This window comes from Narcine bancroftii, chromosome 6 (genome assembly GCF_036971445.1).
Source record: "Narcine bancroftii isolate sNarBan1 chromosome 6, sNarBan1.hap1, whole genome shotgun sequence".
NCBI classification, from domain to species: Eukaryota; Metazoa; Chordata; class Chondrichthyes; order Torpediniformes; family Narcinidae; genus Narcine; species Narcine bancroftii.
This window is the reverse complement of record NC_091474.1, coordinates 176,689,821-176,833,999: the sequence shown is the minus strand read 5'-3', so window position 1 is coordinate 176,833,999 and position 144,179 is coordinate 176,689,821. Positions and strand designations below refer to the sequence as shown.

Below are 144,179 nucleotides of genomic sequence, written 5' to 3'. Positions count from 1 at the left end.
TGTTGAATTCATGAGGTAAGTTTTGTGGTGCGATTTAGACTGCAGGCTTCCCCCAAAATGTAGTAGGGGTCCTTAAGAATGAATCGCGGTGCAGGAATTGACTAAAAATTCCTGCACATTCCTTTTTAGCCTGCCCATGTAACGGCAAATTTGATTGTGCCGTTGCACTCTAAAAAACCGTATTAATTCCTGCATTTGACAGTTTAGTTCTGTAAAAAGACATTATTTTAAAAGTTATTCTTTTGCACCACACTCAGAGCTTTATAGTGTTTTCTTTGACATTCAAGATCCCTTTTATTGTCACATATTAATACACAAAATGTAATAATACACAAAATTCATCAACATTTGTCTGCCATAAAGGCAGAACGAGAGGCACCACTAGCATAGTCTGGTGACCCAACTATCAGAGAAAGAGAAGAAAGAGTCCGTACAGACACTGAGTACCCGTGGATTCTTATCCACCCCTCCTGTAGCCTCTGGAGCTACACGGCCTCCTGGTCAATCCATTGGCAAACCCAAGGTTCCAGATCCAAACTTCTGATATGCTCATCACCTGAAGTCCTTTCAAGAGCCCTACTTACCCTCAGCACCTTCTTGAATCCCAGTCCCGAAAACTGGTTCCCATGAGCCAGTTTCTAGCAGCCCAGACCCATTATGCATCCTTCAGCCTCTGAGCACCTTGCTGGTCTGCTGCTGGGGTCTCCTTCACTGTGGGGTCATCTCCCAGGCTTCTCTTCCTCAGTGGTGGGTGATCTCCGGCTTCTGATGCCCTGCACTTGTCCAATGATCTCTGGAGTCCACAACCTTTGTGATCCATTCACAAGTATGAGGGACACCATTTCGGGCACAAATCTCTGTGGGATTCCAAGATGTTTAAAGGCAGTATGGGGCCGTGGATTTCTCCCTGCAAAGGAGTGATGTGTCTCTTCTACCTGATCTCCCGGGTTCACACCAGAGGCAGTCCTCTCATTACAGCAGCTCTAGCAACAAATATCACTGCATTATTTTCCAATTTGGTCTTTTCAAGGCCTTCATAAGATTATAAAATCTGAAAAATAATAAAAGTGTGCTTGATTTAGTAAAGAGGAGTGGCTGTAATTCTTGGATTGGAAAATAGCTGAGAGACAAGGTTCATGAAAAAAAAAGATTGCCCTTCCAACCTTACAGTCAAAATATCACTATTGTAGTACAGGAAATGAAATGGCATATTTATTTACAGCAGGCTGTTCATATTTTATATCACCTAATGACATAGAAGTAGCCCATTTAGCACCTCTAAACTCTGCTGATCCACAGAGAAATCCCATTCCCCGATGTTTGATTGATGTTTGCCAGTGTTGATAGATCAAAGGGCCTGTTTCCTCCAAGTTTCAAATGTTCCCCTGTTACCTGTTCTCCCCATATAGTCAACAACCTCCCCAGATTATACCATGGCACTCTACAGTTTTGAAACCCTCTTTGAAAATATGTGAAATGGAGACACCAAGAACAAACAGAGGAAAGGGCATCAAGAATCCAGCCAACCCACCACATTTGCTGCTCCTCTGATAGAATCCACATTGTTCTGTCTCATCGTCAACTCAGAGTATGTCAAACTATTCTCATTTGGATCGCAAGAATAAGGATAAGAAGTCTCATGTCCTTATTGATTGAAATTAATGATAAAAGAGAGTTGAAGAAATGTATAACATCCAGCAGGTCTGAGTTGGAGAGCAGCAAAACTGAGAGTTGTATAGATTACAGTGATAGGGATAACATACCCCATCATATGTGAACTTCCATTTTATTGCAGTTCCAGCCCCAACTCGGTTTGACTGACTAAGTATATCATGAGTACTCATGTGCAGTGCATGGAAGACATTAGCATAGTGGATTGAAATTTGCCACCAGAACTTGGATTTTCCAAAGGAGATCAGGAGATCCCTCTCACCTATTATTGGTGATATAAAGACTTCTAATGTTAAATCTGCCACCACTGTGTGTGAAAAATATCAGTAGGACATCAGGCAATTGCTTTAGGGGAATATGAGTGTATATTTAACTGCAAAATGTGGGGTGGATTTAGTAATGTAAATGGACAGTGAGAGAATGGATATTTTCTCATGAGTTGAGCCATAGGATCATTAAATGTAAAGCTATCAAAAATAATTACATTCCAGTTTATGCTGGCAATCCCGCAGGAATGTGATATCATAGAATGAAATTTATTATCTGAACAATGTATTAATATTTGTGTAACTTTTCAGAAATTAATTTCACAATTTTACAAATCACATGATCATCCTTCGCATTGTAGCTCAAATCTATCCTAAAATTAAATATAGAGGAATTTAACAGTTGGGCCGTGTGATAGTACAGATTCTTTCACCAGTGTGTATATGTACATATGTACAGATGGTAGTGTAGGATGACTGTGATTGGCTGAGAGTGTAGCCACACCTACTGGCAGGTCTTAAAGGATTGCTCCTAGCCAGACCAGGTCATTCTGGACTGGTCGACCTACTTGAGATATGCTCCAGTCTTTTAGTTAATAAAAGCCTTTGTTTGGATTAACAAGTCTTTGGTTCTTTCGACATGCATTACAGGCTATTAGTTAGCTTTATCTTGAATATATGGTCTGAACTGTTCTTCAGACCACAGGCTCCATACAGGCTACAGGCTGAATACTTAACCACATTTCTTTGGCTCCAAGTCTGTTCAAGTATCAGTGATAGCATAAAATCGAAATGAATATATAAGTTTGCTTAGTCATATAATAGCTCAGCAATTAAATTGACGCACATCATATGTTCAGGAAAGGGACCCAACCTGTAAAGTTGCCTGACCATTTGTCCATGGATAAATGGCCTTCTCTACATCAGAGAAACCCGTCGCAGATTGTGAGATCACTTCACACAGCACGTCTTCTCCATCCGCAACAACAGTGACCTCCCAGTAGCCAAACATTTCAATTATGAATCACACTCCCAAGCTCACATGTCTGTCCCTGACCACCCACAGATTGGAGGAACAATACCTTATTTTCCGACTGGGCACTCTCCAGCCAGATGGCCATAACATTGACTTCTCTGCTTCCTGCTAAACTTGCTCACCTTTCTTTCCCGTCCCCCTACCCAGTATAGCCATATAACCATATAACATTTACAGCATGGAAACAGACCGTCATTGCCCTTCTTGTCGGTGCCAAAATACTTGTGCTCTCCTAGTGCCACTGATCTGCATTCTACCCATAACCCTCCATACCTTTTACATCCATATACTTATCCAAATTTTTCTTAAAAGATAATATTGTACCTGCCTCCACCACCTCCACCGGAAGCTCATTCCACACAGACACCACTTTCAGTATTTCCAGTTCTCCCCTCCCTTCCCCCTTACCCACCCAGCCATCTCTCTCATTGCTGCTGTGTCCTGCCTCCTCTCTCAACCTATCATCTCTTGCCTTTGCCACCCCCCCCCACCTCTTTGTTCAGATGCCTGCTGGCATTCTCTCATACCTTGATGAAGGCCTCAAGTCTGAAACATCAGTTATGTATTTTGACCTTTACTACATAATGAACACTGTTGACCTGCTGAGCTTCTAAGCATTGTGTTTTTACTTCAACCACGGTGTCTACAGATTTTTGTGATTACATTTATCCCATGGATGCTACTTAACCTGTTTTATACGAACAGCAGCTCATTGTTTGTGTGAGGAAAATACTTGATATCAATGGCTCAGCAGGTAAATGACCAATAGGAGGTGCGACACCATCAAAGACTTCCCTTTAAGTTCTGCCCAATGCTAGTTGCACAGATCTCAGCTGAATGAACAATGAAGTCCCATATACTGTATATATAGATCAACAATCGGTTCTGGCGAGTATCAGATGACCATTTCACTGATTAACTCCCCAGTCAAGTGTCACTACATTAGGATTCTCATATTTCTGAGTTTCAATGAAGCTGTAATACACAGTACAGCAAACACGTCTGCACCAAATATGATACTGAATTAAACTAAAAATCTGTTGCTTACACATGATACATATCTCTCTATTCCCTGCAGATTTATGTGTCTATCTAGAAGCCTCTTAAATGCTACTCTCATATCTGCCTTCACTATCATCCATGGTAGCAGATTCCAGATACCTATCACAACCTGTGTAAAAATAACTGTCCTGCAGATCTCCTTTAAACTCCCACATCCCTGTTTCCACACAATTTAAATCTATGTCCTGTAGATTGTGATTTAAAAAAAAACTCTAGTCATACGTCTTCTTTACCACCTTTTCTACTTGGGGGGCGAAATTCAAGGATGGATGGGCCTGGACTACCAGATCCCTTTGCACATTACTGCTGCTAAGATTCTTGCTATTCCTCTTATATTTGACTTCTCAAGTGCAGCTCATCGCACTTGTCCAGATGAAACTCCATTTGCCACATCTCTGCCAATATCTATAACTGATCTATGCCTTTTAGTATTATTTGATAACCCTCTATGCTGGCCAAGGATCCTCCAATCTTAGTGTCACCTGCAAACTTTCTTACCCACCCACCTATTTTTCTCTTCCAAAGTATTTCTATGTATCACAAACAAAAGGTATCCCAGCACTGATCCACGCGGAACACCACTGGTCATGGGCCTGCAGGCAGGATAACATCCTCTCACCACTACCCTCTTTCTTCTGTATACCAGCCAATTCCAAATCCAAATTTTCAATTTATCATGGATCCCATACATCTTTGCCTTCTCAATCAGCTTATCATGAGGGATGTTTTTAAATGGCTTAATAAATTTCATGGAGGCAACACCCTACCCTCATTTACTATTTCAGACATCTATGGGGAAAAAAAATCATCCAGATTTGTTAAAGCTGACCTGCCTGCACAAAGCCATATTGATTGTATCTATCTGACACTGCCTTTCCAAAGGCATGCAAAACCTATCACAAAATATCCTCTCCAATAACTTCCTGAGCACTGATTTTGAGGCCCATTGGTCTATAATTTCCTGGATTTCCCTATTTCCTTTCTTGAACAAAGGAACAACATTTTCCACTCTCATTTGGATAGGTAACTACACTGCTACAAGCATACCAGCCTTTCACACACATAGCAAACCAATTTTCCATTCTCTACCAGAATTGCTATTGCATTTTTTTTATTCCAAAGCTAGACTTTATTCACAATAAATTATTTACAAAAAGCAAAACTGTTCAACGTCTCTTTACATCGCTAATGTCATGTGCATACATTCTTATCATTGTACATTGTTACATGCACTTTCTATTTACACTATTGCCATCACAATAGCTCCTTGTTGTTACTCTCTCTCTGTTGTTTGAGGGGCTTTCCCTCAATCTCAGCCCCTCAATGCCCATTGATGGAAGGACTTTGGACTTGGTCCTTCCCCACAGCGTTCTCACATTGGCCACACCAAGCCTCATGTCTCTCAGCATGTACTTCTGCAGCCTGGAATGGCCAAATGGCAGCATTCCCTCTTCAACAAATCCATGTGCTGAAAGACGAATAAGTTTTGGGCAGACCGAAAGGTGGCATTCACCTGGTTGATGCCTTTCTTTGTGTGTGTTCCTGGAAACAGTCTACAAATCAGAGAGTCCTTCATCATGCTGCTGTTGAGGATAAACCATGACAAGGGCCCTTGCATCCTTCTCCACACAATCATTCAGCAAAGAGGTGGGCAATTGTCTCCACTCCACCATAGTCATCTTGGGGACAGCATGCATTGTGGGTCAGGTTCCGATTGTACAGGAAGGATCTCTCCAGGAGGGCCCCTCTCATGACCAGCCAGGCCAAGTCATGGTTCATACTTGTTCATGAGCATTGGTGATGAAGCATTCCCCCAGATGACCTGGACAGTCTGCTCATGGAACCACCCCACTGTGTCTATCAAGTCTTCCACTCTCTGTGTCATCAGGACATTCCATGCTGATCTCTGACTTGTGTTCAATAACATTTATCTGGAAGAAAAAAAAACTTTTCCACAAAGAATAGATGGTGTGACAAAGTCCAGCTAACTGGGACACTGCATGCCAATGGGTCAAGGCTCATCCTTTGCAACTTCGAGGACAGGTAGAACATAGTGGTACTTGGCCCCCACGCACAGCCTGATGCAGCCAGAAGGTGGTCATCAGGTTGAGGGACACATTGAATGCATCCTTACCCCCATTGACTCGTGACTTGTACATGGTGACCCTTTTCATCATGGTTCCCCATATGACTGAAGACTGTTCTGGAAACCACCAGGCGGAGTTGCGGGGGATGGACAACCTATGCCATGTACAATAGTACCGAGTGCACCTCACACTTGATGACCAGGTACTTTCCTACTATTGAGAAGGAGCCCTCTGCTCACAGACCCAATTTCTGGTGGATCTTTACAAACTGACCAATTTTTGTTGCATGCCTTGGCCCCTCCAAACCAGGTACAATGTGCCTTGTGGCGATGATCCTGTCATAAGCATTGTGTAAACAAGTTTAGATTTGGGGAACACACAATTTATTGGGATTCATTGGGATACAGAAGCATTCATTTTCAGATCCATGAATAAATGTTTTTTTTTTGTTTAAACTGAAAGAATAATCTGTATTGTCTTGCTGAAGGCCAAGTTAGAAAGCAATGATGTCACCAGGAATGAAAAGTTAATTATGCAAAGACTGAAGGAGGATTGAAGGGGGAACATTTCCACAATTGATTAGGACTTCTTCAATGGCATTCATGACTTTCCAGTGAGCAGCTCCTTGTCTGCCATTGTCATTTTGCTCTTCTCACTGTCACCCACCTGATGCCACTTCAAACTTATTACCACCTTGTTCTATGTGTGTAGCCGTTCTGCTCTTTGTGACATTCAGTAAAATGGGTTTAGGCAGCTGTCAGTTTATATTGTATTCTTGCCAACAGTGGAGCTGACAGAGTGTACCTTCAGGGCAATAATAACAAAACAAGGACATGTGATAGCATACAGATAGAAGGTCATATCTTTATACAGTGCTTCTGTTACATGGCACGAACTGTGGGTGATCTTTATGTGTTTACAGATTTGGCTGCTTTACAAAAGTGAGTAGCAAGAGGTAAACAGAATTTAGAAATAAATGTTACTTCATCTTACATAGGAGAGTTTTACGAACCTCCTCTATGAATGAAATATAACTCGCTTTGATTTGGAGCCTACTTGCAACTTGAATCTGTGTCATATTCTCTGTCATTTTGACTTACAAGTACCAGGCAAAATATTAGCATGTGTTCAATACAACATTAGTTGTGTTCTAATAATTTTATGTATTAAACATAGTGTATATAGATATACATACAGACAAATGATACATATACATAAAAAGTATATTCATGTCTTATATACATATGTTAAAAATAAATATTATTAGCAAATATTACAGTCATGGGGAGTTGTTTTAGCCATTCAGCAGTCATTCCGCAGTCTCACTGCCTTAGAGAAAAAGCTGTTCCTCAACCTCATGAATCTTGCTCTTAAACTTTTGTATCTCTTTCCCGACAGGAGTAGATGGAAGATGTGCGAAAGGTGGTAGATATTCTTACACATTTTGCAAGCTCTCATTAAACAATAATCTCAGTAAACCACATTGATTGGGGTGGGGGGAGGGGAAGACTTCAGTAATCCGCTCTGCCGCTTTTATGGTCCTGTGGATTGACTTCTGATCGGATGCTCTTGATAGAGTACCTGTAGAAACGGACAGAATGGTGCTGAGGTGGAGCTGGCTGAGGCCTTCATATTGTCAGCAGTAAATATCACCATATTCAACGACATGCTAATTCACCTCAGCACCTCAGTAGGTTTGCCTACTTCACGGTTGCCTCAATGTTCTGATCTAAGGAGAAGCTATTAACCTCTCTACCACTGTTCCATCGATGAAGACTGGTGCATTTTTCTTCCTAAATGCAACAATCAGTTCTTTGGTCTTGCTAACATTAAGAACAAGATTGTCGTCCTGGCACCACACAACCAGATTTAGATCACCATCCTGGTGATATAATTTGCAAATTTGTAGATTTTGTTGGAACTTCTCTGTTCAGATAGGTTCATCTGCCAAGGGAAATCAGTGATTTGGTCCTTTAATGGTAAGTGATAAATTATGAAGTACTCTGAAACACCAGAGATTAGTCCATCTCATTCAGAACAATAATGAAGAGGGGAGGTGAAGCACCACAAAAGGGATGTTTTGCCATTCTTGGGCAAATGGCCATTGAAATTAGTCACTGGAGTCATGCAGTAGACTGCAGATATCTCACAAAGAGTCCCAACTCAAATGTGGCCTGTCTATTTCTCTCCATGGATGCTACCTGATCCATTGAGTTTCTCCAGCTCGTTTTTTTTCCTTGCAACTGAGCTTCAAGATTTGTGGCGCCTGATTATTATTAGTGATCACTGGAGAAAATGGACTTCAGTTGAGTATGGTGCACTTCATCTAATTTGCTCTCATGGTTGATAGCCTGTCAACACTCGAGGGTAGGTTGTCCTACATTGCTTTGTTGACAAGGTGTCTTGCCTAACAGGATTGTAAACTTGGGGGTTGCTGTTTGAAAATTAGCTGTAATGTTTTCCTACAAAGCAATATCTACAAGTGAATTCAAATCCATTTCATTAGCTGTGAACTGAAAAGTTATTTCTTTTGATAACATATTGTTTAGTATTCCATTGAGTGAAGCCATTGCTGGCTTACTTATGGGAGACATGGTTTGTTTAAGTATCTTAAAAGCAACAAAATGCAAAATTGAATATCTACAAGCCTAACATGACTTCGTCAATTTACTAGTAAGTCATCATTACGTATATATTTAAAACTAATTAAATGCCACTTATTCAGGATTAAACAGGATATAATATTCAAGCAAATAATCAAGATTTATTTTCCTTTTTGGCTGTTGAAATGGCTGTTTAAGAAATACCAGCTGTAGCTTTTTTTTCCTTTTTGTTATATTAGGTGTTGGAGCAAATGGGTTTAGCCAAGAGACAGCAATAAAGTTGAATCTGTCACTAAAATGACATTAGTGGTTGCTGAGTGGAGAAATGGCCTGGTGAAATTCTGTTATGGTATCAATAGGTCAAATTTCCTAAACTTCCTGTTCTCTGACACTCAAAGAAAGGATTTATTAATCATCCAGTGGTTATGCTGCTAAGTACTGGAGAAACTCAGCAGATCATGCGGCATCCATAGAAAATAAAAGGCAGTGGACATTTTGGGGCCTGGGTTCTTCTTCAGGATTTACTTCTTATGGCTACTGCAGGATGTGCTGAGTTCCTGCAGATCCCAGCATCTGGAGATTTTTGTGTTTACCTCTTTATGGTGTGAAGTTCACTTTTCTCAGACTAAAGTGGCCTTCAGTTTGAAACTAGATAGAAATATAGGTAAGCCAGAGATAGAATAACTAAACCTCACTGATGAGTGAAGCTCAATAGAAACCTCAAAAACCTTTTCACCATGTAAACTCTGGGCATTTGGTATGCCATCAAAAACTTTAAAGCAAAGTATACATACTTGAGGGACTGAAAATGACTTGTTTGAATTAAGGATGATTCATTGCTTTAATTATTGACTACAGACTTGTGTTCCTAGGTAAGCCCTTCCATTTTTTTTAAAGTGTTGCGTCATTGATAATTTCACTCCTTGTAAGAAAAGTTGCCTGAACACAGCTTTTATCTTCAAGTGATATGGAACAAATATTACATCTCAAAATTTGAGCAGAATAAAACTAGTTATTTACTAATTTCTCTATTAAGTCAAGGCTCTGTGCAATTCTCTGTGTTGAGAAGACTCGTTAATGGTGACATGCTCCAGAACTAAACAGCTGACTTATTTAATGAGGTCAAAGTGTACACGTTTCACAAGTGCAAGCCATTAATGCAGAACAAATGCTGCTCTAGTAAACACTGCTTAATGCAGCATTGTAAACAGAAGGCCTGCTGCAGTCACAACCCCATCTAAAGACACTATGTTGTTAATTAATAGAATTCTTTACATTTACAACAGATATTGACATTGATCTGGATTTTTTCCTCAGAGTTGGGTCTGATAAGAAATTTTCCCTACTGTTGTTTTCTCATCTTAACACCAGGAAGTAAACAGAAATTTTTATTTCCATTTTGAGGGAAAAAAAATGCGTTATGAAGGTGCTGACTGCTTATCATGAATCATGATGGCAGCAACTAATTTAAAATTAAGGAAAAGTTTCAGTGCAAAGTGGAAGCTAGTATAACTGGATTGAAACCCCTTCAACCTCCATTATTCACCTGTGATAATTAATGTAATATTCATTTAAATTGCTTTCAGCCCGAGGCTTCAAATAATTAAATGGATGATTAACTCAATATTTAATGCATGGAAACCAAACATTTGTGGTGAGGAACCACACGATTAATTAATATTACTGTAAGACATTATTGATCACATCCTCATTTAAAAATCTTGAACTGTGGACAAACCAAGTCTTAGAAGAATGGGCTATGTCACATTCCCTTGTTCACTTTCCTTCCATTGTAGTTGGTATTCTGAATACCCTGCACCATTTTATACACGTACAAGCTCAATGTGAATATTCTGCCCAATGCACATACACAGAGGAATGCTTTCATTACAGAGTTTATGTCAAAAGAGAAAAGCATATTAACGTGGAATAAAGACAAGCTGAGGAGCCTCTGAATTATGATAATCAAAATGAGTTTACTGTCATATACATCTTCAACAAAATTTTTACTTACTATAGCCAAAAGATACTTCATCTATAAAACAATTACATTAACATACATAATTGAATTAACAAAATTTATTGCCTCTTTTAAATTCAATTACATTTGCTATTGCAGCTGGTTTCTTTAATGAAGTATCTGTTCAGCTAGAGCTAATAACATATGAATCTCCCCGGCTAATCAAAAACAATGCATTTGACCTGAACTAAGGTATCAGTGTCAAACTGAAGAAACACAAAAGTTCAAAATCAAGTCAAGTTCAAACTGCAGGTGCTGAAATCTTGAGAGGGCAAGGGGAAGATGGAGGGATTCAGTGGGTCAGGCAGAATTCATGGATAGAAATAGTCAGTCAAAGTTTGGGTGGAGGCCCTAAGTCAAATCTCTTGACCGATAAAAAAAATTTCCGTATGCCTTTCAAACTATGTCATCTACTTGTGTTGCCACGTTCAAGGATCTATGGATCTGTGAAGTCCTTCTGTTCCTCAGAACCCCCAAAGACCTTACCATTCATAGCATATGTCCTACCCTAATTAGTGTTCCAAAAATGCATCACTTTACAATTATCTGGATTAAACTCTATCAGCTATTATTCAGCCATTTCACCAAATATCAATATCTATCTGCAGCCTACAATTACCTTCTGTGCAATCAACAACTCCACCAACCCTTTGTGTCATTGGTAAACTTACTGATCCTGCCTCCCACATCCATACCCAAATAATTCATATAGATTACAAACAACAAGGGTCCCAGCCCCAATCCTTGTTGGACATTATTTGTCATAGATATCCAATCATAAAGCCAACACTGTCTCTTATTGCCAAGCCTATTTTGGATCGAGTTCACCAACTCAGTCTGGGTCACCTGGGACCTAACCTTTGGCATCTGTCTTCCATTTGGGACTTTATTAAATAAAGTCTTTTCCAAAGTCCATATAAATGAACTCATCAATACACTTTTTATATCCTCTTAAAATAATTCAGTCCAATTAATCTGCCATCATGGCTGTCTCAGATCAGTCCATTCCTTTCCAAGCAATTAGTAATCCTCTTCCTCAGATTTTTTTCCCATAACTTCCCTACCTCTGATGTTGGGCTCACCAGACTTTCCCTGCTTCCCATCTTGAAAAGTGGGACCACATTTGCTGACCTCCAAATATCCAATGATTTACTTGTGGCTAACAAAAAATAAAATCCCAGCCAGAGTCCCTGATCACGTTGGAGGTTTGGATTTAGACCTCGGATTGCCGATGAATCAAACAAGGTCTGTGCGGCTGTAGCGACAGTGGGATGGCTGGAGGTGAATGTGCGGACACTCAGTGTCTCTGAGGGAACTCTCTTTTGCTTCTCTTTCTCGTGTTGTTGTGAGGGCTCGGGCTATACTCATGGCAACTCTTTCTTTGCCTTACAGGAGACAAAAGTTAACGTATATCATGTATGTCACATGTTTAATGTATTATTTCATGACAGTAAAAAAAAATGAAACCTTGCACAATCTCTTCTCTTGTCTTCTATAGCAACCTGAGATTTTTTTTAAAAAAAACCTTTCCAGTCCTGGGCATTTATCCACATTTAAACTTAAAAAATACTAGCATCTATTCTTTCACTGAATCCTCCATCTTCAAAGTCTGTGAATACTGAAGAGAAGTATTCATTCAGGCCCTCTTCTGACTCTATGTGCAGATTGCCCCTGTTGTCTTTAATGAGACCAAATTTTACTTGGTTAGTTTTTTGCCCATAATATGATTGTAGAATGTCTTTGGATTTATTTTAATCTTGTCTGCTGAAGATTTCTCATGAACCTTCTTATCTTTTTTTTTAAGTCCCTTGATTGCTAGGATGTAGTGTTTTAAAATACAGAGGTCTTGCTGCAATTGTAGAGTGTATTGACGAAGCTACATGTAAAGTAACTATATGTAGATTTGTTTCACTTTAAATGCAGTGTTCAACTGAACCCTGTATTCTTTCTTGGGTTGAAAGGACCACAGTGCAGCATCCTTCCATTACTGGGCATTGACGGGCTGAGTCTGAGGAAAGACTCCTCAAACAATAGAAGGGGGAAGTAATGACAAGGTGCACAGTGGTGGTGTAAATAGGGAGAGTATGTAAAAATGCAACAATGATGGGAATGTATGGACTTGACACTCAGAATGATTTTCTTTTTGTAAATTATTTATTAAGAATAAAGTCTTTTTTGGGGTGATTTCAAATATATCAAGACACTATTCTGAAAAAGATTATAAGCATTCTGGTACCTTGACCAATATTTATCCCCTCTCGACATTTAAAAAATGATATTATTTGGTCATTGCCTCTTTATGGATTATGGATGGTTATGCATATATTGGATTATCTGCATGACAAAAGAAGTTTCTAATTGGACATAAAGTGGGTTAGGATAAGATGAATGGTGCAATAGAACATAGCAATCGTTACCGGCAAGAATTGTCCTCCCTCAAAATCCTCATGTTATTTTTATCAAAAATTAACTGAATAGTGACCAGGATAGGATATTAAACCTACTATCATTTCTGTTAATACTGTAAGTTCTTGCTTGGATCTGATATTTAAACTCAATTAGGGAACATATACTTCAATAAACATGGCAGTCAAATGCAGCACTGGTATTCTGCTACTCTATTCTTTCTCTTTTTACCTTATTGGCTATGGATCTTATTGATCAAATTAAATATCTGACATTAATAAAGCCACACAATTTAAAAAAAACACAAGTTGGTTGGCAAATGTGGTGCTCAACTTGAAATTGAGACAATTGAATTGCATACTTTAGTGTTGGTAGAAAGACAATTTACTGGATGAAGCTTCATGAATATTGAAACAATCAAATATTACTACTTTCAACATTATTAATATGCCTAAAAATAGGTTGTTATTTCTTTTGCAGGATCAAATAGAAATAAAGGGCTTTTATCATGGCACTCAGTAAAAGTGATTAACACTTAAATTTATAAGGTTCAAACTATTTATTTTGTGACATCAAAATATAAAATAAAATTGTTGATCCCTCTAGTGAGGAAGTGCGTAAAGAAGCAAATTGACTGGCCATATTCCCTTAGTTTCTTTAACACTTAAAAGTCTTTAGACTAACAGCTTAATTTGATGATTTTTTTTTAATTTGAAAGTGGCACTCGGAAATCAATCTTCAAAATGGTACTGGGATTTACCAACTGAATCAAACATCCCAATTAAGTTCATATAATACAGAGGTTTTAGGCTAATTCAAGACGGGTTAACAATTGAACATATCTCATCTAGATAAGTAAACTTTACTGAGTGTGTCTCACTTTCTGACTCAAACTGAAATATTAAAGATGTTAGTAAAAACACAATACTGGAGAAGCTCAGCATGTCAAACTTTATATAGCAAAGCTTAATACATAACTAATGTTTTAGGCTTGAGTCCTTCATCGAGGTATGGAAAATGTCAGCAGGCATCTGAACAAAATGGTGGGGGAGGGGCATGGGGAGGAGCACGGTACCAAAGACAGGTAATAGGTGGATAAGGGATGGAGGGCACATCAGCAAGCAATGGGAGGAAGGATGGCTCTGTGAATGGAAAGGGAAGGGGGTGGAGAGCTGGAGGAAAGAAGACAAAGGGAAAAGGAAGGGAGGGTGAATGGAGAGAAGGCTAAAAGAAATCAGAGAGGTCGATGTTACATTTACCACAAGACTCAGATGGAAAATCAAGTGTTGTTCCTCCAATTTATAGGTGGTCTTGGCAGGATTGTACATGAGGCCATGGACAGATATAAATATGGGAGTGAGTCGCAGGATTAAAATGGTTGGCCACTGCAGGGTTCGTATTACCATGAGCCCATCTAGGGCACATACCTTAGAGGGGCACTGTTGAAGAGAGAAAATTGTGTCCCACAGTTCAGGTAGGCCGAGGGGAGAGCTCGGAGTCAGCATCAGGAGCTCTGGTGTGTGCCTGTAGGCCAACTGCTGAGGGGAGGGTTTGGAATCAGGCATTGGGAGCTCTGGTCACCAGAGCCAGGAGCTCCTGATGCCCAATTCTGAACCCTCCCCTTTGCCTACAGCCTACACCAGAGCTCCCAATGCCAAAGTCCTAACGCAGAACCCTCCTCTGGCCCCCTCGGCCTACCGCACATGCACACCAGAGTCTGTGTGCGGTAGTAGGCTGATGGGAGTGTTTTGAGTTGGCTTCAGGAGCTCTGGTGTGTGTCTGTAGGCTGACTGGCGAAGGGAGTCTTATGTAAACCTAAATGTCTACTTATTGTTTGAACAAGTGGCATATTTACATTTATTGCTCCAATAGTTCTAGCGTTGTTTTGAGCAGTTTATTAACATTTCATCAAGAAAAGTCAGTCATTCCCTGATTATCCTCTTTTTAGAGGATCATAATTCAGGAGAAGAGGAACCAAGTAAATTTGAGACCAAGATGGTCCAGGGTAACTCTTGTGGTAAGGATAGATCAGGACAGGTACGAGCTGGTTTCTAATAGCAGAATAACTATCAATATTCATAGATGAGAGATAAAATATATATAAATTCTTAAAAGAAATTGACTCAGCAATTAGTCCATACTATTTTTTGTTATTATATTAATGATTTTGTTCATCGTAGTTATCAAAGTTTCCCAAAAGGAGATCTTCAAAAGACAGACTAAACGAAAAACATTCTTGAATTTCCATGTGTAAAGGCTAAAATTATATGGTTAGATTTTGCTCCAGGTTATCCATCAATGTATTGCAAGTTCTCGCAATTGTATAATATGGAGATACTATCCTTCCAGGCAGTTCTTAAAGAGAACACGCAGTCAGCTTTATTATTGCTACAGTTGATGCTGTTCACTGTCTGCGTCAATTTCCTCTTGAATTTCAAAGATGTGGGCAGGTTGATTATTGGCCATTGCTGTAGTGTGCAAGTGAGTTGTAGAATCTGGGGGGAAATGATAGAAATGTGGGAAAATAAAAAAAAGGGAATAGCATAGATTTATAAAAACTGGGGCCCAAAATTGCGGTAAGGGAGGACACGTTGGTGCACATGTGGCACTGGGGACATTGCCGGGGGGTGTGATGGGTGAGGATGGGTCTTCAAATCAGCCTCAATTACATTAACAAGTAGTTTTTTGAAGATGAACCAAGAAAGAAAAATGGCAGTTCTGCCAGAGCAGCTGCTGGTGCGGTCCCACGGAAAGTGGCGAGATGAAACATAGCAATCCTCCGCAGGGTTCCACCATTCAGCCCAACTACCAATGGCTTCATGCAGCCTTTAGATCTAGATTTCAAATAGGTTATCAGAGTAAATATATGACGTCACATTCAACCCTGAGATTCTTTGTACTACAGGCAAGGCAGAATTAGTACAAAAATAAAAATCTACTCAACATGTAAACAAATAAAGAAATGTAAACAAACTAGCTGTCCAAAACAGAGAGAGAAAAAAGCTCAGAGTGGTGGCTGAGTAGAATGACCTCCTGGAAGAGATAGTTGCACCAAAGTCAACTTTGTCATTTAAGGATTGGAGGGGATTGGAGGGTTATGGGCAAAATGCAGGTAGGTGGTACTAGATCATTTAGATCGTTATGGACTAGAGGGGCTGAGATGGCCTGTTTCCGTACTGTAATTGTTATATGGTTTATATGCTTAAATTAAGTGCAAAAGTAAGGGTCCTTAAATGAGTCTCATGGTGGAGGGTTAGCAGCTGTTCCTCAACCTGGTGATGTGAGTCTTGTGGTAAATGTACCTCTTCCCTGATAGTAACAGTGAAAACAGAGCATGTCCTGGGTGGTGTGGATCCTTGATATGTGCTGATGCTTACTGATGGCAGTGTTCTCTGTGGAAGTGTTCAAAGGTGGGGAGGGATTTGCCTGTGATGTCCTGGCCTATGTCCATAACCTTTTGCAGGGCTTTCCACTCAAGATTATTGGTGTCCCCATACCAGTCTGTGATGCATCTAGTCAGCACACATTCCACAGATATCTGTAGAAATTTGCTGGGGTTTCAGATGTCATACCAAACCTCCGCAAACTCCCTCCTGTACGCTAACTCATCATCTCTTTTTTATACCATCCACTACTGTGGTATCATCAGTGAATTTGTATATTGTGTTGTTGTCATATAAGAACACAGCCATGATGCATCAATACTGATGGACATTATGAAGGAGATGTCCTTGCCAATCCTCACTGATTGTTGTCTGGAGGTGAGTAAATCCACAATCCAATTATGCAGTTGGGTGTCGAGTCCCAGATCTTGAGGTTTGTTGATCAATTTTGAGGGGATTATGGTGTAAAATACTGAACTGTAGTTGATAAACAGTATCAATATATGCATCTTTGCTGTCCCACTGTTCCAGGGCCTTGTGTAGAACAGATGAGATGAAATTCGCCATAGACCTGTTACTACAATAGGCAAATTGGAATGGATCCATGTTGTCACTCAGACAGGAGCTGATGTGCTTCAGCACGAGCAGTTCAAAACACTTCATCATTGTTGATGTCAGTGGTACTGATCGATAGTCATTTAGTTAGGTTACCACACTCTTTCTGGGTGCTGTCTGACACCTGTTTGAAACAGGTGGGTACCATGCCCTGCCAGAGTGAGATGTTGAAGATATCCGTAAATACATTGGCAATGTGTGAATACATAAATGGCCTGTTAAAAGAGCCGATAGTGGTTTATTTTAAAATCCTGTGATCACAGCGTCTTGTCCCAAGAGGACAACACCTGTGCTTGGCTGCAGCCTTGAGGGGTTGTGTAATGATATGGATTGTATATAGTCATTCGCTGGTAAAGGCATGGGCTGGCCCACCCCCTGATGACACTCTCTCCTGGACTCCTCCCCTGTGGCCTAGGCCATAAAGGTCGAGCCACCTCTCCCTTCCCTAGCTTGGATCCGGACCAGCTCAAGTCTTCTGTACATTAAAGCCTATCATTCCCCTCAGTCTTTATCCTTGTGGTTATTGGGGCAACTGGTAGTGCCCATCAGTTTAAAGACTCCGGGGGAGTGGAGGACTGGCACAGGGTTAGTGGCGTATCTAGGATAATAGCTCCAATGGCATGCACGAAGATTGTGCCCCCCATTGAAAAAAAAAACAAATAAAGTTGCCAGTGGGCGATTTCCATGCACAATTTGGCAAGTTTTGAAGATTGGCCACTGGAAATTCTGAGCACTCATGAGTTGGGGGTTTGGGCGACTTTTAAGGGTATATGCACTTTTAGGGTATATGTACTCCTTGATGAAACTATGATGTCGCTGAACAGAACCACGAGCCTGCTGATTTAAAAAGGAATCTATATCCTTGATGGGGTTTAATTCCAGGAGGGGGTGGGGAGCATGCATTTAATCTTAGACACCAATCACCCAGCACCTGAGGAGTGAGGAGAGAGGGGGAAAGAGGTAAGGAGAGAAGGAAGAGGGGGAAAGAGGTAGGGAGAGAAGGGAGGGGGGAAAGAGGTAGGGAGAGAAGGGAGAGGGGGAAAGAGAGGGAGATAGGAGGGAGAGAGGAGTGAGGGGTGATTGAAGGGGAGAGAGAGGGAAGAGAGAGGGGGGAGAGAGGGGGAGGGGACAAGAGGGAAGGGGAGAGGAGAAAAGTGGGAGAAATGGGGAAAGGGGTGATTGAAGGGGAGAGAGAAGGAAGAGAGAGGGGAGAGAGAGGGGGAGGGGACAAGAGGGAAGGGGAAAGGAGAACAGTGGGAGAAATGGGGAAAGGGGTGAAAAAGAGGGATGAGAGAGGTCAGGGGAGAGGGGAGAGAGAGGGACAGGAGGGAAAAAGAGTGCATGCTGCACGCCAGGATGGACAGACCGGCTGTGCAAAATGTTGCAATCGGCTCACTCGTACTTGTCTGTCCTTCACTGTAAGATCTGCTCCTGGGATCTTTTCAACCCCCACTTCCTGGCCACAGCCCTCCCCTGTCTCCAAACCCTCCATCCCCATCCAATAGCCCCCAACATATCCACCAGGATGAAATCCAAGAGCGAAGGAGACATTTTTCAAAAAGTCTGGGTAAACATTTCTTGAACTTCTGAAATGTTGATTTCTCTGGATTTTCTGGGTGGTGCAGCAGGAGCAGGAACCTCAGACTCTCAGCAGCAGATGGAACATCGGGCTCCCAGCAGACGAAGAAGAAGAGGAGACTGCGATGGACCAGTGAGAGTCTCTGCAGCTGAAGAATACTCATGTGGTGGGGCTGTTGGTGACTCAAGGTGTGGAACCCATGCAGGTTGTTGGCTGCTGGCAAGTGCTGTCAAAGGACTTACACTAGGCTCCAAACTTCTGGAGAGTGGCTTGAGAATGGCTGAAGGGTACCAGGTATCAGAGCAGAGATGCGAGAGGGTGGCGAGGGCGCTGAAGGCTTCCTGATCATGTCGGAGGTTTGGATCTGGAGCTCGAGTTGCCAATGAATTGGATTGAAGTCTGTACAGCTGCAGAAGCTGCAGGAGCACTGGAGGAAAATCCACGGCAATTCAGTGACTCTGTGGTGACTCTCCTTTGCTTCACTTTCTCTGACTGTAAAGAGTGCCAGACAATTTCTGCTGATGGCGATTCTTTGTCTATCTTACATCAGACTAAAGTCAAATTTGTGTAATATTACACCTGCTTTATTACATGATAATAAATTAATCTTGCTCCTTGAAAATGTAAGAGCCCAGATAGAGTCTTGCCTGAATGTTCACTCATTAAGTCTGTGATTTTTCAGATTGGCAGAGTCAACTTTTATCTCAGTCTCTTCAGTCATCAAAGCTTGAGCTCATCTGCAGAAAGAATGGGATGGATTTTACAAACTGAGAAAACTTCTGCACTGGATAATGATCTCACTTTCTATTTGAACAAAATACCATGGGAACTTGTCTGATCTGCACTTTCAATGAGCAAGACACTGTGTTAAAGACATAAATATGAGGTAAATCCCCACATTGACTTAACTCAGACATGAAGATTGACCATTTCATAAGAAACCAATGCCTAATTGGTAACCTAATGAGCTCAGAATAAAGAAAACAAAAAAGGTTCTCCACTTCTTATACATTTAATGGATATTTTCCTTATAAACTACAGCCAAATTAGTAGTAAATGAAGAATTTACTGCATATGCTTTTCATGTTGTATCATTTTTATTTTATTTTACCTAGCCTTTCTCTCAGCAGTAAATGATTTATTTCTTTTGTATGGTTCCTCACTGCACCCAGACATTTCATTGTGGTCCTGGCCACAAATCTGCCTCTGCATTGTTAAACAATCTTTAGCTTCCTGTGAAAATGAAATTCAGTAACTTTTCCTTGAGATAAATATTGTGCAAAAGTGTGAAATCCATGCTTTGTTTCCCTTATTCAAAGTAAATTCAGTCCACACATAAGTTTAGGAACTAGCTCTGAAGGAGTCTAAGCCAGTTATGTTGGTTATTTTATTTCACTGTAATCCACAAGCCAGAATCTCTCTCTCTTTCTCTCCCCCCCCCCCCCACTGACTTTCTTTCTTGTTCCCTTTATCTCTTTCCCCATTCCCCCCTCTCTCTCCCTCATGTGCTCTTTTGTTTTTGATTCTCTCAGGGCATTCTGGAATAGCACACTTTAGCTCATTTTCTGAGTAGATGTGTCGCCAATCAGCCCTGTTAATGTAGATCAAACAGTGAGAAACTGGAGAGTCTAATTGGGTCAGGCAGCAACCATAGAGAGAAATGGACAGTCAATGTTTGGACTGGTACATTTTACATGACTAAGATGGGAAGGGGAAATAGCAAGCATGAAATGGAAGTGAAAGGACTTGGGAGGGTCAAGATGTAATAGGATTCAGGACAGATGAAGGTGGGAGAAGTGAGACAGACAGGGGAAGATGGGTTGAGACTACAGTGGGGAGTAGGGTGGTTGAATGGTTTAAGAGAATGGGAATGGATGGACAGATGGAAACAGTATATCAGGCTGGGGGGGGGGGGGGGGGGGTTACCTGAAATTGGAAAATGCAATCTTTTACTTGTGGGAAAAAGTCATACTTGTGTTGGTTCAGGAAGAGTGTGAGCCTTTACCATTATGATGTTATGTCTTAAATGCCATGCTAGTTTTATAGTTATGCTACTGTACATATGCCCATTCTTGAGTGCAACTTAATTATGGTTATTTTGATTTACCTGAGGCTGTCAGGTGTTATCAGGTTTAAAAGGCATTGGATCCAAAATCTTTTATTGCTGCATCTTTTCTTAATCTTGAGATAATTGGAAATCAAAGTTTTTTTTTATATCTAATATACTGAAGTTGATAAAGATTCTGAGTTTATTGTCATATGCATTGTACTACGTACATATGCACCAAAATTCTTTGTTCAACCAGAGCTCACCCCTTGTGTTGATTTTTTCAATCATTTAGCGAGGATCATTTAAGATCACTGCATTTTCAGCCACAACTGTGGTATGAGAAGTGTCTACCTGTCTGTGTTGCAGACAGGGACTGCTTCACTGGTTTTGAAAGGAACTGTGATATCTATTAATCGTAATTTTTAACACAAGTGATAAGAGAACAATTTATTCTGCTTATGCGTCAGTTCTACTCAGTGGCTATGTGCATTAACATTCACAGACAGTGCACTTACAATTTTCTGACGCAAAGTCTGCTGGGCAGGCCTCAGTGGTGGTCATTCTCGTCATTTGCATTTTCTACCTTTTATCAAAATATAAATCTACATGTAAAATAATAAATTTAAGGGATAGTCTTGACCCCAACCACATCACACTCTCTCCCTACCCCCACCAACACATGGAGTTGCAAGCAGAGTCACAGACTCTGAACACTCCCAGGGTCTCGTACAGTCAATTACTCAGCAATCCAAGTGAACTGCAAAGACAAAACCCAGTCTGGATCCCTGCCAGTAGAGGTCTGCTGCCATCAGAAAGGCCAGATTTCTTGCTATGATATATACACATAATTATATCATTTTTACTATTCTCTTGCCTTTTCAACATTTTCACAGCCTTTCATTCCTGAAATTTTGCAGTGTATGAGCGGAACATATTTCATGACGGCCCAATGGCATTTGTAGCCCCAATCATTGGAGCATTATTTTTATGAGTTGGAGCTTTATAGTTGTGGAGAGTTGAGGTTGAATCTGTTCTCATCCACTGTCCATGTAGATTTCAAGCCTTCTGTTCCAATATCCAAATTTTCCCCACCTTTCTTCCAGAGACTCCGAAGTGATGATAGCCTACTCCAGCAACAGTAGTGAACCAGAGACAGATGGGGAGAGATTTGTTTGAAGCGTTTTAAGTGGACCAAGGTCCACGCAGTGCACTTGACAAAAGGCTCAATTTAAAAATCTGGCATCAACGGTTTGGCTGTCCAATCTAAAACATGCCCAGCATTCTTTTTTTTTTGGAATATTTTATTTACAAATTTTAAACCACAATAATAATTACAATTCACTAAATTCAAATATTATACATGTGGTATATAAGAATAAAAACCCCTTTCCCCCCCCACCCATCTACCTCCCCTCCCCTCAAAACACCTAGAAAGAAAAAAAACAAGCAAAAAAAAAGAGATTAAAGAAAGAAGGACCAGAAAATGCCAAGGGAATGAAGCATTTATATCATAAAGTCTATCACTGGAGGTTAGCAAGAAGTGAGCTCTTCAAAGAGTCTATCAAACATATAAGCCCAGCTTTCCTAGATGAGGAAGAACATTGTGGACAATAGATTCACTCCTGTCTGTTTTACATCCTTCTAGAATTGGATATTAGTATCATTAAGACCACTCGTTAATTCACCCCCCCCATCCCCATCACGTGCTCAACTCCAAACACCCCATTAACCCACTATCAATGTTCAAGTTGATTTACCCCTTCTCTAATTTACATCCGGCTCTAAAGGTTGTCATACCCAAAGGGTGGTAATGGATGAAACTCCTTCAGCTATACAAATGCTCTTTATGGCATGTATCTCCAATAGCCTCTGACAACCAAGTCCAACTCCTGGCCTTCATGTGTTACATAGTTTTTATGCCCAGCAGGGCTGTTCTCACTGACAGGAGAAGGGGCAAAGGCGGGCCCCTGGCACCTTGAAACCAGTTGCTCTGGGCAAATGGGCTCATTAACCACAATGGTAATTCATCTAGGAGAGAGGGCACTCCAATTTCAAACCTCCGCTGTCTTGTAGCTATGCCCACTCATGGGAAAGGCTTTGGGAGTAAGCCCCATGGAAAAATATAGAGCCGAAGTCAACTCCTGCAATACTGCTGGCACCAAACTGTTCTTCCTTTGGACCTGTTGTTAGCATGGAGAGAGGGGTCCCACTGCATGGGCAACAGTCAGATCTCCATATCAACTCTACCCTGGCTTGTGCCCTGGAGAGGCCACTATACCAGATACCCACGGTCGACCATGACCATCAGAGGCCACGACTTTACATCCATGAACACAGTATACCTGTCTCGATGTGAATGAGGGCTTCTTTTAAAAATAGTTCCAGGAAGAATCAGAGAAGTGCAGGTAAAGCAAAAAAAAAAGTAAATAAATGTGAACAAAATGATGATGTTTTCCACCAAGACTGAACCAGTTTGAAATCAAATAGCAAATTATGACAGAGGTTATATTCTAATGCAGGGTTTCCCAACCATGGGTGCGAGATAGCATTCCAGGGGGTGCGACATAGCATTTCAGTTTTTTAAATAAATCCATACTCCTTCAACTTGGATAATATGTCGGATGATGAAGAGCTGAAGGAAGATCTTATTGAACTGCGCACAAATCGTCTTCTTGAAATGCAGTTTGAAAGCAAAATTTTGGAACAATATTGGTGTTCGGCAATGGACATGTTTTCAAGACTTTGTGAAAAAGCACTAAATGTGCTCAACCCATTCTGCGAGTCTGGATTTAGTGCCCTTTTGTCAATCAAGACAAAACCTAGAAATCGCTTGAGTGCACAGGCAAACATGTGGATTGCCATCAGCAACAAAGCGCCACGTTTTGAAAAACTCTTCAGCAATAAACAGGATCAAAATAGTCACTAAATTTAAATTGGCTTATGAACACTTGAACATTAGTTCTTTAATTTTTTTAAGAAATTTCGTGCATGGATGAAAATTTAATTTTTTTTGTAGGGTTTATGCAACTTTTAATTTGTTGAAATATTTTTTTTATTTTCCATATGTTTCATTTTTGTTTATATATTATTTAAAAATTGATTATACAGATTTGTTTTGGTCACCTTCACCTTTATTCTTAAATAAATTACTACTTTAAGGGGTGCAAGAACATATTAAATATTTTTAGGGGTTCTAATGCAAGCAAGCAATCAGTTCATGTTGAGCAACATTATTATCAGGCCAATTGATCCATTAGATATCTTTTAGCAACACAAAATAATAGCTCAGTGAGCAGAAGCCTTCTGCTTCACTGGTCAGACTATCTTCAAATTCAGAGGTATTTTGACTAAATTACTCAAAAGCGCTCATGGCTGACTCCAGAAAGGAGCTTGAACACAAATTCTGGATTTATAGGAACCTGGTCGACTTCTCTGAAATGGTATTTCAGAGGAAAATGTGGTGCTCTCCTTGTTTTAAATGTAAATTAGAATCTCAGCACAGTAACAGGCCCGTCTGGCCCACGAACCCATGCCGCCCAAATACACCAATTACAATTATATTGACAAATACAACCCCCATATGTTTTGAAGGGAGGGAAGAAATTAGAGCACCCAGGGAAAACACTGCAGACCTGAGGAGGACGTACAAATTCCTTACAGACAGTGCCCTATTCGAACCTGAGTTGCTGGCGCTGTAACAGTGTTGTGCTGACTGCTACGGTAGCCTTGCCGCCCTATCTTTCATTAAAAGTGGTGAGCTTCTCAAATGCAGAATAAATTGATATGCCTTGGGGTTAGTTTTTAGTATAACATGGATACAACTGAAAATTTTTGTTTTGAATAGCCAAGCAGCAACAACAGCCATTTAATATAGCAAAATTTTTCAAGGCGCCTGACAAGTACATTATCAAACATAATATGTGGTGAACCAGAAAAGGAGATTTTTGTGAAAATAGTAGATTTTAAGAAAATAGAAGGCAGAACTTAAGGCTTTGGTAACAGAAAGCATGGGAGGGTCAAATGTGGATTGATTGCACTTAAGAATGAGAGAAGCTCGGAATTAGAAGGTCACAGATACCTTAGAAGATTATAGTACTGAAGGCGATTACAGAGGCAAGATCATGGAAGGATTTGAAACATGGCTTAGACTTTATATCAAGATGTGTCGAACTGGGAACAAATACAAATTAGAGATCACAGAGGAAATGGATGAATGGGATTTGATCAGCAGAAGTCTGAGTCACCTCAAGTTTACTGAGAAAATAAGGTCCATCATGAATGTCTCAGAGTCAGATGTAAAGATCACAGAGGCATGAGTGAGTATTTCAGTTACAGATGAGCAGAATCAGGCAATGTTATAGAGATAAGCATACAGTAGAGAGTCCAAAAATCTGGATGCCAGAAATTCAAACCATCTGAGAATCCAGATTTTTAGAAAACTCGATTTTTAAAAAAAAATAGTGGGCTTTTGTGTGCGTGTACGCAGGCAGAAGCATCACAGATGCTCAGCAGCACTTTTCTTTTTCTTTAAAACTGCTTGTTTTGATAAATGAAGCATGCTGTAAATGTTAATGAATAAAGGATCAGCATTTACCTGTACATTTCTTCTTTATTCCTCCTAAAATTTGAGTTTTAAAAGTACTGTCCAAGAATCTGGAAAATCTAAAAAATCCAAACCGTCCCGATCCCCCAAGCAGGTCCAGATTTTCGGACTTCCACTGCACTATTTTAGTGATGACAAGATTATCCAGTCCAAAGCTCATTTCAAGTCAAATATGACTTGGCAGTTTGGTTTGTGTTCAGACAGTTAATAGAAAGAGGGAATCTGATTTTTTTTTTACATTTATACGTTAAAAAAATTCCTGTGGGGGTCGACATGGCCTGTTTCCATGCCGTAAACAGTTATATGGTTATATGGAAGCAAGAAGTGAAGGAAGGTATCCACAACTCCACAGCCCAGTCATTTAAATCCTCATCGTTTCTGCTCCCCCATTGCTACTGCAACTACTTTCAGAATTCACACTCAGGATATTGCTCAAAGCAACTTGCCCAAGGACAGCACATGTGAAAGTGTAACAGATACGAGCAGCTTATGCAATGATTACTTGTTTTGTCATCTGACTGATGCCTTACAACTTAGGAGCATACTATTGTTGGCACTTCTGATTATGGATCAGGAAACAATGTTATCATAGCTTCTACCTCTGACATTCTTAAATCATAACAAGGCCACCCTAACAAGGAAGATCTTGGAGTTATTTTGATATGTGTATATAGATTTGTAATGATACTATTCTCAGTGGCAATCGTGGTGTAGCAGTTAGGGTCTTCAAGATTCAATTGTCTGCTTTAAATGAACAAACAAACAAATGATTTAGGAGCTGGAGTAGACCATCATTTTAAAAAAAATCAGGGTTGATCTGATTGTATCCTCTGATCAGCATTCCCATTTATCTTTGCTGATGAACTACCTATTTAGTTCTGCATTCAAAAACATCAAAGATTCTGTTTCAACCAACAGCCCTATAAAGAATGGAATGACAAAAACACACTCTCCAGGGAAAAAAAAGTAACCAGTCCTTGGGCAAGTTGCTTTTATACCAGCACTACCTGATTGTTAAGCTGTGACCTCAAACCCACAGCCTGGTCTGAGATACTCCCACAAGAAGAAACATCCTCTCCACATCCACTCTGTCAAGAAATTTCAAAATATATTTTAAAAAAATTTAATGATACAGCATGATAGAAGGCTCTTCCGGTCCATGAAAACAATGATGACCAATTATACCCAATTTATCTACCATGTTTCATTCATCCTTTCTCACTATTCTAAGCTCCATGGATATAAAACTATCCTGTTAAATCTTTCCTCATAAGACAACCTGCCTAATTCATACTCAGGTAAACTTTCTCCAAACTATGTCCAATGCATTCATATACTTCCTGAAATAAAGAGAAGCATTTCTTAACTTCAAATTTGGTCTCACCAATGTTCCACGTAACCGAAGCATAATCTCACTACATTTGTCCTCAATTCCCTCAGTACTAAATGAAACATTCTGTTATATTTCCTAATTATATTGTGCATTGCATACTAGCTTTTTTGCAAAATATGCTCTTGGCACCTCAGTCCCTCTGTATCTAAGACACTATGCTTATCAGTATCCAGCTAAAAATAGTCTCTTTTCCCGATCAGAGTGGACATTTTCACATTTTTCACACATTTGATTCTATTTGCTAGATCTCTGACCCTCCAGCTTTGAAGCTTCCATCTGCCCTCTTCTCCCAAGACCAACATTTTAGCTCCACAATGACCTTCGATGTGGCCCTTGACTTTGTGCATCAAGGAAATGAATAATGGCTGTCTTCTGACAGATCTCTGTTAGAAACTGTAAGACAAACTTTTCCTGGTAGTCCTTCTGATTATCAGGCGTAAAATTGACAGGACATCAGAAAAAAAAAACGCAGCAAATATGAACATTGAAGAACAGATAAACACCATTCTGCTCATCTGCCAAATATCTCTAATGGCTTGAAGATCAAATATATCAATCTAACAGCTGAAATAGTGTAAAAGAGTTTTTTTTTTTCGCTGTTTCTCTGAAGTTCCCACATCCTCCAGCAGAAGGTCTTAGGATATTTACCACTTTAAAGACACAAAGCAAATATTAGAGGTTGTTGACAGTTAAGACCATGGCATTGAGGATGGAATCAGAAAAGAATTGGAATTAGTTATAATTAGCTCCAGAGATTTACTGTCACCTGAATAATAATTAAGGTATTTCTAGAATAGGCATCTGAGGATGATCATCATTTGTTGAACTGCGTACAAGAGAGGGCGTAATCCTTCTAATGGGAGAGAATGCAAATAACATGAAAATAAAAACAAGTGAAGAAAATGAGAAGCAAACTGGGTAAGATGAAATCCAGCGATGGTGATCTGAAACTGGTCCCACCTATCAGCACAATGAATGCAGTGAACTCATTATGACGGCGCACTGAGTCAAGGCCACAAATTGTAAATAAGACAGATAATTTCAAAAGAACTTGATCTGAACTGAAAACAAAAACTTGAGATGCTAAAGCATTGGCAAGGGAATTCACACACAAAAAATATTTTATCAGCAGAAGGAAAACAGAAATTATTCAGGTACATTTCTCGTCCTATTAGCTGCTAGTGTATTAATGTAGTGTGTACAAACAAAACAAAAATTACATTCTGTTTCCATGGTTATTGTGTCCTTGTAGTGTGCTCTGTAGCAGCGCAGAACTTTGAGCAGTTTTTTTTTTAAATTCTTGCAAGCAAGACACTACAAATGTCACTGAGGATAACATCAACTTTTACTACATTAGAACAGTCAACAACTTGATTCAAATAGGCTAAGGGAAAAGCCATATCTGAGAAGATGGTTAAACTGTATAGGCAGACCTTCCAATGAACAACATTCAGATTTAAGTATTCAGTACAGGAATAAACCATTTTGTTTTCTACACAGGTGTTCTTTATTAGATGTGTAAATCTTTATTTATACTGTATTTGATATTTCAATATGTTACTCTCAGAGAATTAAAGCTGCTTTGCAAATGTAAGTTCTTTCTTGGTTACATTGAACATCTGCAGACAAAATTTACATTTTTGGACTGACTTAAATTTGGATAATGTAATGCAGGCCAGCGATCAAATCGGGGACTTTCTGGAGGTAATACATTAGCATTCTTCATTCTTTGGCTTATGCAATTGTATAAATTTGGTCACTTGTTCTTCTTATGTCTAATTTGAAGGGGACAGGAATTACCAAAGTTAATTTCGTCCAACCCATTAGCCATGATTTATAAGAAACCTAGAAAACCTAGAAAACCTAGAAAACCTATCCTGATTTTCAAGTTCAATATATTTCCCAAGCTTTTGTGCTTTGTTCTACAGCAAGTGAGAATGTACTTCACAACTTATGATTCTGGCTGATTTTTGTGTACTCCAATTTCAATGTTTTCAATTCTGCTAACACCATTTTGGCATCATTAAAATTAATGTTGTTTTAACATAGCATCTTTAAAATATTTAATGTTAAAGTTACCAGATAAATTTGAAGTCAGGTTCATATTGATGTGTTCAATGATACGTAAACAAATGTGATGGGACATTTTAAAAAAAACTTGGCCTCACATTCAATGTCACCAAAGCAAAGGAAATGATTATTGACTTCGGGAAGGGAAAACTAGAGATATAAAATCCAGTGATCGTTGGAGGAGAGGTAGTGAGGGTAAGCAGAATGTTCTTGAGAGTCACTATCTCAGAGGATCTTTCCTGCACCCAACACAAAAATGGCATCATGAGGAAATCAAATCAATGCCCCTACTTCCTCAGGAGTTTGAAGAGGTTTGGTATGATATCTACAGATGTGTGGGGGAAAGCATGCTGGCCATTTGGATCACGGTCTTGTATGGGGTCACCAGTACCTCTGAGGGGAAAGCTCTCCAAAAGGTAGTGGACACAGCCCAGGATATTAAAGGCAAAACTCTCCCCACCATCGAGAACATCTGCAGGGAACACTGCCATTGGAGAGCAGCAGCAATTATCAAGGATCCACACGATCCAGCAGACCTCTGTTCATGCTGCTATCCTTAGTAAAGAGGAATATGTACCACAAGACTCACACCACTAGACAACTCTTCAACAACAAACTCAATCAGAGACTCATTTGCAGATTTTACTTTTGAGTTTTATTGATTTTTTTTTTCTCTGTATATTACAGTCAGTTTGTTTACATTTTTTTGTTTGGTTACATTTATACGTGTCTTTTTTTACTAGTTTTTCGCTCTACCAGTAAGTGATAATTCTGCCTTGTGATGTATGCATTCTGACAATAAATCTGAACTTTGAACTTTTACCTTCTAACTTTGTGTAATGTTTCATCATAAATTCTTGTACATTTTAATAATTGAAACCTATGCAATCAACTTAGAACCATAGAACAGTGCAGCACAGAAACAGGCTCCTTTGGCCTTTCTAGTCTGTGCTGAACCTTTTTTTTACCTAGTCCCACTGACCTGAACCTAATCCATAGCCCTTTCCCATCTATGTAGCTGTCCAAATTCTTCTTAAGTATTAAAATTGAGCCTGCATTCACCACTTCATCTGGAAGCTAGTTCCACACTCCCACCACTGTGTGAAGAAGATCCCCCTCATGTTCCCCTTAAAAGCTTCCTCTTTCACTCTTACTCCATGGCCTCTGGTTCGTATCACACCAACCCTCAGTGGGAAAAACCTATCTACTTTTAGTCTGCTTATCCTCATAAGTTTAAATACCTCTGTCAAATCTGCCCCCTCCCCCACTGTTCTTCTACACTCCAAGGAATAAAGTCCTAACCTGTTGAATCATTCCCTGTAACTCAGTTCATGAACTCTGGGCAACATCCTAGTAATTCTTCTCTGTACTCTTTCTATCTTTCTTGTAGTTAGGTGATCAAAACTGCACACAGTACTCCAAACGTGGCCTCACTAATGCCTCATACAGCTTTACCAGAACATCCCAACTCCTGTACTCAATACTTTGGTTTATGAAGGCCAATATGCCAAAAGCACTCTTTACAACCCTATCCACTTGTGACGCCACTTTCAGAGAATTATGTATCTGTATTCCCAGATCCCTCTGTTCTGCCACACTCCTCAGTGCCCTATATATGTCCTTTCTTGTTTTGTCCTTCAAAAATGCAACATCTCACACTTATCTGCATTAAATTCCATCTGCCATTTTTCAACCCATTTCTCCAGCTGGTCCAGATCTCTCTTCGAGCTTTGAAGACCTTCTTCGCTGCCCACAATGCCTCCAATCTTAGTGTCATCAGCAAACTTGCTGATCCAATTTACCACATCCAGATTATTGATATGGATATCAAACAATAATGGTCCCAGCACTGATTCCTGAGGCACACCACTGGTCACAGGCCTCCAGTCCGAGAAGCAATCAACCACCACTATTCTCTGGCTTCTCCCATCCAGCCATTGTTGAATCCAATTCACTACTTCACCATGAATACTGAGGGTCTGAACTTTCCTGACTAACTTCCCATGTGGGACCTTGTCAAAGATCTTACCAAAGTTCACCCATAGCCTTTCCTTCATCAACTTTCCTGGTAGCCTCCTCGAAAAACCCTATAGGAATGGTTAAACACAACCTTCCATGCACAAAGCCATGTTGACTGTCCCTAATCAGTTTCTGCCTATCCAAATCCTTGTATATCCAAACTCTGAAAATACCTTCCAATAAATTACTTATTATTGACATGAGGCTCACAATAAATCTGAACTTTGAACTTACACCTTCTAACTTTATTTAATGTTTCATCATAAATTATTGTACATTTTAATAATTGAAAACCTATGCAATTAACTTAGAACCAGAGAACACAGAAACAGGCCCCTTTGGCCTTTCTAGTCTGTGCCAAACCTTTTTTTTTGCCTAGTCCCACTGACCTCCACCTAATCATAGGTCTATAATTTCAGGGTTACTTTAGACCTATGTTCAAACAATGAAACAACAAGAGCTACCCTCCAATCCTCCGCCATCATACTCTTGGCTAAGTGTAGCGTGCTGGATGTGGGCGAGTGAACAGACTGGAGACACAAACTGTGAGCTCTGAGGTCTCAGCAGGAATGTTTATTTAAACTTTGCACACTTGCTTTTCAGCTGTGCAGCCAGACCAAGCATACACTCTTCCGCTTGCGTCACACTGACACAAGTGCTCACGCCAACTTCCATCATGGAGCAGAAGAAATGGGAATGTGTCATCATCTCTGCCGCGACTGCCCCACTGACTGCACGTAACAAGTGGGGCCGGTTCGTCACGGCAGATTTGTGCATCGCCACATAAGGACATTTTAAATATTTCTGCCAGAGCCCCTGCAATTTCTACACTAGCCTCCCTCAAGGTCTGAGTGAATATCTTGTCAGGCCTGGGGATTTATCAACTTTTATTTGCTTTAAGACAGCAAGCATTTCCTCCTCTTTAATCTGTATAGGTTCCTTACTTACCTATCATGCAGAAATAATACAACTTCAGTAATGGTACTGCAAAGACCATGGAGGTCCGTGCCCAAGATGGTGCCACCCATGCTTGGCAGTCCAGATATCAAGAGTTGCAATTCTGGGAGAGCAGCAGAGCAGCACAGGACAGAAGATTGGAAGAAAACACATTCCTGTTACCCCATTAAGAAAGGGAAGCCCAGGAGGGGTCCCTTAAGGTAAGGGACCACAGCACTAGACCAGTATGAGCTCAACAGCCAAAAGCATCACCTCATGCTACATCTTGCTGAAGACTAGCTCATGGAAACCAAGCAGTGAAACCTGGATTTGTGAAGGTGCTGATGGTGAACAGAGCTCCCTAAGGTCCTTGGGTGCTGATATCTTCCTGATCGGTTCAGGGGTTTGGTCCAAGGGCCCAAAGAGGGAGAATTAGATGCCCCAATCTCAGGTTCACCACTAGAATTGAGAGGAAGCTGTGTGGCTTCATAGGCTACAGAAGGAAGAAGCTGAGTATCACTATAAAAGTGAGGATCCGTATAGCAGAGCAGTCATTGTCGGAGTGGTCTGAGTCAAAGTGGTAAGACTTTGGCTCAACAGGCTTCAGCAAAAACAGTAAGAGGCAAGGGTTATAGTGTTCATAAGTAAATTGTGCATTATTTATTAAACTGTTTACAGACTATGCAATATATGTGTAGGGCTACTGCTCTGTGGTGAATGTCAGATGTGGATCCCTGGTAAACTCCAAGCCTCCCTGATGTCTACATCTGTGCCAGGTGTAATGAGATGCAGCTCCTTAGGGACTGTGTTAATGAACAAGAGCTGCAGCTCATAAGGGAGACTGACTGAAGAGATAATAAACAGGAGCCACAGGGAGTTAGTAGAGAGCACCTCTGAGGCCATCCTGGTTCATATTGCTGAGGATGACCTGACAGAGGACAACCATGTTGACCTGGTCTCCAGCAATGAGTCTGGCACTGTGACACAGAAGGTGAAAGAATATACCATTGTGATCAGCAATTCTATTGTAAGGAGGATGGAAAATAGATACTGAGGACCTGATAAAGATACCCAGATGGTGTGTTGTCTCCCAGGTGCACAGGTACAGGATGGCTCTAATCAGGTCCAAAATATTCTGAGGATTCATGTTGGTATCAATGACATTGAAAAGATCAGTATGGATGTCCTGAAGGGAGAATACAAGGAATTGGGAAGGAACCTGAGGAGTAGGACCTCCAGCATGGTAATCTCAGGATTACTGCCTGTGCCTCATGCTAGTGATGGCAAGAATAGCAAGATCAGGCAAATAAATGAGTGGCTGAGAACTTGGTGCATAGGGCAGGACTTTAGATACTTGGATCACTGGGATCTCTTTTGGGAAAAGTACAACCAATACAAAAAAGGATGGAACATACCTAAACCCAAAGGGGTCCAATATCCTGGCAGGCAGGTTTAACATGGCTGTTAAGGAAGATTTAAACTAATTGTGCAGGGGAATGGGAACCAGCATGTCAAAGCTGATGAAGGGTGAAATAGAAATAAACCAAAGCAGCAAGTATGCAACAAGAAGGACAAGCAGGTGAGAGGTCAAAATTGCATCTGGAGGGATGATAGAGACACAGTGAATACAAAAACTGGTCTAAAAGTATTATTACTTAAATGCACAATGCATTAGAAAAAAGGTGGATGATCTTGCAGTACAGTTACAGATTGGAGGGTACAATGTTGTGGCCATTCCTGAGTTGTCGCTAAAGTATGGGTGTCATTGGGAGCTGAATAACCAAGGATACATGGTCTATCAGGAGGATAGGCAGGGAGGTCGAGGAGTTGATGTGGCTCTGCTGGTAAACAACAATATAAAATATTTGGAAAGAAGTGACATAGGAGTAGAAGAGGTAGAATTATTATGGGTTGAGTTAAGGAATGGTAAAGGTAAAGGCCCCTAATGGTAGTTGTTTACAGGCCTCCAAACAACAGCTGGGATGTGGATTATAAAATACAACTGGAAATAGATAAGGGGAACATTACAATAATCATGGGTGATTTTAAGATTGGGAAAGTCAGATCAGAATGGGATCCCAGGAGGGAGAGTTTGTAGAATGCCTACAGGATAGCTTCTTGGAGGAGTTTGTGGATGACCCCACCAGGGGATCGGCTGTTCTGGACTGGGTGCTGTATAATGATTAGAGATCTTAAGGTAAAGGAACTCTTAGGAGGCAGCGATCACAATATGATGAGTTCACTGTGAAATTTGAAAAGGAGAGGCTAAAGTCCAATGTATCTATATTTCAGTGGAGTAAAGGAAATTATAGTCGCCTGAGGGGAGAATCTGGCCAAAGTCAATTGGAAAAGCACATTAATGGGGAACACAGCAGATTAGCAATGGCTGGAATTTCTGCAAAAAAATAAGGAAAGTGCAAGTTAGGTGCATACCAAAATGAAAGAAAGTTGTGAATGAAAAAATCAGACAATTATTGCTGTCGAAGGAAGTTAAAGCCAAAGTAAAAGCAAAAGAGAGGGCATAGAAGGAAGCAAAAATTAGTGGGAAGATAGAGGACTAGAAAACTTTTTAAAAACTTAGAGAAGGTAACCAAAAAGGTGATTAGGAAGGAAAAGAGAAACATTAGAGGATTCTAAAAGCATTTTTTTTTTCGTATACAGAGACCAAAAGAGTAAAAGAGAGACAAGAGTAGACATAGGACTGTTAGAAAATGATGCTGGAGAGATTGTAATGGGAAACAAGGAGATGGCAGAGGAAGTGAATGAATATTTTGGATCAGTCTTTACAGTAGAAGACATTAGTATTTTACTGGACCCTCAATTGTTTCTGGGAAGTGCTGTCAAGATCATGAGAGAGAAGGTACTTGGGAAGCTAAATGGTCTAAGGATAGATAAGTCTCTCAGACCAGAAGGAATGCACCCTCGAGTTCTGAAGGAAGTCGCTGCAGAGATTGTGGGATTGGTAATGATCTTCCAGGGATCAATGGATTCTGGGATAATTCCAGAGGACTGAAGAATCATGAATATCACTCCACTGTTCAAGAAGGGAAGGAGGCAGCAGAAAGGCAACTATAGACATAATAGTCTGATGTCGGTGGTTGGGAAGATGTTGGAATCAATCGTCAAATATGAGTACCGAGAGGAGCATCACAAGATGATTCCATGTCAGCATGGTTTCCTCAAAGGAAAATCATGCCTGAAAAACCTACTACAATTCTTTGAGGAGATAACACACAGGATTGACAGGGGAGAAGCAGTGGTTGTTGGGTACTTGGACCTTCAAAAACCTTTGACAAGGTGCCACATATAAGGGTGCTTAACAGGATGAGAGCTCATGGAATTACAGGAAGGATACGAGCATAGGTAGAGCATTGGTTAATAGGCAGGACACAGCGTAGGAATAAGGGAATCCTATTAGGGTTAGTTGTCTGTTATTAGTGGTGTTCTGCAGGGGTCAGTGTTGGCGCCGCTTCTTTTTATGTTGTCCATAAATGACTTCAATAATGGAATAGAGAGCTTTGTGGCTAAATTTGTGGATGACAGCAAAATGGGAGTAGATCTGTTGGTGCTGAAGATATAGAAAAGCTCCAGAGACTTGGATAGATAAGGAGAATAGGCAAAGGGATGGCAGATGAGAAATAATGTTGGAAAGAGTACAGTCATACCTCCAGGTTGAGTCAGCAGTGAAGAAATCAAATGTAATGTTAGCATTCATTTCCAGAGGAATAGCCTACAAGAGAAGAGATGTAATGATGAGACTCTATAGGCACTGGTGAGACCTCACTTGGAGTACTGTGTACAGTTTTGGGTGCCATATTTGAGAAAAGATGTGCTGGCATCAGAGAAGATTTACTAGAATGATACCAGGAATGAAAGTATTAGCCTATGAGGAACATTTGTTGGATGTTAGACTGTACTCATTGGAGTGCAGAAAGATAAAGGGGGAACTCATAGAGACCTTTTGAATGCTGGAAGGCCTGAAAAGAGTAGATGTGACAAAGTTGTTTCTTATGGTAGGGGAGTCTAGGAGAAGAGGCCACAATTTCAGGATAAAAAGGTATCAATTTAAAACAAAAGTGAAGAGAAAATTTATTTAGCCAAAGCGTCATGAGTCTACGGAACACGTTGCCACAGGCAGCAGTGGAAGCAAGGTCATTGGGTGTATTTAAGACAGAAATTGACAGGTATTTGATTAGTCAAGCCATCAAGGGTTATAGGGAGAAAGCTGATGAGGCAGGGCTGAATAATAAGGATCAGGTCATGATTAAATGACAGAACAGAACTGATGGCTGATTGGCCTACTTCTCTTTTATCTTGTGAGTGCAGGAGGAGGTGGCAGCGGAGGACCTGGAGGGATCCACAGACATTCCACCTCTCTGAAGGGACTCTCTTTTGTTAATAGTGGAATAGTCGAACCTCTTTGTGTGCCTTCACAGGGCAAAAAAAGAAAATAAATAGTGTATTTTGAGTACATAACAAAAAAGGAAAATTGATCTTGCCTCATTTCGCACTTAACTAGTTCTCAGTGCTCTACTGCAGAAAAGCAATGATGTTCCAAGCATATCTTAGGATCTGCTTCTCAAATTGCCATATGTTTTGTTATTTAATTACAAATATGAAATCTAAGTGTGATATAAACCCAGGTCAATACAACCTCTGCTGCAACTTAACTTACAACCTTCAAGGCAGATTTTAAGGGCTTTATGATGTAATTGCGATAACTAAGACATGACTCAAAGAGGACTAGGCATATAAAATTCCATAAATCAAGGAATTTAAAATATATAGGGAAGGATGAAAAGGAGAAAGCTACAGTAGCTACAGGGTGTGGGGGTGGGGCAGTGAGTGGTAAGGTACTCAATCTATTTGGATAGACTTGAGAGGCAAGAGTCTATTACTCCAGGGGTCATTCAGTAGAGAGAAGGAGATAGGTAGTCAAATCTCCAGAAATATTACAAAAGTGTAGAAGAGGCATCGAGTAGTGATCGTACATGAATTCAGTTTTCTTTCACATTGATTGGACAACATTAAAGCAAAAGGCAAGGAAAGGAAGTTCTAACAGCTCCCCTTAACATTCCTCCACTCACCTAAACATATGTCTTCTGGTGTTTGCTAATGCTGTCCACCCGATCTAAGCCCTCATAATCTTATATATCTCTACTAAGTCACCTCTCAACCTTTGTCACTCCAAAGAGAAAAGCCCAGCTCTGTCATCCTTGCTTCATGTGGCATGTTATTTGATCCAGGCAATATCCTGGTAATCTCCTCTAAACTCTCTCTGAAGCCTCCACATACTTCTTGAAAAATGTTTCCACTTAATAAAGAAGGAGAGATTGAATTAGCATCAGGATTTTTTGTCCTGAACAAGTCAGGGAATTTGGTGTTTTTGGGTAGCATCATAGTGCAAACGTACATATTATAACCATCTTACGAAATAACTCTAAAAATAAGAATAAACATAAAAATAACAATACTAGTGCACAAAGAGTAAGGCAGTGGCTTTAGTTTATTGATTATTCAGGAATCTGATGGCAGTAGGGAAGAAGCTGTCCTTGTGCCGTTAGGCTCCTGTACCTTTTCCTTGAAGGTAGCAGAGTGAAGAGGGCATGGCCTGGGTGATGGGGCATGGCCTGGGTGATTGATTATTCAGGAATCTGATGGGTGATGGGGCATGGCCTGGGTGAATGATTATTCAGGAATCTGATGGCAGTGGGTAAGAAGCTGTCCTTGTGCCGTTAGGCTCCTGTACCTTTTCCCTGAAGGTAGCAGAGTGAAGAGGGCATGGCCTGGGTGATGGGGCATGGCCTGGGTGATTGATTATTCAGGAATCTGATGGGTGATGGGGCATGGCCTGGGTGATTGATTATTCAGGAATCTGATGGCAGTGGGGAAGAAGCTGTCCTTGTGCCGTTAGGCTCCTGTACCTTTTCCCTGAAGGTAGCAGAGTGAAGAGGGCATGGCCTGGGTGATGGGGGTCTTTGAGGATAGAGGCTACTTTTTTTAAGACACTGCCTCATGTAGATGTCCTCGATGGAGTGAAGTCTGGTGCCTGTGATGTTGCAGGCCAAGTTATCAACCCTCTAGAGTTTATTCTTGTACTGAGAGTTGGCACTTCCATACCAGGCAGTGATGCAACCAGCCAGAATTTTATGAGAGTCTTCAGTGACATACTGAATCTCCTCAGACACCTCACAAAGTAAAGCCGCTGGTGAGCCTTCTTTGAGATTGCATCAATGTGGAGACTCCAGGGCAGATCCTCGGAGATGTTGACACCCAGGGATTTGAAGTTCTTGACCATCTCCACTACTGAGCCCTCGATGAGGACTGGATCATGTTCCCCTGACTTCCTCCACAATCATCTCATTGGTTTTGCTGACATTGGAAACAGAAACTGCCAGTTACCTTCAGTTCATAAGCAGCATCTGTGGAAAGGGAAATAGTTGATAATTCAGGTCTGGGACATTGTGTTAAAGTGGGGAAAGAGTGGAAGACAAGGAGACATGATGCTGTTATATGAAGCACAACTACCAAACTGCTTGAGGAAGTCAGTGTGTCATGCAGCATCTGTGCTGGCAGAAATTTGTTTGATAGCTTGGGGCAAGACCTTCATCAGGACTTAGTGGAAAACAAGTTAGTTATCAAGAACAAAAATATGGATAAGAATGCATATAACAATGAGCATATCTCTGATAGTGTAGCATGGAACAGCTTGATAGGATAGTTCAATTTAGCACTTGCAAGCACATTCTGCTTCGTTTTCTGTGTCATGGATTGTTAATAGCAAACTAAGGCGGAAGACATACCTGGAATACTCAATGACTATTTTCCATGAATCTTTATCCAAGAAGAATTGTTTTTATACATACAGCACCGTAATATGCCATTCTGGCCCATGTGCCTGTGCCACCCAATTACACCCAAGTGACCTACAAACTCGTATGTTTTAGAGGGTGGATGGAAACTGGAGCACCCGAAAAACAGCCATGCACACATGGGGAGAATTCCTTATAAACAGTGCCACATTCAAATCCTGGTCACTGGCACTGTAACAGCTTCGTGCTTAATCACTCTGATAAACGTTACCAAATTCTCAGTGGAAAGAGAGCTAGTAGATAATGGATTAACTTAGGAGAATGAGCGGCAGGAGGGGTCAGTTGTACTAGCTGTCAGATCCTGATGGGACGTTTCGTAGGTTGCCTAGGGAAATGGGAGACGTCTAAGCATTCCTGGTTACAGTGTAACGATGGAGTGTTAGAAAATGGCAAATGAAACCTGTTTGTTACAAAAGACTTTGAAGGATATGCTGAGCGACTGTAGGTCATTTCAGTTTCTCAAAAGTGAAGAAGCTTTAAAAAAGGACAATCAGGAAAAATAAGTGATTGTGTTTGTCTAAATAGGATGTTTTGGTGAGTAACAGAAAAGGTTGGTAAAGGGAATGTAATAGGTGTTAACTGTAATTAACTGTCAATTTTAAGAGGGTATTTGACAAAACACTTGATAGGAGTCTAGTTATGAAAACTAAGGTTTTTTGAATAAAAATGCCATTGGTAGCATGGACAGTAAAGTGGCTTAAAGGAAAATTCAGCGAGTGGTGAAATTTCATTTTTATCTGTTTTCATGGCTTTAATATGAGAATGCTAGTTAATATTTCAAGATGTGCAGTGGATAACAGATCTTGGAAGTAAGGACAATAGAGTAATAGACTTCAAATCATAAATAACCTGGCTTAATGGATGGACCAATGACAGAAGAAATTTGTTACCAAGAAATGCCAAGTGATATACTATGGCAGCAAGAATGAGGCAGTGTTACACAATTCTAAATAATGTACAAGAACAGAGGGAATAGTACATAAATTCTTCAAAGTATTCAGAGCTAGAAATAGTTAGTAAATTATAGTAAATCCCAAGATCCATAAAAGTAGGAGACTTATTTTAAACTCTGTATAAATTTCTAATTGGACTACAACTGAAGCATTGTATCCAATTCTGATATCAGTCTTCAGAAAGGATAGAAATGTCTTAGAGAGCAGACAGAAAACTGATTAACTTGGTTCTGAGGAGAAGAGATTTCAGTGACTAAGTTAGAAGGGAAACATTAAAGTTGTTGCCTTATGGATGGAAAAGGAACGAGAGATTTAACTGCAGGACAAAAGTGTGATAAATTTTGACTGGGTAAATAAAATCTGTACCCAGCTCCAGATGGTTCAAAGATCAAGGGATGCAGGTTTAACATTTTGACTAAAGGTATGAGAGGTATGTGAGGAAAAAAATATCAAAGAGTAGTCTAAAGTTTGAATTCATGAAAATAGTAGGGTCTTCAAAAGGGAATTTTAGCACATGGGGAAAGGTCATGGTATTGAAACTAATGGAGATGCTCTATAGCAGTGGTTTTCAAACATTTTCTTTCCACTCACATACCACCTTAAGTAATCCCAATGCCATAAGTGCTCTGTTATTAGTAAGGGATTACTTAAGGTGGTATGTGAGTGGGAATAGGCCAAATAGGTCGAATGGCATCTTTATACTCCATTATGTAATGAATACATGCCTTTCTTGGAATCACTTGACTTAACGTTGGTAGCAGATATTCCACTATTCTAATAATACTTGTTTCCACTGAACGTTTGACAAACTGACAACAGTAGATTGGAGTAAAACTACAGTGCTGGAGAAATTCAGCTGGTCAAAAGGTCTACTTTATGTAGCAAAGATAAAGATGCAAAACCAATGTTTCAGACTTGAGCCCTTCACCAAGGAATGAACAAACGTTGACAGACACCTGAACAAAGTGGTGGGGGGGAGGAGCACGGTCCCAAAGATGGTAGGTAATAGGTAGATAAAGGAGGGAGGGCCCACCAGCAAGAAGGTGAAGGAGGAATGGCTCTGTGAATGGAGTGGGAAGGGGGTGGACAGTTGGAGAAATGAAGACAAAGGAAAAGGGAAGGGAGGGAGAATGGAGAGCAGGCTAACAGAAACCAGAGAAGTCTATGTTAATGCTATCCAATTGGAAAGTGCCCCAATGGAAAATCAAATGTTGTTCTTCCAATTTACAGGTGATCTTGGTGAATAGTACATGAGGCCATGGGCAAACACGAGTGTGGGAGTGGGACACAGAATTAAACTGGTTGGCCACTGGGAGATCTCTGTCCTGATGTGGACAGAGCGAAGGTGCTTAGCGAAGCAATCTGCCAATCTGCTCCCAGTCTCTCCGATGTAGAGAAGACCTCAAAGGGAGCACCAGATGCAGTAGATAACTCCCACAGATACATAAGTGTTGCTTCACTTGAAAGGACTGTTTGTGGCCCCAAATGGTGGTGAGAGAGGAGATGTGGAAGTGTGTGGTACTTTGTGGTCAAAGGGGAAGGTGGCAGGAGGCAATTGGTGGGGAAGAGTGAGTGTATGAGGGAATCACAGAGGGAAAAATGGGGAAAATGTGTTTAGTGGTGGGATCCTGTGGGCGGTGGCATAAATTATGGAGGATTATATAGTGGATGTGGAGGCTAGAGGGGTGGTAGGTAAGGACAAAGAGAATCCTGTGTTTGTTATATCTGGGGGCAGAGGTAGCCAGGGCAGATGAGCAAGAAATGGCAGAGATGCAGGTAAGGCGTGAGTTGGTGGTGGAGGAAGGGAAGCCACATTTGTGGAAGAGGCGGACATTTCAGATGCTCTGGACTGGAGAGTCTGTCTCATCTTGGGAACAGATGGAGTGGAGATGGAGAAATTGCGAGAAGGGAATAGAATCCTTACAGGGGACTGGGTGTGAAAGCATATTGACGAGGTACTTGTAGGAGTTGATGAGTTTGTAAAATATGTCGAGGAAAGCTTTTCTCCCAAGATGAAGATAGAGAGATCAAGAAAGGGGAGAGTGTTGTCTGAGATGGACCAGGTGAGTTTGAGTTTAGGATGAAATTTGGCTGCAAAATGAATGAAGATGACAAGCTCATCATGGGTGCATGAGGCAGCCCCAATGTAGTCATCAATATAGTGGAGGAAGAGTTGAGGGGTCTTGCCTGTGTAGGCTTGCAGCATAGATTGCTCCACAAAGCCAAAAAACAGGCAGGTGTAGCTAAGACATATGTGAATACCCATGGCTACTCCTTTGATTTGAAGAAAGCAGGATGAGCCAAAGGAGAAGTTATTAAGAGTGAGAACAAATCCTGCCAGGTGGAGGAGGGTGGTCATGGAAGGTGACTGGTTAGGTCTATTTTCAAGAAAGAAATGATGGGCTTCAGAATGGGGAATGGAGGTGTAAAGGGATTGGACATCCATGGTAAAACTGGTCCATGATCCAAGGTAGACAGGATCAAGTTTTGGATAGGATCAAATCCACAAATTTAATTTTGACTTCCTATTGACATGTAGAGTACACATAAACATTGGCATTTTTATATACAAAAAACATGCAGCAAGCTGACAGTAATTAGACACACAATCAATATTTTATTAAACCACTTGGAAACCCAATCATAATTCCAACTAAATTAGCTTCTCTCACAATGTTGTCACACTAGCTAGGAATCCATATCATATTGCACTAATTTGTTATGTAAATCTTTATCACATTCGATACTGAGAGTCCTGTATCAAGAAGGAGAATAGCATTTTGAAACACTGGCAACTTTCCAGGCCATGCCACCTTTATTGGCTCAGACACCTTCACAACCAAGACAAAGAAATGGTGTCTTGTGGTTCTGCTTCCACACAAAGGCTTAGGGTAGAGTCCTCTTTTCAAACTAAAAGCTGAAGAGAATTTGGCACTGACTGCTATGTAAGAGGTCTGAGCATGAAAGTATTTGTGAATTGAGCAATAATTTCATCTGCAAGAAAGGGTGAGAAGGATTCCTTTACGTTATCCTCCTTCTTCAGAATAGGAAAAGGGATATTATTGTCATGAGCATGTGTTATGGAATTTGTTGTTTTGCAGCAAAAGCATGGTGCAAAATTACTATAAAATTACAATTATGTAAGTACAAGATTGCAAAAAAAAAGAGAGGAATCGAGGTAGTGTTCATAAATCTGATGGTGAAGGGTAAGAAATGTTTTTTGTAGCATTGAGTGTGTGTTTTCCGGCTCCTGTACCATCTCACCAGTGGTAGCAGTGCTAAAAGGGCACGGCCTCTGTGGTGAGGGTCCTTGATGATAGAAGCTGCTTTCTTGAGGCATTCCCTCTTAACGATATCATTAATGGAGTGATGATTAATGCCCATAGTGGCACTGGTCAAGTTTACAACCCTCTGTAGCCTGTCCTGTACATTGACACCTCCATACCAGACATTGATGCAACCACTCAGAATGCTCTCCGCAATACACCTGTCGAAATTTGCAAGAGTCTTTGGTGATGTACGAAATCTCCTCAAATTCCTCATGAAATATAGCTGCCGGCATGCCTTCGTCATAATTGCATTAACTTGATTGTGCCAGGATAGGTCTACAGAGATGTTGACACCCAGAAATCGTTTCTTACCCTTTCCACTGCGGACCTTTCAATGAGGACTAGTTTGTGTTTTCCTTCTGCCATCCATAATCAATTCCTTTATTTTATTGATGTTGAATGCATGGTTGATGTGGAGATACCACTCAACTAGTTGATCTCACTCCTATACGCTTCCTCATTGCCATCTGTGGTTCTGCCAACAATAGTGGTATCATCATCAGCAAATTTTTAGATGGTATTTGCATTGTGCTTAGCCGCACACTCATGGTATCGAAAGAGTAGAGCAGTGGGTGAAGCATGCATTTTTGAGGTGCGTCTGCGTTGATTGTCAAGAGGAGGAGAATTTCCCAATCTGCACCAACTGTGGTCTTCTGATGAGGAAGTCAAGGATCTAGTTGCAGAAGGAGGTATAGAGGCCCAGATTTTGAAGCTTGCGAATCCAATACTGAGGGAAGATGGCGTCGAAAGCTATATTCGATGAAAAGCAGATTGATATAGGTTTTGCTGTTGTCCAGGTAATCCAGGGCTGAGTGGAGAGCCAGTGAGATTGTATCTGCTGTGGAAAGATTGTGACAGTAGATGAATTGCAGTGGGTCCAGATCTTTGATTAGGTATAAGTTCATTCTGGCCATGACCAACCTCTCAAAGCATTCCATTAGTAGATGTGAGTTCTACTCGGTGGTTACCATTGATGAGGATCACCTTCCTCTTCTTGGACACTGGTGGGATTTGACATCCTTTGGAAGAACTTCTAACTCCTCCTTAAGTTTTTGACTGCTGCCTCATATCTTGGTTAATCAAACAAGGTCACTAAAATTCTTCCAACATTAGGCAGTTATATGATACTCAGGATGGCGTTTACTGCTGATGCCCTCACATTCTTTCAGATCTAGATTTGGCGAATTGTTGAAAAAGCCTTCCGTGCGATAAAGCTGGAATTTCTTTGATTGAGTTTTCAAGAAAACAAATCAGTAGGGTAACCTATAACTTGGAAGGGGGTGAACCTGTGGAATTCTCCGCCAGAGAAAGTAGAGGGTCTCAAGACACCGAATGTTCATAAATTGAAGCAGTTAGATTTCTAGGTACAATTGGCAACTCGAATCATGGAAAAAGTCACCCATGATCATTTTGACAACAAAATAGCCTGTCCTGCTCCTCGTTTTCTGTATTTCTAAACATCTACTGGCCGCACGTTAGGAGTGGTAGAAATTTCAAGTTGCAGAAAATGGCTTGGTTAGCCCTGTAAAGCCGTAATAGATGCATTTCATTTCTACACATATAAAACTGAGAACAGGATTTACAGGTTTAATGGTATTTTCAAGAACTTTGGGTCGGCAAGGTCTCACTAGTTGGCAGACCTAATGAACCATGGAGATGTGGTGCTGTAGAGAAAACTCCAAACTCTCAAATTTGGAACAACTCCTCTGATTTTATCATTATCAATGTGATTACTGCTTAATTAATTGCATTAGCAATATGAGAGTGCACTTTACTTAAAAGTCATTTTCAAACAGGCCAACTTCCTTCTATTATCATCTTGTAATGAGATGACCTGATGTTTTTCCTTGGAGAATATTAGAGAAATAAAACACCAAAGTGAAATTAATTAATTAGATTTGGATTAGAACTATATTGAATTATTTCTCCTACTTAACCATTCTTCAGTTCTCAATGTGATCTATTGCATCCTCCACCATTGCACATCTGTGCTCCCCTATCCTAGGAGCGCATTTGCCATATGTTTCATTCCTAGCTGGCTCAATCCAACCATTTACTCTCATCTTTCTCCTCAATCTGTTAGTATGTTCCACAATCTGTATATCTTTGTCCCTTCCTCTTCTTTTAATTCCATATTATCAATCCATACACATCAAACTAATCTCAATAAATATGCTCTTTGACCACTTCCTTCATCCCCTAATGTGCTGTCAAACCAATTATTCAGCATCAATAATCCCCTAATGTGCCTTTTACACAGCCATTTCGTTTCAGAGTATTTGCGGTTTTACTTCACTATGCCTTCTGGATAAAAAGCACAGACATGGAATGGGAGGGGTGGGGTCATTCCAGTCCCAGCTTTTTTTTTTTCTGGCACAAGAGGTAGTAACAGTGCCAGATCGACATCTGTGTAAAAAGGGTGATCCGGCATTGTGGGACCATGACAGGAAAGGATGTGTATGTGTACCGTATTGTTTTTTAGTGTATGTTCAGGAAAAGCATTTAAATCTTGGACAAAACATGCAAGTAGGACAACAGGAAAAATCTTTTTAATAATAATAATAATAATAATACCGCTGTCCCACTCTCTTCCGGTGATCCACTGTCCCACTCTCTCCTGGTGGCCCACCGTCCCACTCTCTTCCGGTGGCCCGCTGACCCACTCTCTCCCGGGGTGAGGGCAATCACAAAGTTTGGCTGGGGCCAGCACCAACCCAGTACATCACTGATTTGCCAGATTGAGTTTTACAGGAAAGGTAAAAGGTAAAAGGATCTGGCGAGTAGTTCACTGACCACCAGGCACTTGGAGTAAACTCCAAGCCCATGTCAGATGTCTATGCATGCTCTCGTAAAAGCAGGTCTGAAATGAGCTGTAGATAAAATGAGCTGGTGGTGAAATAGTGATGCATCCTCTACTAGACTCATTGTGAAACACTGATGTGTTGCTGGGAGGAGAATGAGAGATGATTTAATTCATAAATACATAATTCTTGGTTTTGACAGGGCAGATGTGGGGTGGCTGTTGGTCTTTCATGAATTAAATAAAAGTATGCATCAAAGGGTACCAAGTCTGGAACTCTACAGAAGGAGAGTGTGAATGCTCAATTACTGAATGTATTCAAGACAGTCACTGATAGACCTGCAGATATTAAGGGAGAGGAGATAAGTGTTAGGGAGTGACATTGTGATAAAAGGCTATCCCCCACACTGATCCCACCGCCCCACTCTCAGCTGTCCCCAGGTGTTTCTAGTCTCCTTGATCTGTGAGCAAGCTGGTCTGTGGGTTTGTCCTCAGTTTGAAGAGTCTGACACCCCAAGAGCCCACCACCAGCCCCCAATGATAGATAGCAGTGATTAGTAAAGGATTACTTTAAGGTGGTATGTGAATGGAAAGAAAAAGTTTGACATCTACTACTATAGTGGAGTAGATCAATACTTGCAGTAGATTTTCCCATGCACTTTTATAAATTGTTGTTTTAATAAAATTAATGTTTGATTGTAATCCCTTGTGTCCAGATTCGTATCTCTCGAACCTGACTCTTTCTCAACACAACAATGACCAGTGCAGGGACCAATAGCAGTGATGCTAGTGTGCAACGCAGCAAAGATGATTATTGTCACCGTTATTCACCATTATCACCCTAATTTCAACCACATATAAGACGAGGAATATTTTTGAGCCATCTTTTGGGAAAAAAGTGTGTCTAACATGCCATCAAATATGGTATGTTATATGTGACACTAGACGCCGATGCCATTGCTGTTGCGTTACACATCCTGCCTCTTTTACTCTCAGAATGCTGGCTTGCTGTTTAAAATGACACACTACCTGGCATTATGCCACCTTTATTTGATTCAGTGTAAAGGACCAAAGCCGGCTTTAATGATGGGCCTTCATTAAGGGAATATTGTGGGATTTTTGTGTAAAAACCCAATCTGTTTGCCCTGGGTATGGAAGAAAATATCATGAAAGATCAAGATGAATATTCTACCACCTGATCAAAACAAATTCACCTGTTTATACCTTTAGGTCTTTCCCAACCTCATATCCATTGTAGCTAAAATTCTAAATTCATACACATCTTTATTCAGGAAGGAGACCAAATTGAACATCATACTCCGGGTGAAGTTTCATTGAGACCCGACATAATTGTTGTAAAGCATCTAGCTCTTGTACTCATTTCTTCTGAAATAAAGGTCAACATTCGATCTGCTTTCCAAAGTGGAGGGAGCAATGAATATGATGTATTTTGACTTTTGATATGGTCCCATACATTACATTTCAACAAACTTACAGCTCATAGAATTGATTGTGATATTTGATGCAGATTCGGAATTGGTTATCAGACAAAATCAAAGTGCAGAACTAAATAGATCTTTCAGGCTGACAGGTTGTGATAACTGGAGTCCCGCAGAAACCCTTCTTGGGTTGCAATTATTTATGATTATCATCAATTTGGGTTAGTTAACCAAATATCACATGTCCATGCTTGCAGATGATTCAAAATTGAAAGGGATTGTTAATAGGGAAGGCAATGCAGAGTCTTCATGAACTTGGCTAAGTGAATGAGAATGTACAGATACAATATAAAAAGATGTGAAATCATCCACTTTGGTTCACCAACTCACAATAGAGTATATGTTTTAATTTACAAGAGACTGTGGAATGTTAATGTTCAAATGAGCCTGTATCTCCTTGTGCATAATGTCTCGAAAGTCAACACACAGGTGTAGCACTCAAAGCAGAAGCAAACAAAACAGATAAACAAGAAGCTTGCAAGTGGTGAAAAACAGGAACAATGCACAAAGTACTGGAGGAACTCAGCAGGTCAGGCAACATTCATGAAAAGAATGTAGATTGATAAAATAGGGAAACAGATATCATGTGTATTTTAATGCAGATGAATAAATGAAGTACTTCAGGAAAAGGAAAAACAATATACACCAAATTATACTGTCTGATGGGGAATGGGGGCATTGATTCAAGAATCCAATTTCCATGATGGAGAGAGTGAAATTATGATAAAATGGAGGGGTACCAATCAAGGAGCCCACTTTGCTCTGGATGGTACTACCTACTTTGAGTAGTATAGGAGCTGTTCTCATCCACACAATAAAGAATATTCCATCACATCCTAAGTTGTACCTTGTCATTGGTGAAAAGGCTTTGGGATGTCACCAGAGGAAGTTCTTGGAGAGGATGGCCTGCTCTTTCTGTCCAAAGTATTTATGTAGTTGCTCCAGTTAACTTTCTTTTTAATCAGTGGTGACTCTCTAGGATGTTGATATTAGGAAGTCAACAGTAGTAATGCCATTGAATGTCAAGGGGAGGCGATTACATGTTTTATTGCTGGAGATGGATAACTATTTCCTACTAATTGTGGGACATACTATTAATTGTCAATTTTTAGTTGCAGTCTTGAAGTTGTTGAAAGGTGTCCAATATGGAGTGAGGTGGGCTATTATTCTGAGGCAGGAGTCAAATCCCTTTTCTATGAAGTCTTGGAACAGTGCCCCAACAGTCTTTGGGTTCTGTTCAACCATAATGTGTTAACAAGTTCCTAAAACCAAAATGGCATTTGAGCTTTTTACAGTTTTTTTTATAGCTCCAATGCACCAAAACATGCAGCCTCCATCATTAAGGACCCTCACAACCCAGGCCATGTCCTCTTCACTCTGCTACCGTCGGAAAAAAGGTACAAGAGCCTGAAGACGAGCATTCAGCAGCTTCTTCCCCTCTGCCATCAGATTCCTGAATGAACAATGAACTACTGACACTGCCTTACTTTGTCTTTTTCTTTTTCTTGCACTATTTTTTTATTCATTTTTTTGTAAGGTGGTTTATATAGATGTTTGCAAAGCTCAGCCATCATAGGTGTTATTGCATATCTCCTGCAGCACTTAACTATTTGGTATTGTCCACAAACTTCACAAAGAAAGAGCTGAATGGCTCATTGACAGTTTTGTAAAGCACCATTGAATTTGTGAGTTTTGATTGACAAGAAGTGCTCAAAGGCCTTTGTGGAGTGTGGAGAAATATGTGCTTCATTCAATGTTGTGAAGGGAAGTAGTGGCCATTTCTGAGGGGAGAGTAGTGGACTGTACTGAGGTTCACTGAATGTAGGAGATGTAAGGGAAGAAGGGAGAGAAATTGGACCAATTGAGCAATGAGAAAAAATTTCACCTTTGGAAGAGTGCTCCTTTTTGTAAGTTATAAAATTGAGGGGTGAGAAGAAAATAACTTAGGATATAGAAGCAAAAATAAATATTTTCCACCATTAATTAGCAACACCCCCAATCCCATTTCTGTGCTTTCCCAATCATTCAGTAAGATTGTGGTTCATCTGTTAACAGCATCAAGATAATTTAATTGTTCCTTTATCCCTTGACTTCTTTCAGATCTAAATATCTATTAAATTCTATATTAATATGAAATTGCATTGATTATAATAAGCTGCGGATGGTACAAAATAAACACACGATCAATCTGTGAATTGACTTTTCATTTCTTTATCTTCTTTAGTCACAGAGTCATCAAGTTTGCAGAACAGAAACATGCCCACAGGCCCAGCTTGTCTGTGCTTTCCTGCTTTACTCCTATTTGACCACATTAGGACCAAACCACTCCAATCCCCTTCCATCTATGTAGTTATCAAAGTATTTCTTAAAGGAAGCCAACATACTGCCTCTACCACTTTGTCTGACACATTTGCCCATCATGCTCTGAGTGAAGAAGAGTCCTCTCATGTCCCTTCTAAATCCCACCCCCTCATCTTATCATTATGCTCTCTCACCTTATATTCTCCTACTCAAGGAAACACTATCAGTATTCATTATATCTATGTCCCTCTGATTTTACAGACTGTAATAAACTCCTCTCTCAACCTCTTACACACTAAGGAAAACAGGCCTAGTTTTTCCATCTCTCACAATAATTCAACTTCCTCAATCCTGGCAATAACTTCATAAGCTTCTTCTGTGTTCTTTCCAACTTTATAATATCGTTCCTATAGCTAGGCGACAAATGTTGCACACAATGTTCCAAGTGTAGCCTCACCAATGCCTTCTATAATTTCAAAGCATTGTCCCTACACTTGTGTTCAATGCCCCAATCACTGAAGAGATGTGTCCCAAACACTCTCTTCACTACCCTAATTACACGTGCTGCCATTTTTAAAGAGCTATGTACCTGCACTCCACGTCTTTCTTTTGCGTATCATTCTTTAGGGTACTGCTGTTAACGGAGCAAGTCCTGCCCTCATTCAATTTATCCAAATCACGCTTATCCAAGTTGAACTGCATCTGCCGTTCCTTAGCCCACTTGCCCATCTAATCTGGATCCTGTTGCAAACCCAGGTAACCTTCTTCATTGACCATGACAGCATATTTTTGTTTCTTCATCAAACTTGCTCACTTTGCCACAAACTTGTCCAAATTATTGAGACAATCCACTGTTAATCTGGACCGAAAAGCTGCCCTCTACAGCCATTCTCTGACTCCTATCAGTAAGCCAATCTTTATCCATTTGGCTAACAGGCCTCCTAACCCATGTACCCTAACCTTTCATACCAACCCACCACGTTCTGAGACTTATCAAACTTTAGACTAAAATCTGTTTAAATAACATCAGCTGCCTTGCTCTCGTCTACATTTTCAAAAATCTCTAGCAAATTCATGAGATATAATTTCCCAATCAAAAATTCATGCTGGCTCTCCTTAATTTTCCCCAGGTCATTTAAATGTTTATAGATTCCAGTAGATCTCAGCTTCCTGACTACTGACATCAGGCTAACTGAATTATCCATGTGGCCTTTTTTAAATAATAGCATCACATTTACCATCCTCCAATTCTCTGGAACTTCTCCTGTCATAAGATCATAAAGATGGGAAAGAAGTAGGCTATTCAGCCCATCAAGTCTGCTCAACCATTCCATCTTGAGGTGATCTATTCTCTCAATCAGCCCCACTCCCCTGCCTTCTCCCCATAACTTTTGATACCCTGACTATTGAGATGCCTATCAATCTCTACCTAAAATACATCCAACAACTTAACTTCCACCGCTGCCCAGGATAGCAAATTCCACTCTCTTTTCTGGTAAGGCAGTAAGATTTGCATCTGGTTTAGATCCAGAGATTCATCCATCTTGAAACAGATAATCTAAGACTGCTAATACCTCTGCACTACTGATCCAGACATGCTGTAGGCTATTTTTAGTTACCACCCTCATAAAAAATGTTCATTTAAGATCTTCCTCATTTTCTGGGGTCCTACACATTGACACCCCTCCTGATCCATAAAGATCTTTCTCTCATAACCTTTAGTTTTTAATGTACTTACAAAATCTTTTTGGATTCTCCTTTACATTGTATGTCAAAATCCTCAAAATCTCTTTTAGCCATCCTTATTTCCCTCTTCACTATGCTTCGATTCTCTCAAACGTCTTCCTGTATCTGATGTATAGAACATAGAATAGTATCACATAGGAACACACCTTTCAGCCCACTTGTCTTTGACAAACATGGTGTCCAAATCAATCTGAAAAAAACTGCTGCTTGCACCTGATAGATATAGATATAACATTATTGCCCTGGGGAAAAGATGTTGATTGTCCATCCTATCAATGCCTCTTATGGCTCTTAGCAACATGTTTAACTGCACTGTCTTCCTGCTTCTTGCTTCACTGGTACTTGGCACTGGTAGAAGTTGCAAGATTACAACCTTTGAAGTCTTGCTTTTTAAATTATTACCTAGCTTCCTGAACTCTTTCTGCAGGTCCACATTTCCCTTCCTGTCTATGTCATTTGTACCAATATGGACCATGCTATCTAGCTGCTCTCCTATCCCTCTCAGAACATCTTGTACCCACTCAGTCAGCTATAACAATTTTAAATGTAATCTGAAACATCGATAACCAGTTCACACAAGGTTCATGCCAGTTGTGCAGAATGCTCCAAATGTACCACAAATTGGCAATTATTGATCCTAAGTTAGGAACTTAAAAGATAAAAATTTGGATAAATTATCAACTTTCTGTACTAGGAATTCTAATTTGAGGTTGAATGTTTGGCACGATGGTGAAACTGTATTTTTACATAAAAACAGAAAATAGGTGTTGGAGCAGGCCATTTGGACCTTCAAGCCTACACCGCCATTCATTATGATCATGACTGATCAGTACCTGGTTCCTGCCTTCTCCCCATACCCCCTAATCCCCTTGGCCACAAGGGCCAAATCTAACCTACATTTAAATATTGACAGGGAACTGACCTCAATTACTTCCTGTGGCAATGAATTCCACACATTTACCACTCTGAGAGAAGAAATTTTTCCTCATCTCAGTCCTAAAAAAATTTCCCCTTATCCATAAACTATGGCCCCTGGTTCTGGTTTTTCCCAGCAATGGAAACAACCTTCCTGCATCTAGTCTGTCTTGACCCTTAAGAATTTTATGTTTCTATAAGATCCCCCCTCAATCTTCTAAATTCCAGAGAATACAAGCCTAGTCTATCCAACCTTTCTTCATATGCGAGTCCCTCCATTCCTGGTATCAGCCTAGTGAACCTTCTCTGCATCCCCTCCAAGGTAAGGATATCCTTCCTCAGATAAGGCAACCAAAACTGCATGCAGTACTCCAGGTGTGGTCTCACCAAGGCCCTGTACAGCTGCAGCAGGATCTCCCTACTCCTGTACTCAAATCCTCTCGCTATGAATGGCAACATACCATTCGCCCTCCTCACCGCCTGCTGCACCTGCACCCCTCCTTTCAATGACTGATGCACAACAACAACCAAGTCTCGCTGCATCTCCCCTTTTCCTAAACAGATACCATTTAAATAATAATCCTCTTTCCTGTTCTTGCCTCCAAAGTTGATAACCTTGCATTTATCCACATTAAACTGTATCTGCCCACTCACCTAACTTGTCCAAATCACCCTGCATTCTCTTAGCATCCTCCACACAGCTAAACCTGCCACCCAACTTCATATTGTCTGCAAATTTTGAGATACTGCTATCTATTCCCACATCTAAGTCATTGATTTTAAATCGTAAACAACTGTGGCCCCAGCACTGAGCCCTGTGGTACCCAACTAGTCACTGGCTGCCATTCTGAAAAGAACCCATTTATTCCCACTCTTTGTTTCCTGTCCCTCAACCAATTCTCTGTCCACCTTAATACCATACCTCCTATACTGTGCTCTTTAAGTTTATACGCTAGTCTTCTGTGTGAAACCTTATCAAACACCTTACTAAAGTTCAGATATACTACATCCACTGGTTCTCCCCTATCCACTCTACTGGTTACATCCTCAAAAAACTCTATTAGATTCATCAGACATGATTTCCCTTTCACAAAACCATGCTGACTCTGTGCGATGATACCACTACTTTCCAAATGTACTGCGTGCATCTTTAATAACCGATTCTAGCACCTTCCCTACTGCCGATGTCAAGCTAACTGGTCTGTAGTTTCCCAATTTCTCTCTCCCTCCCTTCTTAAAGAGTGGGGTTACGTTGGCCACCCTCCAATCCTCAGGAACTAATCCAATATCCAAAGAGGTTTGAAACATTATCACCAACGCATCCACTATTTCCTGAGCTACTTCCTTCAGCACTCTCGGATTCAGACTATCCGGCCCTGGGGATTTATCTGCCTTTAATCCCTGCAATTTAACTAATACAACTTCTCGATTTACAATTGTTTCCTTTAGTCCCTCTGTCACAATAGATCCACGATCCTCAATAATTTCCTGTGATTAGTTATGTCTTCCTTGGTGAAGACAGAACTAAAATAGTCATTCAAAGCGTCTGCCATACCCTTGTTCCCCATGAACAACTCACCCGTTTCTGTCTGCAACGGACCCACATTTGTCTTAACTAACCTCTTTCTCTTAATGTATCTATAAAAGCTTTTACAATAATTGTTTATGATCCCTGCCAGCTTTCTCTCATAATCCCTTTTACCTTTCCTAATTAATCCTTTTGTCCTCTGCAGAACTCTGAATTTCTCCCAATCATCAGGGATATTATTCTTTTTGGCTAATTTATAAGCTCCTTCTTTGGATTTGACACACTCTCAGATCTCCCTTGTTAGCCAAAAACATATTTTGGAGAAACCGTTAACATAATATTAGGGCTCAGTGTTTCTCTGTGAACTCTAGATGAACATTAAAGGAAGAGGTGAAGTGAAACCCACTTATCAAGATATTGGAATAAAATAACTTTGGATGTTCTTTTGAATATAGATTTTCATGCCAGATCAACTTTGACATTAGTACACAAGAAAACAGTTGCTGATACTTGGAATCTGAAATTAAACCAGAAAATGTTAAGGTATTAATGGAAAGTAGACCAGAGAACCATTTCAGAAAAAATAACTTTCACTTCCTATTTTTATTACAATTTTAATATTAGTTGGTTAAAGTATCATAATTGGAGATTGTGATGGAGCTGCAGAAATTTCCATGAATGTACAAACCAAAGAATTTCCAAGGAATCCAAGAAAATCTTTAATTTTAATTTTAATTTTAATTTAGCAAGCCCACACTGCCAAATACACCATGTGACCAATTAACTTACTAAACCCATACATCTTTGGAACATGAGAGGAAGCCAAAGCACCTAGAGGACACGAGGAAAATGTACAAAGTTATTAAGGACAGCACCAGATTCAAACCTGGGTTGCTGGCCATTACACTAACTGTGTTGGTCATCATTCCTGTAATGCCGATTTAGTACATATTAAGCAAAGGGTAATAGACAGGAAATTTAGGCAGAAATCATTTGGTTCAGTGCCATAGATATAAAAATTAGTTTATTAACTATAATGGGTTGTCATAAATTTTATTTCCAAGTTGAATCTCACTACAAGAGCTCACCATTTCCAATACACTCAATTAACTTCTCAAGATATTTGCTCAAAGGGTTTAAGCAGCCACATAAACATAGTATTAGAAAAGTATGGATTTTCCTTGTGATTTTTGGTCAAAATAATGACTTCAATCATTTGATATGAATGTGCTTGAAGGGAGGACAATATCAGATCTGCACTAAAAACTCAGACTAATACAAACAATATGTTGTATTTACTGTACTGTTGAAAATTCAGGATTTGGGATGTTAAACTGAGCTTAAATTAGTTTAAAACAAAACAATGCAATTGGAAGAATTGTTGAATATTTCCTAGCATTCATCCATAATTTCTCTTTTATTGACATCAACATCAATGTAAACTGGACAGTGCCAATATCATTCCAAATATTAAAGAACTTATCAAAACATTTGTTTGATATGAATATTTTAAAAAAGAAAGACAGGGAAAGAGGTAGATAGATAGATAGATAGATAGATAGATAGATAGATAGATAGATAGATAGATAGATAGATAGATAGATAGATAGATAGATAGATAGATAGATAGATAGATAGATAGATAGATAGATAAAAAGAGAGAGAGGGGAGAAGATAGGTAACTACAGAAGGGTTAGCACAATTAGTACATAAAATGATAATCTATTACACAATATATGGTAACAGTCCACTGAACAAATAACAGGATTAGACAGAACCATCATAGGTTTATGAAAGGAAAGCCAGGCATATTAACAAGTCCATAGCACTATTAGATGTTGAAGCAAAATTAGGCCATTCACCCCCATCAAGTCTGCTCCAACATTCAAATTATGGTTGATGTATTTTTCCTCACAACCCCATTCTCCTGCCTTCTCCCTATAATTTTTGTCATTTGAGGATGTAGCAGGAGGAACTGATAAGGGAGAACAAATAAATATTGTGTATTGATATTTTCAGATTTCAGATTTATTGTCAGAGTGTATACATGACATCACATCCAACCCTGAGATTCTTTTTTCCTGTAGGAGAGCCAGAATTATCACTTAAAGGTTGTGCAAAAAAACTATGCAAACAAATAAAGAACTGTCAACAGATATTGAATGTAAATAAAACTGACTGTGAAATACAGAGAGAATTTTAAAAATCAACAAATTTCACAAGATTCCTTATATGAGTCTCTGATTAAGTTTATTGATGAGAAAAGAAGACTGATGGTAGAACCTGGTGGTACAAGTCTTGTGGCACCTCTACCTCATTCCTGATTGCAGCAGTGAGTACAGGTGGATCCTTGATGAAAGCATTCCCTTTAGATGTTTTCGATAGTGGGGAAGGTTTTGCCTGTGATGTCCTGGGTTGTGTCTACTTCCTTCTGGAGGGCTTTACATTCAGGGGTGTCCCCATACCAGACTCTAATGCAGCCAGTCAGCACACCTTCTAACACACCTCTGTAGAAACTTGCTTGAGTTTCTAGTGTCATGCCATTCGTGGCCAACCCCACCCCCTCCCCACTCAATACCCCTCCCCTTTCCCTCTCTCTCTCTCTCTCTCTCTCTCTCTCTCTCTCTCACTCTCTCTCTCTCTCCCTTTCCTTTTCCCTCTGTCTCCTTTGCTCTAGCTCTGCATTTAAATGGCCAACTCATCTCCCAATCAATTCTTACCTTTCTTCTCCTGTCCTCCCAGCCATCTCCAATTATAGATTTTTGCATGTTGGCCTGTGTTCCTCCCCCTGCCCTATCTATCCTTTTTCCCAGCCTTTACTCAGGTGTATGTCTCGAAAAAGGACTTGAAGCCAAACTGTTAGTTACATATCTTTGCCTCCCATGGACAGTGTGTGGCCTGTTGAATTCCTCCAGTACTTTTGCGTTTTCACTACTATCACAGCTTCTGCAGACTTTTATGTTTCAACCAAATAAATTAAAGTTCTCACCTTCTTAAGCATTTACAAAAAAATATATAAAATTAAATTTCAAGTAAATGTTTCTCATTTCTGCAAATACTTGCAGAAATCTGTTTTCTATGTGATATACTTGTCAAGGTACAAAGGGGGAATATTTCCATCTTTGAATGGTTGGCAGGAAGCCTCTCCCTACTCCAGCACATGAACCTTTCCAAGAATATACCTCAAACATTGCAGTGCTCTAAATGATAACTAAATAATTAAGAAGCTAATTGCAAAAGTTACTCAGATCGCCTTCATGTCTTTTCAATCACCAAAGCTTACATCTTCAGAATGGCCATCATCAAAATTTACTGTAATGTGGAAAAAATACTGTTGGGAATAAGGCAGCTTTTGAAAGGCTGAATCTATTTGGAATGGTGCAATGTTGGTAGGAATGATAAAATAGTGTAATCTTTCTAGTCGTATTTAATGAACATGATATTGCACTCTCAGGTATACTACGACAGTTCGTATGCAATCAGAAATTCACTGTCCTGGTTTACACTTGAAAATTGTATAGAAAGTTCACCATGACATTTAAAACTCCACTAAGGTTTTGTGGAATTGGGTGTTCTGTGTTTGCAACGTATGACAAATGGAATTGTTAGAAGTGCATTTGAAAGAAAACCTGTGCCATAGAGCAAGATGCAACATTCATGTTGGAGGTTATAAAATAAATAAATTTGATTTTGTTTCAATGGCAGAGTATTAAACTATTCTGTCATATCTTTTTTTATTTTGATTCATTTAAAACAAATTGAATATTTAGGGAACAGTTATCATGAAAAAACAATCCCACATGATCCTTGCAAAATGCAAGTCAATTCCTTTGCTTTAGCTGCTGCCTGAACTAATAATTAGAGAATGGTAATCCATAACCCTGAGAAGTTGCCTAAGAGAATGCAACTTTCTGGAAAGTTTGGAAGCACATATAACTAAAGATGCTTGAATCTGCACCAAGAAAACAAACTGATGGAGGAACTCTGTAGGTCAAGGAGCATCTATGGGTGAAAAGGAATCCCACTACTTGCCATGTCCCACCCACCTCTGTCTTCCAGAGGGATCATGATTCCCTGATTGGCACATCACTCCCCACCTTCCCCAACTTGGCCCCTGGCATTTTCTGCTGCAACTGCAAGATGTTTAACACTTGATCCCATACCTCCTTCCTCACCACCATCCAGGAAGCTAAACTTCACTTCTGTTGGGGCACAAATTCAACTGCAGCTCCTCCAACCTCGACTTTTGCCCTTGAAGCTAATGTGACCTCTTCATCAGTGAGACCATGCACAGACGAGGCAACCAATATGCAGATCACCTGAGCTCTGCCTGTAAGAGTCATCCTGAACTCACAACTGGATTCTATTTCAACTCCCTTTCCCATTCTCTCACCACCTAGTCCATCAGCAACCTACTCCACTGCCAGGATCAGGCCCAATGCAAACTAGTGGAACCTTCATATTCTCCCTTGGCCCTCTGCAGCCCACAGGCAACCTTTTTGTTCCCCTCTCTTTTTCTAATTCACCTCTGGTCCTCCCAATATCCCCTCTATCCTATACACCTCCTCTAGCCCCTCACCATCCCATTTTCAGTTCCCACCACAGATTCTATCCACCTACTTCCCACCTAGTTCCACCTGTTCTTTACCTCTCATCTAAGGGCTCCCTTTATCACTTTCCTTACCTGTCTGAATCCAGCACTTTTGTTTTCCCACTGATCTTCCTCCAGCAGCTGCCTCTGTGTTCAGCCTCCCTTCTCCATCTACCTTTTATTTCTTTAACTGATTCCACCTATCACTGTCTCCAATTCAACCCTCCCTCTTTCTCTCACCCGTTTAAGTTTAAATTTGGTGTGCTTCGCCATTAGTTGGCCAACATGCAATCTCAAACAAACAGAAAATATACTCATCCGGCATCTACTAATCCTATTACATGCTGGATACCAGGGGTTTCACTGCATTTGTGAATCATCCTTTGTCCCTCCTCAGTTCACTTATCACCTACTAGCCCTTGACTCTTTCCCCTCTCACCCCTCTCAGGCCTGATGAAGATTTTAACCCAAAACATTGACAATTACCCTCCCCTCCCTTCCCCCCACACCCCCCACACCCCCCACATCCCTGAGTTGCTGTTCAAGCCGTTGATTTCCTCCAACAATTTTTTTTGTTTTAGAAAAATTTGTGTGGACTGTGGTTATTTAGTTGGGAAAATAAAATTCAGAAGTGAGTTATCAAAGGTTTCTAACATTGACAAGGGGCTCGATGTCAGGAGAATGAAATCTGATTATGTAAATAGACACAAATTAATCCATAAAATTCAGGAGAAATTCATGTCCTATTCTTTGAGCTGGGTCATCACATTCACAGACAGTAAAGGGCTTGAGTTGTCACCCTGGCCACACACTCTTCCAACCTTCCTTTCAGACAGAAGAAGATACATGAGCATCAAAACATACACTTTCAATTTTAAGGACAGTTTATTTCCTCTGTTACCAGACTCTTGAATGGACCTCTCATAAGATGATGCCTTGCACTGTTTAACTGAACTTTTCCCTTTAGCATAAGCCAATACGAATCTCTTATGTTTTATTTTAATACCTTCTTTCTGGATATCATGCAAATTAAAGTTCTTCACTGTCTCTCAATATGTATAACAAAAAGCAATTCAAATTAATTTAATTGACTTTAGAGGCTACATCACCTTTGTCACATTCAGTCCCTTCTTAGATCTCTCTTCAGTCAGGAAAACATGCCATTCACTTTAAAAAAGCTTTGTTTCTTGCAGCAAGCAACACTTGTAAGGGTTTATTGAAACCGTGCAGTTAATTGGGGTTCAGAGAGGCAATTTCACATGACTACAGGTTTGTACAACCTCTCTGTGCCACAACATCGTTCCAGGGCAATATTCAGCGGTACCATGTCCCATTGAGAGAGATCAACTTTAGGGCAGACTTCACAGCCAACCTGCTACTTTTCAGTGATTTTTGTACAGAAGCTTACTAAGTAAACTGGAATTATAGTATTCAGTAAAAAAAGCAAGTGCAAAAGCAGTAGGCCCGGATTCCCCATGTTTGAATTATGATGATTTTCTCATTAGTCCAAAAATATACTTTATTCATTTTATAAACCAAAGGCACAATCATCTTTCTCAACATTCATTATACCATCAATTCAATATATTTTCTTGCAAGGAAAAACACGACTTATCTTTTAATAATGCACCTGTGAATTATTTGAAAGGCTTTTATACATTGTCCAGTGGCAGTAAGATCCTAGGCATTGGTCTATCCCCACATGTCTTTGTAATGTTTGCGGCAAGCATCCCTCAGCATGTGCCAGTAACAGTATTCACTGCAAACATCTCTTTGCATTGGTAGACTAATAAGTTTTGAGCAGACTGAAGTGCATATTTCTCAGAGTTGATGCTCTTCATCAGCAGTTTAATGTTTGTCTCACCCAGGACCAGATTAAAGAACACCGATGCCCTAAGCAGAGCCCAAAGATGTTTCCCCCTCGACCCTTCCATTGTCTAACTGACAGTACATTAACACTCAATAAGTGTTGAATGAGAAATAATAGATTAAAAAATCTGTTTTCTTCCAGCCCAGACCCCGCAACTATATAATTTGTATATATATATATATATTTTTTACATTTATTGTAGAGGCCCCCTTTTTGTGAAGGCCCTAGTTCAACACCATGGTTAAATCCAGCACTGGAAAAAAAAACTCTCCCCTTAGCATGTGCTTATTTTGCTTAATGGCTAATCCAGTATACATCGCCTGGGACCGTCTATGGATTAAATTGTCCTGTATTACTTCTGCCACAGATGGCCAAAGAAGGATTTTGGCTGTCAAGTGTCACTCCAAGATATTCTCCTTCCACAGAAGATAGGGATGAGCATTATCTTCACCAGACAGTTTGCATGGCAGAATTAGATACTTGAAACTAAAAAAAAGTACTGATTCCTTTGGTTGGAATTTAAAATAGTATTTAAGGAATGAAAGGGTATTTGGACAATTTTAGATGCAAATTGGAAGGAGATCTGTATGCACTAAAGGCACTAACATAAACCAAATGGATTGAATGTCCTGTTTCAGTATGGTAAATTGTAATCTATAATCCATCAATTTTGGAAAGGACAACTCATTTTTAGAGCTGACTTATTATTGATTTACAGGGTAAATTATTATTTGGTATGTTGAAAACTTTAATTGGTAAACCACAATCAGGTTTCCCTTTCTACCTCAAAAGTCATTATGGACTCATGGAGTCTCGACAGTTCTGCAGCAGAGAGACAGGCCCTGGTCCCAGTTTCCTCTGTGTGCAGTCAATATTCCTCTAAACCCTGCTATATCTCTCAATTTAATTGAGAGATATAGAATGATAAAGTCTTTGTTTCTCTCACTTCCATACGCCCACCACCCTCTGTGGATTCTATTTAAATCTTTCCCCTCTCATCTTAAATCTATGCCCTCCAGTTTTACATTCTCTGGCCCTGAAGAAAGACTATGATATTGACATTATCCATGTCCCTCATGATTTTATAAACTTCTATTATATCTAGCCTTAGACTCCTACCCTCCAGAGAGAAAAGTCTCAACCTTGCAATTCCTGTACCATTCTCGTGAATTTTCTATGCACACTTTCCATCTTAACAATATCTTTCCACTAGCTATACATTCATATTTTTAATTTGTATTAAATTTAAATTTAGGAATACAGCGTGGTAACAGGCCATTTCAGTCCACGAGTCTGTGCCACACAATTAACTTACAACCCCTGGTGTACATTTCGAATGGTCGTAGGAAACCCGAGTCCCCGGGGAAAATGCACAGGGAGAATGTACAAATTCCTTATAGACACCACAGGATTCAAATCTCAGTCCTGATTACTCATGCTGTAGCAACATTGCACTAACTGCCACACTAACCATGCCACCCTGTACACTAACCTTGTTGTCCTCTATGCTAATCATGCCATGCTTTCAACATACAGAATAACAATAATTTACCATGAAAATCAATAATAAGTCAGCACAAAATATTAGTTGTCCTTTCCAAAATTGATGGATTATAGATTACAATTTACTGAACTGAAACAGGCCATTCAATCCATTTGGTTTATGTGAGAGCCTTTAGTGCATACAGCTCTCTTTCCAATTTGCATCTAACGTTGTCTGAATGACCTTTCAGTCCTTAGATCTCCTTCCAACTTGTCTGGATACCATTTCTTTCCTTAAATATTAATCCAAATTCTAACCAAAGATATCACTATTTTTTTTGTCTCGACCATCCATGGTTGAATATTTCCCAAAATAAATTTCACAGCCAAACCTAGAACACAATATGTACAGTCGTAACATGATGTCCTTGCTCCTGTACCTAATGCCTTGAATGACGAAGGCAAGCATGCTAAACACCTTCTCTACCTATGTCACCACTTTCATAGAACTCTATATCAGTATGCCAAAACTGTTCAATAACACTCTCCATTCACTGTGCAAGACCTGGCTGCTTTAACAAAGGGCAAACCCTTACACTTCTCCGAGTTAAATTCTATCCACCATTCCTTAGTCCACTTTCCCAGTTCATCTGGATCCTATTGTAATCTTAGAAAACCTTCTTCACTGTCCGCTACACCACCAATTTTGGTATCATTCGTAAACATTAACCATGCTAACTACATTATAGAGGATAGAAGATAGGAGCGGGAGTAGGTCATTCGACCCTTCGAGCCTGCTCCGCCATTCAACGAGATCATGGCTGATCTTAAAGTTCAGTACCCCGTCCCCGCCTTCTCTCCGTAACCCTTAATACCCTTATACTGAAGAAATATATCTAATTCCCTCTTAAATATATTTAATGAACCTGCCTCTACTGCCCTCTGTGGCAATGAATTTCACAGATTCACCACCCTCTGGGTAAAGAAATTCCTCCTCATCTCGGTCCTAAATGGTTTGCCTATTATCCTCAAACCATGGCCCCGGGTTCTGGATTTTCCCATCATTGGAAACATCCCATCTGCATCTATTCTGTCCAATGGATTATCATCCATTGTTAATAGTGATGACCAACCACAGTGGACTCAGCATCGATCCCTGCAACACCACACTGATAATAGTCCTCCAAACTGAAATGCCTCCCACCATCAAGCCAAATCTGTATCCAATTGATCAGCTTACCCGGGATCCTGTGCCTTATCAAAAAGCCTCGCTAAAGCACATATTGTTTTACCAAAGAATGAGTGAGTAGCTTCCTGATATTTTCTTCACAGATGTTTCATTCTTCCGATTAGCATATTCCACTAATAGAGAATTTGGAATTTTGGCACAAATGTATACATTCTTCACCAATTTAAAGTCATTGTTTTTGATGTTACCCCCCAGTTTTTATATTCCAAAATCAGGTTACTCATTGACATGCAAACCCCACTCTCATCCAAATATTCATAAAAATATAAGATCTACTTTTAAATATATTTAAATTATCCTAACCTAATGTTCACATAATTTGTCAATACATTCTGAATATGCATTCGAAACCTCTGAAAACTGATATTTTAATCAAGCATTCTATTACAATATTTCCACCCAAAAAGAAGCTCTCCTGATGGCCTAAGAATTAAAGACGGAGATGATTGCAACATGAAATCAAATAATTGGTCATGGCTGAGATTATTTAACTTACCTAAAATTTTGTTATGGTGTGTGTGTGTGTGTGTGTGTGTGTGTGTGTGTGTGTGTGTGTGTGTGTGTGTGTGTGTGTGTGTGTGTGTGTGTGTGTGTGTGTGTGTGTGTGTGTGTGTGTGTGTGTGTGTGTGTGTGTGTGTACAACCCCCACACTGCATGGCTGACCCAAATTGACTCCAAGCTCTGCCAAGAAATTTCATGTAAGATGTTGCTGGTGCATTCTTTATCTGTGTTATGGACATGCACATTTGCACCTTTCTCTGGTTGATGTATGTGGCATCATTCAAAACAAAATATCCACTCAGCACACAACATGCTTGAAACCTGTGGTTACAATGCTTACCAAGCCAACTTAGGTCCAAATGTAATTTAAATTAGGATATTTCCCAGAATACAGACAGGCATTGGTCTTTTTTATTGCTGCTAGCACACAAACCTTCACCTCCGACTCCTGTGGCTCTTGCTACAGAAGGGAGAGATATTGTATTTTGAAAATCGAAGGTCATCTTTTCTGAGTAGTTAAAACAACCACTTTGGAACAGTAGTCTCAGGGATAAGCTCTCAATGTTATTTTACTGGCTTAAGAAGTGATATCTAAAACAGGAAATATTTCCAACAATAAAATATGCTTCTATTCATTTTTGGAATTATAGGCTCCGCTGCATAAATCTCTCTGAAATGCTACATAAAATCAAATTTCTGTTTTCTCAACTGCAAATCACTCTACATCTCTGTGCATTGCAGAAATGCAAACTTTTCCTCTACATAAAGGATAATGTAACACTGCCTTATCAAAGGTTTTAATGAGCATATAAGGGAACTTTACAATTACCCAATCTAATATAACCCTTGATAGCATTTCTCTTCCATATAGTTAAACAAGGAAAGATTTCTGCATTTCTTATTATGTAGTGGAAGTATTGGGTATTAAGTAAGCCAATCTCTTAAAAAGCATAAATTAATTAACTACGATGCCATGGGACAGATAATATAAAAAGAGAGATAAATAAATATTCATAGTGGCAGTTTTTTAAAAAGTGATATTTCAATGGTGGCTCTAGGATAGTTTATGATTAAGGGTTAAGCTCAAGTGTACAAAGCAGGTCTTCCATATGTGTGAGATAACTGTGCACAATGGCCACAGGCCATCTACAAGCACAACAAATAGTCTCCAAAGCTTTATTTTTTCTGTTTCTTGAATGATACATGACCTGCAAAGATTGTGGGCCTTGCACATCGCAGCAAAACCCACACTGCAGGATTGAGGCTTGCTTTGTTTTATGTTTTCTACTAATCAAACTGGATTTTATCCATCTCCAGGTTGAGCCTTCTTCATTATTATCAATTCTCCCCAGACACCCAAACATTTCCTCAGATATTGCCAACCGCACCAATGATCTCTCTTCCATCATCTACACCCTCATCCCAGATACTGAGCAATAATCAGGAAGACCTTCAACTCTATGTTGCCGATCAGTGATCCAACTACCCATGGCCCTAATTTATTCTCTTCAATGTTCACTATCTTTCTCCATCCATATTCATTTGTAATTCCACCTGTCCTCCAACCATCCTTTCCCATTCACTGAAATTCCATCCAATATTTCTCTAACACTCCTTGTAAATCATCTCACTTCAATATTTAGTAGCTGTTCAAAGCAGGCACTCCAGAAACAAATATATGCATATTATTCTGTGGATCTAGGGCTGGTAAATGGGATAACTTTCTCCTGTAACAGTTAATATGGCTGATATAATTTCTCTGAGGAGTGACCTGACATGTAGACTTTAAGACCATAAGAAATAGCAGCAGAATTAGGCCATCATGTCTGAAATTCAAATCATGCCTGTATAAATTTTTTCTCAATCCCATTTTTCTGCTTTCTCCTGTAACAGTTAACACCCTCACTAGCTGTGATAGTACAGATTCTATCACCAATGTGTATATGTATAGATTGTAGAGTAGGATGATTGTGATTGGCTGAGAGCGTAGCCATGCCTACTGGCAGGTCTTAAAGGGTTGCTCCTAGCCAGACCAGATCATTCTGGAATGGTCGACCTACATATGATACGTTCCAGTCTTCTAGTTAATAAAAGCCTTGGTTTGGATCAACAAGCCTTTGATTCTTTTGACGTGCTCTACAATAGTCAAAAACCTATACACCACAGCTTTAAATATACCCAATGACTTGGCCTCCATAGCTGTTTTGTTGCAGAAAATTCCACAGTTTCACCTCCTTCTGGCGGAAAAAAAAAATTCTCCTCATCTCTGTTTTAAAGAGATGTCCTTTTATTCTGAGACTCTACCCTTGGGACCCTACTGGAAACATCTTCTACCTGTCCACTCTATCCAGCCCTTTCAATATTCAGTCAGTTTCAATGAAATCCTCTTCAACTCAAGATTGAGGGGAAAGTAATGTAATCTCATCAAAGTGGTCACCCTCTCCTTGTATCATCTGTAACATGGAACATTTAGATTTCAGTTCTTCCCCTCCCTCAACCATGTTCTGTAATGCACCAATACATACCCTGAGTTTGTCTGCCTTACCCATTAGGCTTCTTGTATTAAAATAGATGTACTAACTCTGTCAGACCTCTGTTCCTCCCCATCTTGCCCCTGCCTGTGCTAACTACTGAACCTGCTCAGATATTTGCCTCAACCTTCTCATTTGCCTCACGACTTTTTGGCATCCCCACCCACTGGCTATGCATAGATTATTTTCAAATGGGAAGAGAATTCAGAAAGCAGGGGTCCAAATGGACTTAGGAGTTGTGGTGCAAGATTCCCTAAAAGTTAACTTAGGGTGAGTCGGTAGTAAAGAAGGCAAATGCAATACTAGCATTCATTCTGAGAGGACTAGAATATAAAAGCAAGGTTGTACTGCTGAGGTTTTACAAGGCATTGGTTAGATCACATTTAAGTAATGCAAGCAGTTTTGAGCCCCATGATTAAAGAAGGACGTGCTAGTGTTGGAGATGGTTCAGAGGCAAGGACGTAGCCAGGTTCTAATGTTAGGGGGAGCGAGCACATAAAAAAGGCACCACAACCACTGTTCCCTGTGTGTGCACACGTACACATTTCTTGCAAACAGCACACAAAGGAAATTAACGTGAGCACAAGAGGTTAGTTACCGAAAATAATGTAGTTCAAAGTATAGAATAAAATCTTAACTAAATTTGTTACTCCATGCTGGTGTTTTTGCTTGTAAACAAAATTCGTGGGTAGCCTATAATTTGATGTTCTGCCCACACTTCCAACACTATATTATTTTTATTGCACTTATACCTTTTATCACTAACTTATTATAATTTTGAAAGCCAAAGAAAAATAAATAACTTCAGAGCTATTCCTCCCCAGATGCCAGCAGCAAGACCACTTCTCCTGAGCACATCCCCAAAAGTGGTGCCCCCCCCCCCCCCACCGAACTGTGTGCTCACTGCCCAGCACCCCGCGATGCACCAGTGGGCCACCAGTGGAAGCTCATCACAGGAGTCTCACAATACATCGGTGGGCCACCAGCATAAGCACACCACAGGACTCCTGTGATTCATTGGTGAGCCACCAATATACCACAGGAATCTCGCAACACACCGGAGGTCCATCAGTGCAAGTGCATCACAGGACTCCTGTGACCCGCCAGTGGGCCACCAATACAAGCACACCAAAGGAGTCCCGCGATGCACCAGTGGGCCATCAGTGAAAGTGCATCACAGGAGTCCTGCGATGTGCTGGCGGCCAACCAGTGCACCACAGGAGACCGAGCAGTGAGCACACAACTCAAAAAGGGTCCACCTCCAAAGGATGTGTCCAGGGCACCCCCTCCCTGCCACCCACCCAGCTATGCCACTGGTCAGAGGAGCAAGTATGTAGAGAGATCACAGATAGATATAAAAATGAAAGCAAGTTGGAGATTTCAACTTTCCTCACATTGATTGGAATGATCAAAGTGCAAACAGTTTAGATGGGGAGGAATTTGTTAAGAGAGTCCAGCAAAATTTTCTCAAGCCAATATGTAGAGAGCCCTCCAAGAGAATGGGGCACATTGGACCTCCATTTGTGAAATGAGGCATGGCAAATGATTGAAGTATCAATGAGGGAGCACTTTGGAAATATTGACGATAATTCCTAGTTTTAAATAGTTATGGAAAAAATAGGGTGTAGAGCACATCAAAAGAACCAAAGACTTGTTGATCCAAACCAAGGCTTTTATTAATTAAAAGACTGGAGCATATCACAAGTAGGTCGACCAGTCCAGAATGACTTGGTCTGGCTAGGAGCAATCCTTTAAGATCTGTCAGTAGGTGTGGCTACGCTCTCAGCCAATCACAGTCATCCTACACTACAATCACACATTGGTGATAGAATCTGTATTATCACATCCTAAATTCAGGCAAGGATAATTTCAATGACATCAAGCATGAATTCTCAAAGGTAGATTGGGAGAGGCTGTTTGCATGTAAATAAATATTCATTAAATGGGAGGCTTTTAGGAGGGAGTTAGTGAGACTTCAGAGATAGCAACTTCCTGTTAGAGTGAAGGGCAAGGCTGGCAGGAGGAGGGAAACTTAGTTGACGATGGATATTGAATCTCTTGTTCAGGGAAGATGGAGGCGCATGCCAGGTAAAGACATCTGGCTTTAGGTGAGGCTTTTGAAGAATAAGAGATGCAGGATTTCACAAGTTAGCATTTGGAGGTCCAAAAGCGAGATGCAAGATGGCTTTGACAGTTCAGGTAAAGGAGAATCCTATATGATTCCACAGGTATATCAAGAGCAATAGTGCAACTATAGAGAGAATGCTTCCTTAAGGATCAATGTGATTGTCTCTGTGTGGAACCACAAGAAATGAGAAAGATCTTAAATTAATATCTTGCATCTGTATTTCACATGGAGATGATTAAGGATAATAAGGAATTAAAGGAAATGAACAGTTATGTCTTAGAACATATCCATTTCATTACAAAAGGAGATACCAAAAGGTAGGTAACTCCCTGGGGCAAGGTCAAATGCATGACTTGAGAAGCTAAGGAAAATTTTTCAGGGACCCTGGACCAAATATTTGCACCACCTTTAGCCATGCGTGAGATACCAGAAGACAAGTAGATGTTAATGTTGTGCCTTTATTTAAGAAGGGCTGAAAAGATGAGTCAGAGAACTATGGGTCAGTGAGTCAAACATCAGTGGAGGGAAAGTTATGAGAGGGGGTTCAGAAAGATAGGACAGATTAGGAGTAGTCAACATGGCTTTATGCGTGAGAAATCATCTCACTAATTTGAGTTTTTTGAAGATGTGATGAGGAGTATTGATGAAGATAGGCATTGGCTACTTGCATTTCGCAAGTCTTTTGACAAAGTCCCATGGAGATTCAGAGTTTTTTGGCACAGAAATAGGCCTTTTGATCCAATTTGTCCATGGTGACCCAGTTGTCTTCTTAAGCTAGTTTCATATGTTTGCATTTAGCCCATATTTTTTTCAAGAAATTCTAATTGGTGCGATTATACCTGCATTTGCCATTTCTTCTGGACACTAATTCCGCACAGTTGGTTAATCCGGAAAGTCAGATTCCATGGAATCCAAGATGAGCTGGCCATTTGGATTCAGGGTTGGTTTGATGGTAAAAGTTAGAGGGTAACAATGGAAATTTGTAACTCAAATTGGAGGCCTGTGACCAGTTGTGTACTGTTGACACAGGCCTTTATGTTAACAAACTGCTGACAAAGTGGTTACATAGCCAGTAAGTTTACAAATGACACAGTGTCATAGTGGACATGAAGAAGGTTAACTGAGGTTACAACAGGATTTAGAGGAATTGGGAAAATATACTAAGGAATCTGATGGAATTTAACTCAGATACCTGTATATGAAAAGCATTGCATGTTTGTAGGTTTAAACAGGGCAGTATTTACGTAGTAAATGTTAAGGCCCTAGAAAGTATTGGTAGAGCAGAGATGCCTTGGGATATGGATACCTAGCTCCTTGAAAATGGTGACACAGGTAGACAGGTTGGTTAAGAAGATTTTTTCCACATTTGCCTTCATTGGTCAAGGCAATGAGTACAGGAACAGAGTGCATGTTCCATCTATACAAGATGTTGGTGAGACCTCACTTGAAGTATTTTGCCTTATTCTGGTCACCCAGCTACAGAGCATGAAGCTAGAAAGGGGGCAGAAAAGACTGGAACTTTTTTTTAAATGTTAACAATATAGCACAGTAGAAGCCTGTCCGACCATTGAAATCTATGCCACCCAATTAACCTACCATCTACGTACATTTTGGATGGTGGGAGGAAACCAAAGCATCTGGGAAAACCTAAGCAGGTCAAGGAGAAAACATGCAAACACCTTACAGACAGTGCCGCATTCAAACCTGGGTCACCAGTGCTGTAATAGCATTACGCTAACCTCTACACAAACCAGGCCGCCTTTATAAATCTTTATAAAATCACAAGTGGAATTTATGAGGTAAATAGACCTTAATATTTACTCTCAAAATAGGGAACTCTAAAATTAGGTGATGATAGGAGAAGGATTTAAAAGGAGGAACATTTTTTTCACATGGAGGGTGGTAAATATGTGGAATTTACTGCCTGAGGAAGTGGTAGAGGAGGTACAATTGCATTATTTGAAAAGAAATTAGACATATTTATGGATAGAAAGGGTTTAGAGGAATATGGGCCAAACACAGGCAAGTGGGATTAACTTAAGTGGACAACTTGGTCAGCTTGGAAGAATTGAGCCGAAGGGCCTGTCACCGGGCTGCAAAACTGTGTTTTCTTAATGCAGAATACATTCTCTGGCACATCGTCTGCGCACTAGAGCTCTCTCTCTCTCCTGTTTTATCCAGTTTAGATAAGTTTTGGAAGCATTTCTGTCAAGTTCTCTCACGCTGCTATCCCTCCCTGTGCTTTCCTCTCCAAGCTATCTCTCCACTCCACCTCTCCATTTGTCCAGTGTCCTGTTACCTCTTGGGCCAAACCCAGCTATTTTTCTCTTCCATTTTAATGCTTTCCATCTTCCCTTTCTAGCTTAGTCTCAAAAAAGTGTCCCCATCCAAAACATTGACTGACCATCTAGCTCTGCAGATGCTACGTGACCTGCTGAGTTGTTGACTTTCTCCATATTTGCTCAAGATCCCAGTGCCAGAACTTGTTTGTGCTTCCCTAATTTACTACTCAACTGTGAATTCTCATCAAGTTATGGCTAGTTTGAAGAAGTTTTTCTCCTTCCTCTCTGATGGGATTTCTGTGAAGTTCTCTTACACTGCCACCAGCCACTGCATCGAATTGTAAGTTCCTTCCCAGCCTGTCTTCCCACATCACCTCTCCCACCTTTATCTATCCAGTATCCTGTTACCGCTTGGTCCCTCCCTAACCATTCACCACCCCTTTATATGCTTGCTATCCTCACCTTATGAGATAGGATCCCGACCCAAAATGTTGACTGTCTTCTTCTCTCCATGAATGCAGCTAAATTCCTTTCAGTTTCTCATAGCTTACTTTAAGAAGCAGTGAGTAATTGATATGTAATTCTGAAAAAAAAAGCTGTAGATTTGAAATAGTGAAGAGAATATTGAACCATAGGACATTCCAGCACAATAACAGGCCTTTTGGCCCATCTATTCCTTGCCAAACTATTATTCCGCCTCATCCAAATTACTTGCACCTGGACTATAGCCCTCCATACCCTTCCCATTAATGAAAGTATCCAAATTTTTCTTGTATGTCAAAATTGAGCCCACATTCTCCACTTCAGCTGGTAGCTTGTTCCACACTATCATCACTGATTTTCAACAAAACTCAACAAATATTTCACACCAAACATTTCTTGCATTCATAATTTTCAAAAACTGTTATTTTCAGGTGATAATGCACTAAGCAATCATTTTGTGGCATTTAAAACATATGTTGTCAACTGATAGAGCATGGAACCATCTTTCTATTTTATGTATTTTATGGAAAACAAATACATACTTTATATTAAAACAGGAATTATACTATGTTATGACTGTTAAGTTACATGAGCAAATCAGTTCAATCGGATTTATAAATTAATCTTGACTTTTTAATCAGATGATTATTATTGATATTATTTTTTGCATAAAGACCCTTTTGTTCATATATTAATGTCTCAATATTCCCCTGATTCCTCGTCTTCACCCAACACCCTCTTTAACCAGAGCAAAGTGCAAGGAGTCTGAACATCAGAAATTTTTAACAAATGATAAATGCTGGAGAAGTACTCAAAAGTACTGGGGAAAGTCAGCAGTTTATGTAGCACCATAGGAAATAAATGACAGCGATGTTTCAGGCCCGAGCTGAATAAAACCCAACTCTTTCTATGTTACAAAAAATAATGTCAACTGCCTTTTAATTACCATAGTTGCTGCATGACCTGTTGAATTTCTCCAGCACTTTTGTGTGCTGTACTAGATTCCAGCATCTGCAGGTTTTATTGATTACTACCAATAACAGAAATGCGAAGGAATACCTTTAGCCAGAGGGTGGTAAATATGTTTGTGGCCACAGGCGGTTGTTATTGGGTGTATTAAAGGAAAAGATTGATATGTTCTTGATTGGCCAGGTCATCAAAGACTATGGGGAGAAGGCTGGGCAGTGGGACTGAGTTGGAAAATGGATCAACTCAAGATTAAAGGGTGGGGAAGACTTGATGGGCTCAATATATTTCAGCTCCTAGCTCTTTGGTTTTATGGTCTTAATAAATGCTGGAAATACTCAACTAGTAAATGTTTAGTATTGATGATCTTTCTGCAAAATCCAAACTCAAATGTTATCTCAATTAATGTGGCTACATTCACAGTTATTGGTTCGAAGGCTAGAGGTTAATGCTATAATTTTATAAGCCATCTGCAGGAAATTCCATTAAAAGATCCTTGTGATTACTACTGTTTCAAATTTAGATCTCATTATTCTACAATGAGTAATATTTAACAAAGATGTCTTCACTACCAATGTCCCTGTGATATTTTGTTGCAAATTTTCAAGTTAGTTAAAAAGAATGTGTTTGCAGTTTTGCGACACTGGGACAAATGGAACATTTTCTTTTGTTCTGGCGTGCCTTGTGGATAAAATGATTTGAAACAATTCTTGTTGAAATAGTTACAGGATGCAATTTTAACATGATTTATAGCATGCTCTTTATTAAGAGCAGCTGTTAATTTGAACTGATCTCACATGGTATTACAGCTGCATATGAGGATGGAAGTTTAAACATTCAACAAGTCTCTCAAACGTAGTTGAGATATATTATGATAGTATAATACAAGGACAGTGCTAAAGTCGTCTTGCCGCAGTCATCCATTAACCGTTGAGTAGTATCCCCGTGTATCACAAAGAGGTAAGGCAAGGCAGAAAATACTGCACATAGCCATTCTTACACAGTTAGGTTGTTAAAGAATTGTGTGTAAGCATTCCGAGAAAAGCAAAATTAAATCTCAAAAAGGTATTAAGTGGCAAAATTAACTGCTCCAATATACAAAATCTGTAAGTGCAAAATTAACTGCTCCAATATACAAAATCTGTAACTAACTAAGCTGATAAGTGAATGCCAGTTGCTGTCAATATACAGTAGCAACAATGCTTTATTCAGGTTTTGCAAGTGAGAAACATTACATATTTTCAAGCATTTCCCTCTTATAAGGCTGAAATGCTCTTTCCCTCACGACTCCTGAACACGTTAACTTGCTTTGGAATATAATTTTACATTTTTCGGTAGTCTTCCAACAGCTTGCAAGCTTTAATTTTAAGCCAGAAAAAATAAATTCCAGTAGACCATGTCATAATGCCAAAGCATTTGTAAATTAATGCTGGGCCAATGGCCAGAGTTCCTGCTGCACAGAGTCAAAAGAACAATCCACTCCAGTGAATGTTATAAAGAGTGAATGTGTCTAGAGGGTAGAGGATTTAACCTGCCCATGATATTTGCCATAAAAATAGCCAAGACTGCATGGAATGGTATGTGAATGACCATTTGGTAATATACCAAATGCAGTAGGCACTTACAGAATATTATCCCAGCAAGACCCTGTAGAGTCAGAGCACATATGTGAAACCCATCCCTAAAAAAACTCCCAAATAATGTTTAGGAGAAGATCTTTAATCATATTTATAGCATAAGAACACTGAACATAATAGATTTTTGAACTCCTTTCCAAGCTAGACAGTTGAACTTGGTTTAATGAAATAGCAATCATATTCTGTGCACAGACTTAGCAAAACTGTTTGAATTCAAGAATCCTCAGTCTATCAACAACCTGAATCTATTATTCCTTGTCTGTTGCAAACAATATAGGCTTTAGTAGTTATTCACTTCCCTGCAAATCAGGTTTAAAAATGTCCAGTCAATTTCTGTTGAAATAACTAACATTTTTTAAATTCTTAGTAGTTCTCAAGTGTAAATGAAAGATTATTATATGCAATCCTGCAGTCTTTTTGGGAACAACAGCAATTAATCTTGTACTGATATATAGAGAGCAGAAGACAGACATGATAATCCTAAGTCTGTCTCAATTGAATCAACTAATCAGGTCAAAACGTCTGATGTCCCATCAGACCAATAATGTAATTTAGTCTGCAGCATTTTTACACTATGTTTCCAGCAGTTGAATTCAATAATTTTGATGTCACGAATTGTAACAGATAGTCAGGCAATAGTCATGGATAGCAATAAAAAGGTCACATTTTGGGCCTAAACCCTTCATCATGGCTGCTGCCTGACCAGCCGAGTTCCTCCAGCATTTTGAATGTCTCTCCAGTTTTCCAGCATCTTCAGTTTCTGTAGTGTACCTTCCACTTGGTTTCATAATATTTCAATGAATTATTATCAATCTGAGGGATGCACCAAATACTCAGTACACACTTAACCAGGTTGAAGCATCTCACTGGAAGTAGGATTTTGGAATTCTTCAGGCAATGTTTTTGCAGTAACACTCATGATTTTTTTTTTAACAATAAAACATTTTCTCATTCACTTGAAACACTATGTGTGATTAACCTGGGCAATAAATCATCATCTTGAGTCATGAATTTCTGTGCCATCCATGAATCTTCCAAAGTTCACATTTGTGTATTATTGGAAGGTGAAATAATATTATTGACCCTTCTTTGAATTTGAAGAAGGCTTTATGCTAAACATCAGAAAAATACCAAAAAGATATTTCATCAATCTATCCCTAATGCTCAATACTACCAGCATTCCCTATCATAAACACCACAACAGCCAAAATCTGTGACAGCTAATGCGAGCCACATCCCATATCCTGGGAGCCACGTGTCAGAGGGCTGCGAATGATGATAAAATTGAACACTGCCTGCAGTGCATCTTTGGTATGGCAGCCTGAGGGAAAAGAATGGCTTGAAACCAAAGCTCATGGTCCATTGAGTAGCGGTGATCCCAATCCTCTTGTTTTCATCAGAGAGATGGACATCATGTAATAAGCCCTTAAAAGCACTGGAGAAGCAGCACTATTACTTTCTCTGCTAAATCCTTCAAATCAGCTGACAGGATAAGCAAACCAATGTCAGGGTCCTCATTGTGTCCAACATTCCCTGTATAGAAGTACTTGATCAACCAGCTCTTGTGGTGTTTGTAGGGTGTTGGGTGCAGATCATTCATATCAGATTCTTATGAAAAAAGCATATTGCTTTAAGCAGAGATGAACCCAGAGCAATTTCTACAACAGAAGAAATAGCTTTGGTAGCGTTTCTAAAACCTCTGAAGCAAACATGACATCCTCATTGATTCATGGGGATCCCTGACCCATGACTGCTTAAACTGCCACACACAGCAATAAAAACAATCCACCCATCCAACCCATCAAACATCTCCAGTCCACGTCTGGCAAGTCTGTGAACCCAGAAGCTCATTGGGCATTTTAGAACCCACAGAAATGCAATGAAAGAAACTGATTCTCATCTCCACGAGACACCTAACATCATCCCTGTGAATCATTGCATTAAATAAACTTGTTTCCATTTACAAATCTTGCAAATGATTCAAAGGTAAAATAAAAATTGAGTCATATCGCACAGAAGCAGACCCTGACCATGTTGACCTTCAAATACAATCCATACAAATCACATTTGTTTACATTTGATCCAAAGCCTTCTATGCTTGTCTGAATACTTGTTAAAAGTTGTGAGAGCTGGTGTCTCTGTCCCCTCCCACTTAGTGAATTGTAAACCCAAACCACTCTCTGGATGAATAAAATCTTCTTTATAGCCCCTCTAAGCCTCTGACCCTAAATCTATGCTTCTGGTTACATAGACCTCTGCTATGGGGATAAATTTACTGCTGTGTACCCTATCAAACACTTCTCATAGTTTGTCCATCAATATAAATCAATCATCTCCACTCCAAAGAAAACAAGCCATCCTATCTAGTTTCTTCAGAAAGGATATTTCAACACTCTATTGTTTAATGCTTGTGAAATCAGTAATTTAATAATTTGATGGTTTTCTCATTTTACAGCTTCTGTCTGCGCATAAATAAATTTGTCTGCTCGTTTTACTATGAGCAGAACAACGAAATTTTCCAGTTAAACAGAACTTCTCAGCACTGTTAAGCAACAAACATTATCAGTAAGTGACAAAAGTTTTGATAAGTAGCTTGTTTTAAGGACCATCAAGAGAGAAAGTGGTGATGAGGCAATGAAATTTAAGAATGCAACCTGTGATCTTAACACCTGAAAGTATGGCCACTAATGGTAAAACGATTAAATTTGGGGATGATAGAGAGGCCAGAATTACAGACACTTGGCAACCTTAGAAGGATCCAGCAGAGGGGTCAGCTGTAACTGTACAGATTACTGATAAGGCTGCACCTATAGTACTGTCTGGAGATCTCAGCTCATACTTGAGAAGGGGTATATTGGCCTGCTACAGATATAGTGATACAGAGGAGGTTTATCAGGTCATCATATGAGGAGAGACTGTGTAAACTGGGACATTATTCATTGGAGTTTAGAAGGATGAGGTGATATTTTAGAGTCATATAAAATTATGAAAGAAATGATAGAAGCAGGAAGGTTGCTTCCATTGGTGAGTGCTAGGGCACATATCCTCAAGATTCAGGGGAGATGAATTAAGATAGAGGTAAAATTGAACTGCTTCTCCCAGAAAGTAGTGAATCTGTAGATTTCTCTGCCCAAGGAAGCAGTAGACTCTGCCTAATTAAATGTATTTAAAGCAGAGAGAGATATATTTCTGAAGAATAAGGGAATTAAGGGTTAAAACAGACAGAGCTGGATCTGCAGCCCAATCAGCTGTGAACTTATTGAATGGTAGAACAGGCTCAATGGGACAGATGGCTGATTCTTGCTCCTATTCTTTACGTTTTTATGTTCCTTTGGAGATTACAGAGATAAGGAAGATGAAACCATGAAAAGAAGGATGTGAATTTTAAAATCAAAATTTTGATAGCCAACTGTTTTTCAAAGTTAAAAGAAGAATAGAAACATAGAACACTACAATACAGAGAACAGCCCATTCAGCTATTCTAGTCTGTGTCGAAACATCGTTCCGCTAGTCCTACTGACCTGCACCCAGTCCATAACCCACCAGACCTTTCCAATCCATGTATCTATCCAATTTATTCATAAAACATAAGAGCCCACATTTACCAAGTTAGATGGCAATTTGTACTCCCACCACTCTCTAAGTGAAGAAGTTCCCCCTAATGTTCACCCTATACCTTTCCCCTTTCACCCTAAAGCCATGTCTAAGTGGAAAGAGCCTACTCGCATTTACTCTGTCTATACCCCTCATAATTTTGTAAACCTCTATCAAATCTCCCCTCATTCTTCTCCACTCCTAACATGTTTAATCTTTCCCGGTAACTCAACTCCTGAAGACCTGACAACATCCTAGTAAATCTTCTCTCCACTCTTTCAATCTTAGTATCCTTTGAGCAGTTAGGTGACCAGAACTACACACAATACTCCAAATTTGCCCCCACCAATGTTTTATACAGTCTCACCATAACATCCTAACTACTATATTCAATACTTTGATTTATGAAGACCCTGTTTACCTGTGACACCATTTTCAGGGAATTATGTACTGTATTTGTATTCCCAGGTCCCTTTGTTCCTCCGCACTCCTCAGTAACCTACTATTTACTGTGTATGTCCTACCTTGGTTTGTCCTTCCAAAATGCAACACCTCACATTTGTCTGCATTAAATTCCATCTGCCATTTTCTGTCCCATTTTTCTAGTTAGTCCAGATCCCTATGCAAGCTTTTAAAGCCTTCCTTGCTGTCCACAATACCTCCACTCTTTGCATCCCTTAAGGTCTTAAAAAAAAAGATTAAATATAAAGAAGGATATATATGATTCTTGATAAAGGGTCATGATGCTAAATGTTAACTGACCATTTCTGTCCATTGATGTTGTCTAACCCACTGAACTCCTCTAGCAGTTCAATGTCTGCTCGATTACTCTCTTTTTTTTCTATGAAAAGCATGATGTTGATGTTATTCACCTCCAAACCCACAATGGTTTAATACCTGAATATGATGATATAGTCTACTATATTTTGTGACTTAAGCCTTATTCTTCAGATTGTCAGCTGTAGCACAGTTTTAGCATGCTTACCTCTGAGTCGGAAGTCTGTATTCAAGTCCCAATAAGATTTGAGCAGAAACATTTAGGCTGATCCTCAAGTGTAGCATTGTCTTCTGTTCTCCAAAGTGAATTTAAGAAATTCCATATGCCCTTTTCAAAGAAAAGTAAGAGTGATGTCCTCATCAACACATTTCCCTCTAGAATATCTCTAAATTAACTTTAGCTGTTTATTATTACATTGTTGTCTGTAGCCAGTACCTTGCTAAGCAATTTCACTTCTATTTTCCTACATTCCAACACTATCTTTACTTAAACATTGCTTTGAGGTGACTTGAAATAGTACAACGTGAAAAATGAGTGTGTCTTTCCTTACAAGTTGTTCAGTCAAGCTAAAATTAAACAAAGTAGCCCAAGTAAAAAAAAATTAAGACCACTGCTAGCTATATTCATAGGAAAGTTGTCTACATTGCAGAAACCCCAAAACACAAATAAAACCTTATAACGAATGCAATAAAGTAGAATTTGACATGTTCTGTAACTACAAACCAGTAGGACTAATTGTAAATTGAATACAGCTCCCAAAATACTTATTAAAATTTGATTCTCATGCAATAAAACATAATTTTACTTGTTCTGAAACATGAAAGAATGCTCCAGCTGAAAGAATAATGAAGCTGGTATTAGCACCAGATTTTAAGTAAAATGACACCTGTCCTCCACATCCAGACCTTTCAGGAAATGTATAGATGATTACAAAACAAGACTGGGGTCCAGTGGGAGCTGATTTTCCTTGTGTTTGAAATAGTTGTCATGTAATTCTGAAAATTCTGCTTATTTTGGCCTTAAGTCCTTCTAATATTCCAATAAAATATGACACCAGGTCTTCGGCAATCATTTTTTAAAAAATTCTATCTCAATAAATTCGGGTACGATCTTTGTGACTTACACTAAATGCCAAAATATGATTGAATACACTTTAATTGTTTACTTTATTCAGCTGATTGCAGACCTTTGTCAGATAATACACTTGTAAGAAACATTAGTCCATGATATCTCGACTTTGTTCTTTTGTCATAATATAAATCAAATTTTGATGAACACAAGCCATTTCCATTTAGTACCAACCATCCCTACTTCAGTGCCACATATTCATTTGGTAGTGATTAGTAAACAATAATGCTGCACTATTTTTCGTCGCCTTGTTTTGACGTGGTTTGTTGGACCAAATATTGATTAGATCATTTCTCCTGAGAGAAATCTGGTGTCAGCTTCCAACCAAGAAGCTCTCTCTGTCTTCGCCTGGCTTTTAAGTGTATGCCGATCTTCCCCTATTTTACTTTTTAACCCTTTGCAGATGAACAGAAAGCGGTGGGTGGGTGGGGGGGGTGAGATGATCCGGGAAGGGTGCGAGCCAAACTTCGGACGGCCGGGCTTCTCGCTGGGTGGAGAGAGCTGTTACAATCTTTCACACTCCGAGCCATGTGTCCCAGTCCAATCAATGTCATTTCAAGAGACACAAAGCTGCATTTTGTTCAGTGCTCTTTGTGCTGGTCCTGGGCGTGATGAGAGCCTGGCGATTTGTTTTTTAAGGTTTATCCACTTCGTTCTTTCGCTTTTGGGTCATCCTTGGGTTGAAGGAAGTCGCCATGGCAACCCGACCATTCTATTCCTATGGAATCAGGCAAAGAGCTGCGATTCACATTAACGCAGTGTGTGTGAGTGTGAGTGTGTGAGAGAGAGAGAGACGGGGGAGGGGGACGACGGTGAGCAAACGGCACCACACCAAAGAGTTACCTCCTCGAACAGAGCGCCAGGACCCTGTGCACAATAGAGTTACAGCCCACGGGAGGGGACAGGAGGAAATCACTCAATCCACGCTTCAGTGCGAAATAATTTGGTTAAGCCACGAAATGTGTGTGTGGCGAGTCTCTCCGGACACCACGGGCAGACGACCAGAAAAGCAACCTCTGCAGCGTCGAGATGGCAGATCCAATTGTAAGCCCAATGCCACGGGTGGAGAAACACGTTTAGCAAATCATTTCACGTACTCCTTCTTCATCGTCTGGAATCCAAAGTTGCATTTTGTTTTTCTCCATCCACTTTAACAAATAGAGAGGGAGAGAAAGAGAGGGAAGAAAAATGCATATCCTTCCCATTTAGGTTCTGCACCAAGCGATGCAGTCAGACCATTGTAACTCAGCAACGCGGCGTGCTTTCCTACCAGCAGAAGGGTGAGCGTAAAGCACATTCAGGGGAGAGACGCCATTTGATCAATATATTTTCGTTGGCGGTAGCTTTGGTTGGCTATGAGAAGAAGGGATGGCAATCCAAATGTTTAAGCAAGTTTCTCGATGAGGCGAATAGAAATGCATTTGTGCATTTCTTCCGGGCATTTTGTTTCTTTGCACGATCACCAGGACTCAAATCGACAGCATCAGAAATTACCATCCTTCATTGAAACCCAATTAGCTGTGTGAGCCATTTAATCCAAGGAAGAAGGAGCGCTTTAAACCTGTTTAGCATGGAACTACATGTGTATGTGTATATGAGATGCATATACATTAAATATAGAATATATTTGGTATGCATCTCATACCAAATCTAGTGCAACACAAAGTAACTCGTAAGAAATCCCAGATTTTCCCTTACACCTATTCAGCGATATATTTGGCGAGAAAATATTCTTGATTATTTGCTACGTTTGGTAGCCCTTCCCTCGTAGCCTGCCATTGGCGGAGTGCTGGATTCGGAAGGCTGTGATTGGAGGAGGCTGGATTCGGTTGGCGTCATTGCTAAGTAGCCCATTCATCTATGCATTTGGGCGTTGGACTCTGCATGTTATTAGCGCTCAGGGAGATTTCTCCATTTTCCCCCCTTGTCGAAAAGCAAAAGCTACAAATCTAGGATTTTTTATTACCATTGCAACGTGGCCTTTTTGCCCCCCTTTTTTTTCCTTGCTGCTCTGTATAAGGTTTGATTGCAGAGGACTTAAAAGTTTTTTTTTCTAGGGGTGTGATCCGGCTTTTTCCCCCCTCCACTCCTCCTTCTGTCTGTCCGTCCCCGTGTGTGTGTGTGTGTGTGTGTAGCATTGAAAAGCCAGGCGTCTTTGTTCGCTTTCTTTCTTTCGCTGGCTGGGAGTTTCTTTGTTGTACAAGCATGGGAGCCCAATTCTCCAAGAACGCTGCAAATCGCGAAACTGTGGCTGAAAAAGCCGGGGAAGCTGCAGCCGGGTCGCCTTCTAAAACCAACGGACAGGTTTGTGTTCATTTTGTAACAGATTTCGATTTTTCCAACATTATTTGGATGTAATAGGCTTATGCAATGTATTGTTTTGCTCGTTATTTCGTTGGAGTAGGATACAATTGGATTTTTTTTAAAATAATAGCCTTGATATCAGGGGCTCAATCGAACCTCCTTTCTTTCCCCCCCCCTCCTCCTTTCAATTTTTACCGTTTGATGGATATTGTTCAACGAAGTGGTTGGGAAAGGAACGATTTCACTCCATGCTGGCATCCTATTTATGATTAACATTCGCAGAAAAAGAAACCTTTAAATGGGGAGCTAAAGTGTCTGGCCTCGCCTGGTGAGGGTTGATTTCTTTTTAAATGAGGTGTTTGGCGTGGGTTTTACTGATCCTTCGCACTTGGACATGTCCAAAACAATTCGGATATTTGAACTGGTGGGGGGTGGTATTGGAGGCAATGCTATAGTTAAAACGAATGCTGTCTGGCGGTATTGATGTTGTATTTTCAATGCGAGGGGCAATGTACTTGGCAGTGAAATCTGCCAACCATTTATCGAGTCGGCTGTGAAAGGTGCATTGCCCCAGAACCAGCCGAAGTGGGCTGCTAGTCTTGGTGACGGGGGTGGGGGGGGGGATCACACGAAATCCATAGAACTCTAGGGGGGCAACGACTCGAATTGGTGTCGTCGCAGAGCTCTCGGTCACCTAAACACCGTTTGACTTTATTTTTTTTAAAAATAATCCACATTGCTCTTATGAATGAGCAGGTCGCGTCACGGTGGACTTGCACTGCCTGTTATCGGCGTCCCCAGCCGAGAGTGAGTCGGGCTCAACGCCGCGGACAGGGGCGCCTCTTAGCGGCGCACCCCGAACGGGGCTCGCATGCCCTCCCCCCCCCCCCCCCTTTCAAACATGGGCAGATGGCATCGCTGCACGTTTGCACCTCATGGAACACTTGGACAAAAGTCCCTGTTCCCGTCCATTCACCCCCTCCCCCCAGCTTGCACACTCGCCCAAGTCGGTGCAGCTTTTGCTCAGGAGAGGCCTGATGGTGTATATTAAAATGCAAAATAAAATAGCTTCCAAAAGCCCAGCTTGTTGGAATGGGCGTGCGATATTGTCAGGCAGATTTTAATTTGGAATGGGAAGAGGGAACGCTTCTCCCAGGTTTCGACTTCATCGGTGGACGTGATTGCTAGATCCTGGTTCCTATTTGCAATTTTCCAAAGAATGGGCTTTGTTTGTAATCAATAGAAGCCGAATCCTTGCAGCCTGTTCCCAGGTGTGTTGACCATGACCTTGCCACCACGGGGGCATCTTGCGCTGCTCACAGAAACAAAGCCACCCCCCACTCCCCCCCCCCCTCTCTCTCCACCTCCTCCCACCCCCCCCTCTCTCTCCACCTCCTCCCACCCCCCCCTCTCTCTCCACCTCCTCCCCCCCGAGTACAATACGTAAGCAGTGCCGGGCCATTTTGTGTACATGTCGCCTCTTATCTCTTGGGTGTTTTAATAACCCACCATTTTGTTGTGTGTGCTTCTTGCTTTCTGCTCTCTGCAGGAGAACGGCCATGTGAAGGTGAACGGAGACGCTTCCCCGGCGGCCGCCGCCGCCGCCGCTGCCTCCGCCTCCGAGGAGCCCAGCGAGAAGGAGGAGGTCCAGGCAAATGGAGCGACCCCCGCCGAGGAGAACAAGGGGCCGCAGCCGCAGGAGGAGGGGGTTGAGGCGGCCGGCAGCAGCAACACTCCGGCCCCCAAGCCCCAGGAGATCAGCGTGGAAGGGGGGGCGGCCCCGGGCGCGGCCGCCGCCGAGGGCGCCTCCCCGGCAGAGGGCGAGGCTTCGGGCAAAGGCGAGGAGAGCGGAGCTGCGGCTGCCGCCAGCCCGACCAACAGCGAGACCCCGAAGAAGAAGAAGAAGCGCTTCTCTTTCAAGAAGTCCTTCAAGCTGAGCGGCTTCTCCTTCAAGAAGACCAAGAAGGAAACTGGCGAGAGCGGCGACGGCGAAGTGGCCACCCCCTCCCCCGCCCCCGCTGCCGCCGCCGCCCCCCCGGCCGAGAAAGAGCAAGGGGCGGCCGCTGAGGCCGGCAGCGCAGAGGAAAGCAAGGCCGCCCCGGCGGGCGAGGCCGCCGCGGTGACGGCGGAGGCCAAGAAGGAGGAGAGCGCTGCCTCGCCGGAGGCGCAGCCGGAGGAAAAGGCTCCCGAAAGGGCGGACGGACAGGAGGCCAAAGCTCCAGAGGAGCCCAAGGCCAACGAAGAGAAACCCACGGCGGAGGCGGCCTCGTCCAACCCGGCCCCGAGTGCTGAAGCCACCACAGTGGAGCAAGAAGCAGTAGCAGAGCCCGCAGCAGCAGCAGCAGCAGAGCCCGCTGTGCCGCAGGAGGCCCCATCCGAGTCCAGTCCAGCACCAGCCACCGAGTCGGCAGAGCAAAACCAATAAGAGCCCCCCACCCTCCCCCAAACTGGAGTGATAATCAAATGGACCTTTTTTCCATGTTTGTTTGTTGGAGTGGTGCCAGGTACTGGTTTGGAGAACTGTCTGACCAGGGATTTTAAAGGCTTTTTTTTAATTTTTAAAAATCCCAGCGCATTCATTCTGTTACCACCATTCCAACAGGCAGAGATGAGCCCCAAACCTCGCTCTGTCCAATTTTTTTTTTGCATCAGTATTACTGTTTTTGCATATTTTGCATCATTTTATACAAGTTTAACTTTTTTTGGGGTCAATATATGGACACGTCCAATGGTGTGGATAATCTGGGTGGGTAAATCCTGGGTGAAATGTAAATGAAGTAATATTAAAACCACAATGCAGCGGTGTAGTTGCCAAGCAAATGTGCCACAAACTAATGATGTAAAGGATTAGTCTTTGAAACAGAAATTGCATCTTACAAAAGTTATACCATACAGTTTACAACACTAAATCTAATACAAGGAAATCCGTATCAAAATCAATAGTTTTAGTAATACATTTAAATCATAGAAACTTTTCACTTATCTCATTTTTAGCTGTACAAGTCAACGTGATAAGTAGAAGAAGAAAAAGTTGTATAGGCGTTATTGTTTATTGCTGGTTCATGACCTTAAAAGTGTAATTATGTATTACAGCAGGGTGTTTTTAACTGTGATTATGTATAAATGAAATCTTAATATCAAGAAGCACATGAAGTTTGCAACTCTTCACCCTGCTCATTTTGTAAAATTGCAGTCATCTTGGAAGATCTTTTGAAAACAATTTTAAATGAAAAAGCTGTGATAAGTGGAATGGTTGCTGTTTATATACTGTTGTATGTTTGGTTACAGCAGTCGATGCTTTTTTTTTCAGTCGTCTTTGACAATTGGGAAAACTCTTCAGATGCAATGCGTTTTGTGTAGCATCTTGTCTATCATGGTTTTTTGTAAATACTGGAGAAGCTTTGACCAATTTGACTTAGAAATGGAATGTAACTTTGCTTACAAAATTGCTATTAAACTTCTCTGCTTAAGGTGTTCTAATTTTCTGTGAGCACACTAAAAGCAAAAATAAATGTGAATAAAGTTTCAACCTGTGTTTTTCTTTCATTCTGTTCACTTTGCAGTTTGGAAGGCGTGGTTCACGACCACACTTAAAAATACTAGACTGGTTCATCAGTCTGCTTTATCACAGCTGAAGTGCTGAGGAGGAGGAAGGTGCCAACAGAAGGTCGAAAAAGGTGAATCAGATATGGGATGTTTGTGTATTTGCTTGACTTCCATAAATTACCATTATGCACATCCTTGTACACATTCAGTGTACCTTATTTTAATGCACATCCCATGCATCCTGAAAATGAAGTTTATAAAACGGTTTAATTCTTAACTGCTTTCATGTTTAATGTGCTGCAAATTTGATCCAAATATTGGGAAGCCAGTAAGGATCTGAAAGATCAAATAGGCTAACATTTAGTTCCACTATGAATATTTACCTTGCCCTCCAGCAACAAGCAGGTTGGCACTTGTCAGGTGAATGGTTATAATTTTTTTATATTTTCAAACCGAAATAGATCATTTGAATTAAACTACACATCTTTGGGAAAAGTAATTTTGTGAAGAGTGGCACCAAATAAGTGCTAAATTTAAGTGATTTCAAAACTTGTTCCAAGTATAAATTCACATAGTTAACTACCAAGGGAAAAAAAGGTAGGCAGTTTGATTTATGGTTGGGACAATTTACAAATTCCAATGTGGATAGCTTTAAATGTTATGGAATTGCTGAATTATTTAACACCATTGTTAGGCTTTTTAATATTGCAAAAGTTGAAAATAGTGGGATTTGCGGGTTCTCCAGTGAAAACACGGTGGTTCTGTTGCATCTAATCTTGTATTTTTATTTCTATTTCCATTGACTTGGTGAAAAACAGGCAAAGTTTATCTTCCTTGATGCAAATTGAGAGTATACTGGTATTTCTAAACCATTTCCAATAAACCCTTAATCTATGGAGGGTTGTTTTGGTTGTGGTTTCAATTAGTTTCTTGAACTGATGCAAAAGCCTTGTTTTCCTTTTAACTCCTCACCCCTGCTGGGAGGTACCAAACTTTGTAGTTACTCATACATAGCCAAATAAAGATTTTGATCTTGGAATAATGATGGAGAGGCATGTCATTTTGGTGCAGTATTGGGATCTTTCTTTGCTCTTTATAATTTCCCAAGCTTGAAAGTAATTCTAGAATAAATTAGATTCAAAACAATTCTGTGAATTTTAGGGGAAATCTGATTTGAGCAGGTTGGACACATTTGGTGAGAGGTACCTTTAAGTACTTCATTGATAGTGGTTGGGATGGTTTTGTACTTCAGCAATATAAAAGCTAAATCTGAAAATATGATTGGCCATTTCAGATAAAAGTAGATTTAATCCCCTATGCTATTTTGGTTTACTTGTTTTAGATCCTTATTTTGTGATTTATGCAATTGTATTGAAAGTTGATCGCAATTCCAATTAAAGTTAAAATTAATAGCTTGTCCAGCAATCTGTAAAATTGTGTAAAGGGTTGATTAACAGCTGCTGTAAAAAAAAAGGCAATTAGTTCCTTGAATGTACAACTGTACTAATTTGCATTTTGGTTGTCCATCCATTTAATTTGCAGCACAAACCTCCACAGAATGTATTGCTTGATTGCAAATTCCTATTCTCTTAGTTGACAGATAGTTTTCACTTTGAATAAATAACAAAAAAAAATTGTCATAATTTTAATCCTGAGCTGTCAATTCATTGCTTTATAAATTCATAATTTTCCCACATTTCCTGCAATTGTTGCTGGAGCCTATTCCTTTTAGTTGAGACCAAATGTGATTTAGTTTTGTCATGTTCTATTGAGTAGCAGTTTGATTTCTGAAAGTCAGCATTAACCTTTTAATATGCATTTCATATCTAACAAAACTAATGCTCTCAATGTCAGCATCAAGCAGCTATTCAGATTCAAAGATGGAACTGAGTTGAACACAATGGAGAACAGGTGAAATGGTTGTGATAGAACATCAGATTTCAAGCACCTTTTAAGCATGTTGCAACCACAGTGCTAATGTGTGCAAATTTTATGGTGTTGACAAAGGGTTATCGAATCTGAATTTGATACTTAAAATGATCAGACCTGGGTGTGAATTCAAGTGTGTTTAGTCCATGTTTATTACGACCAGCTTTGTGTTTTAACAAGTGAACAAGTCTGCCTGATTCTCTATCTCCTTGAATGGAAAACTTGATTATTGAGAAGATGCATGCTACAATGGAGTGTGGAAGATGTTAATATATTATTGGAAAATAGTAAGGGGAATGTTTATGGTAATTGTGTATTGTGATTAAATCTCAAGTGAATATGTTCAATACAAAATGCTTTCTTTACAAGTTCATTGCTCCTTCCAAGGTCTCCATTTTTAATTTTCTCTCTGGGAAACTGACTAAGTGCTATTAATGAGTTTGGTGATTTTGGTGAACTATCAAATTGCAAAGAACTAACTATTTGGTGACTGATGTACTTCCAAACAAATGGTAGATGAAATCTTTAAGCTAGTGAGATAAAGGAAGTCCCTATCTTCAAAGTCAAAGGGCTTTACAGTGATTAGAGTATTGTTAACAAGCTGGAAGCACCCCAACCAATTTGAGTGCAAGCTTCAAATGCGATGACTATGAAATAAAATGCTGGAAATACTGGAGAGGTTAGCAAAAAAAAACAATTATAGTATACTACAATGAAAAATAGATATATACAAAATGGATAGATAATGAATATTTATAGCTATCTTAGTTCAAAAATGTCACTTTGGAATAGTGCAGACAATTAGTTTAATAAGGGAGGTTGAAGAGCCTGCTGTCTGTTAAAGGGTGGGGGGTTTGTGGAGAGAGGAGAAATGTTCCTGAACTGAGAGGTGGCTTTGTGAATCTTACTGCTGGCTCGATATTTGGCTACATTAATAGAGCTAAATCTACCATCTTTGAATTGATATTCCACAGCTCATTCAGTTGTAAGCTCAAAATCATCACTGATGCACCTCTGGCACTGGAATGAGATAACTGCATCACAGCTGACTGAAGGCATTTGTACTAAAGATCTGTGCAATATCCCAGCAGTGATTTAGTTTCAATTGCTACAACAATTGAGCTCATCATGAATTCCTATTGGTATTCTTCCCAATCTATTGGGTGGGTAGGGCAGAAAATGATGAGATTCCTGGGTGGGGGTTACCTGGTGTATTCTTTGGATAATGAATTGTATTGGGTGGAGCTGGAGGGAAAGGAGAGAGCTTGAATATTGAACTGCCAATCATGCTCGAAATAATTCTACGTTTCTAGTGATAATGAGCAGAATGCTTTTGTTTTCGGGTGATTGATGCTGAGTAGCTGTATGCCGGTTTGCAGATACTGTTGGAAATAATAGGCCGTAGATCTTGGTTCCTGTTAATGAAGCTGCCAATCTGCTGTGTCACCCCTGTCTCAATCCCCCATCATGAACATTCACAGCAGTCTGTCATGGCACAAATATTACCAAAGGGTGGCACAGTTAGTGTAGTTGTTAGCACCACTATTACCTTGTCAACAACTCTGGTTTGATTCTGACACTAAAGATAAAGAGCTTCTACATTCTTGTGCATGGGTTTCCTCCTACATTCCAAGAAGGACATGTGTGGTTGGTTAGTTAATTGATCACATAGGTGTTTGGACAGTGTGGGCTTGTGGGTTGGAAGGACTGTGACATCTCCCAAATTAAAACATTTTTTTTTAATCCAAACAGGTGAAAATGTTTGCTATGAAGGGAAATACTGTTCCGCACCTTGGGAATGTATTCTTGATTGTTTTATTATTTCTTGCTCTGCTGGCTATGTAACTTTTCTCTCATCTCAGCTGCAAGCTGTGCATACTTTGTAATGAATTTGCTTTTGTATGTAACTAGTGAGGTGGAGAGAACTGACGGGGAAGATCAGATGAGATTGACACTCACAAGTAATTTGTTGGTACTGGCTGAAAGGGAAGAGAATAATGAAAAGGGAAAGATTGACTGGGAGAAATGTAAATTAGAAAAAATGAGTTTTGAAAGTGCAACAAAAAAAAGGAAGAAGGCAGTGCTGGAAATAAGATGAAGTTGGAATGGCTGATAATCTGAAATTATTCCATGGCAAGTCTGAAAGGCTTCTAATTTGACTGGTTGAAAGATTGATGTTCCTTGAGTTGATAATTGGTCTTTTACTGGAACAGTGTGAGAGAGGCCAAATTGGGAGGGGGAGGTGGGGTGTGTGTGTCTTGGGGTGGCCAGACATTTGGTTTTAGGCCAAACAGTCTGGCTTTTGAGTAATCTGTGCTCTGTCCAGCACCAGATCGCACCAGATGTTAATTTGTCCTCTATTTTGGAGTAGGGGCAGAAAGGGGGCACTTACCATGTTAAATGCAGCATTCTGGGGTCTGTAAGCAGTGCATGGTCATGTTTCTTGCGTTCATGTGCTCGAGCTGGCGCGTGCGCTTTGGATTGGAGTACAGGGGCCACGAGTGTCACTTCCATTGGAGGGAGTGAGAAGTGACGCTCGTGGCCCAGGTTTTTGAATTTGCTGTCCATGCGCCAGCCAGCAATGGTGAATGTGTGCAAGAAGCATGGCTGCACACTACTAACGGTCCCCGGGACATTGCCCTTCTTACCCTTCCCACCCCAGAGCCGAGAGACTTTTCTCATGCTGACCTTGCATTGTTTTGGAAATGGCCACCCTCCTGTGTTCATGCTCGTGTGTTTGTTCCACTGGGTATTGTAATTCTGCCAGAAGCTGGCAAGATTACCTTGATTTAGGACATTTCTCCAACTTTTTCCCATGAGTTGTGACCTGAGAGGATCCAGAAGAGGAAAATAAATGAGGGAGACAGGTGGCGACCACTTTACAACCCTTGAGGAGACCTGTGGCTTGAGGCTCCCAGCGTCACGGTGTTGTTAGTGGTCTGCTGCCCATGGATGTTGTTCCTGTCTGCAGCCTGGATACAAAATATGGGAACACTTGTTAAAATATTATTTAGAAGCCAATTCCAGCCATTAAACCTGTACTGCCCAGTTACACCCTTATGTTTTTGTAGGGTGGGTGGAAGCCAGAGAATCCAGGCAAAATGCATGCAGATCACAAGGAGAAGGTACAAACTTACACAGTGCTGGATTCATACCTGGATCACTGCAGTGTAATTGCATTGTGTTAACTGCTACACTAACTGGGCTGCTCCAATGGGTATAACATTCGAAGGCCATAATGTTCAAGAACTTGGAGATGAATGGGAGTTTGAAAATAGGCATTCAAATTTATTGTGAGAGTACATACATGATATTGCGTATAACCCTGAGATTCTTTTTTCTGCAGGTAAGTCTGAATTACCACTTATTGCTAGTGCAATAAAAAACTACACAGCTTATATGTGTAAACAAAGAACTGTAAATGGATAAAAAATGTAAACAAATCCTGGAATAGAGAAAACAAAATTAGTGCAAGAGTCCTTGAATGAGTCCCTTGAGGAGTCTGTTGGTGGAGTGGTAGTAGCTGTTTCTGAACCTGGTGGTGAAAGTTGTGGCAACTACTTTTTCTGGTAGCAGCAGTGATATTAGACTGTCCTGGGTGATGTGCATCCTTGACGATTGATGCTGCTCTCTGATGGCTGTATTCCTGTGATTGTTCTCGATGGGGGGGACGGGTGTGGTTTGCCTGTGATTGTATACCTCTGGCTTTCCTTCCTGAAGTTAACAACCATTTTAGTGACATTGGGTGCAAGGTTGTTGATGCATCATTCAGCCAAGTTTTCAATCTACCTCCTATATGCTGACTCATCACCTTTATGCAACCCATTATTGTGGTATTACCAAATTTGTACATGTTGTCTTCCCAAGCCACGCAATCGTAGGTATAAAGTGAGTAGTGCAGGGGGCTAAGAATGCAGCCCTGTGATGCACTGGTATTGATGGAGATTGTGGAGGAGATGCTGTTAACAATCCTCTCTGTGGTCTGGAGTGAGGAAATCCATGATTCAATTACTGTACACTGGTCTTGGAGTTTGCTGATCAGTTTTGAGAGGATGATGGTGTTAAATGTTGAACTGTAGTCAGTAAAGGGCATTCTGATGAATGCAACTTTACTGTTCAGGTGTTACAGGGCTTTGGGTAGAGCTAGTGAATTCTGCTGCTATATAAATCAGAATAAATGCAAACAATATTTACAAAATAGGCAAGTCAAAGTCTGTTACAGAGGATTGAGGGAGTTGCTCTGCAATCTGGCTGAGACTTGATAGGTTCAATGGCCTTTTTAAAAGGATAAATATTTTGTATCTATCCAAAACTGGAAAATTTGTTCAGAGCTAATCCCGGCTTAGTTACTGACCGATTGCTTTCAGTGATTGACATGGTTAATGAAGCAGTTAGCACTATGCCATTATAGCACCAGTGACCCTGGTTTGAATCCAGTGCTGTCAACAAGGGGGTTTGTCCATTCTCCCTGTGTCAGCATTGATTTCCTCCCACCCTTCAAACTATGTTTGAAAGTAGGTTAATTTGGGTGGCACAGGTTTAAATGGCCAGAATCGGCTTCTACCGTTTAGTACATAATTTTTTTTCAATGATGGAAGACATTGTCAAAAGTGTGTGAAGCATACATAGTCTGTAGTAGTCACTGGTTTACAGTAAAAACAGAATTGCTGGAGGAATTCAGCTGGTCTTTTCAGTGCCTTTAAGAGACAAAGCCAGAGCCCTCTTTCAGATGTCAAAAAGTGCTGCCAACTACACTCAGTCCTTAATACTCAATCTGAGATACAATGGGACTACAAGGTTTCAAGCCTCATTCTAGTCTTTATTAAAAACATTTTTTTTTAAAAAGTGAATACCAGAGGTAAGATGAGAGTGGCTGCCCTTGACATAACAACATTTGACAGTGTCACTGAGGTTCCCTGATGTAGTGACTATTATAGTCACTTGGAGGACAATTCTTTTTGTCTATGACTCATTCAAACAAATTCCAAAGTTTATAGTACTGTTAACAATGTTTATTATTTAATAAATTGCTCAACATTGTTACAAGCCATTAAACATTGTTAGACAGTCAATAGAAAATGTCGAAACATCCTCTGTATCCTCCATTCTGCAGAACAGAAGAAACTAAACTAAACCATTATCTCCTGGTCAGCAGAGATGAACTAGCTATGTCCCTGAAGCAAAGATGTTGCTAGGATTTTAAAAAAAATAAATAAATAAAGTTAAAACAAGAAGACTGCTTGTAAGCATGAAATACATTTTAGCCCCTACACCCTGATAAAACTGCTATCAATAGAAATCCAGTGAAACCTATTCTCTGGTAAATTGACTGATTATTGTGTTTGTTGGATGTCAATCAGTGTCAGGATATTGATGCAGAAATTCCTCAGGATGGGTTCCTTAGCCCAACCATCTTCAGTTCCATCATCAATGAACTTTCTTCCATCATCCTCAAAAGTGGGATATTCGCTGACAATTCACCAGATGGACAGGCAATAAACACTGGCCTTGCCAGAGGCTCCCATTTCCCATAAATCATTAGTTCTCAAGCATCTAGCACCTATGTAAGAACTTCTTTCTTCCCTGACTTCCTTTAACAAACAGGTGGACCATCAGTGATCAAGCAGGTCTGGCCAGCTCCAGCCTCTTCTGAGATTATTAAAGGGATTTTTGTTTTGGTAGTATTTTTTTTGAGAACTTTTTGTCTGGTGGATGAAGTTTACAGATGCAGCGTAGGATGCTGTGCCTCTCCCTCCCAACTCCTGGCTGAGACTCTTAATATGGACCATGGGTTTGGAAATACTGCCATAAACAGTGAAATGATGAACAGCAACTTCTTGTCATTTGCTTCCTTAGTGCTTTCTGATATTTATCATGTTGACAATGGCTACATATAAATGAGTTGTATGAATGAGATAGTAAGGAGTTCTGTTTTTTCAGTTAGTATAATTTAATAAGTACAAGTGACTGAATTGAATAATGTGCGTATGGCCTGCAAACTGAATTGCGACCCGGTTCACAAAATGGCCCTGCAGGGGCTAACGGCCATCGTCCTGTGTGGGACGGGCAGCGGTGGGAACGCCAGCCAGTTGGAAGCTGGTGCTGCGATGATGTCACTTCTGACATCAGAGGCAGGGAGTGAATTTAAGCAGACCTGGCAGTACAGCCTTTGACCATGACTCGACTGCGCACGTGTCGCTCTTAGTCCACACTTCATGTAGCGCACGTGCTACAGGTGCACAATAAAAGTAGGTAATTCTTAACTTTCATTTATTTCCCAGATAATTGTAATAGGAAATGTACAGTAGTGCATCAAAATACATTATATTTCATCACTGCTCTAAAATGATTTATTGAACTCTTTAAAGCTATGTTACAGTTGAGAATAATTGAATCAACACATTGCATTGCACCAAAACAACATCCTACAGATCCTGGAAATTGAAATGAATGATAGAAAATGGTATCGAGACAACATTTGCAGAGAGGAAGAGGCAATTAAATTTTGGGTATATGAACTTGCATCAGTTCCAAGAATAATGAAAAGTATGCAAGTTTAAAAGTTTCAGGGAAAACAAAGGGATAAAAGAAATGTAAATGGAAACTCTGCAACAGGGTAGAAAATAGAATAGAGCAGGAAACATTGACTGAGGGAAGAGATGTGACTGTGAGAACAGGGTTTCACTGACACCTGATTAAAGGTAAAGATGAAAATGAAACCAATGAAGAGAAACTAGCTCAGTCAGTCAAAGATCCCAGCAAAGTGCACATTTCTGATAGACAGGTGGCAGTGGATTAATTATATAACAGTTTATGGCATAGAAACAAGCCATCTTGGCCCTACAAGTCCATGCCGGATGGTCATAAGCAAAATGCTGCAAGTTCTGAATATCTGACATAAAACAAAATGCTGGAACAAAACCCCTGCACTTGTACTGCCAAACTCAGGCTGTCCAAAAATTGGAGAAACATCTCAGCAGTCTTCAACCAAATGGCATTAACATCTACTTCTCCAATTACTGTTAACACCCTCACCATATTTCCCCCTTTTCCTGTTTCCCAACTCCTTTCCTCCAGCTCCCACCCCATTCTCTATCCCTCCCCGATCACTGTTTATTTTTCTTCTACCTCCCACCTGTATCCACCAACTGCCTGTGAGCTTGTGCTCTTGCTCCCTCCTCTCCCCTACACCACTTTTTTTTATACAGGGGTCAACATATTTTTCTTTCTTATTCCTGATGAAGGGACCAGGCCTGAAGTGTTGATTACCCTTTACACCCATGTATACTGCATAAACTTCTGAGTTTATCCAGCATGTTTGTGTATCGCCCTGGCATGTACACCTCCTCCCCCACCTTAAAAAAGTGAAGCAACACTTCACTTGTTAATCCAGGGGGGTCAATTACTGCATTCAGTTCTTCTGGTGTGGCCACCTCTGCATTGTGAAGACAGAACCTTTGCTCCATTCACTGCAACATTCAGGATTTCCTTGTATACAGCCATTTTAATTGAACTTATTCCCAAACTGACATGTCTGTCCATGGCTTATTACAGGGTCAGTGCCGGGGGGGGGGAAGGCATTTGCTGGTGTTGCCCCCCCCCCATGAGGTATTGTGACTCCCCACCTGCTCACAGCCATCACCCTCCCCAAATGAGGTATTGTGATCCACCTGCCCCCACTCACAGCACTAGAATCACTAGTATGCATCAAGCGCCTCTAGCATCACTATCCATATAATGTAAGCAGCAGATTTCTCTGCTAGGTTGAAGGGAGAGCAGCGGCATTGCCACTGCCTGGAGAAAGTTCATGGTAGGCAGGAAGGCACCACCATTACCCCCCCTCCTCCCCGCCATATGAGCCAAGCGAGTTTTTGAGCATCAGATTGTGCCCCCTTCTCCCCCCCCCCACGGTTCCCTAATGCCCCCGCTAAGAGTTGTTAGGACACTGACCTTGGCCTATAGTATTGCCAGGTTGGGGAGCATGTGCATATTGGAGGAACAGCGCCTTATATTTCTGCCTTGGCAATCTCCAAGCAGATAGCATCAACAGGATGGCACAGATGGCATAGCGGTTAGTGCAACGCCTTTACAGCGCCAGTGATCAGGACCAGAATTTGAGTCCCACACCTTCTGTAAGGAGTTTGTATGTTCTCTCTGTGTCTGGGTTTCCCCTGGAGGCTCCAGTTTCCTCTCACTCTTCAAAACATTCCGGGGTATAGGTTAATTGAGTAAAGTAGGTGGCACGAATTCATGAGCCAAAATGGCCTGTAACTGTGCTGTGTCTAAATTAATTTTTTTATTAAAGAAATTCTGGTAATTTCCCTCCTTAGGTAATTTGTCCACCCCCTCACTTCCCCTACCTCTGAGGCCCCATTCCTCCTCTTCCCTCTCCCTGCCCGACACCACAACTTTGTAACTTCAGCTCCTTCCTCCAATCACAATGCACCTTTCTAAACGTATTTCATGTATCACCTCCAAGTTCCCTTTCTCCCTCCCCTCCATTTCCTCTCCCTCTCACCTGCCAACTTGTGCTCCTTACTGACCCCGTGCTTTTCTTTGGGCATCTGGTCATTTCTTGCTGTTCTAGATTAAGGCTTTTGACTCAATCCTATTTTGCCTCCCAGGGAAGCTTCCTGACCAGCCGAGTTTCTCGAATATTTTGTGTGTGATTGCAAAATGCTGGAACTAGCAGACCAGACAGCATCTGTGGAGAGAGAAACAGGGTTAAGCTCAGTGACTCTTTAGAACTGTGAATAGTTTGAGATGAACAGATGTACAAAGTGCTAGACAGGTGAATTTATGTAGATGGGATCATGGAGATATTTCCATGAGGATAACCATTTCTAATGGATGTTATGTGGCTAAAATACTTGCATTCTCCCTTTTCTTTGAGGGCAATTATAACAGCACTTCAATCAGTTTCTAAAATGAGGACTGCAACCAGTGAGAGGACCATTATAGTTTCTCATTAGCTCAATTATACATTAAGGAAATACTTCTTCCACCTAGGTTGATCACTGTGGAAACTTTACTCCACTGTTGGACTCCTCATGGAATGCAGTAGCACTTGGGTTGTGGAAAATGTTCACTGAACCTACACATCGAACAATACATTAATTGATCTTTATGGGGAAGATCCAATACAAATAAAGCTAATTCTCTTTTTTTTCCATTTCAACTGAGTTGATTTAAAATTCCAGTTTTCTTCTGTTTTAATTAAAAAAAACATTTTTATAATGTTATCTTTTTTGGTATTTATGAATATTTGTAAATATCGGAGACAGCTAAGAACCAAATTTCATGTATCGCATGTCCATCCATTTCACCAGCTTCCTAAAGAACTCTGGCAGGCTAGACACAGTGATAAAGGAGTTGTTGAGTCAAGCAAAGGTGGATCATGGGCAGATAGAAAGGAAGGACGAGAATTGTGAATTTGCTGGATTAAAGACATTGTTAATGGGGTAAGTGCTACTATGCGTGGTAACATCTTGTGGGAATAGTGTCTTGGACAATTAGAATTGTGTTTAAAATATTGAAAGACTTTGACAGGATTATCTGAAATGATCCATTTCTCTTATTACTAAGTTAACAAAAATGACCTGGGAAATTCAGGAAATTTGTTGTTGCAATTCTGGAATTCTGCCTGAGAGGGGAAGGCAGAAATGATTTTAAAGAATTTCTGTTTGAACACTTGATACACCATTAAATGTCAGGCTACACATGAGAGCTTGGATATGGAATTAATCTGGAGAGAGATAATTTTGAGCTCGCATGAGATGGTGGGTGTAAGGCCTGCTTCTGTGCCATATATTCTATGCTATTTTATAATTTCCTGATATTATCACTTAAAAGCAGAAATCTCAACATTTGTGTGTATAGATTAAGCCTGCTGGACAACAATTTTTAATAAAGTGAAAGCAGAATTCAACAGCAATTCATGTCAAAGGATGCAGAATCTTCAGTAACAAAAGATGATCTTTGCAAAAGGTTCCAGTGTGAAAATATTCAGGTGATTTCATTCAAAAGTTTGGAGCTTCCTGCTTTAGGCCTGTTTTACCTGTTGTGATCTGCTGTTAACTCTCACTGCAACATCACTACTTAACAATCTGAGAGCACTCCACAGCTCAGGATAATTTATTTTGAATTCATTTACAAACTGTTTAGTCACCACCTGAATCCTTTGTTTAGAATCTTAAAAGGGTTCTGTTGGTTATGATGAGCTTTGCTGTTGCTTGAATGTTTAAAAGAGGGGTGAAGGTTGTTTGGACAGATAGATATTTTGCCTCAAAAGTCCAATCATAATGGAAAATATTGGAATTGCAAAGCAAGAAGAAAACTCATTTGTTTGACTGGTCAGGTTGCAGCAGAAATTTGTAAGAGCACCTCATAAATATGATTACAGCATCCACTCAACTATCCTTACTTGTAGGAAGATGTACACTGGTTGGTGGATTGGATGGACACACGAGCAACTTTGTGGCTGATTTGTGCTCAACTTTGCTTTTTGTGGAATGTGGAGAAATGCGTGGCCTCCCTGCCTGTCTGGAATATTGTAGTTTGCAGATGGTCACGTGTCCTCCCTGTTTGAAACTTATTCGGAAGTCACATCATCTGTCAATCAAGGTGGACTCCAACCACCCATTAGTTCACTCCTTGCCATTGGCTTTTTTTAAATTACCTAGGGCCATTATTGGTTAGATGCCCAGATCAGAACTGTATAAAACATAAATCCAGCACATCTCTCTCTCTGTCTCGTGGTCCAAGTCCTGTACATCACTTCATGCCAGGTCACTGGCATCGCTGGAAGTGTCACAGGTAAGGTGTGATAGAGCCACATCCCCATTGGTACAGGGAACTGGGAGTATGTGAAAGTTCCTGTGTGTAGAGTGTGTGAGCACTGGTATCTGAGTCCATCCTGGGTCTGGTATGAATGCTTATAGCATTGTTTAGTAGTAGAGTAATTGAGTACCATTTGATGTTCTCCCCTGTTCGTCTCCTGTGTGTTCATTAAAGTTACCTGTGATTGTATCACTTGTGTCCGGACTCATCTCTCTGTGAATCCACCAAACTTGATACTCTTGATAATAAAATAAACATATATATAGATTTATATATTGGATACATCACCTATTGTTTCCATAAATATATCAGCCATTGGAAGAAGCAGTTGGAGACAGTGTTTATTATAATCAGGGTTCCTAAAATATTAATATATCTAAAAGAACAAAAAAAAGTCACTCCGGAGCAACCTTCATTTTTGGATTCCTCTCCAGTGATCCAGGTAGGTCATACCCTTAGAGTACTACAAAAATTCACACAGCCATCAATTATCCCTTTTAACACTGACAATTAAATCCATGTATTATCTGCTTTTCAAGCACTTCACCTAGCTCTGTAAACGCATCAAAGGCAGATTAGGGGAGTTTGAATTTACTGAGCTTTAATTTGCCAAGGTAGGTACTGTCAGAAGTGGAGTGCTGCAGTACTGAGCCAGTCTAAAATGGGCTTACCGGGTTGAAATGGGAAGGGGACGTCATGATGATGCCTTTTGTGTGCGACGTAAATGCGGGAAATTCAAAATTTCTCCACATCAACAGCAGCAATGAACTCGGCAATGGCCAGGAAACATTCAGCTCTCGACATGCTGCTGGGGTGATGACGAGGTCCATGAGCCTCCTAATACTCCAGGCACAGGATGAAATTAATTGCCAGGTAATGGACACAGTGAAGGATGGCCTGATTTTTGAAAGACCGGCCTCTCAACTCAGGGACTGTGCCTTTGAACAGAACAAAGCCCAGGTTATAAAAAAAAGTGAAAAGCCACCATAAGAAATTTCATCAGGTCATGGTTCATAATGGCAGGAGTGGCAGAGGGTGTCTGGACTGATCACTCTTCGGAATATCATGGATGATCTGTTTCTCTTCCCCCCCCCCCCCCCCCATTCCTGCTGCATCTCCAGCTGCCAACAGCAGTGTTGATGCAGGAGACATTAGAGATGGATGCTACCAGTAGAAATGATCAAGCTGGGCCTTTCGATCAGCCAGATAAAATAATTTGGTTTGTGATTACCATTGTACTTGTGTGTCTTTGTGAGTGTGTTTTCCCATAAGGACCCATCTTGCTAATGTTGCTTGTGTTCTCTTGGAAGTCAGCGCAACCAAAAATGCAGAAACCAACTAAGGTGCAGGTCATTCCCAAATGAAATGATAGATCTGCTGCTTTCCATGGACAATGAGGAGGCGGAGAGGTCATGGTGTCATCTGGAAAAACAGAGAGAACAAGAGGAGTGGATGCGGAGAGAAGAGCAGGAGGTGGAGAATGTGGCACATCAAATTAATGGCCTTGACACCGTGCTTGAAGGCATTCAGCAAGTGATGAGGAATCAGCCCTCACTTCTATGAGAGCTGATTTCAATCAGGGCTGCCCTGTATTGCAGTTCCCTGCTCCCTCTCCATACCACCAAACTCCTGCACCCCAGTGCAGTGCTCCTGCATCCCAGAAGTACCATTACTATTCCCCACCACATGACAATATTCAAGATTATTGTCATAGTAATAAAAGAGTGTCATATATGAAATTTCTTTTTGCTTGCTGCAAGGCAGACAGATTTGCTACTTACAGGAATTGTGTAAGTGCCTCTTATAGTCTTACAGTCAGAGAGAGAGAAGTAAGAAAGAGTCCTCCAGAGTCACCGAGTGTCCATAGATTTGCCTCTCACACTTCCACAGCCCCGCAGCCACAAAGAGAACAGCTGAACCATTGTCAACCCAAGCTCCAGATCTGCACTTTCGACATGGTCAGGAACCTTTTGGCACCTCCTTGCATCCTGATTCTAATACCTGGTACCCCTCCAATTAGTTCTAGTTAGTCTTCAGTAGTCCACAGCCCGGCGCGAGTCTCCTGACTGCCGTCTCCAGCGACCACAGGTTCCTCGCCTTGAGTTGCAAGCAGCCCACCGCATTTGCTGGTCCCTCAGCTGCAGAGCCCCCTCACTGGTCTGCCGCTGTGGTCTCCGCTTCTCCCTTTCAGACAGTGTGATCTTCCTATCCTCTGGTGCACTGCTTCAGTCCTCCACTTCTCCCGATCCTACAGCCCCTCATATCTGCTGCCGATCAGAGGCTCCGCCATCTTTGGCGCAGACCCACGATTGCGGGATTTCAAATAAAAACTGTCAGCTCCCTCAATGGGCCATTCAAAGCCAATGACAGTCGACTGAGTGGCTAGACCTCACGGGAGCACTGCATCACCTCTCCCCATGGGTTCATACCAGCAACCGTGCTGCAGCTACAGTGGCTCTTTCAGTACCACCACCTTCATCCAGACAGATGAAGGATATGAGTCATGTAGTCTACATTTCTTGTCCTCCTACCACCAGCTGCTGGAGTGATGTAAAATTGATCCACTCTGATTTGTCCCCTAACACTGTTGAACATGGTAATAGGTGTCTTTTTACTTTGCACAGTTGTAAATAGTCATTTCCATTTGTATTTGACCTCTTTACTCTCATTGTTATTTACATATTTTGAGTGCACTAAAAATTTCTGACATGTGCCATAAAAAATTACTGAGATTATTTGTTGGCTTCATCTTATGTTCACACAATGGATTCTATCAGTTTAGTTTACAGAAGGGATATAATTGCCTCATGAATAGCCTGGTAACTCCGTGCTTGTGCACCCTGATAAGCAACTCAATCAGGCTCAGGGAGATCGGGTAGCTCAGTGTTCCACTCTGGCAAGAGTGTTCCCTGATGATTTCACATACATTCTGTAGAACACAACTCTAGCGTCCTTTGAGACATCCGAAAGCATAATCTACCACCATCTTCGTCAAGCTCAAACAGTAGTTAAAATATCACTGCAATTGATTGTAGGAGACGGCAGTCAGGATTGGTTAGTGAACCCCTTCATCAGCCACTTCCTGAAGGTGTAAGCCTGGTCTCCAAGCAGATGGCATCAACAGGGTGCCAGTTGGTTTAGCAGTTAGCGCAATGCCTTTACAGTGCCAGTGATCGGGACCAGGGTTTGAGTCCCACACTGTCTATAAGGAGTATGTACGTTCTCTCCCTGGGGGCTCACATTTCCTCCCATTGTTTGAAACATGCTGGGGGTGTAGGTTAATTGGTCAGCACAGACTCATGACCCAAAATGTATGACCGTGCTGCATGTCTAATTTTTTTTAAATTCTCTACCATCCTCCTTGCTGACCTTAAATGGAAGTTAAAGTTTTGTTGCCATTAATCGAGTGCGTGGTGGTTAGTGAACCCCTTCATTAGCTATTTCCTGAGTGGGTAAGCTGGGTGTCCTATCAGATGCACAGGGATTTCCACTCCGTTAACAGTTCAGGGTTTCTGTGGGCTGAGCAATGTGATGTATAAAAATTCATGCAACCTCTGAAATTACAATATTTTCAAGTGGCCGCTTTACAATAACAGGATGAACTTGTCATAAGATTAATTTCAAATTGAGTCTATCAACCATTCCTTTTCTTTAACATATAAACATTTCATTCACATTACATCCTTATGACTACATGTGATGATAAAAAAAACACAATTTATTGTGTGATCCACACATACATCACTGTTCTGTGGGGTATATAAACTTACTTCATGTGGGAAGAGGTACCCGTTTTGATCTTTGGCCTTTCTGTAGCATCTGTAAAGCTGGAAAAAACATAAGAATGAGTGTGTAGATTGACATATGAAACACATTCACTGATAAAGACAGATAATTATAACTCAGGCTAAGATCCTTACCAGTGGCTGTGAACAACAACAGCTTGAAGAACAATCAAGTACTACCCTTTCTGATTGTAGTAGGCTCATGTGTTGTCATGGAGGGTGATGATGGGAATATGTGTGCCATCGATGGCACCAGCGCACATTGGATACCCCTGTTCTGCATTTCCATCCATTAACTCTTCGAGACGTGCACCACTTGGCAGTTCAACAAAACGTTTAGAAAGGGCACTTCTCAATGCTCCAGTAACCTGGCATATCAATACACACACTGTGCCAAGACCGACACCAAAAATACATCTGACAGATTGATATTCATGTGGGGTAGCATACTACCACAAAACAACAGCAAGGCTAAGCTGAGGTTCCAGAGGCTGTCACCAGTTTGTTGTCTTGAGTCTCAGGTACGGCTCAACGAGTTCCAATATAAAGTCAAAAGTGTTCTGAGACATACAAAAGTTGTTGACAACATTGCGTCAGAATGTGGGCCCCTGTATCAGATTGTTCTATCAGATACCAGTATGAATTAACTCAGAAAAACCAAACATCTCAGTTTATGGTGCCTAAGGTCTGCGTGCCTTTCTGCTTCACACTGCTCCCTGCTTCTCTTTAAATTCTCCTCGTACGTTTTTTTGATTGCAAGAACATTTTATTCACAAGATTGTGACATTGCATGCTTAATAAAGTTGATTATGACACTCAGAAGATTTGCTTGCATTCTAAGATAGCACAAAATATACATGGCTAGCAAATGTACCTGCTGTTCCATGGCCATTTTGAGTACAGAGCTATGTCACTTCCCGTCACATGTTTTACATCACACTAGACAATGGCTTGCTGTGTAAAAGAACTCACCAACCCAAATTTTCTTCTGTGTGAACAAGCAAGCCGGCTTCCAGAAACGGGTCGTGTATACGGCAATTACGCGGCTTTTCTGTGTAAAAAGGGCTAACGTCTCTCTTAGTAGAAGGGCAATTATTTGTTCACTGTATGGTCATTGGATATCATACAGATCTGTCATAACCTCAACTTGTCGTAGACTCGGAAACCTGTGATTGAATTTCCAAAAGTGCACAAAGGCCAATCAATTTCCAATAAAACTCAATTGCATTACACAAAAAAATTTACAGTAACTTTTTCTCCAACTTTATTCTGGAAACCAGTGATTCTTCCAGCCATGCCTTCCACTTCACACTTACAGTGCTTGCATCACCAGTCGGGTCGAAATGAGCAATTCCACTATGTGTTAGAAAGTAACTGTCTGCGCCAGCCATGAGGAAATATTCCAGCCCCAAAAGTACTGAGTCACAGAGAAAATTCTTATCACCTTGTTGTCTGTAATCCTCTGTAATCTTGTTTAGTCTTTAATTTTCTTCAAGCTTCATCCCATCCTCGTCGCCAATGTCACATTTGTGGCCCGAAATGTGAAGTTAACAAAACATTAAACACAAGTTTATCAGGTAAACTTCTCCGTTGTCTTTATTCTCCCGTTTCCTTTGTTCTCCTGCTTGTGTTCTTATCTCTCTCATACCACGTGACTTCCGGTACATCTCATACATATTCATTATCATGACACCCCCCTTCCACCATTTTCCCTGGTAAACAATTCCCTTTTTAATCCTGTGAATATAAATTATAATGTAAGAGAATGGTGTAATATTCAACGTATCATAGGTCAGTTGATACTACTTGTGGGGTATGCTTCAGAGATGCTGCTTTGCTATTTCCAGAACAATTAAGCCTTTTTTTTTTCCTTTCTGGAATGTTTTGACATTGCTCCCTAAATGTTCACTCACTATAGTTGCTCACTGTTTGCATTTCAATTCTGTCTCCACCATTGACCATCCTCCATTCCATCTTTCCTTTCAAGAACTTTCTCCGCATGGATTGTGGAACTCATCCCCTGGTGTTACTAACCTACAATTGACTGCATTGAAGGAAAACATGCCATGCATGTCACTGTAAGAATAAATTAAAATAAAGGAAGCTGTTGAAATTGTTTTAAAATAATGATACCAAGATATGTGATATAAAGCAAATACATGCAAGGGTAAAGGTGAATTACCGAAAGTAAACCACTCATCATGCTGTCAGTATAATTTGTGCCTATACCAATGTATATTGTGCAGTTCTCAATCATGGGATTAGCTATTTCCCACAATAACCATATTAATTCTATATTATATAATGTAAAAGCTACACTAAAAGGTTAATTACCTGAATGATGATGACTCTCTAATAAACTCACAATTGATTTGATGAATGTTCCTCACATCTGCCACAATTTTTTTTTAAAAACTGTTTTCTCTAAAATTTGAACATTTTGTGATCATAATTAATTATAAGTGACAAAAATGGAGGCATCTGAAAATATATGATGGAAATGTGAAACAAACTGACCATTCCTGCAAGGTCTAAGGATAGGCAAATTATTTTTATGAATAAAGGTTATTTATCTTATTGTTCCACATGAAGTGGAATTTATTTAAATGTTTGAGCATACCAGGTTGATAAAACAGAAACATAAAAACCCACAAAGATAAACAAAACTTCTTGTGTCCCACCAATTTTCTTTTCTGTCTTCCTTTTTACCCAACAACTAACTTAAAATCCAGACCTATCTAAATTGAAAACACCTAACCAAACAAGGCAACCAATGGCATTTCAGAACCAATGAATTCCAGGCAGCAGAGGTGATTTTTTTTTTTAAATTATGTGCAACTTTCTTTATCCACTTCTGTGATCAGTTTGCCAGAAATATCCCCAGAAACTTATGCTTCATAAAACTCTGGAATATAAAGGTTGATTTCTTTAGTTTCTCTCCTTCAAAATGACTGTCATGTAGTCATAGTCACCACAGATAAGTTTCAAACAGATTTGCTGTTATATTATAATCAGGGCCATTAGTTTATAGTGAATATCTCAAATTCCATTTTTATGACTTGAGTTTCTGGGACAGTTAATGATATGTTAAGGATCATATTCTATGGTAACATCTGTTCATAATTATGTCCAGTTGTTCATAGTGACCAAGTAAAGCGTGTTTCTGTTTAACTACATTGGTTTCTGGATTTTTTTCAATAGTTACAGAATTCTTTTCTATGACTTCTTCATAGAAAGGAACAAATAGAAGCAACCACAGATCAATTTTTAATTTGGATTGTTGTAAAGTGTATGAATGACATACTTATTGTAATTATGATTTGTGGAGGTGGTTGGTGGTATGAACTTCGGTGACATAGGAGGAAGTCAGAGAGGAAGCTATTCAGTATGAAGATAGCCAATTCATCAAAGTTACAGGAGTAGAATAGTTAACTGCTCAATATTATGCTTCTTATCAATATCAATACATCATAATTCCAGGTAAGGCAGTTTATTTATCAAAGTGATTTCTGATAGATTACTTAAAATCTTCTCTGAGACTCTCTCCAAATGTTTGTACCCTCTTTTACTGCCATTTCCTTTACTTTCAATTGATTTTTCACCATTTAATTCAATTTTCCCTGCATCTTACTTAGTTCCTAACTTTCTTTCCCATTTATGCTTTGTTCCAACTTTTCCTCCTTGGATGCTTAACCTCTCATTTTTGTTGGTTGTTGGTAGGACCTCATGTACCCCATTTTCTATGTGTCAGCACAGCCTTTTAATTAGTTGAGAAAAAATGGTGCTTAAGGCTTGAGTCATTTGAACTGATACAAATAATTGCAGTCTATGAGGCAGCTGTGCTAGCTGCCTAACAAATGCTTTTAAGATCTGGAGTATTTACAGGAAAAAGCTAAAAACCAGAAAGATACCAGTAATGTTATCTCTGCAAAATCTTCCAAATTCACTGAAGAAGGTGGGCACTGCATTAATGTCCATTCTCAGACCAACATCCCAAGCTTAAGGTCCTAGATATACTTAGTTTCATTGGACAGGCCACTTAATTTCTATGTCCATCCCAAGACTCCTAAAACAGATACTGTGGTTGGGTCAAAAGGTCAGTCATGGGAGAAGATTAGGTAGACAAAGGAAGAAAAAAAATCAAGATATGCTCAAAACTTCCTTAATAGAAAATTCCCACTGAACCCTGTGTTATCACCATTCAAAGTGGAGAAGGAACATTGTGGGATCCACAAATGCTGCCTTATCTGCTGAGAGTTTTTTGCTGAATCTATTCTTGGACAATGACCGAGCAGAGTTTTTTTCCACTGATTGCAGGAGGTTGCTTCATCCACTGTGATGTAACAAGGATAACTATACTTCGTGTTCCAATCTAAAATAGTGCTATTGGATTTGTTTTTGGTTGTGGGCACATTCTCAGCTTTGAAAAGTACTCCATGTCACGACCTCTCATTATCAACCCCGCATCCTGAAGTTGGAAACAGATGAGCACATCATGAAGTTACTGAACCTTAACATGGCATATACTGACTCAATAAGGAAAATCTCCATCGGGCACGCGGAACTCAAAACGGTCAACCAGTTTACCTATCTCGGCTGCACCATTTCATCAGATGCAAGGATCGACAATGAGATGGACGGCAGACTCGCCAGGGCGAAGACTACACAAAAGAGTCGGTAAAAACAACCAACTGAAAAACCTCACAAAGATAAGCGTATACAGAGCCGTTGTTATACCCACACTCCTATTCGGCTCCGAATCATGGGTCCTCTACCGGCATCACCTACGGCTCCTATAACGCTTCCACCAGCGTTGTCTTCGCTCCATCCTCAACATCCATTGGAGCGCTTTCATCCCTAACGTCGAAGTACTCGAGATGGCAGAGGTCGACAGCATCGAGTCCACGCTGATGAAGATCCAGCTGCGCTGGATGGGTCACGTCTCCAGAATGGAGGACCATCGCCTTCCCAAGATCGTGTTATATGGCGAGCTCTCCACTGGCCACCGTGACAGAGGTGCACCAAAGAAAAGGTACAAGGACTGCCTAAAGAAATCTCTTGGTGCCTGCCACATTGACCACCGCCAGTGGGCTGATATCGCCTCAAACCGTGCATCTTGGCGCCTCACAGTTTGGCGGGCAGCAACCTCCTTTGAAGAAGACCGCAGAGCCCACCTCACTGACAAAAGGCAAAGGAGGAAAAACCCAACACCCAACCCCAACCAACCAATTTTCCCCTGCAGCCGCTGCAACCGTGTCTGCCTGTCCCGCATCGGACTTGTCAGCCACAAACGAGCCTGCAGCTGACGTGGACCTTTACCCCCTCCATAAATCTTCGTCCGCAAAGCCAAGCCAAAGAAGAAGGAAAATTAATGGAAAAAGATTATAACATAATTTCTTCAACAATGTTGTATCAAATCCAGAACTCAATGAGATACACAGATTGGGACCATTCTTCAAGAAGCCCCCAGGTTCTAGTGAACCGGTGCGGACTTGAAAGGCCGACATGGCCTGTTTCTGCTCCGTAAATGGTTATATGGTTATATGGAAGCCATGCACCATGCAAAACCAAAAGCCCCTCATAAATGTTGGAAGGAGTGCATAATTTCACAAACTATGCCATCGGACACCTTCTGCCTTGGCTGTAGAAACGTTGACAGATCCTATGTTGACCTCATCTGTCTCCTCTGAAAAGCACTTCTCAAAGCCAAGGAGGACGCTAATCATTTTGATGTCATGGGGCTGCCTTGGAAGAAATCTATTTTCCATCATATCTTTTCTATTATTTTGTCAATTAATCAAACATATTTTCTTTCCCGCTTGTTTATTTGTTCTTAGTCTCGCCTGCCATTACTTCTTTTTTCATGATCAATCCATTCTCTTATGAATTCTTTCAATTTTACCTTTCTTGCCCTTACTCATTCTTACAGCCTTTTTCTCATCTTCGAGCTTGTTTCTTTCATTTGTTTTTCTGCCTCATTCCTTCCCCTCACTATAGAAATCCACTCGTTTAGTAGAATAAGGTACTTCAGCATGTTCCAGCTTGGATGCTTCAGAACTAATTCCACTCCCTGTCCTTTCTTTAGTTCAAATATTCATTCATTTTTCTTGCTGAAGTAAAATTGCCCGTGCTCCAATATTTATCAATTTAGAAACAAAAATCACTCAAGCATTACTCCACAATTATTTTGAGGAGTAAATAGCTGAATTTTATTCTCTTTTATTACTTACCAAACAGGCATAATAGCTTTTGTATATTCAAAATTACCCATCAAATTTACACCTCTCTTTGCTCTTCCTTGTTTCAGGAGATTGTCTTAATAAGTTTTTACTTTCTAGCTTTCACATAACACTGGTAGATCTGTTTTGAACACTCTCCCTGCTTCTTTCTTTAATGGAGCTACCAAGAAATTAAACAATACTCTTACCCTAATTTAACCTTTGATACCTTAGTTATCATCACATTTAATCTTGCGCACCATAAAATCTGAAATTAAACTGTAATAAATCTTAATTTCTGTCCACTAGTTCTTGATTGCAAGAAATTGGAATTTTGGAATCCTTACAGTAATCTCTATTCATCCATATCAACCAGACATTAACATTAAATACACTATTTTAAAGCATCAAAAGCAGGTAAAAATTCATTTCCAGGGCAATACTTTTTCCATCAAAAGCATACTCCTGGGCTTTATTTTCCTTCACTGTATATTGCCACACCTTTATTACCATATATTGCCACACCTTTATTACCATATTTTTTTTCAACACCGTGAGCAGGAAAGGGCTTTGGCAAATACTAGAGCGCCTCCGATGCCCCCCCCCAAGTTCCTCAACATGGTTATCCAACTGCACGAAAACCAACAAGGTCGGGACAGATACAGCAATGAGCTCTCTGAACCCTTCTCCATTGACAACGGCGTGAAGCAAGGCTGCGTTCTTGCACCAACCCTCTTTACTATCTTCTTTAGCATGATGCTGAAACAAGCCATGAAAGACCTCAACAATGAAGATGCTGTTTACATCCGGTACCACACGGATGGCAGTCTCTTCAATCTGAGGCACCTGCAAGCTCACACCAAGACACAAGAGCAACTTGTCCGTGAACTACTCTTTGCAGACGATGCCGCTTTAGTTGCCCATTCAGAGCCAGCTCTCCACTGCATGACGTCCTGTTTTGCAGAAACTGCCAAAATGTTTGGCCTGGAAGTTAGCCTGAAGAAAACTGAGGTCCTCCATCAGCTAGCTCCCCACCATGACTACCAACCCTCCCACTTCTCCATCGGGCACACAGAACTCAAAACGGTCAACCAGTTTACCTACCTCGGCTGCACCATTTCATCTGGTGCAAGGATCGACAACGAGATAGACAACAGACTCACCAAGGCAAATAGCGCCTTTGGAAGACTACACAAAAAAGTCTGGAAAAACAACCACCTGAAGAAACACACGAAGATCAGCATGTACAGAGCCATTGTCATATCCACGCTACTATACGGCTCTGAATCATGGGTCCTCTACCGGCATCACCTATGGCTCCTAAAACGCTTCCATCAACGCTGTCTCCGCTCCATCCTCAACATTCATTGGAGTGACTTCATCACCAACATCGAAGTACTCGAGCTGGCAGAGTCCGCAAGCATCGAATCCACACTGCTGAAGATCCGCAGAAGGAAGGCAGGGTCAGCAGGAGATGTGGATGGCATCCATGGAGAAGAGGCAAGTTTCAAATACGTTCTGATCTGCATTCACAAACTTCTACAGCTTCTTCAGACTTCGAGTAGAGCAGTTCTAGTATCTAGCAAGTATGCTCTTGGTAGTGCACATAGAGAAACTGTTGCGGGGAGGTGATCCCAATCTTCCTCATGTCTAAGTAAGTAGAGGCATTAATGTACTTTTAAAATTGTAACATCAATGCTTTTGTCCCAGGTCAGGTCATTGAAGATACTTATTCCAAAGAATTTGAAGCTATCTACTCTTTTAAATTCAGCACTATTAATATGGACAGGGGTTTTGGATTCTGCCTCCTCTTCATCTTATTGACATTGAGAGAGAGAGATTGTTATCTTGGTACATGCCACTGGACTTTCAATCTCTTCCCTGTATTCCATCTCATCAATTTGTGATACCCAACCTACTATTGTGATGTTTTTGGCAAATTTGAAGATTGTGTTGGAACTATATTTAGCTGTATAGTTACGTCCACATCATATAACACCCAATTTCACAGAATATATTGTGGATGTTAAGCAGTGCATACCCTGCATAGGGTTTGGTACTATCTGCGGTTCAGGCATCCGCTGGGGGTCTTGGAACATATCCCCTATGGATAAGGGGAGAAGTACTGTGCATAGAGAGAGAGAGAGAGAGACACACAGACAGACAGACAGACACACACACACACACACACACACACACACACACACACACACACACACACACACACACACACACACACACACACACACACACACACACACACACACACACACACACACACACACACACACACACACAGAATATATCTATATTATGAATTAAGGTTATCTTTGAATTGAATATGAAATTATTTCATTAATTACTGGTAACTATTTACAACTTGTACAAATAATATGTAGTAAATTATTTACAGAAGACCCAAACATACAAATATGAATTTAACGGATTGACATTTTTTCTCGAATTCTCTCAACCACCACACTACATTATGAACTAACCAATTCAAGAGCATGCATTTCTGATGCTGATAAACAGTAATAATGTCTCAGTTGGCTTCACATTTAACCATTCTTACGTCATGTTCTAAAGAGCTGTATTATCTGTACATAATCAATTCTAGAACATCACATCCACTTCTCAACATTGGTTGTAACTATCAAAGCAACATAAAACAGTGGTTCAATCAATTGCATTTGTAGTATTAGTTTTACATTCTTTGCAAACTATTCCCACATTTCAGAAATTCAATAACTATTTTTCTAACTTTTTCTTCAATATTTTTCATCCTCTCGTCTTCATGTTATACAAATGTTTCTCATTCTAATTTTCACTCTAGCTCTTCAAGAACACTGGAGATATCCTTTTCCTAACTTGATCTTTCAAAACTCGGGAGTCATCATTTCCAGCCTTCCCTCTCGTGGTTTGCAGTGCATCCTACCCAACCACCACGTTATCAACCTCATTTATGTATTTTGCAGAATACTGAGCTGACATCAGTATATCCAGAAGGAAAACACAAAATCTGAAGACACCATGGTTGAAGTGCAAACACAATGCTGGTGAAACTCAACAGGTCAAAGAGTGCCCTTTATATAGCAAAGATAAAGCACATAGCTGGTGAAGGATTTTCAGACTTTTTAAATTGCCCCCATATGGCAATATAATCAATCTTGAAAGCATCCAGCTCAGTTTGAACCCAGTTCAGGTCACTTACCGGCATGGTTGGCATAGCAGTTAGCACAACACCATGACAGTGCCACCAATGAGGACCAGGGTTCGAATCCTGCATTGTCTGTAAGGAGTTTATACATTCTCCAAGTGTCTGTATGGGTTTTCCCCGGGGGCTCCAGTTTCCTCCCACCGTTCAAAACACCTGCTTTTAACCCAGTGGCAATTCTATTGATGCCTTCACCTTTGGGCCCTTTATTCAAGCATCTCACTGGTGTAATGCAGTATTTGCTTTACTAACTGCCCTGCAGCAACGGTAAATCTTCCCATCTCTTGCAAGCAGACACTCAAACAGTCAACACCAAAAGTCCTTGGGTTTCAAGAAATACTTCCTACAATCATTTCACTATATTACAACTTCACAAGCAGAAGCATCACATTTCCATGTTCAAATTGTCTTCTGTGATTCTTTGAACAGATAATGTACAAAGAATGCTTCATTTACCTTGCTTATGTGGCACTGATTGGCTATCTAATGTACTCTTGATTTTTCCTGTGGCCTCCATAAGAAGTGATCTACCTTTTAAATATTTAAATTTATTTAAGAGAGATGAAATGTGGATGTCAGAATTCAATAATTATTCATCTACTCTGCATAAAATGTTTTTTTTAATCTGAATCATGCCAGAAGGATTTTTTTTTGAGGATACATATTTAAAGTAAATTGTCTTCAGTGTTTCCATTCACAGTATTCACCATTAATGTATTTGAAAGGGTGTATACAGATGTAAGATAACTTAAGTAAACCTAGACTTTGGCACCTAATATCAGGATGCTGTCCCAACATAGATTGTGCCAAATCTAAACTACATATGTGCTGGCAACTGTTTCTATCGACTAGCTCATTCATGACAAGCTGTCTGTATTTTTACTTGCTAAAGCCCACGCCCAGTCTGCATGGTGACATTAATAGCAGCATCTGGTGTCGTCCTATGATAAGAAAATGCAAAGAGAGGAAGAACATGGTCAAATACTCTCAGCAATCTATGAGATTCATATTCTATTATTTCTATCAAGTCGCTTTACAAAGAAATTATTTACCTCATGCTGCAAAACATTGCACAAGTGTTTACATATAAAAACAGTTTGGTGTATATTGCAATTTATAGAAAGTTTAATTACATATCTTTTTTTTCTCCAAATTTTCTGCATCAAGACCTTTATTGGGGGCCCTTCAGTGGGCAAGGATCTAGTTTACTAATGTGCAGCCCATCCAGCTGAAACCAGTTGCGACTATGATTTTTCTTCCTTTAACTTGAAAACATTTATCTTTACTGCTCATGCCTGAATCTCAAGATTAATCCACAAAATGTAAGAATGATCAAAAATCAAAAACAGTAACATTGATCAGATTATTTTGCAATATTGTTTCATTACTTGTGAAATAATTCAACATCTTTTTGAGGACTTGAGAAACATTATAAACATATGCTCTTTCTTTTTTAAATAACACCAAGCAGTTCCTTCTGTGCAGAAACTGCAGTCCAGGAATGGGATCTGACCACAGCTTTACATTTTTGTTTACATATTTGTGAGTCAAAATTAACATTTTGCATGTTATAAAGTGAGAAAGATTCCAAATATTTTTTTTTTCCCCTTGATGTTGAATTTTTCACCACATTGTAGAAGGGCCTCAGAGAAGAAAGATATTCCTGTTTCCTCTCCAAATGAAAATATTCTGTGTAAATTGTAAGACTTCAAATATCTTGATGTCTTTCCTTATCCCTTATTGATTGCCAGCTTTGTGATGGTGGATGGAAACAGAGCAGCCAAAAATAGATATTGACTGAAGAGGTATTGATGCAGATTGAGAGTAGTGGATGCTTCATAGTTATTTGAGCGATCAAAATCAAAATCCCTCCACATGCAAATGCTACTGCGGAGTTGGCAGGATTTCTGAGATAACCAACTCTTATTGGCCATGAATGATAGTTTTCTATTAAATGTGTTTTTTTTTTAATAAATGTCAGTGTATGACTTCACCAAATTATTTCTTTTTAAATAAAAAACTTTATTTAAAGAATTTGCAAATATTTATAGAACAGAATGTTCACCTTTATCAGCCATGTCCTTTCATTTGCCTTACTTGAGCATGACGTCAATTTTCCACTCAGAACATTCCTTGTGTAAATTCTTCATGCCTTTCCCTGTATAGTCTTTGCAACAGTTGCACCAAGCATTAGTACAAGCCTCAGTAGGTGGTCCTGCATCTTGGTCTGGATGAGTCAGTTATGGATATTTCTTTGCATTGGGAAACTAATCAGAGGGAATATTTCACCAAACTGATCATCTCCACTGTTGTTGCATTTAGCAGCCACTGCAACGCTTATAAATTCATACAGCACAGAAACAGGTTCTTTGGCCTATCTCAGCCTACCATCCAATCTGCCTATCCATGCTGATCCCAATTGTCTGCATTGGGACCATATCCCGCTAAGCCCTTCCAATCCAAATATTTTTTTTAAACTTTGTGATTGTACCCTATCTCTTCACCACTTCTGGTAGCTTGTTCCATGCACACTTTCTGTGTGAAAATTCTATGGAATAAGGTCATCCCACCATGACACACTGAAGCCTTGAACCTGTATACCCTTGGTTCATCATTCATGCAACCTATGAGAGAAAAAAAATAATTAATGTCATGGCAACATCATGTAAATCCTGTAAACAAATAAAAAGATATGTCTTGAATATGATCTTTGTAGCTTGAGTACAGATACCTAGGTTATGCAGCTGAGTGGATGAATCTCAACAAAGATAATGTCACACCACCAGTCCATCTTGACATATGAACATTCCAAAAAGAGAAAATGATGGTCTCATCAGCAATACAGACTCCCCAGGGGCACAGTTGGTGGGATTGAGATTTTGGCTACTCGTGAAAGATCTGGCATGGAGGACTCTACATTTTACTGTCTTGTAATGACTTGGTGTTTATTTTGATGTCCTCATGGTGTGGCATTCTTCCAAATTACTTTGTATGTTAAGTAACCAACATTCCAACAAGTATGTTGAGGAATCACTACATCCTTTACCTGCAAGGCCTCAAGAATATTTCATATAGACTACCACCTCTCTGACTTATGCTCAGATATTTCTCAGTACAAGCATTTCTACAAGGGACTGGTGGTACCAACTGAATGAAAGTTTTCACAGCTACATGGACAGGCCTATGCTTTACAACACTGAAAGAGATAGAATCTCAGCATATCATGACATTTGATACCTTCATACTCAGGGTTCAAGCATTGTTTGATAGCCCCATTTAAAGGTTGACATCAAGATCAGGCTAACTTGGGTCCATTCCCCCCCCCCCCCCCCCCACTACTTACACTAGGTATTGTACATCACACTCCTGCAGGCAATGACTTGTTCTTAGCACCCAGATAAAATGGAAGCCTCTTTGGGTAGCAGCCAAGAGTTAGGGGTATTGGCCACAATGAGCGGACTTCCACCTGACAGTCAGATTTGTTCCTGCAATTGAGATGATACCATCCCTGATGAATCTGAGAAATCATCTTATACTCCATGTAACTACACAAGCAAAGAATGGAAAAAAGTCATGGGAATAGGATTTGACCAAGTAAAAGGATTAAGAAAATAAAATCTTGTGCTTTAAAAGTCTGACAATTTCCATCTCTGGGAAGTGCCCTTGAATCTCAGTTGCCAGTGGCTATTGTTAGAGATCAAACCACAATGAAGAAGAAACCTTTTACTGTTGTGGATATGAATCTATATTTTATATGTTTTATTCTCAAATAGTTGACTGCTATACAAGGGCTGCTTGTGTTGCTTTTCTCTGCTATTTTGTTTCACATTCAAAACACAAATGAGCCTGGAGTTTGTTGAAAGCATAGAAGTCCAAAGGTTACCAAAGGCCAACAGATTTTCTCTGTGAATTTATTCAAACTGCAACAATTCAGTTCAGCAAGTGACCATTAAGTCTACTTTACAAATAAACAAAGGATGGAGTTCAAGGTCACATCACACCACACAAACGGACAGATATCTACAGCTGCAGACCAGCAAGCCATCGTTTCAGGATTTTGCAATGTCAAAAAAAAATGGATGTGCCAAATTTGGGCTGCAGCTCAGCTTCATGCTGACATTCATGTGGATTTCTCTGCAAGAAACCTTTCTCATTGGCACATTTTACCAGAATTCCAATCAATACACATTCACATTTTGCTTCTATTTTAATTGCTTCACACTTATTTGAAATGAATTACATCCGTGACACAGTTCCTTAATCTTTATAGAGCTGGTTATGTTGTTCAATCTGCCTCACATTTTAAAATATTTGAAAATACCTAAATGATTTCTTCAACAGCATTGTTTGCTTACGATATGTTCATTTCATTCACCATACTATTTTTTGGAAGCCAGTTCATAGAGTTATGTGGTAAGCTAATACAAACAAAAACTCTCAATTTCTTATTTAATCAGTAACATCTGTTACCTTCAGGCAGAAAGTACAGAAGCTTGAAAACCGCACTTCGAGGTTGAAGAACTGCTTCTTTCTAATGTTTATTTTCCAAGTAGCTGTTTGGCTGCAGCAAGTAAGAATTTTGATGCATATGTACATTGTACAATGTCTATAAACTCATTGTTAATTAACGTACCAAAAATGTTCAGGAATTTATTCCATTAGTAAAGGTACTACAGTCAAGAACCAGTATGTTGGCTGTTCCTTTCTGTGCAGATCATCTGTCTCTGGAACTTTGCTCATCAACTCTATTGCAGCAAAAATGAGCAGCTAGTAATATGAAACCCTTTTTGAAGAGTTGGCATCATTAAAGAAGTAAATATTGTGAATAAACCAATATTACAAAGAGATACATTTTGATGTAGTAAGGAGGGGCAAGCATCCTCACAAATAATCAAGTCCTTCAACTAACTGGTCCCTATTCCTTCATAATGTGTTATCTAAGCTATTTGATTATGGTGTGCATATGTGTCCAACGAGATCTGATCTTTGCTTATCCTTCCATCTGTTTTTCAGCTGCAGCCACATCGGAGTTTTCCCACCCACTCCAACACATTGAGGGCAAGTATGCCACCTTCCCTGTCTCTGTCGCTGTGCTAATTGTTGGACTTTCCCCTTTTCCATGGAAACATCAGTAGTGTTTGTTGAACAATCAAACCTACTATTTTAATCTGAGGGATGGACTGTGAGTAAGATTCCTATGAAACCTAAATATTGATACGGATATTTTAGTTAAAAAATATTCTCCTACATTTATTTCCAAAATTTTAAAATCCCCTTGCTGTTTGAATTGTTGAATTGTTGAATGACTGAGAAGATCCAAGGAATCTTTGCCAAGTACCTGGAAGGTTTGGAGGATATAATTATTTTTAGCAGAAGAGAAAAGTCTGCAAAGATTTTTGCTCATGGTTGCTACCCAATGATCTCTGTTGGAAGATATCCTGATTTAGAGCTGGCACAGATCCTGTTTATGAAGTTCGGTAAGTAAAATAAACTGAAATGAAAATGATTTTATAAACCAGATTTAACAGTCCTGAAGCTTTAATCAGAGGACTTGAGAATGTACATGAGCGCAATCACAGTAAAACTGGCACAGTGTAAATAATGCTGTGCATGTATTTTCTTACTTCCTGCTTTGGAAGCCCTCCATTATCTCTGATTCAACAAGTTACAATGGTAGCAATAGGTGAGGCTTATTCCTGTTTGCAATGAAAGGTCACAGCTAGTGCACGTCCTTGATTTTGTTTCAAGAACACGGAAAATTAATTTATGACCCTTATATATTTCCACCCTTTGAAATTAAGAGATTGCAAAGAAATATTTGTGAAATATATCTATCAGGAAAAGATACATGTTCAGAAATTAACGTGCAAACAAAGAGGAAAAAACTGGGTACCTTGTACTTCTTTAAAATGTTTCCTAAATGTGACAATTTTCATTATGACCCTAGAAACAGTGCAAGTGTGTTTTATTTCTCAAAGGCTTTTATAGAACATTAAATATTACAACACAGTATAGGCCCTTCAGCCCACAATGTTGTGCCAACCTATGTAAACATAATTGATAGCAATCTAAGTTAAACAGAATGCATGTTGACAAAGGGCTCAGGTCCAAAAAGTTGGTTATATACCTTTGCTTCCTATAGATGCTGCATGACCTTTTGAGTTACTCCAGCACTTTTGTGTATTGCACTACAGCAATTTAAACTTTTCCCTATCCCACATCCATAAACCTATATTTTAAAAATCCCCACCCACTTCTCCCCTCAATTAAATTTTGTGCAACTCTGGTGCCAGATTCCCATTCTTTAAAGGAGACTGCTCAAGGCAGACTCTTCTGTATGAATATTGTTCTGGAGAAAATGGCAGAGATGGAACCAAAAGATGGAAGGGAAACTTCATGTCACCATGTGAAATCTCTGCGCTTTAATGGGGGTGGGGTACATGAGGTTGTCCATACGAGGAAAGGTTCTTGGTAGCTGATGGTGACAAGACTCGTTTCCTGGAACAGCACATATTGAAATATAGAGCAGTGTAGCTAGGACATCTTGACCTCAAAAAGAAAAAAAAAGCATAAGTTATTGGAAATCTGAAATAAAAACAGAAACATATTTAGATGAGACAGTAGGGTGTCGAAGCTGAAAGATTATCTGCATGAAATCATCACTTTCTTTCTCTCCCCACAGATGCTGCCTGACCTGCTGTATATTTCCACTGTCTTCGGTTTTATTTCAGGAATTTACAAACATACAGAGGTGAGAGTTCTGCACACTATACTTGAAATGTACTGCTTTCAGTACAATGCTTTAGCCAGTTATGTACCAAGTTCTATTCACCCCATCCTCACTGACAGACAGTCAGAGACAACCTCTACTCCCTCCTTACTATACACAGAGAGCCAGACAATGTCAACCAGTAAGACAAGCACATCACTAATTTGCCTTTAGGTTATCCAGTCTGAGGTTGAACATACTGATTGGTCTGAGGGAAAAAGACCTCCCTGTGCTGGGCACTGTGGCAGATAGGTCTATGCTCCAGGGAGATAAAGGAATCCAGGGTATCCAAGTCTAATATGTATCTTCCACATCACATACTCTTTTTATTAAAATGACCTCTCCACTTTAATGGTGCTGCATTTATATTAAACATCCATACATGCAGCATTGCCTCAATATTTTTTGTGTTTTTCTTCATTTTAGAATCTGGGCATTGTTGGCAAGACAAACATTTATGATCCTTTCCTAATTCCCTTTATGAACATTTTGGTAATTTGCCTCCTTGAATCACTGCCATTCATGTAATGGAGGGATTTCCACAATGCTGTGGGGAAGAGTTTGTTATCCACTTTTGTATTGATGTACCAAACACAACTCTACTCACTGGCCAAAATCATTTAATATTTTCAATATATGAACTAGCATTTATATTGCTGGGGAAAAGCCTCTGAAATTTAATTCTGAAGTTTAGCAAGGTATGATAGAACCGGTGAAAATTTAACGCAGAAGCATTAAACTTTCTGCAGAGGGTATTTACATTTCCACAGCTAGAAACCATGAGGATGTTGGTTTAATTAACCTGTTATCCATGAAATAGCCTTTTCGCTATTTGGATGTTCAAACATAAGAAGCTGCCGACCAAATCCATGGCCATTGAATTATTTACTTGTTATACTTGGTCACAGCAATTTATTGGATCTCATTCTTACATCATTTGATCTATGATATATATTTCTTCTTGTCTTCTGGATAGACTTTTGTCATATTAATAATAGAAGAGGTGATCACATGGCAGAACATGTGGCAAACATGAGAGAACAATTGAAAGATGGTGTTGAGGGCTAAGGATCATAAGTGAATGGAAACAGTTTTAATATATGACAGTGGTGTGAATCAAGACAATTTTCATACTTTAGCAAAAAGTAGTCATTTTACATTCTTACTAAAGGACCTGAAGCACCACTGGTACGAGATGGTGTTGATAGCATTTGCATCTTATGTACCTGCATCAGCAATAACAAAATGAGGAAAAAGAGAAAGAGGATGAGTGACTGTTGTTCGGGTTCGTGTGGGTCCCACAGATTAAGAAGCAGATTAAAGTGCAGGTACAAAGCACATATTTATTTCAAGGATGGAAATAGGACAATAATGTTGATATGTTAGGCAAACCTCTACACACAATGAACTGGTACATACAATGATCAGGGAAAAATCACTACAATGTCCCACCACCCTTTAACTCGGTGCAGGTACAGCTCTATGCTACAAGGGACACTAATTAAATGCTCCCAACCCTTTTAACAGTGCACATCTTACCAACAGTTTCTCCAGCACCCTTCCAGATTTCTAGGCCTGGAGTGAAGCAGGGTGGTCCCAAGATGGCAAAGAGAAAGGACAAAGAGCACATGGCACCTTTATAGTGCTGGAGGGACAAGTCCACATCATTTACTGGGGGCCAATAGCTCAGTGGCAGGAGGGTTAATCTAATTAAAATAGCCAATGGTCCAAGGCCAAGTACAGGCAGGCTGGAGAGTGCAATCCAAGTAATTTACATGTGGCCAACAGCAAAGTGCGTACTAATGGGTGGGGTGGAACCAAACCTTGATTGGCAGCTGATGTGACTGACAGCCACAACCCTTCCCAATATAGTGACAATCATATATGAATCTATCCCCACAAAATCCATGTAGAATTTAGAAGCTTTCCACTAATACAAAACACATTAACACAAATTAAAGATGCCACAAAAATAAAATAAAAAAATAAATTTAAAAGGAAGATAAATAAAATAAATACTAAATATTCTCAATATGTTGTCTGTCAGTAGACTAGGCAGATCTTTAATGGTCTGGTAGCAGTGTTATGGTTCAGATTATATGTGGACATTCAAGAACCTGAAAGAGAGCGTTATTAAACTGGAGGTGCCAACAGGAAATTGGTGGAATAAAAACAGAACGTATTGGAAATATTCAGCATCTCTAACAATTGCAGTTCTGACAAAAGATCATCAACTCAAAAGCACTAATTCTCTTTCTCTCTCCACAGGTGTAACCTGAATTGTAGAATATTTCCTATCATATTGTTAATATTCCAAGAAAAGAAATGGTGTTGGCAGATGTACAAACTCTCCTATTACCTTGGGACAAATAAGTTGAGAAATCTTCAGTAAATGTGAAGATATGCCTGCTGGTAAATACAATACAAACCAGGCTAAGAAGACAGATAAAGATCGGGATTTGTAGATGCATTCTCAGCAAATGTTTCTGAGCAGTTCTGAAAAGATAGGAAAAATAAAGATTAATCAGAGATGATATCACACTGAAGCAGGACATTCCCTGGCTAGAAAATTATCATCCCAAAAGAGATGCAAGGAAGAAATACTCCAGACTATGTGATTAGGTCACAGGTGTAGACAGATGCAAGCTGTATACAGTATTAATATCTGCAAAGGCAGAGAAATAATTGAGTCCCTTCAGCTTCTCAGTATTTATTCAAGATTCCACCATCTGCCATTTCTTCATCTCTGATAGGCAAACAATGATGCTACAAAATCAGAAAAGACTGGAAACACTCAGCAGGTCAGGCGATATCTGTGTGAAGAGATGCCGGATTAACATTGGAGGTCCAAGCTCTTTGTTGAGTTTAAAACAGCTTGTAACATTAACCTGACCTGGTAGCATTTTATGTTTTTATTTTGGATTTCCTGCAGCCACAGTTTTTTTTTTTGTTGTCAACGAGCTATTTGAGCTAGTATTACCAAAACGCACAACAAAAAAGAGATATTGTTGGCTTTGAGATCTTCCCCTTGACCCTCCCTTCAGGTTCCATGGGGATTACTTTGATCACACACAATCAAGAATGGTACTTCATAGTCTAGCCTCCTTTCACTCGGAAGCTTGATTAATTTGGGAACCACAATTACCACAGCAGTTTGAATGCTGTTTTCAAAGCAAGCGATTCTTGGAAGCCAATATATGACGACAGCAAACTATTCTTCTCCTGAGAAAATAGAGAGATTTGAAGAGAGTTAAGTGTTCTCCAGTTATGATCTGACTCCTACACTCTTGGAAAAGACATGGTTTCATAAGAAAGCAATAGCAAACAGCCATGAGGACCATAATCAAATGCAGATTGTTTTTCTGCTCTAGATTCCAGCATCTGAAATCTCCCATGTGTCTTGCATCAGAACTGTCCTTTTTTCCTGGTATAATAGCAGAGATTTCTCAGGGCTGTCTGTGTGGAGAACAATAGAAAATGTGGACTTTGGGTTAGTGGCCTACCCACATTTTCATATTTCCTTACAGTGCTGATTGACCATTCAGCCCATCATTGCTCAGATCAGTCCAATCAATCCCATTCTCTCATATATTTTGCTGTAACCTATTCTCTCACATATATCCTTTAGCCACTAATGTCCATGCTCCCACCACTGATAAATGCCACTAATTTTCCTATCACTCACTAATTATTTTCTTTTGGACTCCATCTTATCACAGACATCCCTTTTGTTCTTCATACTCAATGCCCCCAAACCTCTTCTGAGCAACTTATTGTGGACCAGAGAATTGCACTGTATTCCAATGTTATCGGTGCTGATAAAAGGTCAGCAACTTGAAATGTTAACAGTTTCTGTTGCTACTGTTTGCTGCCTGAAGTAACAAGTATTTCCTCCATTTTCTGTACTTATTTCCTTTTTCACACTGTTGGGAAAGGTTTAAATTATATCCCAGAGATTTCAGATTAAGCTAATCAGTTGAACCTTCCATTTCATCTCACACAAAGTTTTAATTTTTAAATCTAAAAGCTACTTTAAGCTAACCAGGATTTCTCAGGCTGTGCCATTGTGTGCAGAAGATTTTTGTTCTATTTAGTGTTAGAACCATAGAATATTACAGCTCAGAAACAGTCCACTTTGGGACTTCTCGTCTGTGCTGAACCATTTTTTTTCTGCCTAGTCCCACTAACCTGCATCCATTCCACAGCCCTCCAAACTTCTTCCATCCATGTACCAATCCAATTTCTTCTTAAATGTTTAAATTGAGCCCGCATTCAACATTTCAACTGAAAGCTCATTCCACACTCCCACCACTCTCTGTGTGAAGATGTTCCCCCTAAACCTTTCCCCTTTCACTCTTAACTCATGTCCTCTGGTTTGTATTTCACCAATCCTCATGGAAAAACCTTATCTATATTTACTCTGTCTATCCCCCTCATAATTTTAAATACCTCAATCAAATTCTGCCTCATTCTCTGTGCTCCAGGGAATAAAGTCCTTACCTGTTTAACCTTTTCCTGTAACTAAGTTCCTGAAGTCCAGGCAACATCCTAGTAAATCTTCTCTGCATTCTTTCTATCTTATTATATCTTATAGGTGACCAAACTGCACACAATAATCCAAATTTGGCCTCACCAAATGTCTATGTATTGTTCAGATGGCTGGCTCCACCCTCACCTACCCCAATATAAACCCTGGTTTTCCCACCCTAACTCAGATTTACCTGAGGACTATTGTATCTACCAGTCATTGATTGTAAGCTATTACAAGCATGTTTGTACTCCTCACTTGTCTCTGAGTGCAATCAGTCACATTACAATTTTAATAGCTTAACTTTGAAGAAGGGTGGAAGCCCTGTTGAAGCCAGGCATGCTTCAACCCTTTTCCCCAGAGGCCCCAGAGGAATTTGCCTACTGGTTGGAGTGCTTCCAGTCCTACCTAACAGCCACACAAGATGTCTTCAACTCTGATAGTCTCTGAAGATCCGCACTTCTCTCTCAAGTCAGCCCCAAAAGGTATGCTGTCATCAGATATTGTGCTACCTACGAGTCAGCCTTAGAAGGCTTGAAAGCCCATTACATGAGGCCCCAGAATGACATGCTGGTGAGGCACCAGCTCTCTCAACATTAGCAATGTCCGGGTAAGTCACTGGATGATTATGTCCTTGAACTGTGGGCCCTGACCAGAGAATGGCACTATAAAGCAGTCACAGCCCAGGTGAGAGAGGAGGAACTAATCTGGGACACCCTCATGGCAGGAGTGAGTTTGAGGTACGTGAGGCAGCAACTGCTAGAGTTGGGGAAGAAAGACTTGGCCAGCACTCAAACAGGCCCAACTCGGAACTGACAACATCACAGGCGAAAGTGGTGCCTTTTCAGAGGACCCGCAATCCCCACAGCCCCAGTGCTGACTGTTGCAACCACACGCTACCAGGGAAGCTACTTCTGTAGACAGGCACAGCACCCTCATAGCTGATGCCCCGCAAAGGACACCATGCGCTCAGGATGCAGTAAGCGAGGGCACTGGGTGAGGGTCTTCAGCGCTAAGGGGAACCCAAAGAGGACAACCGAGTATGTGACCCCCGAATTGGCATGCAACCTGTGCCCGAGTTTTGAAGTGTCGGCCTCAGCCTCTCCGTGCTGCTCGCCATCATCATCTCTCTGTGCCTCATGGTCAACACCATTTTGTCTACCTACAGGCCAAGAGGAGAGAGTCGACATCGGTATGGGGAGCAATGGGGTTTCCGGTTCACTGGTATCGGTCGTCCTGGATCAGGCAGAACCTCACCAATTGAATAACTTGATGATGGAGGTGAGGGTAAATGGACACTTGACTGCTTAGTAGACACTGGCTCCACTGACAGTTTTATAAATTCTGCGACTGCTCAGCTGTACAACTTAAAAGTGTACCCGACAAACTATTGTATTTACCTAGCATCGCACTCTCACTCTACGACTATCCAGGGGTATTGTATAGTACATCTAACTGTAAAAGGAGGTGAATCTTGTAAGTTCCAATTATATGTACTGAAGGATTTGTGTGCTTCTGTGTTGCTGGGACTGGACATCCTGTGTCACCTTAAAAGCGTAATCATGGAATACTCTGGCACACTTCCTCCAATCACTTTGCAGACAGAGGGTCCCAAAAACCAGATGTCACATGCAGTCTCTCCACCTTAAATATTATTTCCCCCCCCCCCCCCCCCCCGTTACCCCACAGTGTTTCCGAACCTGACTCCCGATTGCAAACCAATAGCCTCAAATAGCAGGTGATACAGTTTGGGGGATTCGGAATTTATTATGGCCGAGACATAGTGGCTGCTCAAAGAAAACATCACTGAGCCCAGCAACAGCCCATGGAGAGCCCAGGTGGTAGTGGTAAAAGGAGAAGAAAAGTCCAGGCTAGTGATTGACTATAACCAAACAATTAATCGTTTCACACTCCAGGACGCATAACCGCTCCCTCGAATTTCGGACATGGTAAGTGAAATTGTACAGTGTCTGATCTATTCGGCCATTGACCTGAAAGCTGCATACTATCAGCTACCAATCCATTCAGCGGACAGCCCCTACACAGCATTTAAGGTAGATGGACGTCTTTATCAGTTCCTGAGTGTCCCTTTTGGTATTACTAAGGGGGTCTCGGTCTTCCAGAGACAGATGGACAAAATGGTCGATGAGTACGGGTTGAAGGCCACCATCCCTTATCTCGACAATGTCAACAATTGTGGACACTCTCTGGAAGACCACGACACCAACCTCCAGAAGTTTCTCACACAGCCAAGGCCCTGAAACTAACGTACAACTTCAGTAAGTGCGTGTTCTGACCAAATGCCTGGCGATTCTGGGCTATATGGTGGAAAATGGCATCATTGGTCACAATCTCAATCGAATGTGCCCCCTGTTAGACCTCTCAATCCCGAAGACCATTAAGGCCTTAAGGAGATGCCTGGGTTTCTTTTCTTACTGCGCCCAGTGAGTCTCTCTCTACACAGATAAGGTCCACCCCCTCATAAAATCCACCTCCTTCCCATTATCGGCTGAAGCCCAGGCAGTTTTTGATTACGTTCGGAGCTACATTGCAAAGGCCACCATATATGTGGTGGAAATGAACCCACCCTTCCAGGTGGAAAACGATGCCTCTGACGTAGCTCTGGCTGTTACCCATAACTAGGCAGGCAGGCAGGCCAGTAACTTTTTTTTATTCCCTGGACCCTACAAGGCCACAAGCTTCAGAATGCATCAGTGGAGAAAGAGGCCCAAGCCATCAGGCACTGGAGGCATTACTTGGCACACAGAAAATTTACACTGCTCACTGACCAACGATCAGTGGCATTCATCTTTAAAAATGCAAAAAGGGGTAAAATAAAGAATGACAAGATTGCTAGATGGAGGACCAAACTCTCCACCTATAATTATAACATAGCATACGGGCCAGGTACTCTCATTGAACCTCCAGATACCCTGTCAAGAGGAAGCTGTGCTTCTGCACATACCGGCCATTGTGGTCACTGCACGATGAGCTTTGCCACCCAGGCATTACCCGCATGGCTCATTTCATCAAGGCATGAAACCTGCCCTACTCCATTGAGGATATCAGGGAAATGACCAGGTCCTGCCAGTTCTGCGCTGAAAACAAACTGCACTTCTATTGCCCCGACAAAGTGCACCTGATAAAGGCATCCCATCCCTTCAAACAACTCAGTGTCAATTTCAAGGGTCCTCTCCCTTCCACCAACGGAAATGTGTACTTTCTCAATGTCATAGACGAGTATTTACATTCTCCGCTCGCCATTCCCTACCCTAACATGACCACTACCACAGTCATCAGGGCCTTGCACTCTATTTTCACCCTGTTTGGGTATCCCAGCTATATCCATAGCAACCAGGGCTCATCATTTATGAGCATTGAGTTACACCAATATCTGCTTATAAGAGGTATCGCCGGGGGAACAGACAATTTGAAAAAGAGAATGAAACTATATGGAAGGCCTTGAAATTGACTCTCCGGTCCAAGGGCCTTCCAGACACATGCTGGCAAGAAGTCCTACCCATGGTGCTCTACTCCAGAAGGTCGCTCTTCTGCACCGTGACCAATGCAACTCCTCACAAGCTTATGTTCACTTTCCAGAAGAAATCCATGTCCAGGACTACTCTCCAGGCTTGGCTAATAGTACTGGGGCAAGTCCTGCTGTAATAGCATGTGAGGAGGATCAAGACAAACCCCTGATCGAGGAAGTGCATCTGCAGCACACCAACCCAATGTATGCCTATGTGGCATACCTTGATGGAAGAGAGGACACCGTCTCGAATTGAGACCTGGCGCCCACCAGAAATGAGGATCTGATGCCTGAAACGAGCCCGGAACTACCAATACCAAGGGTTCTGGATGACTCTGCTCGGGAAATGGTCCAATCCACTCCTCGACCAAAGCCGGAGCCCTCGAGACCCAGTAAACCTGCACCACAGGGGGTATAGGAAGTTCAGGAAGGCCTAAGTCCTCCAAGACTGAGGCGCTCAGCCAGAATAACTAGACCCCCTGACAGACTTATCTTGTAAATATATTAGTTTTTTTTTAATGTATTGTCCCTGTTTTTCACCTGCAGGTTCTATTCTGAAGGAAGGGGAGAATGCAGTGAACTGGAACTCACTGTTCATGTATTGTTCTGATGGTTGGCTCCTCCCTTGGCTCCACACTCACCTCCCCCAATATAAACTCTGGTTTTCCTGCCTTACCTCAGATTCACCTGTGGACTATTGTGTCTACGGGCCATTGATTATAAGCTATTAACAGTGTGTTTGTACTCCTCACTGGAGTACACTGAGAGTAGTCGTGTTACGCCAATGTCTTATATAACTTTACCATAACATCCCAATTCCTATACTCAATACTTTGATTTATGAAGGCCAATGCATCAAAAGCTGTCTTTACAACTCTATCCACCTGTGATACCACTTTCAGGAAATTATGTATCTGTATTCTCACATCCCTTTATCCTACCGCACTGCATTTACTGGGTATGTCCTTTCTTGGTTTGTTCTTCCAAAATGTTTTTGAAGAATTTTAGTAAAAACCTGAAATGTGCATAAAAATTGTGGCACAAATTAGAATTATACAAATCCAAATTTATTTCACGGGCTTCTCTGTTGACTTGAAATGGTGAAGGAAACAAATTATATTCCTGGATATATCCCAAATATATTCCCAGATTCCAGTGCAGAAAAACACCACTTGGCCCACCATTCTTGCATCAGCCCACTGACAGTGTTTAAGTATTACATACTTAAGCACATGATCAAACTTTTGTGCACAGCTCAGTATTACCAAGTGTTTTTTCCTTTGAATCTTCAGTTATTTCTTTGTAAGTATGAATAAACTCTGCATGAACAGACAGCAAGCAAATTGGCATCAGCAATAAAATTGTCACCATATTTTTCTACCTGTCAAAGGACCCAACACATTGATTAACTCCATAATACTACTTGAGTGATCCTTGCATTTCCCAGCCAGAATATATTTGCCAAATAAGAGAGAACTGCTTTAGGATCAGAGATGTGTTAATATCCAAATACCCGTCAATGCTGTTGTTTTGTGAATTTCTTCCCACATTCAAACAATTTGTGTTTTTCTAGTATCCTAGTAGATTGTCATTGAATAATTTCTGTTACTTTTATGGTCATTTTTTTTTTCATGTGCATTTAATCTTTCTATTCATGGGCCCCTGTGATTTGTGAAACACAGAACTCACATATGGTCAGTATTTTCTCCTGCCCTCATTGAATGTTTGTGCAATTGCACTTTCCAGTGGGACCTCTGGATAGCAATCAAGAGTGGAAAGCTTGGCAAATTTTTCGACTCCACACCCAGGGGGTGGGGTGGGGGTGGTGGTGTGTACAGTGGAGTGGTGAGGGGGAGTTGAAGTTCATATCACCACCCTGGCTAAGATCAGCTAATTCAGTGCAGATTGTCGGTCGAATCTGGTCTGCACTGTTTAGTTCCAAGCTGAATGTTTAATCTATCAAGGAAGCCTTCTGCGTCTGTTAAGTTTACAGTTGTCCACTTCTCTTGCTGCGATGGATTACAAAACCACCCCCTCACTTGAGTGGAACCAGACAGAAAGTGAAATGATCTTGAGTTTTGTGTAAACTTCCCCAACATACTGAAAGAAAATCTTAGCTCTTTTACTCATGCAGAATATTGGAACCACTTCCCTGCCCCCACCCTGTACCTTTACCTCCCCAAAGTCACAAGGACATTTACCCAAGCTCTGACATATTTTATTAGTGTCCCACAGAATCACATCAAATTAATTGTTTGTGGAGACAATAATATTCCTCAGAATTATATGCTGAGGATTGTGTTGTAGTTCAAAAAAACTGTGTATATAAGGGTCTGATTTCTTTATGAATACTGAATGAATGCTTCTTGTAACCCAAGTAAGAAATCCTGGGCCAGCTTGTGCTGAATCTTGCCAGTAGTTCAAATGGGAAATGCTGGCATTCAGCTGTTGAAAGTGAGGCAACTCCCACATTACCATGCACTCACTGTCAAATGTGGGGCTTGCTGACAGATTCAGGGGGCCAGATTTCTCTGTTCACCCTCCTAATGGATCCCCATTGGTGCCAGCAAAGAATCCAGTCTTACTGATATTCTGCAGTGTTAAGCCTCTCAGATCTATGAATAGTCAGACCTGGTGTAGGAGTTGAGATTACAGTAATTTTGGAAAGGGCACCAAGGCAAACATTTAGAAGGCAGAGGGAAAGGTTACGTTGGCTTGTTAAAAAATATTTTCCTTTAGCTTGATATTTTTTTTATACTACTAATAAGTGTTTATAATGATTTTAAATGTCTCTCCGTGTTTGGAACATTTTAAAAAAGTACTATAATAATAGACAATTTTCACATCTGGCAAAGTTGTACCCCCCAAAGTTTACACCTGTCCATAGTGAACTGTTGTTTACTCATTTATCTGGCTTTGCCCCCTTGCTGTGACTGTACCCATGGCTCCACCGACTTGACCATGTATAAAGGTTTCAATGCCATAACCCCTACCCCATAAGCCTGGGTCACAGCATGGAATACACTTCAAGTTTATTGTGAATAAAAACCTGTCATTCTGTAACTCCAGTCTTCCGAGTTATTGATAATGCTTCACTGTCAAAAACCTTCAGTGTTGTTTATGGGCCTCAACTTTGTCCCTATATGGCTTACACCATCTATCACCATGCCATCCAGACCACACTGCTGCACTCTGGAATGGAGTTCGACACTGTGTCCAGTCCTGGTAGTATGTTTGAGGACAGATTGTAGGTACAGATTCCATACAAGGATACCAAGCCAACATGATCTGATCCTTTCTTCAGCACTCATATCTGAGATTCTTGTGGCTTGTTCTGGGCTGGATGCTAACTACAGAACATGAATAGGGTTGAGGATCGAGGCCAGGCTCTTGATTTGGGGAGAGAATGAAAAAAAATGCTTTGGGTCCGGTCAGGTTGATAATCAGGAAAATAGCAAGAGAGAGAGATTGGTGATGGGAATGAGGGGGGCTTTGCTGGCTGAGGAGCCTGGTCCCATGAGAAATCCAGTAGTATGTAGACAGAGGCCAATCAGAGGATCAGGTGAATGGAAGTGGCGCTGAAGGCTTAGCGTAATTGGAGGCTCAGAGAGGAGATAGTTGGGTTGATGGCATGGACCCTAGATTGAGAGGACCAATGTTGAAAATCAGTGGATGATTTTCCACCTTTGTGGTATTCCTGTCTAGAGCTCATTACAAAAAAAAACTTGTTGCCCAATTATTTTCAGGAGAACACTGCAAGATAAAAGAAAATGTATATTCAATGGATTACTTTAAAATAGAGTGGTAGTAATTAGGTAGGCAAATAAGACAGTACTTTGCATTGCCAAAACCCACAAATTGAAATGAGAATTTTTGGACTGAGGAGATGCAGGGTGTTAGTTGAATTTTCTGGGCTAATTAATTGTCCTAAAAACAGTGAATGTAGATATTTAATAGCTGCCTTGGCCACCAGAAAGGTTTTGATTTAATGCCTCATTGAAAGATAAAAACTTTAACAATGCAGCATATCCCATATATAGCAGGATGTCAGTTTAAATCCTCAGCCCAAAAATTTTCAGTTCAATTTGTGGGTTTTATTAGCCCTGAGAGATATGTGTGCCAAAATTATCTTGAAACAATTTCAAGTTTACATTTGCACAAGCATTCAGTGGGCACGTACTTTTGTCATAGGGGAATAAAAATCGCACAACATAAGATTTTTGCACTAGCTGACTATTAAAAAGTAAAGGGAACATTGTTTCTAAGCTGTACAAATCCAAGTTTTTCATGTGTGATACTCGAGTGGCTGTCACTATGTGAGGAGAAAATAGTCGAGTTATTTTGAAATGATTTTATGCGACACATAAAAATGCAAATTGTAAATATTTTATTTTTTAGTATTTTGAATTTAGTTGATAAAGGAACTCAAATGTGTATTAATAATTAATCACTATGTATAATTTCCAAGATAGTTATCTCAAATGTCACCTAACTTCTTCATAAACCAAACATCAACTTTTTAATAATGACTACCACTCTATTTTAAAGTAATCCATTGAATATACATTTTCATTTTCCTTGCAGCCTTCTCCTGAAAGACATCAGCTGAAATTAGTAGACCATTTACCTGCAATGGGCCAGTGCAACAGGCCTGATCTTGGTGCTGCCGATGTGCATTTTAGATTTAAATCAGTGAGCAAGAAATGGTGGTCAGATATAAGAAGGTTGACTGGCATTCCTGAGCAACTCAAAAGTTGCAGATACTGGAAACTCGAACTGAACAAAGAATAGCTGGAGGAACTCAGTAGGTCAGACAGAATCTATAGGAACTGAAGAAATGGTCTGTCAAAGTTTTGGGTCTGAATCCTTCATCAGAACTAAGATCAAGTTGGGGGAAAGAAGCTGGGGGAGAGGCCTAGAGGTGACAGAGGACAGAAGATGTGAGAGGTGGAGACACAGGTTGATGGAGAAAACCTTAGGAAGAGGGGGAGGAAAAAAAGTTAGAGAGAGAAAATAATTAAGTCTAGAAGTAGGTAAAGAAGAGGTGGAACTGTTAGAAATAGATGAAGGTGGAAGTTACCTAAAATAAACCAAAAAACAAATCAATGTTCATGCCATTAGGTTTAAGGCTGTTTGGGGGGAATATGATATGTTGTTCTTCAAGTTTACAAATGGCCTTATGCTGATAGTGGATCAGGCCAAGGGCATACATATAATTATAGGAATAGTTGGAGGAGTTGAAATGTTTGGCTACAGGAAGATTAAGTTTAAGCCCACAAACAGAATTTGGCATTACAGCTCACTGACCCTAGAGTTAATTATGTAACATCAGCTATTGCCTTCAATGCAGTGGCAGATTAGAAATGCTGGAGGACTTCAGCTGGTCGTGTAATGTTCACAAGAGGTAAAGATAACTTGAAGAAGGGCTCAGCCTGAAACGTCGGTAATACATCTTTACCTCCTACGGATGCTGCGAGACCGGCTGAGTTCCATCAGCATTGGAATTTTACAACTCAATTTCCAAATGCAAGTTCGGCTTCTCCCTTTGTTTTGCTGAGATTCCATTCAAAACAATTTATACATTACACGTTTACTACAACTGTTGCACGAATAAAGACAGACCAAATATCCCCTGCAGCGAAGGAATGAATTAGGCTTTCATTTATTAATAAAACTTGATTATACAAAATCACAGAACAATGATGATTAAAAACATAGACATATTAAAGTTCAAACAATCACTATCACCTTTGGTTGTATTATTTGAAGAGAAATCATTGATTTAGTTTAATATTATATAAATCCAACAATTAATTTAATGTACAACCTTTTTTTGCTGACCCTGTCCTCTGTCCTGCTAGGCAGGGAGAGGTCACGTCCCTGTCCTGCTGGACAAGGCTATGTCACTGTCCCTCAGCCTCATCCTGCTAGGTAGGGAGATATTGCACCCCCTCACCCAATCCCATGTTCTGCTGGGCAGGGAGAGGTCGTGACCCCGTCCCACTGGGTAGGGAGAGGTCAGCATGGTCAGCTCAGGCCAGGTAGGCGATCACAGAAACCTGCCACGGCCCCGGGTGCAGACGCGGGGAGGAAGGCCCATGAATGTCCCACCGGGTTTCTGCAATGCTGCGGCTATGGCGCACCATTCCTCCAGTGCTCCTGTATATTGGTGCGCTCTTCTCCAACCTGCAACAATGTGGTACATTTTTGCTACTTTATAAATAGTTTTGACGCCGTCATGATTTCATTAGCACAACAGAAAAGAATTGCTTGGTTGTCTCATTGGCCCAGAACTTTTCGTCTGATGGGAGGCTATGGGCTATCTGCAATTTTTAATGAAATCAAACAAACACAGAGGATGTAGGAGAATAATGAACCTCACTGTTTTTGTTAAGTTAATCAGACCATAATTCGTCAGGGCCCCTGTGGTGGTACATCACCAGCCTTACTGCAGGGGGCGACCTCTGAATAAAGCCTGTGGAACAGACTTTATGTTTTGTGTGTTTGCTTCTATTAGATAGCCCACCTTACCTTCAAGGTCCCTAGGCTCCAGCCTTCTCAGCCTAATGGTTAATCCACCACTGCTTGAATACATTTTTATAGACAGTTTTTAAATCTGAGATTTTCATGACCTTTTTTGTCTCTCTTGTACATAAGCTTTTTACTTGCCAATGTAGCCTTCAAGACAACTTTTCTTTTTGGTTTATACAACAAGATCTTGATATTTTTCTACAAGTCTCCTCTCCTGACTTTGGCAGAGTCCAGAGAACCCAAGAGAAATGGGAATAATGAAGGGAGATGGAAGCATCGACAGAATTTCAGTCTGTTTGTTTTCATCTCTGAAATGAGCTTTAAAGGATGCATTTATTTCCACATTTTTTTTCCTCTGTGCACACAGTGAAAATTTATCACTCCTGAATTATTTCATGTAATGATATTTAAATGATAAATTCAGTTTAATAAATTCATCAACACAAATGTGAGCCTTGCGTGTATTAAGTTTCACAGAAGTAGAAGCAAGACCAGACAAGTTCATTTGAGAAAAGATACTTTGTATGATGCAAATGTTATATTGTATCACGTGGATTCAGTGTGCATAATACAGAAATTGTTCTGAATAGCACTGAGTTTAATTTGTTTTTGTCGATTTGATTTGAATATTAAATCTAATTTTAAACATTTCACTTGTTTTTTCTTGGGATACATAATGCATCAAACCATCAATGAAATTAACTGTCAGCTTAACTATAACGTTTTTTCATTGAGTTTACTTTTAGATTTCAGCTGTTTGAAAGTCAGGATCTGATAAGCCTGGGGCGGTGGGGGGGGGGGGGTGTGGGGGGGGGCACCAATAACTCGATAACTCAACTGGATTTGCCAAAAAACAAGATCAGCTGATTTGACAAAGCTGCTTTGTCAAAGGTATCTTTTATCTTTAACACATTTGTAGTTCGTTGTCCTGAGGCAATTCAGGATGAGTTAAACTCAATGCAATTGTAAAAGAGATCTCCAGTGTAAATGTTAATGATCAGACTGAGATATGGTTTTCAGAGACTGCAATGTTGGGAAAAATTGCAGAAAAAACTTTTTACATAATTACCACCCTTGCGGTCATTCACACTGAGTGGCTTTTTAGATGCTAAGTACCTGAGTGAAACAGTCCCAGTGGTTGGACCTGGAGTATAGTGGATGAACAATACATTTTTTTTCCGATGAAATTTACACTGCAGGCTTCCTCTAAAAAGTTGTAGGGATCCTGCAGGATAAATTGCATTGCAGGAATTGACTCAAAATTCCTGCGCATTCCTTTCTAGACTGACCGTGTAGTGACAAAATTCTTTGATTGTGTTGTTACATGTCTGAAGTCTAAAAACCATAAGAGGCAGAGAAACAAAGCAACAAGTTTCACACTCCTGGTTGTTTACCAAAAATGGACATAAAGTGATTGCAGATTTGGGTTCAACTGTGCGCCTATCACTGCCAAATAAAGTGCTGGCACTCACAGGTTGATTTACCGCATGGTGTTTGCTCACTGGCATACCTCTATTAAGTAATATCAGCTACATATTTCCCTCTTCTCCCCTCCCCTGCAAGGACCACTTCCTCTATGCCTACTTTGTCTACTCATCCCTCCTCAACAAATGACCCCTTGAGACCAAACCCTGTGACTGCAAGAGATGCTCCATTTGTGCCCACACCTCCTCTCTCACAACATTGAGGGCCCAAACCGTCCTTCCAAGTGAAGCAACATTTCATTCGTGAATCTGCACCCAGTGCTCCCATTGTGATCTTCTCAACATCTGAACAAAACTGGATGCAGACTAGATCGCTTTATTGAGCACCTTGGCTCTGTCTGCTGCAATAGTGTGGATCTCCCAGTGGCCACCCATTTGAATTTCCATCCCCATTCCCTTGCTGACATGTCTATCCATTTCATACACTGCAAGACGGAGACCACCCACAAATTGGAAGAACAATACCTCATCTAGGCACCCTCCAACTGCATGGCATTAACATCGACCTCTCTGGTTTCCATTAGAAACACCCCCGTTATCTTTTTCCATGGCTTCTTTCTCTAGCTCTCTCTCTCCTTTTTTCCTTGTCCTCTTTCACAAGCCAAAATCAATTCTCACCTTTCAACTCTCCTGTCCTCATCATATCAAATTAATACCTATTGTGGGTTGGTCTGTACTCCTCCCCTCACATTCTTACCCTTTTATTCTCCCCAGCCTTTTATGCAGACACCTGACTTTCTTTGCTCATATCATAGAAACATAGAACATTACAGCACAGAAACAGGCCCTTTGGCCCTTCTAGTCTGTGCCGAACTATTTTCTGCCTAGTCCCACTGACCTGCACCCAGTCCATAGCCCTCCATACCTCTCCCATCTATATACCTGTCAAAATTCTTCTTAAATGTTAAAATTGAGCCTGCATTCACCACTTTGGTTGGTAGCTCATTCCACACTTCCACCTCTCTCTGTGAAGAAGTTTCCCATAATGTTCCCTCTAAACTTTCCCGCTTTCACTCTTAACCCATGTCCCCTGTATTTTGCAGCCTCTGTGGGAAAAGCTTATACTCTGTCTATCCCCCTCATAATTTTAAATACCTCTATCAAATCTCCCCTCATTCTTCTATGCTCCAGGGAATACATTCCTAACCTATTTAACCTTCCCTTGTATCTCTCCTGAAGTCTGGGCAAAATCCTAGTAGTCTTCTTTCTCTGCATTCTTTCTATTTTAAACTGCAAACAATAGTCCAAATTTTTCCTCACTATTGTCTTACACAACCTTACCATAGCATCCCAACTCCTATATCAATACTTGATTTATGAAGACCAATATACAAAAAGATCTCTTTACAACACTATCTACGTGTGACACTACTTTCATGGAATTATGTATTTATACTTCCAGATCCCTCTGTCCTACCACAGGAAGGAAGGGCTCAGACCCGAGACATCAGTAATATATCTTTACCTCAAATGGACACTGCAAGACCTGCTCTGTTCCTCTAGTATTTTTGTGTGTTTTGCTTGTCAATGACTTTCAAAGTTCATACTTAGCCTAGTGTGAACTTGCATAGGGAGTTTGTCCACTCCTCACTGGTTAAAACCTGCACATTGACTGCCCATCTTTGATAGGATCTATAATTTAAAAAAATATTTTCCAATATTTTAAGGCTTTTCATGTGTTTTAGGTTTGTTTTCAATTCATTAATTTTAAATATGTCATGTATTTGACAACTTGGTTAGTGTGTGTGACTTAGAGAGCAGTCAATTTTGTATCTTCCATTTGTAGAACCCAACCAGCAAAGCCTTTCCACCAACACATAAGCTTTTAATCAACACTCGGCACCTTGCATCAGAGGACTGGCCTGACTTCTCCTTGAGGTAAGTCTGAATACTGTTTGAAGGTCAGAGACAAGCAGAGACAAGTCACTGTTAAACTTCAGCATTTGAGTGGAAATTTAAAGTTGCACAGAGTTAGTTGTGAAATGTTGACAGGATTAATGCTGGCATTTACCTGAATATTCCAGGCCATGATATCACCCTGGATAGGTATATGAACAAAAAAGGAGGGAAGAAAGATTATAGCCAAAAAGGATCTCTATTTGTTCTTTCATCTACTAATTTATCACAGAATCATAGAAACTACATTTTCCAGTTACCAGCCGATCTGTCTAACTTAACCACAAACAGATATTTGCAATTTATTTATCTAATGGTGCCATCAAAATATGTTGGTATTATTTCTTTAATTCCTGAGTGGATTTCATTTGTTCAAATGTCAGTGGATATGGCCCAAAATAGATGTTCATGAAGGTTTACTTATTATTCTGAGAGAATTCATTATGAAGTGACATAACAATGTAACAATTTCTATCCAACTATCCATCGACTTTCCATTTCTTTGAATTACTTTGTCATTATCTTTGGCCTGCTTCTTATTTTGGGGCCTAATCAACAACAATATGAAAATTTACATAAACATGCCACTGGATTACCTTTAATGAAAATCATAATGAGTTTATTGTCATAAATATTGTACAATGTAGACTTGCACTAAATTTCTTACTTGCCACAGCCAAACAGGTATTTGTCAAGAAAAAAATGACAACAGTAAACCAATTGAATTAAAATAAAAGAGTCAATAAAACATAAGATGAATAGTATATATTCTCAGCAATCCTAATGCAACAAAAAGCAACTTTCCAATAGTGAAAACAGTCCTTTTCTGCTGTCAGGACAGTCTATGATTGGTGTTGGAAAGATACTTTTTCTTGAACCTAGAGGTGCTGGTATTCAGGTTTCCGTACCTTCTGCCAGAAGGTAACCGTGAGAATAAGTTGTGGCCAGGGTAATGGTGTCCTTTATGATGTTGGTTGCCTTCTTAAACCAGCACTTGCCATGTTAGGAAGAGTATCAGGTTTGGTGAGTTCACGGAGAGACTAGTCTGGACAAGTGTTACAATCAGACGCAAGTTTAATTAACACAGGGGAGACAAAATGGGGAGAATTTTAAATAGTACTCAGTTACTATTTCACTTAACCAACTATATAGACATTCACCTTGGACCTAGATTGGATCCAACAATAGTGAACCTATACTCAACATGCTCACACACACACAGTTCCTTGCACCAATGTGAGTGCAGCTCCCTTCCAGTCCGTGTCTTGGACCACGAAACAGAGAGAAAGAATGTGCTGTGTGTTGGTGTTTATATAGTGCTTCTAGCCAATAATGACCCTAGGTGATTTAAATTAGCCTACGGCAAGGTGTACACTAATGGGTGGCCAGAGAACAACTGTGATTTGACTTTCGAAAAAGTTTCAGATAGGGAGGACACATGACCATCTGCAATACACACATTCCAGACAAGCAGGGAGACCATATTTCCTCCACACACAACAGCACCTCACATGGATGTTTGCAATGGATGGGAGGTCAGGGCCTGTGATAGAGCTGGTTATGTTTATTACCTTCTGCAACCTGAACATTTGGCTGTGATACAACTATACAGGACATTTTCCACAGTACATCTGTAGAAGTTTGTTGAAGCTTTATTAAGTCTACTTTTTAATAATGACATTCCCCTTGTAATTTCAAGCCATATTTTCATCTTTAATAATTTCAAACAATAATACTCCTGATACCAACCCATGTAAGACACTGTTAACAATAACCTGAATTCAAGTATGAACATAATATAATTATATAATAATTATTATTATATTATAGATTCAGAATCATCTAAATTTGCTAAACATGCTTTGTGGCTCCTAAATACCTTAAGAAAACCCTTTATATCCTTGTTGATCATAGTTTTCAACGATTCATAAAATTGAGATGAGACTTGTAGGTTTATAACAGGATCATTCATCCTTCGATCCTTTTCTGGTCCTTTGTGCTGATAAGGGAATTTTCAAGTTACAATACCCCCACATCAAGCAGCAGCGGTAACACTGAGGTGTGTTGATCAAAACATGGTGGGGGCGGAGCTAAAAACACAAGGAGAGTGTGCAGAAAAATGAGGATAAGAATATCCACATGATATGATGTCAGTTATTCCATGCGGAACCTGTGTTTCTTTTGATCTTGTTTAGTGGCCTTGCCATGGATTCATTTTAGTCACTAATCTATTAATTGCAACAACATATCCCAACCTATCTTTCTTATAAATGTCACTTCTTCCTAGGATATCATCCAGTCAGGAAATTAGCACCACCATTAATTTTTTTACAGATTTGCAGGATCCATTGGTGATTGTTGACCATCCCCAATCATCCTTGAACTAAGTGACTTGCAAGATCATTTTAAAGGGCATCTGAGATTTAGCCATACTGGCCACACCAGGTAATGATGGCAGATTCCTTTATTTGAAGGGTATTAGTGAACCAAATGGGCTTTACCACAATCCAGTCATTTTTCTGTGTGCAGTCACCATTACTGTTGACTACTTTGCTTTGTGAATTCCAGATTATAAACTAAATTTTAGATTTAAACTAAATTTAAATGTTACTCTCACTCTGATGGGATCTTCATTCAGACCTTTGGATCATTAGTTCAGTCCTCTGGTCCAATGTTTAAGGCATTGTATTACCAGAGTAACCATTAAGTCCGATAGTGCTTTATGCAACAAAAATTATCCGAAGTAAAACTAAATCAGTGAGAGAAAAAAAACTTGGCGATAAGTATGTAATTTCAAAATAATATTGTTTCTGGCTCATTGTGTCTTGTTGCCTGAGAAATTAACATAAGTCCGTGGAAGTAACTAATAAATTGTGGGTACTCAAGATCTTAGTTCAATGATCAAAACACAAATCACTGGCAGTCCTAAAAATGAGCATGTAATATAGTTGGCAGAGGCTGGTTAGATTCAAATAACTCTTCAAATAATGGCTTGCTGTGATTTAGAAATGTTTTTTAAAACAACATGTACTTTGAATTGTGATCTGCATAATATTGTTCTCAAGCAATTCAAAATCCCATTTTTAACATTTGAATGAGGTGGAGATTGTGAACATGAAATAAAGCAGTTTAAATACATTATGAAATTCAGCATTTCCCATATATTTTTGAACATATATTCACTGTACAAGTAATAATTAAAGTAGTTGGAATTGTTGCTGTCTACATCCAGCCCCCCCAAAAAATTAATATTGATGAACGCTTAATATAATTAAATCACAGGCTTACAACATTACATTTAAGGCACATAATTAGTGGGTCACAGAATCATGACCCAAAGTAATGAGCTACACGAAGTGCTTCCAATAATTTAAGCACAGTGTTTATCCACTGGTCCTGAAGGGAGGGGGGGGGGGGGGGAGGTTGGGGGGGCGGGACATAGACTGTGTGAAGATTAAAATTGTGGCAGCTTTGAGCCTTCCAATGGAGATCATGTTGTTGATGTGTCTTGCTCAGTCAGTAAAAACACCACTGCAAACAAATGAAGGGCTTATTTTGATTCTAACAAATTCTGACAATCAGCTGAATGGCCTCTTTCTATTCTTGCTTGATTTCTGATGTCAGTGTCAAACTCCACTGCTGCTTTAATTGTTTTTAATATTAATTTTCATTTTTAATTTTAACAATACCATGTCACCATGGGTTTCTCCTGCATGCTCTGATTTCTTTCCATATTTCAAGAACATATGGGGCTAGCTGGTTATTTGGTCACACAGGTGTATTTGGACACTGTTGGCTCATGGATAAGAGAAGCCTGCATAGAGCTGCATCTCTAAATTAAATTGAATTAATTAAAAAAAAAATACAGCAAGGTAGAAAGCCCTTCTGGCCTGAAAAACACTTGCTGCCCAATTACACCAAATAAACCTACCAACTTTGTATATTTTGGAGGATGAGAGGAAACCAGAGCATCTGGAGGAAACCCACACAGGTCACGGGGAGAATGTACAAACTCTTTACAAGCAGTGCTGAATTTGAACCTGGGTTACTGGCGCTGTAATAGCTTTGAGGTATCTGGCACACTAACAGTGCCGCCATGGTACACCAGAAGCATTAATCATGAATGCTTTTGCTAGAACCATAGATCAAGAGGTGCAGAAGAAAGCCAAGATGGTCAGACCTTAAAAAAAATCTTGAATGGGACAGGGAAAAAAACAGAAATGCTTCTCTCAGAGGCTCACTGGTTCACAGGAGACCCCCAACCTCCCAACCCCCTCCAAAGCTGGTGCTGGAATTCCCTTTGTGTTTGATACCGGTGGTTCTACAGGAAGTCGTGTCTCTAAACACGACCTTCTGCTGTGCTCACTGATGTCTCTCTACGCAGTTATGTAAGCAATGCTGGATTTAAGGAGTTGTTTATTTTATAGATATTGATCACAGTCTCATAGCAGCAGCATGCTAAGTTGAATCAAATATTTGGACAGAGGTAAAATTGTTTGTAGATCTCTATTCATTTTTAATGTAGTCAATTTAGAGTTGTATTTGGATAAATCTCCAAGTCCATGCATCAGTATCGACGTCACAAAGAGAAAACAACATTCAGTAAGGCACATTTCCCACTTACCTGACAGATCAATATGTTTTATTTTAATAACATCACAACACATCAAAGTTTGACATTTTGATTGCATTCAGTTTCATTATTCTAAAATGTCCTAATTCCACAATTACCTTACTCAATAACTGAGCCACATGTGCCACCTACTGTGTGTTTCGGAGCAGTGTATTGATTATTATTGAATCTCTATTCTTTGGAGTTTAGAAGAATGAGTGGTGATCTTTTGGAAATATGTAATACCCTATAGTAGGCATGGGGTAGATGTTAGGTTAGCACAGTGTCACAGGTAATAGAGCTGCTCCATCACAGCTCCATTGATCTGGCTTCAATCCTGACCTCCAGGATTGTCTGCCTGAATAGGTTTTGACTGTGTGGGTTTCCTTTAGTTGGTCTAGATCCTAAAAGGTCAATAAGTTAACTGACTGCTCCAAATTGTCCCTAGTGTGTAGGTGAGTAGTGGAATCGGAGGGGTGTTGATGGGAATGTGGATCGAATAAAATGGGTAAGAGTAGGAGGAATGTAAAAATACATGCTTAATCGTTGGCACCGAATCACTGGCTCAAGGGCCTTTGTCTCAGTAATACAGGTAGACAATCCTTTATCCAGAACTCTTGAAGGACATTGTTTTCCAAATTTTGGATTTTTACAGATTTCGTAAAGCCAGATTTAAGCCCACCCGAATTGTGCTGCCGTATCCACCGCCGCCCCCTTCCAGTCACACTGCCATCTAACCCCCTTGCCCGCACGACTCGCGCTGCTGGTCTCCCCCACTTCGTCCGCTCGACTCACGCTGCCGGTCTCTCACCCACCCAACTCGCACTGCCGGCTCTCTCCCCACTTGCTGGTTTTTGGAGCTTTCTGGATTTTAGATGTCCAGATAAAGGATTGTGTATCTGGTTCCCTCTATCTGCATGTTCCCATCAGTGGGAAAGTCTCAAGCATGGGGACATTAGTTGTAGATTCTGACTGGAAAGAAACAGCTCTTTGGCCCAACTTATCCATGCCCATCAGGTTGTTGACCAAGCTAGTCCCATTTGCCGGCATTCCATATCCCTTCAAACCTTTAGTTATGGATCTTTATCATTGCTACATAAAGAATGCTATGTGACTTGTTGAGTTTCTCCAGCATTTTTGTGAAAACTACAATCACCCAGCCACTTCAAGGCAAGAATATTGCACCTTTATTGTGCCACACCTTCTGTGTAAAAGGTACGAACATGTGAGGGGGAGGGTGAGGGGGGGGGGGGTCATTGCAATCTCGCGTTAAAGTCGGCAGTAGAGGTAGCCACAGCACCGAATCGACGTCTGTGTAAAAAGGGCGATCTGGCAAGCCGGAACCAGGACAGGAAAGGATGTGTATGTCATATGTCACACTTGATGCTACAAATCCCACCTCTTTTGCTCCTGGAATGGCAGCTTGCTGTGTAAAATGACACACTGACCCAGCATTATGCTGCCGTTGTTTGGTTCAATGTAAATGATGGGTCATCTTTATGGCAGTATTGTGAGATCTCTATGTAAAAAGGGCTACAGAGACTACAGATTTTCTTGTTTAATTTTCTCTAAACCTTTTCTATCAATGATTCTGTATAAATGTCTTTTAATTATTGCGATTATGCTCACCTTCACCATTTCCTCTGTCACTCATTCCACATGTCCACCATCTTCCATGTGATAAAGGTGTCCCTCAGGTCCCCATAAATTCTTTCCTGTGATACATTAAATCTATTCCCTCTAGCCTGAGATTCCCCTACCTGGGAAAGAGATGGACCTAGATACAGGGATGGTATTTATTACCAAAGTGTATAAATATTTAATCTTAAAGAAATGGTGAATCTCAGGAATCCTCTACCCCAAAATATTAATCAGAAGAGTGAAGAGAAGATAGATACATTTTTCAAAAATTGAGGAATTCAAGGGGAATTGGCACAGAAAGGGATTTAAGACATTTGTGGACAGAGTAAAGTTAAATGAACATACTGCAAAACTCAAGCTGTCTAAGGCCATCAGGGATGCAAAGCGTGGGCATGCCCAGTGCATTCATAGTCACTTCCTGGACAGCAAGGACACATGACACATGAGACATACCAAGCTCCTGCTGCCTCCATTACTAGACCCTCTGCAGTTCGCATACAGACCCAACTGCTCCATGGATGATGCCATTGCCACAGCCCTCCATCTAGCCCTCACCCACATGGTAAACAAGGACTCATGTTCAAATGCAGTTTATTAACTTCAGTTCAGCATTCAACACAATCATATGTCAGTACCTGATAAGGAAGTTGAACCTATTGAGTCTAAACATTTCCCTCTGCAATTGGAATCTTGACTTCCTATCAGGGAGACCTCAAGCACTCCAGATCAGAAACTTCCAAGACCATCACACTGAGCACGCGCCCTAATCCCCCCCCCCACCCCCACCCCCACCCCCAGGGCTGTTGTTCACACTGCTGACCCACGACTGTGCAGCTGAACACAGCTTGAACAATGCCATCAAGTTTGTTGACGTCACCACCATAGCGGGCCTGATTAGTAAGAATGACAAATCAGCTTACAGAGATGAGGTGAGGTCACTAATGGACTGGTGCAGAGCCAACAACCAGTACCTGAATGTTAAAAAAAAACAAGAGATGATTGTCAACTTCAGGAGGGTCCAGGGGGGACCTCACTCTGCTGACCATTGACAGCTCAACCATTTAAGTCGTCAAGAGTTTCAAGTTCCTTGGAGTGCACTTGGCAGAGAATCTCTCCTGGTCCCTTAACACCAATTCCATAGCCAAGAAAGCCCAGCAGTGCCTCTACTTCCTGCAAAGGCTGAGGAAAGTTTGTTTCCCACCCTCCATCCTACCATGAAGGACATTCACAGCACTCGATGCAGGCAAAAGGCAATAAACATTTTGAAGGACTCCACACACTCCTCAAGTAAATGCTTCACCCTTCTGCCATCTGGTAGGAGCTACTGCAGGACTAGGGCTCATACGTCTAGATTGGGCCACAGTTTTTTTTAATTCCCCAGGCCATCGGGCTCCTGAATTCTCAGAACATATGTGCATAGAGTACCTTGGTACCAGGGACTCTTACAGTATATGTCTTAATATTTAATATTTTATGTGTTTACTTTCTATTCTAACATATTTATGTAAATATGCTCTGTGGTCCTGGAAAAACATTATCTTGTCTTTACCATGCGAGTGTGGTATGAACGCTAAATAAAGGAGATGTCTTCTCATCAGAACTGGTCAGTTTTTTTCCCCAACAGTGATCAGCCCCTTGAATCTTCCTTACTACCCAAATTATAAACTAGTCTGACAACATAAAAGGATCTGTCTGTACTATTGAAACATCACTTATTTTTCTTCCACTTCTGTAATTGTGAATATTTACTATCTATCTTTTATATTTATTATCTCTTTCCATGGGTAATTTAATATTGGAGTAGTTTTTTTAAACAAAGTATTTGTTTTACTGCAGCGTTAGAATTTTGGGCATCATACATTGATTGTGCTTTATATGTATGACAAAAAAACTCATTATCATAAACATTTCCTATTTCTAATTAAGTGTTGTTATTTGACCTGGTGATATTTCTACCATTTTTGCTATTTTATTTGCATGCTTTCTAAACAATGTTCCCTCTAAGCCATGAGCGTGTGCTTACGCACATGTTTTGGAACCAAATTAATGTGTGCACAAACTGAACAAAGTAGTTCAAAGTATAGAATAAAATCTTAACTAAATACATTACTTTGTAGAATGCAATCACACTTGTATTATATTAAAATATGCTAATGCAGTTTTATTCGCCATGAGAGATATGTGTGCCAAAATTATCTTGAAACAATTTCAAGTTTCCATATGCACAAGCATTCAGTGGGCACATACCTTTGTCATAGGGAGAAAAAAAATCGCACAACACAAGATTTTTGCACAAGCTGACTATTAAAAAGTAAAGGGAACCTTGTTTCTAAGTTTTAAAAGTCCAAGTTTTTCATGTGTGGTACTCAAGTGGCTGTCACTTTGTGAG

General features: G+C 40.4%; 1 protein-coding gene and 4 long non-coding RNA genes across 6 annotated transcripts; 3 read left to right on the top strand and 2 right to left on the bottom strand.

Moving 5' to 3' along the window:
- Positions 1-10,360: 10,360 nt before the first annotated feature.
- Positions 10,361-27,676, bottom strand: LOC138736782 (uncharacterized). The gene is made up of 3 exons (XR_011340562.1): positions 27,541-27,676; positions 21,294-21,361; positions 10,361-19,465 (listed from the first exon to the last, which is right to left on the bottom strand). It is a non-coding gene; the product is annotated as an uncharacterized lncRNA (long non-coding RNA).
- Positions 27,677-39,140: 11,464 nt separating this feature from the next.
- On the top strand, positions 39,141-87,112 carry LOC138736784 (uncharacterized). 2 transcript variants are annotated; one of them, XR_011340565.1, is made up of 3 exons: positions 39,141-39,205; positions 75,918-76,027; positions 84,830-87,112. It is a non-coding gene; the product is annotated as an uncharacterized lncRNA (long non-coding RNA). The 2 variants fall into 2 exon arrangements; XR_011340564.1 differs by lacking the exon at positions 39,141-39,205 and adding an exon at positions 72,703-72,785.
- Positions 80,984-84,795, top strand: marcksa (myristoylated alanine-rich protein kinase C substrate a). Its single transcript, XM_069886824.1, has 2 exons — positions 80,984-81,266; positions 82,816-84,795. The coding sequence occupies exons 1-2, from the start codon at positions 81,168-81,170 to the stop codon at positions 83,689-83,691; spliced, it is 975 nt and encodes a 324-aa protein (XP_069742925.1). The 5' UTR covers positions 80,984-81,167; the 3' UTR covers positions 83,692-84,795.
- Positions 87,113-98,773: 11,661 nt separating the features above from the next.
- On the bottom strand, positions 98,774-102,991 carry LOC138737671 (uncharacterized). The gene is made up of 3 exons (XR_011341132.1): positions 102,810-102,991; positions 101,351-101,407; positions 98,774-99,002 (listed from the first exon to the last, which is right to left on the bottom strand). It is a non-coding gene; the product is annotated as an uncharacterized lncRNA (long non-coding RNA).
- A 12,795-nt stretch (positions 102,992-115,786) lies between these two features.
- LOC138737670 (uncharacterized) lies at positions 115,787-127,419 on the top strand. Its single transcript, XR_011341131.1, has 5 exons — positions 115,787-116,277; positions 117,483-117,551; positions 119,838-119,981; positions 123,266-123,378; positions 126,173-127,419. It is a non-coding gene; the product is annotated as an uncharacterized lncRNA (long non-coding RNA).
- Positions 127,420-144,179: the final 16,760 nt, after the last annotated feature.

What these genes read in the sequence shown, in the direction of transcription:
- marcksa (XM_069886824.1), top strand. Translation starts at nt 81,168, where the DNA reads ATGGGAGCCCAATTCTCCAAGAACGCTGCAAATCGCGAAACTGTGGCT. An exon ending in CTTCTAAAACCAACGGACAG is followed by an intron (nt 81,267 to 82,815) that starts GTTTGTGTTCAT and finishes TGCTCTCTGCAG; the next exon opens with GAGAACGGCCATGTGAAGGT.